At 39.0% G+C, this 144,179-nt stretch overlaps 1 protein-coding gene and 1 pseudogene across 3 annotated transcripts; one reads left to right on the top strand and one right to left on the bottom strand.

Moving 5' to 3' along the window:
* Positions 1 to 37,056: 37,056 nt before the first annotated feature.
* On the bottom strand, positions 37,057 to 118,030 carry PDCD6IP (programmed cell death 6 interacting protein). Of its 3 annotated transcripts, none has more exons than XM_076006166.1 (18): positions 117,996 to 118,030; positions 98,819 to 98,873; positions 96,269 to 96,338; positions 86,959 to 87,086; positions 84,688 to 84,841; positions 82,914 to 83,014; positions 80,543 to 80,674; positions 71,913 to 72,135; positions 70,474 to 70,597; positions 66,367 to 66,544; positions 62,463 to 62,574; positions 61,439 to 61,608; positions 52,609 to 52,857; positions 51,631 to 51,765; positions 50,421 to 50,515; positions 42,916 to 43,039; positions 41,625 to 41,812; positions 37,057 to 40,657 (listed from the first exon to the last, which is right to left on the bottom strand). In XM_076006166.1, the coding sequence occupies exons 1-18, from the start codon at positions 118,001 to 118,003 to the stop codon at positions 40,483 to 40,485; spliced, it is 2,421 nt and encodes an 806-aa protein (XP_075862281.1). In that variant the 5' UTR covers positions 118,004 to 118,030; the 3' UTR covers positions 37,057 to 40,482. The 3 variants fall into 3 exon arrangements, with proteins under 3 accessions (XP_075862281.1, XP_012624662.1, XP_012624663.1); XM_012769208.3 differs by lacking the exon at positions 117,996 to 118,030 and adding an exon at positions 115,011 to 115,366; XM_012769209.3 differs by lacking the exon at positions 117,996 to 118,030 and adding an exon at positions 115,011 to 115,366 and having other exon boundaries at positions 80,543 to 80,659.
* A 1,716-nt stretch (positions 118,031 to 119,746) lies between these two features.
* On the top strand, positions 119,747 to 136,944 carry LOC105873894 (large ribosomal subunit protein uL30 pseudogene; annotated as a pseudogene).
* The last annotated feature ends 7,235 nt before the right edge of the window (positions 136,945 to 144,179 follow it).

Genomic DNA, 144,179 nt, shown 5'->3' with positions numbered 1-144,179 from the left:
TTAATTCCCTTCAGCTTCACCATCCCAGCTGCTGACATCCCTCCCCCGTGGCGTGACTGTGTGTGTGTGTGTGTGTGTGCGTGTGTGTGTGTGTGTGTGTGTTTAACATAGCCCGAGGCAAAAAAAAGGAAGCAATTATTCTTGCCCAAATCGCTCATTCTGCAAAACAGCCTCCCCAGACTGGCTGGTGAAGGCTCAGTTTCTTTAATATCATCCCAACAATCTCCTTTCACGACCCAACTGCTGTGCTCTGGCGCAACACACACACACACACACACACACACACACACACTCCTTTATCATTCCGTCTTGCCCCTTAGCAGCGACAGCCCGTGCCTGTCCACACACTGCCATCTAGCGTGCGCACGCTGGCAGATCAGGGAGTTGCTGAGAGCGTCTCTTTGAGCTATTTTGCTCATTCCCCGGGAAATAAATACTAGGAGTGGGTTTGGCTTTCTCCACCACTTGCAGGGAAATCTTTGCTGCTGACACTGGGGACCCACCAGCGTGGGGCTGCTGGCCGTTTATGTCTTCCCAGCTCCCACTCTCAAAAAAAAGCCCCTGAACTCGCTTCCCAGCCTTCCGTGTAGGAAACACACTTCTGCAGCAGCTCCTCTCCAGTGTCCACGTGCATCCGCAATCTCTGGAGCAGCTTGTTAAAACGCAGAGTCCCTGGCCGGGCACTGTGGCTCACACCTGTAATCCTAGCTCTCTGGGAGGCCGAGGCGGCGGATTGCTCAAGGTCAGGGGTTCAAAACCAGCCTGAGCAAGAGCGAGACCCCGTCTCTACTATAAATAGAAAGAAATTAATTGGTCAACTAATATATAGAGAAAAATCAGCCAGGCGTGGTGGCGCATGCCTGTAGTCCCAGCTACTCGGGAGGCTGAGGCAGGAGGATCGCTTGAGCCCAGGAGTTTGAGGTTGCTGTTAGCTAGGCTGACGCCACGGCACTCCCTGTAGCCTGGGCAACAAAGCTAGACTGTGTCTCAAAAAAATAAAAATAAAACGCAGATTCTGATCCTGCAGGTGCCCTCTAGAGCCCCGGAGTCTGCATTTTTCTAGCAACTTCCCCGGCCATGGCGATGCTGCCAGAGCATCCACGGGCCAGAGACCAGGCTCGGGGAGCAAAGTGCTAAAGGAGCAGCAGAGACTCACCGGGTATAATTAGCAGCCAAGCACTCAGAAGGAGCCTGAGTTCTGTCTCTGAATCGCACAGTGGCCCCTGCACGGGCACAGGACGACCCTGCTGCACCTGCTCGGCTCAGGCAGGACGCCGGCCACAGCGGCCTGCACCAAGGCGTGGTTAAGCGCTCGAGCTTGGGGTTGAAGATCTGACTCCAGCACTTAAGAGTGTGGCCTGGGGAAAGACACTGAGCCTCTCTCATCCTCAGTTTTCTCTTCTATACAACGGAGACAATAAATATGACCCACGGAGACAATAGGCACAGGACAATCAGCCGTGTGGCTGGCACTGAGTGGCTTGCTATTATCACTCACTGTTAGGAAAGCACCACGTCCCCTGCCGTGCTGCCCCTTGACTGCTACTTTGTTCTGTGAGAGGTGACAGGTATTAGAGCAGACAGGAGCTTCTTGAGTCCAAAAGAGCAGACCCTTATATTAAGAAAAGCAGGGAGGAGGAGAGGAGAGACGTGGGGAGCAGAAGAGGTAATAACTGCTGCTGCCTTTTGATTTCTGCAGAAGCCTCTGGAACCTGCGTTGTCAGTTGTCAGTGGCTCTCCCAGGGAATGCAGCAACTGACAAGGATAACCCAGCTGGGAGGGGACAGACGGCTGTCATCCTGCCATGCACTTGCGCCTCAACCCCCGCCCCTCTACTTGGTGGTGATGGCTTTTATTTCTGTGTGACCTTCCTTGCTCCCACCCACTGGGCATCAGAAGCAGGTAGTCAGTCTTGGGCCTGGGGGCTTTGTACCTTCAGGTGGCACCATGGGGAATGGGTGTGGCCCAGGACAGAGGCAGCTGATGGGCAATGCTGCCCCGTTCCCAAGTTGAGGCCGTAAATAGCTGACAATGGCAGGAGTTAGAGAGGACAGGGGTTGTTTTATTTATTCAAATCAAGTAGTCACTTTGCCCAGACTAACCTGTATTAAAATTCCCACATAACTAGCACTCTGGGAGGCCAAGGCAGGAGGATCGTTTGAGCTCAGGAGTTCCAGACCAGCCTGAGCAAGAGCAAGACCCCGTCTCTACTAAAAAACAAACAAAAAAATACATACATATATATATATGTATATATTTAAAGAAATTAGCTGGATAACTAAAAATATATAGAAAAAATTAGCTGGGCATGGTAGCGCATGCCTGTAGTCCCAGCTACTCAGGAGGCTGAGGCAGGAGAATCACTTGAGCCCAGGAGTTTGAGGTTGCTGTGAGCTAGGCTGATGCCACAGCACTCTAGCCTGAGCAACAGAGTGAGACTCTGTCTCAAAAAAATAAATAAATAAAATAAAATTCCCACATAAAGGAATAAAAATTATGAACTTTTTAAAATAAAGTTTATTCCTAGTTCCAACTTCCTCAGTCTGATAGCTAGAAAAGTGTTCTCTGCCTGCTAAACCCCTTTGCTATTGGAAGCCATAATCGGCCGCCATGAGAAGCAACCATAAGCCAAAGCTTTAGAAGCACTGAGAGGTGAATACATTTGCAATGTTCTAACTAATTCTTCCCAAGGCCTTTTCCATTCTCTTTTTATATATTTGAATGGCAATTCTACACAAAATGATTTTATTATTTAAAAAAAAAAAAAGCAGCAAACCTTCGGAGGGCTGGCAGCACTTTATAACAAATCTCCAGAAAAGCCTTAGGAAAACTGACGCCAGGGTTATAGATGGGAACATTGAGGCGAGTCTTTGAAAGAACTGGTGTGTCAGAACTTCAGGTTGAGGTGAGCTCCGAGGAGGCCAGTCTTATCTTACTTCAAGAAGATGCCAATGGAGTGATCTCCTACTGATGCTCTTCTGAGACCCCTAGAGCATCCCACGCCCTTTCCTCCCTATCTGCTTTCCTGTTATTGAACTTTAACTACGTTCCTACTGTCTGTCTCTGTCCTCTGTCCTTACCACCACTGACAGTCGTCTGAGAACATTGCACTGGAAGACATCGCCGTTTGTCCCTCCAAATGTGGCCCCATCCTGAGGCCTGGGAGGCAAGAGAAAGCTCAAGCCCCATGCGGCTAAGTGCTGTTCAGAGGAGCCCACTGTCCACCTTATAGACCTTCTGATGAGTGGGAAAGAAAAGAGGCTACTGACATACTCTTTCCCACATGTAGGAGGTCAGTAGGCCACATGGAGAGAATGAAGTGGGTAGTGGGACAAGATGAGGTCTTAGAGGCCAAAGGACAGGTCATCCAGGGCCTGGTGGGCCAGAGTAGGGATAATTGAACATACCAGTTGCACTTGGACCTCAGGGCCTTTGCACATGCTATGATTTCTGCTCTGAAAGCTCTTTCCTCAGAAATCCATAAGGCTTACTCCTTTGCTTTAGGAAGTCTCCTCCTCAGTGAGGCCTTCCCTGCCCACCCACCAACACTCTGCATGTACTTTTCCTTTATTTTTTTTTCTTCCTAGCATTTATCTTTACCTACTAAACTACATATTTTACTGGTTTGCCTTGTTTATTGTCTGTCTCCTTTACTTAAATAAAAGCTCCAAGAGGGCAGGGACTTTTGAATCCTGAGTGCCTGGAACAGTGCCCACCACATAGTTAGATGCCCAATAATTTTGTGTGGAATGAATGAATGAAAGAGTAAGCCTGGGTTCATGATCAACCCTAAACCCTCAGACATATCAAGTAGTCATGGAGCGCTCACTGTCGGCAAAGTTCTGTGCTCAGTGCTACGAGGAATTTGATGAAGAGTAATGCATAGTCCCTCTTTCAAAATGCACACAGTCTTATTTGGAAGATAAGTCATAAATGTCAGAAAAGTTAAATAATAATAAAGAACTTAACCCTTTGTGACGTTTCAGGATTTTTTGGTCTCAGACAGAATCCTTATGGTTTAGGATGCTGGACTTTTTATTTAATAAATTAATGATTCCCTATTCACTGAAGAGTCCCTTTTCATAACAAAATGACAGAAACCTCCTAATATGTCCAATAGGCAGTCTTACAGATATGATAGGATTATTAAATCAGTCTGGCTACCAAAACAGAGAAAGGAATATACACAAAAAGTCAGTATGTTAAGAATTCAATAAGATCTTTTTAATTTCAGAATATTACATGGGTACAAATGCTTTGGTTACATAAATTGCCTTTGCACCCCCAGTCAAAGCTACAAGTTCACCCATCCACGAGACAGCGTGCACTGCACCCAATAGGTGTGAATTTACCCATCCCTTCCCCCCCTCAACTGCCCAATCCTCAATAAATGTTACTTCCATATGTGCACATAAGTGCACAACAGATTAGTACCAATGTAATGGTGAGTACATGTGGTGTTTGTTTTTCCATTCTTGTGATACTTCACTTAGAAAAATGGGCTCCAGCTCCATCCAGGTTAATACAAGAGGTATTAGTTCACCATATTTTTTATGGCTGAGTAGTACTCCATGGTATACATATACCACATTTTATTAATCCACTCATGTATTGATGGGCACTGGAGTTGTTTCCACATCTTTGCAGTGGAGAAAAAATTCACACACTATATATCTGATAAAGAGCTGATAACTAGAATCTATAAAGAACTCAGTCAAATAAGCAAGAAAAAAATCAACCAACCCCATTAAAAAGTGGGCAAAGAACATGAACAGAAACTTTTCAAAAGAAGATAGACTGGCCGGGCGCGGTAGCTCACGCCTGTAATCCTAGCACTCTGGGAGGCCGAGACGGGCAGATTGCTCAAGGTCAGGAATTCAAAACCAGCCTGAGCAAGAGCGAGACCCCGTCTCTACTATAAATAGAAAGAAATTAATTGGCCAACTAATATATATATAGAAAAAATTAGCCGGGCATGGTGGCACATGCCTGTAGTCCCAGCTACTTGGGAGGCTGAGGCAGGAGGATCCCTTGAGCCCAGGAGTTTGAGGTTGCTGTGAGCTAGGCTGACGCCATGGCACTCACTCTAGCCTGGACAACAAAGCGAGACTCTGTCTCAAAAAAAAAAAAAAAAAAAAAAGAAGCTAGACTAATGGCCAACAAACATATGAAAAAATGCTCAACATCTCTAATCATCAGGAAAATACAAATCAAAACCACAATGAGATATCACATATCGCTCAACTCCAGTGAGAATGGCTTTTATCAAAAAAAAAAAAAAAAAATCCCAAAACAACAAATGTTGGCATGGATTCAGTGAGGTAGGAACACTCATACACTGCTGGTGGGACTGCAAACTAGTACAACCTCTCTGGAAAGCAGTATGGAGATGCCTCAAAGAACTAAAAGTAGAGCTCCCATTTACTTGATCCAGCAATCCCACTACTGGGTATTTACTCAATAAGAATTTTAAATCATCATAAAAGAAATACCACGAGCAGTTATGTCCAATGTTACCATGTGGAACCTAAGGAAGATAATTACCAAAGGAGTCAGGGGTAGCAGGAGTCACTTAAGGCCCCTTAAAGCAGGACAGGTCAGAGAGGAAGCCAGTTTGAGCCAGAGTCTCAATTTACCAAGCCAACTTGACTGCCGCCTACGGAGAAACCCGGGCTCCCCAGGAAAAAAATAGAAGCCTTTCCCAAGAGAGAAGGAATCCCTTTGACCCATTAAGGACATCACTAAACCCCAGAACACCATGATCTGGAAGTTCACCTCCCAAACTACACAGCCCCATGAGTGTCTTGATGAAGAAGCATCCTAAGAATTTCAACCTACTTGGACTACCTATGCCATGCTCGGTTTCAAGGGTAATGGCCTTCATTTCCCAGGAGATTTCCCTCCTGTCCTTTTGTCTCAGAAATGCTGAGCCTCAGGGTGACTTTTAGGACTAACAGCCATGCCTAGCGGAGCAGACCTGTCTTCTCACCCACAGCTTCATTTGCCTCTTTAATTCATAAGTAACTGTCACCCTCACTACCAGGCTCAATGAGTCACAAGTAGACTCGGTGTGAGGCTTTGTTGTGTTGAAAGTCTCCAGATGTGAGTAGGTGTCGTGCTCAGGGGAAAGGGAAAGACAATTCTCTATTGAAATGTACAACCACCAAAATAGCAACGTGGTGAGTCACTGAGAAATGCCAACCACAAGGATTGTGACAGTGATATCATCATATTTCAAGAGGAAAAAATGAGGGAGACAAGAGGAAATACTCTCAGATTTATCTTCTCATGTTAAAACAAAACAAAACAAAAAAGGAGTAGGAATATGAAATGGAGGTGAAAAACAAGAAATTGCTCTCAGCGATGGAGATCATTCAGCAGAACATGACAGTCCCCTCCCTTCCCGCCAGCCCTGCAACACACCAAGGGAAAGGGGGTCCTTGTTGCTCGAGGGGAAATTCTTGAGATTCACTCGGCAGACATTTTCTGAGCATCTACTATGTGCCAGCCACTGTGTTAGAATGAATCACGTGATCACCTAACACAATGTTCAGTCTTTGCAAAGTACTCTGAAATCTGGTTTCAGAATCCCTACTCGCAATCTCCTCCTCTTGGCCATTTTTATTTTAAACCTGCCTGAGAAAGAGCTGCCGTCTAAAAATCAATCCTACTCAACTGAGTTTCCAAAGAGAGCAGCCTCATTCCCTCCTTGCAAGATGCAAGACTCTATTCTACCCTCTGCATGACAGTACAGAGTTATGAGAGGAAGAGAATGTTCCTTTAAAAGCTAACAACAGAAAAGCTATGTGCACTGTCACAGTCTTGGGGATCAATAAGGAAAAAAGAAAGAAGGAGAAAAGAAACAAAGGAAAGCCATGTGCAGTGGCAGCTCTTTGCACCCTGAGGATGTATAGATGCCACCTCCATCTAGCTGCCTCCTCCTCCTCAGGGGGTTGAGACAGCAAGGGACAAAAGCTGTGGCCACCCCGTGTGGCCCTGTAAAGACAAGGAGAGTCCTCTCCCAAGAAGAGTTAGGCCTCGAGGTTATCACTCCCTTTTGGGAACAGTTTTAACGTTCTGCTGATTCCCCTGCTAATTCATGAGCTAAATAAATCTTTAACATATGTTCATTGTGCATTTGTAGGAGAATGATGTTTTTAACTTCTTGAAAATTATATTTTGACAAATCCAATAGTATTAAACAGCATATAGTTTCCAGTTCGGGTTTGAACTCATTCACTTGAAGCTTTTGGGAATATTTTTTGGTGAAGGTATGAGCAGTGGTGACACAGCTAAAATGTTTAGTTGGTGACATGGGTCGTTAATTTGACTGTAGCAGCTACTCCTTATAGTTTTGGGGTTCACCTTTTAGGCCCTACCCAGCTCCTTATATTTACATATAATCCTTTTTATATTCCTTCCTACCCTGAAAACATCTCAATTTATCCTCTTCCACAAAGAGAAATTATTATGAGGTCCTGCTGTCTTTTCACGGAGAAGAAAAGTAAAATAATACTGTTTTCCTGTTTGGAGATTTATCAAGAAAGCCTAGGAGACAAAATCAAACCTGATCTCAACCAAAAACTCAAACAAAGAGAAGAGCCAGATTGTGGGTCTAAACCACCCCTCTGGGGAAAGGAACATGGGACAGAAGAGGCACTAAAGCTAGGGAGACAAATCCACCCCCACCAGGGGACACCACCCTGGCTCTGAAAGGTGCCCTGAGCTGCCCTTTCTTCCCCCGGGGCCTTCTCATCATGGTGATGTTAATTTTCTTAAACTCATTCTGATTCCTGGTTTCTGATGTGTTTTCCTCATCTTTTCTCACCACCTTTTCCTCAACGGTGATGTCAGTGATGAAAAGTAGGAGTTGAGAACATGCTTATTTTAAATAAGCTGAGGATAGTCTTCGTGGGTTGTCAGAGAATGGCAATTAGCAGCTAAGTGCTGTGCCCTTCCTCTGTCATTTTCCTTCACTCGGTAAGAAATAAGTTCAGGTTGCTTTGGGATTTTCTTCTTTCATTTTAAATTGCAAGTAGCTAAGGCCTAAAATGTCACAAATACAAAAATAACATCTCTTTACACTTTGCAGCTTAAAAGCATCTCACAGGGAGAACTATATGTTCTGTTTCTCTGCATTTGTTTGGCTTACGTCATTCTCCCCCTTCCATATCCAGATGATAAAATCGCCAATTTCTTTCCTATCCCTCCGTTGGTGCTCGCTTTCAGATCTTCTGCACGCTTCCTCTCTCAACTTCTCCTTTCCTCTGGGGTCTAAACCTGGCTATCAGAGTCTCCCGAGCAACCCTGTCTTCATTCAGCACAACCTTCGGCCCAGAAACGCCTGCCCCGTAATACACAGGATCGAGTTTCCTTAGATTATGGGCTCTTCCTTCCTGCTGTCAGGCTTGTCTCATCACTCTCTAGATGTGCTGTGGTTCAGCAGCTGGAGCTGGGGCTCGGGTGACTGAAGACCTGGGCCCCGGCTCCCGTGCCATCATTTATCAGTGAGGTGATAGGAGTGAATCACTCATCGCCTCGTCTCTGCAATGTGAGTGGTGCAAGCAGCAGCATCTCAGGGCTGTCGTGGGGACCGATGAGATGATTTATGGGAAAGCACATCAAAGAGTCTGAAAAGCACTAGAACAGACGCTAACTCTGGTTTTCTTCCACCCAAACGCCTGGCCACAATGTCTCTCACTCAGAAATTCCCTGCAAGGTTTTCCTAAGGCAATCAATCCAACAGCACACCTGCCCCCAGAGTAAGAAAGAGAGGTCCAGCTGGGATCTAGAACACTTTGAGTCCTGGCCCCTCAGCAGCCATGTGGCCTTGAACCTCAGCCCTGGGAGACTCCACACTGAGCAAAGTAAGGCTAACAAATACCTCCCCAATCTTCCTCACAAGTTACCAAGGGGAGCAAATGAATATTTTTATAAGCATAAATTTTATAGAACTGAATGGCATTGTTATTTCTTCATTTGGAGAAGGGGAGCAGTCCTTGGCTTCTGCTCAAAACTTGTCCCATTACCTGTCTCTTCTTATAGGAAAATTGGACTCTCAGAGACTGTATCTCCTAAGAAAGCTCATTAATGCACTCGATCCATCAACAAAAATTTCCTGAGCACCTGCAATGTGCCAAGACCCTCTGCCAGGCATCAGGCATCGTAATTGAACAAGACAGTCCCCGCTACCAAGAAGGTCACAGACAAGCAGGAAAGACAAATACCAGGTGGGACAGGCTGCAGTGGAATAGGACAGGGAGCTTCAGAAACACAGAGAAAGGACAGCCCCCTCTGTCAAGGAGATAAGGAACCCTGTGCCCACTTCCTTGACAGACAGGCATGATCTCAGGCCAGTTACCTTCTGTCTCTGGGCCTCAGAGGGTCTCTCACATGACAAATGAGAAGCTTGAAGTAAACACTCTTTAAGGCTCATAAACGAGTCTACCGTGTCCTGTTACCCAAAATCCTATTATCAAAAAATATAAAGATTAAAAAAAATTGTAAGGCCGGGCACCGTGGCTCAGGCCCATAATCCTAGCACTCTGGGAGTCTGAGGCAGAAGGATCACTCGAAGTCAGGAGCTCGAAACCAGCCTGAGCAAGAGCAAGACCCTGTCTCTACTAAAAATAGAAAGAAATTAATTGGCCAACTAAAAATATATGGAAAAAAAAATTAGCCGGGCATGGTGGTACATGTCTTTAGTTCCCAGCTACTTGGGAGGCTGAGGCAGGAGGATCACTTGAGCCCAGGAGTTTGAGGTTGCTGTGAGCTAGGCTGATGCCACGGCACTCTAGCCTGAGCAACAGAGTGAGACTCTGTCTCAAAAAAAAAAAAAATTTTAAGCCTCAGAAGGTCTATACCCTCTAGTCAAATTGAGATACCACACACAAACTTCCTCTGACTTCACCCCGCTGTCTGTCTGTCTCTCTCTCTCTCTCTCTCTCTCTCTCTCTCTCTCTCTCTCTCTCTCTCTCTCTCTCTCTCCATTCACTCTGAGGGGCTTTAGCACATAATTCATAACCAGTCACCCTTTCATCTATCTCTCTCGCTTTTTTGGTCACGACTGCAAGACATAGCAGGGTCTTCTAGCTGCAGCTGGAATAAGTCCAGGTTGTATCCCAGCCTGGCAGAAAGCTGCCCAAGTTAATATGGAGGATATCACAGCTCCAGGAGGCGGTTCAGGACTCGGAACTATTTATAGACTTTTTAATATGCAGAGCTGTTGCTTTACAATTTCCATTAACCCCTCAGAGGTTTCAGCTGTCAGATTAATTTTCCAGTTCCCTGAGGAATGCTGACTTTGATTAACCCCATTAGACCATTTTCTTTTGGGGTTCAATTCTCTGTATGTGAAAAATACTCGACATCTTCATAGGCCTGTTTAATTTACCTTGTACTTCTTAAGCCAGAAAAATGTAAAAGAGTTCCCTAATTGTAAGAATCCAAAGTACCCTTCCCAAAACACCTTCTGGAGCAAATACAGTCACTGTGGCTGGGGGGCAGGGGGTGGGGGTAATTAGGAAAAATTATCCATGACTCATGTGTTACCGTGGTATTTTATATACATACTTAAATGGTAATATGTGTGACTTTATAAGTATTTATTTAATCAAACTGTAAAAAAGACTCTATAGGTGGCCTGAGTTCTAGTCCCAGCTCTGCCACCAACTATTACCATGATCGTAGGCACGGCTTTCTACCTCTTTGAGCCTAGTTACATTTCTTACAAAATAAGTGAGTTAGACTAAATTAGTGATTTTCATGATTTTGAGCAGCAGAATTCCTTCTTCAAATGATATTATAGGGAAGCTCAATATACAAAAGAGATGTTCCAATATGTAAAAGAGATGCTCCAATCTATAAGGAGATGTCCCAGCAGGCCCTGTGGCTCCCACCTGCTGCTTGTCGTCTCTTATCCCAATCTTGGAGCCCCGGGACATCCCATAGAATCCTTAGGGAGCCCGGGAGCATAGATTGAAATTCCTTGAGCTGAGTATATTTTTAAATCCTCCCTAAATCCTGAACTTCGTTATTCTCATTGCTAAGTTCAGTCTCCGTCAGCCCAACCACCATTTTAGGATGTCCTGCTGTTGTAAACAGTTCAAATCTATAATAGAGAAACCTCTGTGACAAAAACTCCTCACAGTCACTTCACTTTGGGGTAACCACGCATGACTCAATTCTCCCATCCCACGGCACTGGAGCATGGGAAAGAAATAAGCAACAGAAGCGACTCCACTTCCCAGGGGATAGGGTAGAGCAGGGAGATTGGACAAACGGCCAGAGATCCCCCAGGAAGGCACTGCGGAAGTGACAATCCAGGTCTCCCAGCACATGGGAGAGTCCCTCCCAAACACAGGGCCCACCTGCAGCCAGCTGCTGGGAGAGAATGCAAAGATGAAGGCGAACCCTCGAAGGACGTCACCATCCACTGGGAGACACTCAGCTCTGAGTATGAATAACCCCAGCAACTGTGGGCAGAGCCTCCAAAAATCTGGGGACTCCCAATACCTGCAAAGTCTCTACAGTTTCTGTAACCCTCGGTCAAAAACCCATTTAAGGAAGTGTCTGCAGGCTCCACTGCCTGTTCCATCAGGTAGACAAGCTCCTGCTGGAGCTGATGAGGAAGGACAACAACCTCTTCCTTCAACTGGTACTGAATGTCCACCAAGTGCCCTGAAATGCACCATGAATCAAGCAATAAAGACAAATATATTCTCTGCAATGTCACTCAATCCAAAAGATGTTTGTCAGCTTTTACATTATAAAATGTTTCAGTATTTGACACGATTGGCCACCCACTTCTTGGATCACTTGCTTCCTGGGGCTTCTACAGATGAAACTCTCCTGGTTCTTCTCCTACCTCTCAGGCCCCTTCCTCTTTACAGCCTTATCCTCATCTGCTTGGCCCAAGACTCCATCACAGCACCCTAAGTGTTCTTTTTCTCTCATTCTAAACCAGGGGTCTTAACCTACTGTCCCCAAGACCCCTAGGGAGGGGACTCAGTGAACTTGAATGTGAAAAGAACTGCATCTTTACTTTCACTCACCTCTTCCTGAAATTTAGCAATTCCTTAAATTGCGAATGCAGAGAAAAAGATCACAGTAGTGTTAGCAAGACCTGTGACTTTGTCCCCAATAAAAGTCTCAGGTATCTTCATCTCACAAAACAGGTGTTGCAGAGGTCTCAAATTATAGTAATTGTGAGAACTGCCACTGGGTATTGGTTTTTAAGAGTCAGTGAAGAAGCTCATATACTTCTACATCCCAAATTTATTTTTAATATTTGATAACTCTATTTCAATGCCATTGGTTTCCACTGTTATCTTAAGCATTGTATTTCACATATTTAAAAACATTGGCATCCCTAGACTGCAAAAGAAATTCAAAGCACACACACACACACACACACACACACACACACACACAAAGAAATAGAAGGCCACTCCTAGGGGATCTTATCAGTGATAGTGGCTTTAATTGTCACCAACTGACATATTAGCGTCTTCAGCTTAGACCTCTCCTCTGACCTCCAGACTTCTATGTCCAACTGCTTACTCAAGATCAACCTTTGAATATCTCAAAGTTACCTCAAACTCAACATGTTCAGAGTCAAATTCATGATAGTCCTCCCCCAAACTCCTCCTCTAGCAGAGAGGGCCCTGCATGGCCTAGCACTGCCTACCTCCCCAGCCTGTGCTGTGCAGGCTCTGCCCCCCAGCCTCTCCTTTCAGTTCTTTATGTCCCACCAGGGTCGGTCAGAGCTGCCTCACTGCACCCTCACCCTCAACCTTTGCTTAGTTAACATTTATCCGCCATATTTCAGGTCTCAGCAAAGTCTTCCCTGGCCCCTTAACTGTGTCCAATTGCCAGGTTAGAGAGACTCACAGCACCATGTATGCCTCTTTAGAGCTTACCTCTGCTGCAGTTTTACTTTTGTTTCACTAATTATTTCTTGATGTTGGTCTCCCCACCTGAATATACACTGAGAGGTAAGTCTATTTTTATCAATACTATATCCCCAGCACCTTAGCACAATGCCTAGCACATAACTGGTGTCTTAGTCCATTTTGTGTTGCTATGAAAGAATACCTGAGCCTGGGTTTAAGGAAAAGAGGCTTATTTAGTTCACAGTTATGCAGGCTGTACAAAAAGTGTGCACTGGCAGCTGCTCACCTTCTGGTGAGGGTTTCAGGCTGCTTCTACTCATGGCAGAGCCAGCTGTGTAGAGATCATGCAGCAAGAGAGGAAGTAGAAGATGGGTAAGGGGAAGCCAAGCTCTTTTAACAATCGGTTCTTGGGGGAACTAATAGAGGGAGAACTCGCTCCACAAGGAAGGGCATTCATCTGTTCATGAGGGATCCACCCCCATGACCCAAATACCTCTCCCTAAGCCCTACCTTCCAACCCCACCACACTGTGGACCAAATTTCAACATGAGCTTTGATGGGGACAAACCAACCATATCCAAACCATAGCAACTGGCATCCAATAAACATCTGTTAAATAGATGAATGTATTAGTTAATTAACCAGTATAGGTCCGTGGAGTCTCCAGTGTAGGGGAACATAGATATTAAACCAACATTTGAAATAATAATTATTTAATTCTAACTGTTATAAGTGCTACCAAGAAAAAATAATGTGCTCTGAGAACTTTCAACTGGGGAACTTTATCTAGTTAGTCCAGGTTAATCAAGAAAGATTTTCCCTTAAAAAAAAAAAAAGAAAGAAAGAAAGATTTTCCCAAAGAAGTAACATGTAATCTGAGACCCGAAAGATGAGGAGCAATTGTCCAGAGGAATGAGGGAAGCATTTTAGGCAAAGGGATCAGCATGTGTGTAGTCTTCTGTGCAGGAAAAGCTTGGGGGCTCAAGTTGCTAAAAAGCCATCAGGGCTCGAGTGCTAACAATGAGAGGGCAGATGGCACAGATGAGACTGGATTGGGAGAAGCCAGGATCAAATTGCATAGAAGGTTATAGGCCAGGATAAGAGTTTAGGGCTCATCACACAGATGACTGACATTCTTCCCCCTCTCTGGATCTAGCCCCTTTGCTGTGTAACTTTGCAGCTCCTCCTATGGAGAGGTGGTCCATTTCCTGTCTCTTGTGTGTAGGCTGGCCTTGTCTCATTTTGGACCAAAAGAGGAAGTGACTTGCCAGTTCTGAGCCTGGGCCTCAAGGTGCCTTGCAGCCCTACTCTCTCTTTCTCTTAAAACTCTGTCCAGATTCTGAAGCATGAGAGACCATATGGGACAAAGTCCAGCCACCCAAGTGGAGTCCGTCCTAGTCCAGCTAATTCCTGGGCGATCCACCAGCTGACCCCCAGATTCACAAGTGAGCCCAGTCAAATCCACGAAGACCACTCAGGAGTGTCCAGAGCAAATCAATTTAGGCCACTAAGTTAGACATGGTTTGTTACATGGCAAAAGCTGATGATACCATGACTTTTTTCTGAGATCCATGGGAAGCCATTGGAATGATTTAAATAGATGAGTGTCAGGCTGAGCTTTGCCTTTGTAAAAATCTCTCTGGTTGCTGTGGGCCATGTGTGCAGAAAGGGTAAGACTAGCTCAGAGACCAGTTAGCAAGTATTGCTGTCATACAGGGAAAGATGAGGGCCACCTGGCCTCGGGGTGGCAGTGGATGTGATGGATGGTCATGGGAGCACTTCAGGAAGTGACACCAACAGGACTCAGTGATTGATTCAGTGCTGGAAGCAAGGAGAGGAGATATCAATAATGATTCCCCAACTTCTGCTTGAGCAAATAAGGCAACAGTTGTCTTAGTCAGGGTCCTCCAGAGAAACAGAACCACTAAGGCATTGATATATTGTGTAAGCCAATTCCTTATCATAAATCTCTTTCATATAACTCTTACCATACAGATATATGGTGTGACCCTAGCACCACAGCCATCACTGAAGAGACCAAAGAGAAGTAAGTCAGCACAGCCCTTGCTCCATCAGACCTTGACAGTCTAGTTGGTGAAAATGGTGGAATTCAAAGAGCCTGGACTCCAGTTGGACTAATAGAAGAGACACTTGGGTTGCCCTTCCAAAGCATCCTCCCACAAGCACCATGGGGGCCTTTCCAGCGGGCAACCCTGACTCTATGACTGCCCTGACTAATACCCCATGGTCCTGAATGTGGCTCATAAGGCACTTCCAGAGCTGGGGCCTCTCTTCCTACCTCTCCAGATTCTCCTTCCTTCCTTCGGACCTTCCACCTGCCACCACGCCAGGAAAGGACAGTGGTTATGAGCATAGGCTACACCTTAAGGCTGTCTGGGAGCAAATCTTAGCCCAACCAGTTACGAGTTTATCTCTCTGAGCAAATCATTTAACAATTCCTTGGTTTTCTTTTCTGTGAAGTGGGGATAAAATTGTACAGATTTGAATGTTGTGAGAGTTAACTGAAATAATGTTTAGCACAGTGTTTGGTACTTAGTAAGTATACAGTAAGTATTAACTACTATTATTATAGTTTTGCTATTATTATCATTATCATTACTATGGACTTTGAAGTCCAACAAACCTGATCCACTCCTTATTAATTACTTATTAACTGTGAATTTTGTCTTTTTTTTTTTTTTTTGAGACAGAGTCTCACTGTATTGCCCAGGTTAGAGTAAGTGCCGTGGCATCAGCCTAGCTCACAGCAACCTCAAACTCCTGGGCTCAAGCAATCCTATTGCCTCAGCCTCCCGAGTAGCTGGGACTACAGGCATGCGCCACCATGCCCGGCTAATTTTTTCTATATATATATTAGTTGGCCAATTAATTTCTTTCTATTTATAGTAGAGATGGGGTCTCGCTCTTGCTCAGGCTGGTTTTGAACTCCTGACCTCAAGCAATCCGCCCACCTTGGCCTCCCAGAGTGCTAGGATTATAGGTGTGAGCCACCGCGCCCAGCCTGAATTTTGGATAAATCACTCGATTTCCCTGTGCCCCAGTTCCTGAACTGTGAAATGGGATAATAATGGTCCTTACTTCTTAGGTATATTTTGAGGACTCAAGAGACAAGACAAAGAGAACACTTAGAACATTCGCTGGCACTTGGTAAATGAGCAATACATGTTCGTCAAGAGTAGCATAGTAGTGTGGCAGTTGCAAAAATATTCCATGCTATTTGACACCTTAGTGGCTTGCTGTTTGGGATGTTCATGTTCTTTACCAAGCATCCCTTCAACCTGGGAATCCTGTCCATGCCCCTCTTCCCTAGAAGCTTCCCTGATACACGTATCAGCCCCACAACCCACGTGCCAGCAAGGGTATTCCTCTCATGCTTCTACCACTGCCCTTGTCTCTTTATAGAGTGTAACTGCTTATACATCTGATCTCCATGAGTGTCCTGGACACTGAGCGCCCAGCACAGGGCCAGGAACACAGCAGAGCTGAGCAGGTGTTTGTAACATTGAACCAACCTAGCAAGAGAACATCCTTGACTCATTGTAGGGCCACAACTGCAGAGTACAAAGCTCCTCAGATATGTGGGTCCCTTAGAAAGGTGAGGAGACACTGCGACTTCAGGGAGGCAGCCCCTGTGCCCTTGTTCTCTCCCCTCAACCCCACCCACCCTCTTTCCTCCAGCCTGCCTTGTACTCCAACCAGGAGCATGATAGGAGCCTGAAGCAGCAAGCGGATCTGCAGGGGAGGAAATGCCTCCAGGCCCTTCCTGCTAAGTGGCTGAGTTTGCAGGTTTTCTGAAGTTCTGGATGACCTACTGCTTAATGAGTTGGCAAGAAAAGATTTCTCAGATTGCTGCCCCTGCCTGAGTCAAAAATGCTAAATGCTCCAGAAGGAAGGAGGGTCATACTGGGTCTACCATGTGAGATAACACTCCGGCAGGCAGGCTGGGACTTGTGTGAACCTGGGTGCATTTTCCTGTCTCCTGCTCTCCTGGTAAGTGGCCAGGTCTCTCCAGCAAGCCCTGTCCCCTGTGCTAATGGCCCCACAGCCTGGCGCCACCAATGGCTTTGTGCACCTTACCCAACACTGCCTGCAGTGCTCTCAGGGCTCTCTTCAACCATTAATCCAAGGCTCCTCTTGTCCACACAGACCCCAGGACAGAGCTATGGACAGCAGAAGTCCCCTAACTGTCCTACAAACTCAGTCAGAGCTGCTGCATATGGAACGGGGTGATGGGCTTGGTGGGAGAAGGCAGAGAGAGGTCCTCTACTGTTCTTTGAAAAACACAAAATGGAAACTTCTCATTCATTCATTCTTTTTCTTTTTTTTAATTTGGTGGAAACCCACTAAATGCCAAGTACTAGACTAGATGCTAGGCTCACAGTGGTGAGCAAAACAGACCTGGTCCCTGTTCTTTCTTGTGGAGTTTACACCCAAATTTGAATCGAGGCAGAAGTGAAAGCTTCATTATGCTCCGCAATAGCTGTCACAAATTCAGAGTGACAGTGTTATGTCCTACACTAGAGGGCAAGAGACCCAGACTGACTCTGGAGCTGGGGGGTTGCAGGGGGGGTCCCCTCTGCAGATTCAACAATGGGAAGCATCTGATGCAGAAGCAGGAAGCAATACCTGGTGAAGAGGGAGGGACAGGAGTAGGTGCCTTTTACAGGGAATAGTGTGTGCAAAGCCCCTGTGTTGAGGGAGAGCAGAGCCCAAAGAGGGCAGCGACAGGCTCAAGCTGAGGTAGCAGAAGTAGACAAGGGCAGATGGTCCCTGGAGAGCAGTAGTTCTCACTGCATGAAGACGACAACAAATGTGAAAAATGAACATAGGAAGTAGCTCACTGCCATTGTCATCATGACACCTCTGCATTCTAGCAGGATTCTTGGACACTGTCATGCAAAAGCTGAGGGATGTGGTGATTTCAGGCAAGAATGTAGGGGCCATGCTCTGGAGTCCCAGAGCATTTTCCTGGTCCCCCTAGGAACCACACATGCACATGTGCGTGCACGCACGGATGACTGGCAGCCACCCTCCTTCACAAACCTAACTTGGCTAGCAGGGAATCTGAGAGCTCAGAGGCCGGTTGTAGGCAAATCCCCTGGGGCTGGGAGTAAGGTGAGCCTGGCAGGTCAACGTGCCCCGCAAGTATAAGGAACAGGGCAAATAAGTGTGGAAGTGGCTCACCAGAACATGCCTGAGGACAACTGCTGAGAAATCAGGCCCCCAGGATGCAGGACTCCAACCAGGTTGATCCAGGAGCGGATCCCAGGTGATCTGAAAAACTCACGTCCCCTGGATAAGCCAGGTGCAGCCCTCGAGAGTGTAATTTCTATAAATTTTGCCAGTACAAGTAGCAAAATTACTACTTTTTGGGGGAAAAAAGCAATTAGTAATACAGATAAAGTCTCATTGGTAAGGGATTCTTTAAGAAGGGATGGGTAGAAAAGAATTCATTTATTCATTCACTCAATGATTCATTCAGCTAATATTTATTGAGTATTTATAATATTAGGGTCACTAATATAATATCAGCATTGCATAATCAAATTTAAACTATACAGCAATAAAAATGTGCAAAACCACTGATACATAAAACAACGACATAGATGAGTTTCACAGACATCACAGACATCATGAGTGAAATAAGCCAGATGCAAAAGAGAACATGTCGTGTAATTCCACTTACAGGAAATTCCAGAACAGGCAAAACTGGTCCATGGTGACAGAAGTCAGGACAGTGGAGATGGGAGGGGTTATTGACTGGGAAAGCCCACAAGAGAGACTCCTGGGGAGCTGGAAATGTTCTGTGTCTTTGATGTTGGTCGTGATTCCACAAGTACACCTATGTAGAAGTTCCTTAAGCTGCACACTTAAGATCAGTGCGCTTCACACATTGTACGTATGTTGTACCTCAATAAAAAAGAAGCAATAAGTTAAAAGGGACTCAGGTTGGGATGTCAAATCTGATCACGTTCTACCCATCTTAGAGAGAGACATCTGGTCTCTCCTCATCTTCAGGCTTGAAGCCACACTCCAAACCCGCTGTCTGTGAGTCTCAAGCCTCATTCCCCTCAATCCACTCCCTGTGTTCCAGCCGCCCCAGATACCCCATCGTGCATGAACATATCACATCCTTCCTCCATGTCTTGTCACATGCTGTTCCTTCCTTTGCCTTATCTGCCTAGCAAAATTTCTTTGTTTATTCACTCAACAAATATTTATTGCTGAATGGATTTCTGTCTGTACTAGGGTCACTCCCAATTCTGCTTCAAGACTCAACACGTTTATCAACACCTCAGAGGAGCATCTCCTGGGTCCCCACGCACCCAACACTTTGTAGAATCATCCATGACACTCACTGCCCGTGTTGTCACAGGTCTGTTTCCAGAAAGAAGTGCCAGACTGGGAGCTCCCGCAGCATAGCACTATATCTTCAGTCCCTGGCACTGAAGGAGTGCTCATTCTGGGTGTGAGGAAGGAATGGCTGGGCACAGAAGACTGGAGACAAAGAGAAGACAGACACAGAAGCCTGTAACACAGGCTGAAAATGACAGATTCCACACGAGGTCCTAAGAAAGAGCTCCTGGACAGTGGATGGAAAGGCCAAAGAGACTAAAATATGCAGCATTTGGAACACTGTGCAAGCTCAGGATTCTGACAGGGCGTGGCCACAGTGAGAGGCCACTTTCACGCCAAGAAGAATACAGCTGCACAGACAGGGCAGAGCCTACCACACATGCACCAAAAATAAAACACCACTACGAGACAATTTTACTTATTTTTTTCTTTCTTTTTTTTTTTTTTAATTTCAATAGACTTAGGGCGTACAAGTGGTTTTCTGTCACATGGATGATTGTATAGTGGTGAAGTCAGGGCTTTTAGTGCATCCATCACCCAAATAGTGTACATCGTACCTGACAGGCAACTTTTGATCCCTCACCCCTTTCCCTCCCTCCTCCCTTCTGAGTCTCCAAAGTCCATTATACCACTCTGTATGACTGTGGGTACCCATCCTTCTGCTCCCACTTACAAGTGAGCACGTGTGATATTTGTTTCTCTGTTCCTAAGATACGTCTCTTAGGATAATAGCCTCCAATTCCATCCAAGTTGCTTGCAAAAGATATTATTTCATTGCTTTTTTTATGGCTGAGTTGTATTCCATGGTGTGTGTGTATGTATATATATATATATATACCACATTTTCTTTATCTATGTATCAGTACAATCTTACTTATCACTATCACTACAAAAACTCTTAAATTAAATATTAGCAAAAAGAATCCAAAAACAAATTAAACAACTAAGACAACATAACCAAACAGAGCTTATTCCAGGAAAGCGAAGATATTTCAGTATTAAGAAATCTATTACCATAATTCAAAAATAATTTAATCATTTCCAGAGATTCTCAAAAGGCATTTAATGAAACGATATACATCCTTGAAGATAATTTCATTTGATAAAAATAGGGCTATTTTACAGTCTATTGCATAGACCTTTAGAAACTGTTTGCATCCTTTCTTACTATAGTAATCGAATACCTGAATACTAGGTGGGTACTTGGCTGCCTAGAACGAAAACTGTATTCTTCCATCTAAGTGTGACCATGTAACTAAGTTCTAGACAATGGGACGTCAGCCAAAATGGTATGTGTAACTTCCTGGACATACACTTAAAGGAAAAGGTAATGTCCATGTTATTCCCTTCCCTACTTCCTGCTGGTGGGAAAACGGTCAAAGCTGGAGCAGCCATCTTGGACCACGGTGGAAACTGAACACTGAAGATGTCAGAACAACAATTAATCCTAATTTAAACAAACTTGGCACTCATACATAGGGAGCTTCAAGTAACAAAGCCTAAAACGTGACGTTGTCCATGTGCAATTAGGCGAGAACATAGATATGGTAGTTTATCATATGTAAGCTGCACATTTTTGCACATCTTAACATCTCTGATATTCATTTGCATCCCACAATCGAGAGCATCTCACAATTGCCATGAGCCATTTTTTTTACATTTTTAACACTTTTGAGTAAGATGTGTCTAACAAGTACTAACATCTTACACAAAACATGGTATCACAGGCTGGTAATCTGGCAACTCTTGTTACTGCACACAAAACCCTTGGTTAAACCGTCGCTGGTGCTATCTCGAAGGAAAACAACCTGCCAATGGAGGCTGAAGCATTAGGGGAAATTCCAAACTGTGGCGGCCATTAGCTGCCTTTGTAAATTTTCACTCAACTCCACAAGGGAGATGAACTCAGTCTAGAGGCAGCCAGTCAGACACAGAGATGGAAGGGAAAATAATTCTAAGAGCGGTAGTTCGTGTCTGTGGCAGACAATCTAAGCTGACTGCGAGTCCAGTATTTCTTATCGCCATGAACAATAAAAAACAAGGAAGAAAGTTCCCTTGGGCAGAGGCAGGGACTGCAGTAGACAATGAACAAGGCATTTACCCCAGAGAACAGAAACAGGGGATCCAAATGGGCTAGCCACAAAATGTGCTCTACAGAGAGAAGACGGAATTGTTGCGAGTATAGCCCAGTATGATCTCTGCCGTGGACTAATGTCTGCAGCATTTCCCATCTTCCCTTTTCAATATGGGAGTTTCTGTTGTGACTATCCTGAGTAACTGTATATCAGCCACATGGTGATTAGGTAATTTTCCTTAAGGATCATAAGACCGAGGGAAGCTTATCGGGACCTGATAGAACTGGCCTTGGGTCAGATGCAGGACCCAAATGGGGTGAGCATGTGCTACATAGGAAAAAAAAGCCAGAAGAGTTGGCTATAGCAGAGACTGCTAATGATGGATGCTTCCTAAACATGAGGACACATCTGTCTTACCTTTTCAAACCAGCCTCATGTTGAATGGGAAAACACAAGAGGCACTCCCACTAAAGTCAAGAACAAAACAAGAATGTCCACCATCACCCTTATTATTTAACATTGTTCTGGGAATACGAACCAATGTAGTCAACAATAGACAAAAATGTAAAGTATAAAAAAATTAAAAGCAGAGACAAAGTTATCAGTATTAGTAGTTGATTACCAATAAAAGTCCAAGAGAATCAAATGAAAATCTATTGTGAACAATAAAAGATTTATAGGTTGGATGGATAGAAAATTCACAAAGAGAGTTTAATAGCCAGTTAGAAGATTAAGATGGAAGAAAACATCTCTTTGTAATAACCAAAATTGAGGAAATAGAAATAAATTTAAGATATGTGCAGAATCAGGCTGGGTGCAGTGGCTCACGCCCCATAATCCTAGCACTCTGGGAGGCCGAGGCATGCAGATTGCTCAAGGTCAGGAGTTTGAAACCAGCCTGAGCAAGAGCGAGACCCTGTTTCTACTAAAAATAGAAAGAAATTAATTGGCCAACTAAAAAAAAAAAATTAGCTGGACATGGTGGCACATGCCTGTAGTCCCTGCTACTCAGGAAGCTGAGGCAGAAGGATTACTTGAGCCCAGGAGTTAGAGGTTGCTGTGAGCTAGGCTGACACCATGGCACTTTAGCCCGGGCAAAAAGTGAGACTCTATCAAAAAAAAAAAAAAAAGATATGTGCAGAATCTATGTGAAGAAAACTTATTTAAATTACCCTTGAAGGATACATACAAAAAAGACCTGTACTAATGGAAAGGTGTACCATGTTCTTATATAGGAAAATCCTTCATATGAAAAAATAAATAAGTGAAGATTTTTAAGAAACATTTTATTTTAAAAAGCAATTTGAGAATACTGCCAGATATTAAGATATATTACAATAATATAACACTTAAAATAATATGTAACTGACATATGAAAGGACAAATCAAAGGAACAAATTTAAAGCCCAAAGAGATACTAATAAATACTTGTGCATATGTGTAAATAGATAAACATATAACATATAATAAAGGATATATTTTCAATGAGTAAGAAATGGGTTTTTTTCCCAGCAAAGTAATGTTGGGAAAACTAAATAACCAATAGGAGGGCTGCCACATTGCAAATATTTTTTTCCTAATTTGTTGTTGTTGTTTTTATTTTGCATATGGTGTTTCTTGCAATGCAGGCATTTTTTATTTCTATTTTATTTTATATGGTCAAATGCATCAATCTCATTTACTATGACATCTGGGTTTGTATAATTCTTGAAACATCTTGCCCATTTTGAGATTAAAATAATTCTCTCATGTTCTGCTAATACTTTATGACTTCATTTTTTTAATACTTAAATCTTTGATCTATCTGGAACTTATTTTGGTGAAAGATTTGAGATAAGACCAAGTTTATTTCTTCCAGTGTGATTTCACAGAGAACCAAACTGTGTTCAGAAAGAAAAGCGATTTCACCCTCTGGTTCTAGCACAAGAATCTATTCCTAACTGCAAGGAATCAAACAGTTTGCACTGGTGAAAACTCCTCTCTTCAGAACCAGCCCTGAGAATCTGCACAATTGAAATGTGCAGTTGTCAGTGGCTCTACATTGCCCCCAAGGTAAAGGTCAAGGGCAAGATGAAGACACTCAGGACCCTGCCCTGCTTTTCTCCCCAGTGTCACTGTGGCTGGCTCTCTGCAGAGCACCCTCATTCCCTGGGATGAAATGCCTTGAGGTTCCTGAAATTCATCCTTCACCACATTCCTTGCCTGGCTAGCTCATTTTCCAAAACTAAACCTTGCTATCAGCCCTGGGAAGCCCTGCCTTACACATCACAACACACATGCACACACACACACAAAATACACACTGCTCACCCATATCCCTCCTTCTGAGCCACAAGTACATGCTCCCAGACCCTTCACACACACCACTACCAAAGCCAAAACCATCGTGCTGTTCGCTACTGTGTATCTTCCCTCCTAGACTCCAAACAAATGTCTGCTGCTTATGCCACCCCTCCACTTAGTGCAGAGGGGTGCTGAATAAAGGATTCTCAAATGAGTGAAGATCTTCCAAACCGGCTCCATTAGTAAGTATCTTTGAAATGCCAAGAATGGTAAAGTCATCAAGAAGAAGAGTGTAATGCTCATAACAGTGCTATACATAATGTCCAAAACAATGCAAACTGTAAATGCTTCATTTCCAACAGAGCTGATATTCAGCCAGCCATTCTGGTGTGCAACAGTGTGGTGGATTCCGTGCAAAAATAGCCCAACTTATTCTGCTCCCTCTATCCATACCTCTTTTCAATGTGATTTGGCAAGTCCTCCCATCCAGAAGTGGAGTCTATGCCCCGTCCCTTGGATCTGACCTCAAGACTTGCTTCGGCCAATTAAGCATAGCAGAAGAGACATTTTACCAGTGTGAAGCCCATGCCTTGGGAATACTTGCATGTTTTTTCTTGTTTTCTGGGAACTCTGTTCCACCGTGTAAAAGGCCCAAGCTAGCCTTCTGGAGAATGAAATGCACATGCCAGTTCACCCCCATCACTTCAGTTGACCCTGCAAAGACCCAGAAGCAGATTGCCTAACTGACCAGCAGCAGACCACAGACGCTGGATTGACCCTAGTCAAGACCAGAAGAATCCCCCAGCTGACTCCAGTACAAATTACCAACCCACAGAATTATGGGCTAAATGCGCTGGGTTTTTGTTTTTTTTTTTTTTTGAAGTCACTAAGTTTTAGATTGTAGAATGGTTTGTTAAACAGCAAAAACAAATTGATACAACTGGTAATTAAAATGTTCCAATTAATCCATATCTGTTAGTGAATATTCACTACCCAATCCCTCACCTCCAACAATCCATCCTATTAATACAATGCGGCAATGAAAGAGTTAATGCCAGATCCAGCAGGGCCCTCAGGACATTCTCTGCTTCTACAGCCTGGACTATTCTGATTGATCAATGTCAATGAAATACCAGTTGTTAAATATTTTCGAAACCACATCTGATCAAAGGGGAGTGGCTAAGCCAATTACAGCATATCAAAATATCATATACTTACTAAAAATCGCTATATGAACTATCAGTTTATAAGACCATGCCTATAAAATAACGTTAAATGGAAAAGAACAGATCACTGCCAATGGATATGCACTCATTGTAATAACATTAAATGCATTATGTGCACATTGACAAAGATGAGAGCCGAAATTATAGTACCAAGAGCTTGGTGGGTTTTTTCTCTGTAATTATTTTATTTTCATGCCTAATAAGAGAAAAACAACTTTAATAATCTTTTCAAGTAGAGTGTATGTGGAAACTTTTCTTCTCGGGATGGAGCTATCTCAGAGTAAAGTCCTAATCTTGACTTTAATGCATTAAGAAAAAATGCTTAGTTTCCTACAGGCAATATGTCCTGTTTATTTCAATATCTATTTTTAAAGGCTAAAAATTTGCAAAGTGAAAACAAAATCAATGTGGTCTAGAACTGATCACAGTCAGTTAAGCTAATTGTAAGGCTGGTGGCCAGGGGGCCCCCCTCCCCTCCCTAGATCAAAAAGAAAAGGCTCATGAGACCAGATCTGCCAAGGACAAACTGCCAGGACCCGCTGAGAAGAACCAGACCCAGATGTCCACCTAGATAAGAAAGTTTTGGCTCCTGGATTCCGCAAAACCCGCCAGCCCCTCCTATTTCTCAATGACCACCAGAGGTCGCCCCGGCTCTTCCCGCCAAAAGTCCCTAGCCCACCCCAAACAGTATAAAGGCTCACACCCCCTCCAAATGGAGGCGACTTCTCGGGCCTCCCTCTCTTGGGACCCAAGAACCTCGTCCGGGATCGCATAATAAAGCCACATTGTTTGGCCCCACTCTTTCTCTCTCTGTGTCTGTTTCTTTCGCCACCAGAAAACTTTACACTAATATTTATTCACCTGTGAACAGCTTTGTTTAATCAGCTTCTCTCCACGATCCAGACATGGAAAAGAGTCCTTCCTATTTTTGCCAGATCAGCCCCAAAACGTTTTGTGATGCAAAATCTAGACGATGAGTATGGCAGACATTGCTAGCTTCTTCCCCAACATCTATTCTTCGCTTCTCTATTCACAGGACCCCAACAGTTCAAACACAGCAGCTTAAAGGCAAGCTGCATTTGTCCTGGTTCCCGCACTGACAATGCACCATCCCTGGCTGCTCTTCTGCCCCATCTTCAAAGGCATTCTGCAAGAAACTGCAGCTGCTTTCACCAAGGAAAATGGGATTTTTCTCAATTTTACCGAATGTGGAGCAGATATTTTTTAAAGTGGTCCAAACTGATAGAAGTTTTTTTATTTTTATTTTTTTTCCTCTCCAAAATGGTTCCCTGTGATGTCAAGGGCAGTACCTAATCATAGCTGAACAGAGACAGAAACAAGGACACTGTGCAAGCACAGGAATGACAAACCCTTCCTTCCCTAGGCTAACATGAGTTGCTATTGCTTCTTCCCCAGTGATACCTCCAACCCTACTCCCTTTCCCCCACCTCCTAGATTAACAGTACTAAACTAGCACTAGAGTAGTATAAGATGCCCACTCACCAAACCGCCCTACTTTCTGGCAGCACCAGTCTAGAACCCACTTCATTGTACCCCCTCCCAAATCATCAAACACATGGCCAAATTTTCTAATAAGCTAATTCCCTCCTACCCAGACACCCTGTGGTTGGTTTTCTGCAGTGTGAATTCTCCTTTGGGGCAAGTTACAAACCCAACCTTAACTACAGGTGTATTCCTGATGGCCTTTGGCAGGTGATCATGGGCAATCTTTTGCTCTCTGACCTTCTTCCATGCAACAGAGCAAAACTTACCTCTCATGCATTTCTATATTACCTGTGCAAACTTCCAGCTTCCTTGAATCCTTTTCGCAACAGCACTTCTTACTCTGCCCTCCCCTTCTTGGTATATGCATCTCTCTCTCTCTCTCTCTCTCTCTCTCTCTCTCTCTCTCTCTCTCTCTCTCTCTCTCTCTCTCTCTCTCTCCCCCCTAAGGCTCTTTGACTGATGACAAGGCCCCTGACTACCTTGTCACTTCCTTCAGCACCTAGCCCAGGGCCTGGCACAGAGCAGAGCCCCTGGGATGTCTTTGCCGTATAAATACCCTAAGACTCCACGCCGCCCAGCAGCATGGACAGGCCTCTGAGAACCTCGATACTAAGCACCGAACGGTCCATAACTCTTCCTCCTTCACACTCTCATCTCATGGGGGAACCACGGGGCAGGAATATTAGAAAGTTGCTCTTCCTCAGCACTTCGTGCGGCCTCTCATTTCTGCCTGATGTGCTGTTCTTAAATTTGCAAAGTTGCCATCACCGGTGGTCATCCATTCAGGCCACCTCTGTGACTTGAGCATCCCCTGGCAGTGCTATGGCCCCTTTATTGGAAGCAGAGAACTGCAACTGCAGGCAAATATCGGCCACACAAGTTAATGAGCTGATAACACCAAGCTCCTTCACCAGAGGGGAGAAAGGAAGAGTCCTAAGGTTTAAATCACCTCCATAAAACATCTGCAAACAGGACTCGGTGAGGCTGTTGGGAGCCTATGGTTTCGGTTTAACATGCACAATTAGCGTTTTTAGGAAGCAGCCTTTTGGAGACAAGTTTGTCCTAAAGTGTCCCCTTTTATTCCTTCTTCAGTCTAAACACAGCGGCTTAAAGGCAACTGCATCTGTCCTGGTTCTCGCACCGACAATGCACCGTCCCCGGCTGCCCTTCTGGCCCATCTTCAAAGGCATTCTGCAAGAAACTGCAGCTGCTTTCACCAAGGAAAATGGGATTTTTCTCAGTTTTACAGAATGTGGAGCAAATATTTTTTTAAAGTGGTCAAAACTAATAGAAGCTTTTTGGTTTCTTTTTTTTTTTTTCCCCTCTCCGAAATGGTTTCCCAAGCTGTCAAGGGCAGTACAAACACCACTCCCTTCCGAAGTTTCAAATGGAAACTTCTTGCCCCACTCCCGGTACCTCACTCCTGTCAGCAAGGAATCCGGGTCACAGACAAATGCACAGGGAGAAGGTGCCCAGCATGGCTCTGAGGAAAGAAAAGAAACGGCTCTCTTTTTCCAGCGTTGAAAAAGGGGAGGTTTAAATATAACAAAATGACCTTTTTTTCCTCCCCCCAACCAAAATTAATGCCACCAGCCACAGGAAGGGTTGTAAAGCAGATGGCACTTCTCAATGGTTTGAGAAACATGTGACCTGAAGAATCACCTCAATTTGGTCGCCTGGAAAGCAGGGTTCCTTTACCTGACCCCAACATCAAAAGGATGTTATAAGAAATATTTGTACAATATCTTTAAAGCGCTTGTGATTTCTCAAAGAAAAAAAAAAAAAACAGGAGTATGAGGCAAGACTATAAAATAAAGTGTGGGCATGTCCATAAATAAACGGAGCAGGTTCTGAGCCCGCACGCGGAAACTGATCGTGCCGCTTAGCATTCCAGCACAACCAGGACTGACCCCGGCTGAGGACACACTTGGGCTCTGCTGTGGCAGTCACAGCAAGGACGGCCTCTGAGGAGTCAGAGAGAAGGGCGGGTCCTCCTACCTGGCCACACTGACGGGCACCCCCCCACGGTCCCCCCACCACCACCATGGCTCCACCATGGCCACCCATGGGTCCATCACCATCCCCCACCTACACTCCCAACAGCGCCTCCTCACCACTCTACAGCATTCCCTCGGCCACACCAGCTCCAGGTGACTTCCATGCCACCACCATCCCGAACCACAGCCACCCACCACCCCACATCACCCCACCACCATCCCCAGAAACCACCACCCACCGTCATCACACCGCTGCGGCACACCCACCCTCATTCCATCTGCACCCCGCTACTTCAGCACACTGAGGAAACAGGGTCAAGGGATGGCAGACCACTGGTCTAGACTGTGGAGTAGATCCATGCAACTCTCAAACCTTGTCATCAGAGAATATTGCACAAGTTGTCTGGGACAATAACAGTAATAATGATAATAATAACAGCTCACAATGCTGAGCAATTGCTGATGTGCCAGGGAGCATTCCAGCAGCTTTTCATGCATTAACTTCAAAACAACTTTATGCTAGCTCTCTAGGAGGCCAAGGCGGGAGGATTGCTCAAGTTCAGGAGTTCGAAACCAGCCTGAGCAAGAGTGAGACCCCCGTCTCTACTATAAATAGAAAGAAATTAATTGGCCAACTAATATATATAGAGAAAAAAAAATTAGCCAGGCATGGTGGCACATGCCTGTAGTCCCAGCTACTCGGGAGGCTGAGGCAGGAGGATCGCTTGAGCCCAGGAGATTGAGGTTGCTATGAGCTAGGCTGATGCCACGGCACTCACTCTAGCCTGGGCAAAAAAGCGAGACTCTGTCTCAAAAAAAAAAAAAAACACAACTTTATGCAGAAAGTGCCATTTTGGCCCCTGTTTTAAAGGTGGGAAACTGAAGACAGGGAGGCTCAGTAACTTGCTTAAAGTCCTGCAGCTCTTCAGTCACGCCCAGCTGGGACTCAGCCCGGGCCGTGCAGCTCCAGAGCCCAGGCTCTCCACGAGTGTCGCACTGTCATCCTATAAAAGAAAGCTTGGGCGCTTTAATGACGAGCAGTTATTAAGTCCAACAGGTTATGGGGGCACCAGGGCCATAAAGTGAAGCAGGACATGGCAGCAGTTCACGCTCACGGCTGCTATTATTTGCCTCCCATGTATACCACACGCTTAAGCAACAAAGCCGTGCCCCTCGATAGCAATAGCCAGGCACGGGGATAACTGTGAACACAGTCTATTTCCTTAATTCTCACAACACTCTTGTGAAGTGGGTAATATGATTCCCTACTTATGCACAGGGAAACTGAGACTCATTAGAAGATCGACAGTTTGCCTGCCGGATGCACAGTGGACAAACCTGTTCTGAGCAGACTCGTCTACCTGCTCTGTGCCAAGCACCCCGTTAGGCATCACAGCTCCGCAGCACCGGGGACTGGTTCTCTCCTGTGGCCCCAGCACCCAGGATGGAGCCTGTAAAGCTCGATGAATGAAATTAATGAATCAATGTCACTCATAATTAAAACTAAAAAAAAAAAAGAAAGAAAGAAAAAAAAAAAAAAACCAGCCAACCATGCTTAAAGGTAAGAGAAGCAGGCAGTGTGGCAAATGTTCATTTTAGAGTCCCTGGCAGGTTGGAACACGGAATGATGCCGTGCAGTGGGGACTCTGCCCGCGTGGACCTGTGGCTGCTCCTCCCCCAGCCCGACCTGCTTCCGAGCAGGAGCAGGGGAGGGTGGCAGAGCCGCTCCCCCCACCCCACCCCACGCAGGATGCGGACTTGGGAAAGCGGCTGCTTCCCCGAGCAATTAGACACTCTAGGACCTCTGTTCTGCGCCCTTTAATATATACAGTGACCTAAGCGCTGATGTGGCCAAAGGACAAGGGGGACGTGTGAAATCGTTCCCATTAAAATCAGCCTTGGGACAACCACTACATCGCCAAGTGGAAGGCCTGGCCAGGTCCTCTGGTTTGTATTCTGAGATCACAGCCTTTCTTCACCCAGAAAGCTCTGATTTCCCTCCCTCCTGCACCAGCTCCACATCACACACACACACACACACACACACACACACACACACACACACCGCTTTTCTTCTAACAGCCACTGCATTCACAGAAAACCTTCAACTATGCCTCTATCCTGATGGAGGGTCTGTTCCTACCAGAATAACAAACCAAGCATCCTCTCTGCTATGTAACGTTTGAAATGAAAACAAAACAAAAGACAGCAAACAAGCCGAGGACACGAAACTTCAGGCTCTCATCTAGTGCCTGAGACCCTTTTCCATATCACGTCTCCCCAGATTCACAAGATAAGGATGCTTTCAACTCTCGGCGGCCTATCAGTGACACAGCCTCGTCACGAGGCCCCACTTACACTGCTAACTGTAAAGGAGAAAACTTGAACCAATTTTGGAACAAGAGTTAAGAGGGAATAAGAAAAATCCCTGCTGTGATCTTTTAAAACATGAGTTGTACAATAGTTCCCTCTTGTGGTCAAACTGGGAATCGCCACCCTTATCCAGCAAGCTTTCCAATGGAGAGGTTAATCGACCTTTTTTGTGTTGAGAACCATATTGGCAATCAGGCAGAGCCTATGGATCGCTTCCCAAATTCATAATTACAATTAAAACCAATTATATTTCAATTAATATATACAATTATTAAATAGGTAGGGGCCACATTAATATGTGTACTTTTTAACACAATAAATAACAAGACCCAGCGTCACGACTAATTACCATAAATTTAAAGTAGTTGTAGGAAAACAGCCTGTTGCATAGCAAGAGTGAGGCCATCTTGAAGTAAAACTTCCATGATGACGGATGTTTGATTCCTGCATGCCAAGGTGTCCCACAGCAAGGTCTTTAAACAACGCCTACAGCATAGATAACCCCTCGTAAAGATGGGTCTGTAACCTCCCCAGTGGTCACACGTTTCAGCAAGAAAGTCTGAGACATGAGCAGCTTGCTATATAAAGGATACTTTCTGGAGGGTAGGTGCAAAGATCCACCGTCCTGAGGCCCCTTGAGACATAGCTTCTGTTCTTAAGTCCCTATGAAATGTGTCTGAGAAACTGGATTAGTCAGCCTCTTTCTTTGGCGTCTCAACTCCTCGGCCTTTGGGGGTATATTTGCACACACCTGCTCACCAGGGAGCAGTAGTGACGGGCATAAGGGACATTTTGAGAAATCAGTGGCAGCTGTAACCTGCTATGTGAATAGCTGGAATTTCTGGAAGTGACAAAGTCACAGGTTCTGGTAATGCTACAAAGGTTGGGCCAGGCGTGCTGGTTCTCGCCGTAATCCTAGCACTCTGGGAGGCCGAGGCTAGCAGATCACTCAAGGTCAGGAGTTTGAAACCAGCCTGAGCAAGAGTGAGACGCCGTAGAAATTAATTGGCCAACTAAAATTATAGAAAGAATCAGCTGGGCATGGTGGTGCGTGCCTGTAGTCCCAGCTACTTGGGAGGATCTCCTGAGCCCAGGAGTTCAAGGTTGCTATAAGCTAGGCTGAAGCCATAGCACTCTAGCCCCGGCAACAGAGTGAACTCTGTCTCAAAAAAAAAAAAAAAAAAAAAAAAAAATACTACAAAGGTTGGTTCATTGCCATTTAAAATTGAAGGAAATTCTAAGTTTCAGTTAGAAGTTAAGCTCTAATCTTTTCCCATTCTAGTTCTTTGATGGACCAGATGCAGTGGATGGCTACAAATCGAAGCCCACCGACCCAGAAGCACAAGAAATACCCATTTATTTACCTGAAGTAATTTGTTTCTGACTCACAAACCCATTCCAGGGGGTGATGAGTGTAAGGTTTGAAAAGAAAGACAGACAGAGAGAAAGTGTGGGAGCCAAACCACGTGGCTTTATTATACACTCCTGGACAAGGTTCTGGGGACACAAGGGGGGGGGCCAGAAGTCGCCCCGTTTGAAGGGGCTGAGGCCTTTTATACCCTTTGGGCCTGGCTAGGGGCTTTTGGTGGGAAGAGCTGGGATTTCCATTGTGACCTTGGGTGGTCCTTGAGAAATAGGAGGGGCTGGAGGTATTTGTGGAATTCAGGAGCAGAAACTTTCTTTTCCTGGTGCAAATCTGGGGGTGGTTTGTCTCAGCGGGGCCTGGCAGTTTTGGTGAGCCTTTGTGTTTTTTTTTTTGTATCTAGGGAAGGGAGGGGGGCCGCCACCAGCCTTACAATGAGAAATTCAGTCTCAGTAATTATTGGCTCCCCACACAAACACCCAAGGAGGCACCAGGTGCCACCCTGGGCTGCTACCCAACTCACTGTCCCTTCTGATGTGGAAGCTGTTTTTCCAAAGGTGAGGTTGGAAACTTTAGCATTTTAAAGGCAAGCAGAGAGGAGGAAAAAAGCAGGGGGAGAGGAGGGCAGATGAGGTAGTGAGGAGGGTGGGGCAGGGGGTATAAGGGAACTCTTTGTGCTTTCTGCTCAATTTTCTATAGACCTAAAACGCCTCTAATCCTGGCTCACACCTATAATCCTAGCACTCTGGGAGACCGAGGTGGGAGGGTCGCTTGAGGTCAGAAGTTCAGTTCGAGACCAGCCTGAGCAAGAGCAAGACCCCATCTCTACAAAAAAGAAAAAATGAGCCAGGTGTGGTGATGTGCGCCTATAGTCCCAGCTACTAGGCAAACTGATGCAGGAGGATCTCTTGAGCCCAGGAGTTTGAGGTTGCTGTTAGTTTGAGATAAGCTGATGCCACAGCACTCTAGCCCGAGCAGTAGAGTAAGACCCTGTCTCAAACAAACAAACAAAAAAAGTTTATTAAGTTTTTAAAGGTTCAAAAATCATCAGGTAATTTGACTAAAGATAGATTTTTGCCTGGAGAAAAAAATTTCAATTTTAATGCTTAGAAATTTTGTACATTACTTATAAGGGAAACAATCAATTTAGCAACTGACATCTCTTCCACAACACCACCATCTGTTTTAAAGTGACTTCCCTGTGCACGGTCCCTGCATTTCCTTTTACCTTGTGTTTCCCTTCTGAAAATTCCAAGAGTGACCAAAGAAACTGGCATGCAAAGAGAATAACCTAACGACCCTCTTTGAGAAAACAAAATATGAAATAAGAAACTGAATCGTCCTCTACGAAGCAGATACTCTTTCATTAAAGGGAAATGGTGAAGCCAAGAGTTGGGCCTACAGTGGCCTTTGTGGAGTCACCATTATTTTGCAAATATCTAGAGGACATTTTCTACAGTATATTTAGGATAACCCAGGAAGCAAAACGAGGAAACTATTTGCTAATAAGCCAAATCCACGGTCTTCTCCACTCTCGGAGATAGACCCATTTCCCCTCGGAAAATGTAAGTAAATAAATAAATAAACCAAATTCGTTTCCGATTGCTGCAGTAATAAACTACCACAAACTAAAACAATCTGTGTCTTAAAACAACATAAATGTATCTCAGAGTTCTCTGGAAGTCAAAAGTCAGAAGTCCAAAATGAATCTTATTGAACTAAAATCAGGGTGCCCGCTGGCCCCCGCGCAGCCCTTCCCACTGTGGGCGCAGAGGAGAGAACAGAGCCTTCCCGCTTCCAGGTGCGAGAGCTGCCCACTTGCTGCGGCTCACGGCCCCTTCCTCCGTCTTCAAAGCCAAGCACTGGGCCAAGTCATTCTCATTCCATCATCTGTCTGTTTCTCCTTTTTCTATCTCCTCTGTCCACTTTTAAGGAACCTATAATTACACTGGGTCCAGCCAGATAATCCAGAATAATCCCTATCTTAAAGTCAGGAGATTAGCGACATTCTTTTTTGTCACGTAGCCCAACACATTCACAGGTCTTGGGGAAGAGGACATAGACGTATTTACGAGGCCATTAGTCTGCCTATGAAAATGTCAAAAGAAATTAAATGTAAGCATGCTCTCTTCCTTTTCTTAGGTACGGCTGTTTCCTACGATCCAATGTTCTAAGTTTTCTTGCTGAAAAAATATTTAAACGACAATCAAAAATGCAAATCTTTACCATCAATTATAATATATGCTTTGGATCATTATGGAAAATAAAGCATAGTGGGATTAGAGATAAATGATTCAATACACGTCATTGGTTAGTCTAGTTAATAATGTCAAGTATAGCTGAATTTAGAATTAACTCTCTAAGGTTCCCGGATAACAATGCAGTCCTTGGTCTCGATGAAAGAAGGAAAAGCCAGGGAAGCTTCTGGTTTTAGACGCAACTGTCACAATTCACTGTGTCCCTTCCACAGAGGGTCACAACACCCCTGCTTATGAGAGTTGGTTAAGTCTAAACACAATCTGAACTCTGTGCACTGGCAGCAGAGACTATCTCCAAGGAAGGAAACTGGGTCATGGGATGGGGCAGAAGGGACACTTAGTCTTTTTTTTATTTCTGAGACAGAGTCTCGCTTTGTTGCCCAGGCTAGAGTGAGTGCCATGGTGTCAGCCTAGCTCACAGCAACCTCAAACTCCTGGGCTCAAGCAGTCCTCCTGCCTCAGCCTCCCAAGTAGCTGGAACTGCAGGCATGTGCCACCATGCCCAGCTCATTTTTTCTGTATGTATTAGTTGGCCAATTAATTTCTTTCTATTTATAGTAGAGACGGGGTCTCGCTCTTGCTCAGGCTGGTTTTGAACTCCTGACCTCGAGCAATCCGCCTGCCTCAGCCTCCCAGAGTGCTAGGAGGTCACTTAGCCTTTATCACATACCTTTTACCTTTTTAAAATTTATACCATGTGTGTATTGCCTATTCAGAAAATACCCTAACTTTTAAAAGAACATATTACACAACCCAGTCCATGTGAGGGTTGAAGGAAGGGACCATTCTTTTTCACCACTTTTCTTCCAGGGCCCACTGGAGAAAGAGGGCATTGGCCCCCCAGGGAGTCCCTCTTCTGGGATCACTGGCACCTACTAGCAACAGAGAAGCCCGCAAGGCTGGAAGCACTGAGGGAGACGGGTGTAAGAGAGACAGCAAGACCAGACCTCCTGAATGTACAAAGGCCACCCCAAGAAGGGAAAAGAGAGGAGGTTCACCTATAATCAGGTTTACATGTGTTAATTTGAGTAATAAAAACTGAATGCAAAGGTCAGCAAGATAGGTAATGTAAAAATAATAGTGCATTTAGCAATATGAATATAAATTCTGCTTACATTTTAAGAAACAAGATTTGGCTGAGGATGGGAAGGAAGAAAATAGAGTATTAATGCCTTCCAAATTTGCAGGTGATGACTAATGTTCCAAACAACTAAAAAAGAAAACATAATCCAAACAATGAAAGACAAGAAACAGAAAGGACAAAATATTTATACCAGACAAAAATGTCAAAAGATCATACAAATTATAACAGTTTATCAAAACTGTTAAATTTTCCTATTAGGTTACAAAAATAGATTGAGTCAAATGACTAAATCCAAACATCTAAAACTAAGGCAGGTGTACACACATATTAAATTAGAAAATCTGCATTTTAAAATTAGAAAATCTGCATCCAAAAAGAAAATAAAGGCGGTGATATTAATAACAAAATGTATTACAAGGTGAAAAAGGGCCACTAAATTGATATGAGTCTGAATCACCTAGCTTCAAAATGTGAAACGCTTACAACATTTCAAAGTATAGGAAAACTTAAAAACAATGGTAATAGGCCGGGCGCTGTGGCTCACGCCTGTAATCCTAGCTCTTGGGAGGCCGAGGCGGGCGGATTGCTCAAGGTCAGGAGTTCAAAACCAGCCTGAGCAAGAGCGAGACCCCGTCTCTACTATAAATAGAAAGAAATTAATTGGCCAACTGATATATATATAAAAAATTAGCCGGGCATGGTGGTGCATGCCTGTAGTCCCAGCTACCCGGGAGGCTGAGGCAGAAGGATCACTCGAGCCCAGGAGTTTGAGGTTGCTGTGAGCTAAGCTGACGCCACGGCACTCACTCTAGCCTAGGCAAGAAAGCGAGACTCTGTCTCAAAAAAAAAAAAAAAAAAAAAAAAACAATGGTAATAGACTTGAATCTATTCATCACCTGTATCAATTGGAGTTCATTAGTTGAGATGGACCTAAGCAACATTTCAGCAAAAAGGAAGAATATTGGGAAACACAGAATTGGCAGAAGCCAGACTCCCATGCAGAGTGCCAATGAGCAGAGAAGGCAGACAACTTGGTTGTGCCCAGGACTGATTACCTATAAAAGCAAGACCAGTCAGAGGGCAGGGGGCAGAGAAGCACTGGTGTCAGCAGCCTATGGCCTGCAGCTCAGTGGCCTGAGCACTCTGGTGCACAGGCTATAGTCAAGTTCAAGTCTACTCACAGGCTATTCCTAAGCCAATCCTGCCCTGTGGTAATAATAAATGCCAAAGCTGGCCAAGCATGCACCTTCTCAGTCACTTTCATAGGTTGTGACTGCACCATCGCCCATCCCCCCACTTTCCCTGATCAACTGACTATTATGGTAATCTTTGATGATCACTTCCAAAAATTAAAAATGGCACTTGAAGAGAATACTCATCTGGAAGAACTGGAAAAAATCATAAGTAATAAAAACATGGTCCATTTATAATAAATTATGGGGTTCAAGCTGTAAAAAAAAAAAAATAAAACTTACTTTGTCTTCCTTTTGTAGTCTCGTGCATTTTGTCAAAGTGGGTGTTTTCTTAAATTTTCCAACCTACCATTTGTCAAAGAAATTATGGAAATGATAAGGCTGAAGGATAAAAACTTTAAAAATAAGAATTCATACTCCAAGGAAGTAAGAATCTTTCAACTTTTATTTCTAGGATACATTCATCTAGAACCTTTTGTTTCTTTACAATTTTCCCCTAAGAGAAATGAATACAATAAAAATATAATCCAACTACCAGCAATGTTTGTAACCAGAAAAGAATCTAAAATCTCTGGTGTGATAATATAGGATTTTTTTAAAAATATAAACTTCATACCAGAAATAAAGCCTGAATATTCTCTTTCTTTAAAAATATAATTTTTCCTTCTTTGCTCTTCCATGTAAATCTTATAATCAACCTGTTAGTTCTAAAGTCTATTTTTAAACCGCAATTATAACACTATAGCAGGTTTTTTCCCTACTTTATATCTTGCTCTGTACTGTGAATCATTAACTAATAATTGCGAAAGTCTTTAAAAAATGAGATGTCACTAGGTGTCTAGCAAGATTCTTCAACATATACTGAAAAAAAGTTTTTTCCATTAGCCAACAGAAACCTACTTAACAAATCATATTCTATCCTGTTTCTGAAATTAGAAAATGTATACAAAGCACTTTTGCAAACTGTAAAGCTCCAATGGAAAACATTTTTTAAATCTGTTTTGACTAGAAAGGCTGCTGACTGGGATAGAATGTTAGGGGCACAGGCTATGTGGAAATCCATTTTTTTTTTTTTCTGCAATTCCTTAGCCTGGTGGGGGACAGGATTAGAAACTGCCAAGAAGTTGGGCTATCAGTACAGGGGTATCTCACAAAGATTGATTGGTTTGCAGTAACTTATGACTTTTTCTTAAATGAGAATGAAGACCAAGAGGCACAGGACTAGCCCTCTTTAAACCAATACTTTACACCAGACTAAGCAGTCAGGTCCATATGTCTCCAACTTGGAATAAGAAATAGAAGTTAGACAGTTTTTTCTTCATTTCTGTTAAGGTCCTCTATCGAAGCAGTGCTTCATTATCTGAAGTATAATCCACTTTAAAATAGGATTCCAAAACCCAAAATAAATGGCCTAGAGATGATCTCTTTTCCTTAATTTAGGAAGGCAATTTTTTTAAAAAGCCTAATTATAAACAAGGGTACAACATACCTGAACCACAGAGTGGCACCCTCCCAACTCCAAATAAACAGCATTATCCATTATCAATGTTTTAGGGTATTTGCTAGAATATGGGAGGCTAAGCAAAGGATTACGTTTCAGTATCAAGCTCAATGAGGGCTCCCTTCTTGTTCGCTAGAATGTCCAACACAAAAGACACTTCTTTCCATGAGTCACCTTAATGAAACTGTACAGGCCTCTGAAGACAAACCCAGCAATAAAGGGCTGCAGAACTTGGTCACTGGTACCTAGACTTGGGTGACTAAAAAGAATCTTTATCTAAAAAACGAGTGAACTGACAAGAGGGAATGGGTCAGGGCTGCTACATTTAAAAGGTTTTGCTAACAGAGTTGAGCCCGACAGGTGTGCTGTGCCTCAAAGGCCTGTGGGGCCTCCTTTCTTGAGTTTCTGAGTGATCGTCCTGGGGCTCTCTGGGAACAGGCTCAACTTAGCACGAGGAATGGGCTAAATGGCCTCTCTTGGCCCTCTGATGCACTTACCCTTTTTCCTTTAGTGCCCTCTTTCCCCAAGAGAATATTCAGGCCAGTTTTGTTTTGTTTTGTTTTGTTTTCTGCATTAGTAAGAATTATAAACTAGCAGTGTGGAATACCCCTAACTCTCACTGAGTGTCTTATGTTAGTATAAGATATCTCGAGTAATAAGAATGGAGAACTTAAATGCCATTTACAGAAGAGTCAAACAAGCCTGTGTCACACTTTGATGAATCCAAAGTATAAAAATTTAGCAATGATAAGTGAAAAACTATTTTTGCCAAGGCTTAACTATTGGACTTTAAACCAATTTCAATATTCAAAAGTAATCAAAGGTCATTTATGTTGTTAACATGCCTTCATGTTTTCTACATACAACAAAGATTGTTTTTGAATATACATATTTTTTAAACCAATTTACTTCCTTTTACAATCATACCTTCAGTCTAACATTTAAAATATAAATCCAAACTGTCCATGAAAACAACAGAGGACCAAGTGACAGTATCATTTAAATAAAACAATAATGCAAGAAAATGTCAGCAGTAAGACTCAAAAAATAAACATAAATAGATTCATTGGCAATCTGCTCATACACCTAATGTGTTCAGAAATGAACTTCACATAGAACATATCCCACTGTGATGTTAGACAACTCATTCCTTTCTCATTTTCTCATTCCATGGTGCATGTCTTTACTATTTTTACTGAGGCTTATACAGTGATTAGATATCCTAATAGCAGAGATTAATATTAAATAAACAGCCTATTCCAGAATTGGCATGTTTCCAGCAATTGTTTTGTGTGTTCCCTGAATTATAAAATAGTCCAATCTTTTAGGAGCCAAAAAAAGGGCTTAGATATATTCATACACATTATGATTAAATGTTACTAAGTTAAGACAGTAAGGTGGGAAAAAGGAATAGAAGGGTACAGAGTAAATTTTCTCCAAACAATTCCATTATATTAGTCAGTACTGTCAATGATATGTATTTATTTTAATCAAGTTATGGAAAAAAATGAAAGAATTATTACCAAAATTGGCATCAGTTTCTTGGAGAAGCTAATAATAAAACATTAAATATACAAATTTATTTGTATATTTATTTGAAGAATCTTTGGTAGCAAATGTGTTTCTTCCACATTATAGGACTTTTTAAAATCAATGTCAAAAATTAATTTACTAATCAGCATATGAAAGATAAATTATGGTACTATTCTTTTGGTTTCCCTATAAAATGTCCTTGAGCCTGACTATTAACTTGCACTATTCATGCACTTAAACACAGTATCTGTTTAACTTATATACATACAAAATGAGAGACTAATACCAGAAAGAAATTAGACAGTAATGAGAATCAATGACAAAACATAACAATGACAACTGTTCTTAAGTAATTTATTTTTAAATTATAAGATTTACAATGCTTTGATTATGCAAAATAGCATAATAGAAATAAAATCAATAAACCAAAAGAGAAAGAAAACTTAGTTTTCCTGAATAACCATTCTTAAAGCCATCTTTGTAAGTATCTGATGTCCCAACCATGTCTCATGTAGAAGGTAGAAGTTTCAAACATTTCACTTGCAGGTTTAATTTCTCATTTTCACTTTTTATAAACTGTAATGTAATTTATTTCAAATCCTATTATACCCCACTGCAACAGCAGCAAATCTCACATGTATAATCAAATGTGAAACTGGGGCACAGCTTTTTGCTTTTAGCCGCAGACAGAAATTACACACTGAATTCAGTACAGTAGAGTACATTATATTAACCAGAGCGTAGAGTTTAGTACACTTATTGCAGGGTTGGTATTTCTTTCCCTCTGATCTGAACCAGCTGAGCTCCTGAGCAGACACATTACTGCTGTGGATAGTAAGACTGCTGTGGGGGCTGAGGGAAGGGATATGAAGGCTGCTGGGGTGCTGGGTACGGAGCCTGTCCGGGGCTCTGGTGATACACTGGTGGATATGGCATATTATACTGGCCGTAGGCATAAGGATTATAGCCCATGGGCATGGGCATTTGGCAATACCTGATAGGGAGAAGAAAACAAAAAAACTGGATTGGTAAATAAAATACTAGATAATTAAACATACAATGATTATTCCAAAACTAAGTTTTTTCACAAAAGCCATTTTTCTCTATTTTTCAGTCTATTAAAGAACAGTGGAGAGGGGAAAAACTATTTCAAGGTACTTGTTAGAGAAAAGCATTCCTATCCCATTATTAAGATGAAAGAATATCAAGTATTTAATACTATCTAGAAAATAATATCGTTGAAGGAAGTGACATTAAATATTCAACACTTAAAGAAAGAATAAAAACGGAGAGCCTTCATTTTAATGTGGCAAACTAGTACTCTAAAGACATTCCTCCTCCACAAGACTCAATATTCACTGCAATGAACATAAATTTGCTGTTTATGAAATTCTAATATTTAGAAGACAAAACATACTCAAGCAAAATTTAGAGCACATCTTAAAAGGCAGCCAAATGTCTGCATTTTTATGATTATGAAATTAGCTCAAAGGTGGCTAATCTTTAAGAAAGTACATTCCAAAAAAAAAAAAGAAAGTACATTCCATAATTAGATAAATTTCTGTTCAACAGTATATTAAATGCCAAAATTTCAAAGTACAGGGACATAAACAAAGGCCTTATAAGTCTGGCTATGCTAAGCTCAGGAAAGGCATCTATCTGTTTATCACCTAGATAAAGAAAACCAATGAAATACATACCGGATTCCATACAGAAGAAATGTGTTTAATATAAGCCCAATACGTAAAACATAAAAACATAAATTTGAAAAGCCCAGGAAATGGCTATTCAACTACTCATATAAGTGACCATAATGTATTTATTTCTGGATAAGCTTACAACATAATTTATGCATTCATGCCACCTTCATTTATAGAAGGGGTGACCCTGTTTTCAAAAGGTTAGCCAGAGGTAGAAACACATTAGCCAACTCCTTAGAATATACAATGTTGCGGCCTTACCCGGGATATCCTGGATAGGTGGGATAGGGTGGTCCCTGGGCCTGTGGAGGGGGAGCGGAGCCAGGGGTTTGTGATGGAACTGGTGCAGTGGTCCCAGCCCCCACTGGAGCCGGAGCAGTAGCAGAAGGAGCTCGATTTGCTGGAAGCACAGGAGGTGGAGGCCGGGCTGGGGGCTGAGGCTTAGGAGGCTATAAAGAAAAGTCAGCATTAATTACAAAATGTTTTATTTTTCTCTCAAATTGCTACTGATTAAAATAAGTGATGGTATGCTACATGAAAAGCTCTAGAATCCAATCAAAATGTATTTCTAATTTCCATTCTTAAATGTTGGCTTATTACTCTAGAAATGTATCATAGTTGAGGAATAATTCTCCAATTTGTAGAAACACCCATAGCCACTGCTCTTTTCTTGATGCCTATTTAATCATTTACTACTTCCACCAATGGCCAGATACTGGAGGTGGATGGAAGAAGCACACATACGGTTTATTATTATAATCCATACCTAGTCCCCAAACTATATGAAAATTTTCAAACACCAGATAACTTGAATAGTATATAAAACAATCACATATCTACCAATGAAATTCAACAACTATTAACATTTTACCATATCTGCTTTATCCATATTTATATCCATATATTTATCTATCTACATATTTGCAGAACCATTTGAAAATAAGCTGCAAACTCCATGACACCAGCCATGAAGACTTCAGCACTCAAGTCCTAATAAGAATATTCTCCTTAATCACAATACCATTTTAACACTAAGAAAATGAATGCCTATTCTCCAATATCAATGAATATCCATCCACTCCAGATTCAAGTTTCCCTATTTATCACAAAAAAGCTCTTACAGCTATTTTTATGAACCAAAGTCAAGATTCATATACTGTATTTGACTGTAATAAACTTTTCATTTATTTTAATCTAGATTATATCCAGTCTTTTTTCAGATAGATGACATTCAGTTTTAGAAAAGACCAATCTAGGTGTCCCACATAATGTCCCATGTCCTAGATTTGTCCAAATGCTTCCTAATGGTACAGTTTAAATTCAATCTCTGATTTTATCACTATAGTTGCTGTAAATGCAAAGTTAGTTCTAAAGACTTGATTAGATTCAGGTTAAACATTTTTTGTCAAGATTTCATGAGTGACGCTGTGTTCTACATATTGCAAAACATCAGAAAGGTTGATCACCTTCCAATGTAAAGTATGTTTTATCCTTTACAGCAGGCAAGTTGTCATTAATGTGCAACCTCCATCTAAAAACTCTGTGTACTAACCGGCATGGTTCTTGGTGCTGGAGTTGGAGGAGTTGGTGCATGTCCTCCTGCTGGAGACGACTGATAGGCAGGTGTAGGGATTGAAGGAGCACTGGGTTCTCTGGCAATGCTTTGTTGCAAGTCCCTTATTAAAGACATAGTGTTAACAATTAACACAATAAGAAAATGTAATGCACATAAAATATCAGATCCTTTTTATTTTTATTTTTTTCACACATGAAACAGGGAAAATGGACCACAAATAATCATGGCATTTTAAAATTTAATACACTTCAAAGTAGTACAGCCACTATGGAAAACAGCATGGAAGTCCCTCAAAAAACCAATAGGTCTGCCATATGACTCAGCACTGCTGGTTATGTATACAAAAGAAATCAGTATATTGAAGAGGTATCTGTATTCCTGTGTTTATTACAGCACTATGTAACACTTTTTTTTTTTTTTTTTGAGACAGAGTCTCGCTTTGTTGCCCAGGTTAGACTGAGTGCTGTGGCGTCAGCCTCGCTCACAGCAACCTCAAACTCCTGGGCTCAAGTGATCCTTCTGCCTCAGCCTCCCGAGTAGCTGGGACTACAGGCATGCGCCACCATGCCCGGCTAATTTTTTCTATATATATTAGTTGGCCAATTAATTTCTTTCTATTTATAGTAGAGACGGGGTCTCACTCTTGCTCAGGCTGGTTTTGAACTCCTGACCTCGAGCAATCCGCCCACCTCGGCCTCTCAGAGTGCTAGGATTACAGGCGTGAGCCACCGCGCCCAGCCAACACTTTTTAAAAAAAGAATAAAAGGTAAACATTTTTGAAGATCTTAGTTACAGCTAGAGTAAGTAACATATCAAAAGGGGCGGGTAATCCTAAGACTGCCCACTCTTTAATAAAAGGTAGTCCCTAGATGAAAACTGCTAACATAACCTATCTAAAAGTTAGCAGAAAACTAAAAAACACTCATAGTCATCCAGCTAATACTTTAATCACAGTATGAATCAGTGTTTAACAGAAAATAAAACAGATGAGAAAGCTAATCTATTATGCAAACCATAATGCAAATTTCTAGATAAAAAATTTCTGCAGATATTCAAAGAAATGTAGCACTGAGATATTTTATGTTAAAAGGTAATTCATAATCTATTCACTAACATAACTCATGGAATATATATTGTTGAAAAGATCATTATAATTTATTATTAAAAATTAGAATGTCTCCTCTAACAGTAAATTGGAATCTATCCCAATCTCACTAAGTAATATGTAAAGCTAGGCACAGTGGCCCACGCTTACAATCCTAGCACTTTGAGAGGCCAAAGCAGAAAGATTGCTGAGGCCAGGAGTTCAAGACCAGCCTAAGCAACACAGCAAGACCCCATCTCTACAAAAAAATGAAAAAATTAGCTGGATGTGATGGCACATGCCTATAGTTTCTGCTACTCAGGAGGCTGAGGCATAAGGATTGCTTAAGGCCAATAGTTCGAAGTTGCAGTGAACTATGATGACACCATTACACTCAACCAGGCAACAAAGCATAATCCTGTCTCAAAAATAATAACAACAACAATAATAATAATAATACCTCATGTAAAATCCACTCTAGAAATACATGGTATCAACCAACTTCTCACTGTACTGATTAACATACACAGAGAAGTAAATATGTGTCCCAAAATATCAAGACAGTACTTGTTGCCCTGATGTAACAATTAACAGCAACCCCTCACATCTGCCACACCCCACTTTCATTCTCAAAAAGGGCCCCAGTTGGAAGATAAATTAGTCACTCCAGAGAAAAAGAAAATTAATATATATTCATCAAAAAAACTAAAGCTCCTTCTTAATGTAAGTAAAAAACTGCTTACAAGATAAACTAGATGGTTTTTTTCTTTTTTTGAGATGAGGTCTTGTTATATTGGGCTGGAACTCCTGGACTCAACCAATCCTCCTGCCTCAGTGTCCTCTGTAGTTGTTACTACAGGCGTGCACCACACAGCACCGAGCTAATGTTTTCTACTTTTTTAGAGGAAGGGTCTAGCTATGTTGCCCAGGCTGGTCTAGAATTCCTAGGCTCAGATGATCCTCCCAAATTGCTGAGATTACAGGTATAGGCCACCACTCCTAGCTAAACTAGAAGTTTTTAATCAAATTCTAAAAGACCAGATTTTGAAATATCTAAAAAATATATGTATATTATAATGCCTTAACACAATACCTAGGGATGGTTGCAGTAAATAACATATTTATAGGGCAAATAAGAATTTCCTAGCCACTTACTAATAAATCAAAACTATTAAACAAGATCAATACTGTAAAAAAGCAATAATATATGAAATAAAATGCCACCAATATTCCTATGCCCAATAACCATTACTGCTGACATTAGTATTTAAACCATTATTGAAAATAAGTAACGCTCAGAAAAAAACATTCATTCTTTTTCTACTCTATATTTTTGATAAAAGATTTCAATGAAAACAAAAATTAAGAATCAAAGCCTCTAGCTAATAAGTATATAAAAGGACATATTAGTCATCAGGGAAATGAAAATTAAAACCACAATTAGATAACACTATACATCCACCAGAATAGCAAAGGGCAAAAATGTGGAGCAACCAGTACTCTCATATACTGTTAGGAGGAATATAAATTAGTACAACAACTTTGGAAAACTATATGGCAATAGTTTTTGGCAAACTATATGGCAACTAAAGTTGAACATACACATACCCTATGACCCAGCAAATCCACTCTTAGATATATATCCAACAGCAGTGCATACATATGCTCACCAAAAGCATGTACTATATAATACAGTAACCACTTGCCATATGTGGCTAATAAACCTGATACACTTAAATATACCCGAAATGTGGCTAATTTGAATTGAGATGTGTTGTTAAGTACAAAATTACATAGATTTCTAAGACTTAAGGTGGGAAAAAAAAGTAAAATAGCTCAGTCATAATTTTTACATTATGTTAAAATGATAGTACTAAGTTAAATATATTATCAAAATTAATTTCACCTGTTTCTTTTAATTTCTTTTTACTATGGCTATTAAAAATTATACATTTTCAATTGTATATATCACCGCATAGTATTTCACTATACAGACACAGCTTTATTTATTTCACCAGCTTCAGACACTTCATTTGTTTTTACTCTTCTACTGCTATAAGCAATGCAGAAATTAATAACCTCATAAATACATGTCTAGCACATGCTAATATATCTTCAGAACAGATTCCCAAAACCATTAAAGGATGTTTGAATTTGTAATCCTCACCTTTACAGCTAAACTGCCCTTCACAAAGATTGCACTATTCCATACTCTCACTGCAATATATGACACTTCCCCAACGTGTGCCAACAAAGAATGTTAACGAACTTTCAGATTTTTGCCAATCTGAAAAATGATATTTCAGAGTACTTTTAATTTGTATTTTATATTGAATGAGGGTGTTTTTCCATGTTTAAGAGCTACTTGTATTTCCTTGTCCGAAAAATTTCTGTTAACATCCTTTCCCCAGTTTTCTACTGGGTTATTTTTCTCAGTAATTCCTAGGAATTTTTTCACAAATAAGGTAAATTAGCCTTTCGACTATGAGTAAGATTCAAATATTAATTGCCCAGTTTGTCATATCTTAACTCTGCTTATCATGTTTTTATAATGAACTTATCCATTGTTTTGTTAATGGTTTCTGGATATTAAGTCAGAGTCAGATTCCTTCCAATCCAGCACTGTTAAAGAATTCTCCATATTCTCTCTTTTAGACTTCACATTTCATTGACACATGTCAAGTTTGATCCATTTGGAATTTATTCTGGTACAAAACTAACTTTTGTTTTCTAAATGACTAGGCAGTTGTCCCCAACTTCTTCTGATGGGTTTTAAGACCTACACTAAATTCACTTATGTATTTAAATCTATTTCTATTAATATTTTCTATTCTGTCTTTGGTCTGTCTAATCATGCCCCAGTACCATGGTTTTAACTAGAGACAGCATTATATTTCCTAATATCTGGCAGAATTGGTATCCCCTCACTATTCCTTTTACTCAGTTTTCATAGCTAATCTTGTTTCTTTTTCTACTTTTTTTTTGAGACAGAGTCTCGCTTTGTTGCCCAGGCTAGAGTGAGTGCCGTGGTGTCAGCCTATTTCACAGCAACCTCAAACTCCTGGGCTCAAGCAATCCTCCTGCCTCAGCCTCCCGAGTAGCTGGGACTACAGGCATGCACCACTATGCCTGGCTAATTTTTTTTTCTATATATATCAGTTGGCCAATTAATTTCTTTCTATTTATAGTAGAGACGGGGTCTCGCTCTTGCTCAGGCTGGTTTCGAACTCCTGACCTCGAGCAATCCGCCCGCCTCAGCCTCCCAGAGTGCTAGGATTACAGGCGTGAGCCACCATGCCCGGCTTCTTTTTCTACTTGAACTTTAGGATCAAGTTGTCTAACTCCAAATGAAAATATGTTAATTTTTTTAAAATCAGAAGTATGCATAAATCAGTGTGTGTGTGTTTGTGTGTATGTATGGGGGGAGAGAGAGAGAGAGATGGTCTCACTATGCTACCCAGACTGAAGTGCAGTGGCCTCAGCCTCCTGAGCAGCTGGGACTACAGGTGCATGTCACTGTGCCCAGGTGATGCGTAAGTTTATTTAAAATTGACATCTTTATGAAGTTGAGTTATCCTATCCAAAAACATACGCCTTTCAACTTGCTCAAGTCTTTTTGTATCCTTGAAACAGTATTTTAAAGTTTTCTTCATATAGGTCTCATATATGACAAACTTATTCTTATATATAGATCATTTTTGTTGCTACTGTAGGTGGATTTTTTCATCTATCATATCTTCCACAGATTTATTTACATGAAAGCTACTGATTTCTACAAATTATTTTTATTACCAACAACTTCAGTAATAATTATTTTATTATTTGCAGAATTTGGGGTAGTTTCCAAGTAGTTATACAATCATAAAGTCTGCCTTAATAGTGATAGTTTTACCTCTTCCTTTCCAAATTTTTTATTTCTAATTTCTTTCTCTTGTCTAATTATCCTGGTTAGTACTGCCAGCATAATATTAAATAATAGCATTGACAGTGGCATTTATTGTCTGTTCTTGACTTGAAGGGGTCTGTTAATAGTGTTTCTCCATACCCAAAATGCTCAGTTTGGGGCAGAAAGATATATCGTTCAGGTTAAGGAAGCATCTATCTACTCCTATTTTATTATCAGAACAATTATATAATAACATCTTCTCAAATGATTTTGTCTCATATATGAAGATAAACCTGTGATCTTTTTCTCCTTAGATATAAAAATATTGAACCAATAACTGTTCCCCCCTCCTCTTGGTCATGATTCTTTTTTAAGAAAGAATCATGGTGAATGATTCTTTCATTACTAGTGAATGAAAGATGATGAATGATGAATGAATTACCGGTGAATATAATTGGCAAGTACTTTATTTAGGACTTTAACATCCATATTCATAACTGAAATCAGTCTGAAGACTATTTTGTTTTAATGGTTGTCAAGTTTTCTTATCATTAATACTAATTTGGAGGGTATTCATCTTTTTTTATTGTCGTTAAAGCTCTAGAACAATTTTAAAAACATTCTAATTATTTGCTTTACATAGGTTTAGTAGAAATACTCTAAAAACAACTACCCTGCTCTTTGTTAGGGATGGAAGAAGGTAACTCTTTGATAACATCTTCCTCTTCTATGAAAAACTGTTTAAATAAGAACAGAGAGCTGAAAAAGGTCTAGTTGGCTGAAAGGGTCACTCCACTCTCTTATAGCATATAGTGCTACTAGCTTAGATTTTTTCACCTTTTTATAAATGGACTTTTTGTCTCTGACTGCTTAAAGGAGTCTGCCGTTATCTTTTTTTTTCCTTTCTTTTTCTTTTTTTTTTTTTTTTTTTGAGACAGAGTCTCACTCTTTGCCTGGGGTAGAGTGCCGTGGCATCAGCCTAGCTCACAGCAACCTCAAACTCCTGGGCTCAAGCAATCCTTCTGCCTCAGCCTCCCAAGTAGCTGGGACTACAGCCACCATGCCCGGCTCATTTTTTCTATATATTTTTAGTTGTCCAATTAATTTCTATTTATAGTAGAGACAAGGTCTCGCTCTTGCTCAGGCTGGTTTTGAACTCCTGACCTCAAGCAATCCTCCCGCCTCGGCCTCCCAAAGTGCTAGGATTACAGGCGTGAGCCACCACGCCCGGCCCTGCCATTATCTTTTAAGGCTAATAATTAATATGCTATGATGCTGACAGTTCTTGATCATTTTTCCCCACCATATGATATACTCTTTTAACAAACCTCTTATTTTAGGAAAATGTTTTTGAGTAATACTATCAAATATCTATTCTGTTCACTATTTTGGTTTTTCTTCTTTGAGAGGAATTCAATTTTGCATATATTGGATCTTCTGTTTCTGTTTTCTAATCCTTGTTAATTCTTTCTTTACTTTGGTTTCACTTTCTCTGATTTCCTCATCTCTGCTCTGTGTCCTATGTTTTCTTCAGTGTCTATTCTCCCTTTGTGCTCCGTCGCCCTTCAACTTATATCTACAATGGCTTTGTTCTTCTCTTCTATTTCTTTCCTAAATTCACATTTTTTTTAAGAGAAGAGGTCTCGCTCAGTCACCCAGGCGAGTATAGTGGCCCCAAAAGCTCGCTGCAACTTCAAACTCCTGGGCTCAAGCGATCCTCCTGCCTTAGCCTCCTCCCAAGTGACTGGGACTACAGGCATGGGTTATCATGCCTGGCCTGACACCTAATATTTTATCACTATTTGTTTTCTTACCATCTTCCTTGAATTTCTCTCTGGCATTTCTGCCCAAGGTGTTCCTAAGAGTGATTGCTTCTCCTTACTTTTTGGTGTTTTTTTTTGTTTTGTTTTACTATTGTTGTTTTAATTCATGGTGAAATGTTTGCTCAGAATTTTCATCTGTTCTGTTATTTTGGTGAATGTTCTTCATCTATGAAGTTTTGTTAAATTTTGTTCATTTTTTTCACCTTTATAAATATAGTATCTCCGTTATCAATGCTGTGTCACCTCTCTATTGATTACTCAGCAGAAAATGGGTCCTACACGACTGGCCTTGTTTCCTCAACAGGCTCCTTCAGAAAGTGATTTTGCTTGTACTTTCTGAGCTATTCATCCTGTCTTTTCCATGGTTCTATGCTTCTAGTTTTATGTAAGAAACCTATCTGCCACTTCAAGATAAACTGCTTACATTTACTGGCACTTCCTGAGATCTGCCACCCTGAATTGTTTTGTTATCATTTCTGTGACCTCACTGTATTTCCTACATCTAGAGTTTCTTCTCCTTTTCATCCTTTCATTCCTAGATTGTGCAGTTGTTTGCTTGTGGCTTTGTAAAATACCTGGAAAAAAAGATACCTGGTATCTCAAACTACCAAGTTTACCCCAGAAGCCTCTACATGATTTTTTTAAAGAAAATATTTTAAGTACAATTTGATAAACAAAAAAAACTTACTTTAAGAGTTCATCTCTTTCTGTCTTCCTTGCAAATACTATATCACTGCATTTGTTCTGGAACCTGACCAAGATTTCAGTCAACTCATTGTAAAACTATAAGCAAAGAATAAATATAAGTAATAATAAGAACAATATTTTTAATTCAGTGAGTAATACAATTTAAAGCTAATTTATCAATGACAATCAAAGCTGAAGAACTGAAATCCTTTGAATAAGACAGTCATACCACTTATTAAGCCCAACAATTAAATTAAATACAACCTCAAATTCCTAAAAAAAAATAATAAAGCCATTTCTACAGAACATTATCACTAAATATTAAGTACAAGTTAAAAGTATCATGAACATGTTTCCAATAACTAGAGAAAAGTCAATTACTTAACAATTGACACTACACCTTCTTACGTGGTTAGATTTGCACATTCACTACAAAAATGAATCATTTTTACAAAAATGATTTTAAACAAAATCATCATTTTAAACAAAAATAAAACAGCATATAACTATCCTCTCTATTTGGATGGCTTTGCAATATTCTTACCCTCTCTTCAAAGAGTTTTGCACAATACCTACTGTATTTACATCAAGATCACTTTAGTCAGTGATCATTATGAAATTAAATACCAAAATGAATTATGCATCTGAAAATTTAAAAGTCACTTGTTCCCTCTTTAAAAGCAAAGTAACTGGTAAAACACAAATATAACCATGTCCCTAAACTTTATAAAGGACAAGGTAAGAAAGTACTTAAAGCATATTTAGTAAGCCTTCTGATACTCAGGAAGGTCATGAGTCTACCATCACCAAGCCACCACACAGAATATAAAAGCCATGCCCACACTACCCTTTCCCATCACAGATCAGCTGTGACTATTCCTGTCCCTTCACAATTCAAATTGGTCAACTTCCTATTCCTTAAAAAAGTGTCACTGGCTTCTGACATCCCTGCTAACTTCTGCTACCTGTAATATTTATACCCATTTTCTGCCTGAAATAATACACCACCCACCCTTCAAAGTTCCCATGAACTGTTGCCACCTTCATTAATCGTTTTTGCTCTCATAACAAACTTCACAGAGGCGAAAGGCATTAAAGCTAACAACAATCCAGGCAAAGAATAATTTTATCCAACTGGAAACATCAATTAATATCCTAAACTATACTTTCACCTTTATACTTTTTAGCTGTTCTTTTTATGTACTTCATACCTTTGTGCCCTCCTTCAAATTAGCTACAAGTTCGACAAAGTTGTCATATGCAGTAGCTAAATTCTTCAAAACTTCTTCTCTTAAGTTAGCTTCATTGTTAGATTGTTTCATTTTCGAAAACTCCTGGTGTGAGACCTTGTTAAAATAAAGATTTATGAATTTATATTTGTTTATAAAATAACATAGCTCATAACATTTTTATTGATAGTTTTTCCAACTATGAAAATCATATATGATCAAATACATGCAGAATTACCGGAAATATCTAATAAATATGTTTTTTGAGGTAGCACAATGCTTTAAATCTTTCCTTAAGTAAAAATATTACAAATCCAATGAATATCAAAACACAACAAATAATGATTACAGGTTTCTGTTAATATATAACACTTGAAAGAAATACAATCAAGATGAAAATTCTTTTACTTCTTAGAATACCTTCTATTATGTATAGATATAATATTCAAGAGTAGATATATATAACATATAATTCTGTACATTACTAAAAGGGCAGAATGTCAAGTCTTTATTAGTCCAAACTACCTATTTATAAATACAAATATGACTAACTTCAAACATCTAAGCTTATTTAGTTTTGCGTTATTTTCAAAAAACAACTAAAGTCTGTAATGTTAGCCATATAATTACAGGTATCAATAATCCCAACTAATTTTGATTTTCTCCTCTATGGCAAAAAAGCCAAAGCTGTTAAAAATGTGGAAAAACCCAAATTATCTGAAGCATCAAGCACTTCTAAGTAACATACAACACTTTAGCCACAGAAGTGTGGCATTCTTTCATAGATTTAAATAAAACCAAAATGACAAGTTAAATTTTGCAAAATACAGATGTATCGTGTGCCACTCTTAACTATATAGATTCTCCAATGTCATTTTCCTAAATGAACATAGGTTTAGTCCAGGCATAACCTTTCTGCAATTTTTTAAACATATATCTTATTAAATATATAAATTTCACCTGAATACTTTTAAGAAGTCCCTCCTGTTTCTTTAGAGATTCTTGGACTTTTGTTGTAAGACCTCCATAGATTCGATCCAGTTCAGTAACAGAAAGAGCTTCTTCATTTATTACACCATCTTGAGCCAGAGCTGTCAAAAACTTGCTTGTCATGTCAAAATTCACTGATTTCAGGTCATTCTCTAGACCTTCTCTTTCCTTTTTTACTTCGTCAAGATTTGTCAATAATGATTTTAAGACATTTACAACCTAAACAATAAAAAAGTAGTTTAGTTTAATTGCAAAAAAAAAAAAACAGAAGCTAGTGTCAAGAAGGAAATAATGTACAAAGGTTCATTCAGGGTCAGAGAGAGATGATTTCTCAAAGAGAAAAGTATTAATATAAATTGTGCCTCAGGTTTATTTAGATACAGACATCGTATCTTGAACTGACTCAGAATATAACAATAGCAACATTAATAACAGCAGCAACACCTACAATTTACTGTATACTTACTACCTATCAGGCACTATGCTAGATACTTCATCAATATAGTTTACAATACCCTATGGGGTATATATTCATTACCTCCATTTCAAAGATTAGGATAATGAGTCTCAGAAAAATTAAGTAACATGGTTACACAGGTACTAAGTGGCAGAGGTGAAATCTGAGGCCTAAGATTGAATAACTCCAAAACCAATCTCTTAAGCACCCTACACTAGACTGCCTCCCTGTCATAGCTGTGAAGTGGAGGAAGGTATGATTTTGCGAAGTTAAGTAGATACCTTGTTTTGCCTACATGGAGCTATTAGGAGATAGAGATACACAGAGATAGATATGGTGAGAGCAGCCTAGATGGAGAAAGAGATACAGTGAGAGATAGAACTAGAAAGCTATATATATACCATGTTTGTTTTATACGCTGGGTGAGGAAGAGGGGGAAAGGGTTCTTGTACCTCTTTTCATATCATTAAGAGTTTTATCACTTGTATTCAGTCCAGGTAGTCTCTGATTTAAATCCATGTGATTCATAAATACCCCTTTTTATTAAGAGTGTTCAAGGGTCCTCTGATATCATTTTCAAGCTGCCCCTTTCACTCACATCTCTTTCCTCTGTGCTAAGACCACTAAAGAGAACACCAACACTAACTCCCTATTCTGCTTGCCCCAGTGATGTTCACAGAAAGCTGGAAAAAAGACAAAGGAAGAAGGGGACATCTATGAACCCCATCTCCATCCCTGTCTTTCTTTTCACCAGCACCAAATCCAACTCCAGTGGACTACCCCATCAACTGCCTGTTTCTAAGAATTCCTGTCCTACTCTTCCTTCCACAGTTCTAGTTAGCCCCTTGGCAGGAACATCCAGAGTAACAACACTTTGTGAAGACCAAAACATGCAGAAAACTCTAAGGTTTCTTTTAAATTTAAGTGAACTTTCTTTTTGGCCTCTGTTTACCACTCATATCCCGTAAGTGTCCTAATCTTAACATTCAGAGTCTATTTTTTAAAAACAGGAAAAGAAAATGAGGGTGTGGACAGGAAAAGGAAATACGATTCCTAGAGGTTCAAGAAGCATCAAACTGCAGGGACTCTAAAACGAAGGAAGAGGAGAAAGAATCATACCTGCATGGCTATGACAAAGTCTGTTGAAGGACCTAGTGGAACTTGATATTAGACGATGCAGATAAAAATTTTGCTCCAAGTGACTTCCAAGATGTATTGTTAAATTTTTAAAAAGGTGCAAAAAGCATATATAGTATACTGCATTTTGAGTAAAAGAGAAGGGAAATCAGAATATAAAGATATACACATACATATGTATATATTATGCATATGTATTATTTTGCAAAAAGAAAAGCAGTAAGGACAAAACCAGAAACTAATGAATATGGTTACTCATAGGAAGTATACAGGTAGGAGGTGGAAGGAACAGGAATGAGATATCTCTGCATGCACCTTTTAAATCATGCAAATTTTTTACGCATTCAGAAAACAAATCAAAACTTGAATACAGAAACAAATGAACTATATAACTGCCTATCAAAGTGAAACATAATTACACAGAAAAAAATATTTCAACTCTGATTATACTGCCTTATAATGGGAGTGGGCATAATGACTTAGTTACTGTGTAATTGAGGGGAGTTTACTACCTGGAAAACTCAATTTTCTCATCTGCAAAATGAAAATAATAATAATAATGCCTATTTCAGGACGGTTGTGAAGACTGAGATAATCTATATAAAGTACTCAAAGTAATTTCTAACAAAGGAAAAGTGTTCAATCAAATTAACCATCATTATTACCTAGTAGTTAGGTTTTATAGTCTAACTCTATACTTTGGGTACGTTATAGACTAATAAGGCTTAGGCATCTAAGCATTCAGACAGGGATAGAAAAACAGTAAAAAATAGATTAAGGATTAAAGTATCCTCTATTGTGCTGAATTACAATGACCTTTGTAATTATGTGACATATTTTATATTGGGTGGATGCAATAGGATATAAAAATAAAAAACACTGCGGCAGTATTACCTGCTGGTATAGCTTAACTGAAAATGGACTTAAGACTTTACCCTACATGAAGATTTGGCTATTAGAAAAACAAGAAAAGTCTTTTGTTATTTCTCTATAAGTTATGTCTAATAAAAGCTAAAAAGAAACAAAATTAACCTAGTAAAACTAAAGCTGGGTCAGAATCCATAGGAACATGAAAAAAAAAAAAAAAAAAACTAAAGCTGGGGGAGAAATATGAATATGCTGAAGGGTTAACAAAAATAGGCTAATTAACAAAGCTGAGAGTCTGGAACACTGTAATACTAATTATCTTGAAACATACTGAATACCTCTTATACAGTATAGAAATTAAGATCCTCTCATCAAATAATGGGCTAAAATTATGATGCTAATACCTGCCCCCCCCCGCCCGTGAAGTAATAAGTGATATGAGAAGACAGACATGGTTCATATGGATACAGCTTCCTCTTCAGTGAAGAACTAACCAAACACCTGATAGCAGAGAAATGTGGAACAAAACACCATCAGGATTTTAAGAACCATGAGTTACAATACCAATTCTAGTTACAAAAAAAAGGTAACCTCCTGACTTTTATGGTAAATAGCTTTCTAACCAGAGTCATACAAAAGGAATAAATTGTTATTTACTAAGTCCTATGCTATTCCAAAATGCTATGATTCTAAGTCTCCAGAAAAAAATGCCATTTCAAAAACCAATTTATGAATGAACTTTTGGACTACCACACAGAGATCCCTTGTATTACAAACATTCTCTTTTTTTTTTTAAATGGTCATATACAGTACATTAACCATAGTCCTGATTGTTTGATACTGGCCTCATTTTAACAGAGTAAATGAAGTAAAAAATGAATTAAACTGCTTCCACAAATGAATGACCAGGATCATCAAAAAAGAAAACTGCCGCCTAAATTTTCTTATAAACTCAAGTTTGATGCTGAACATATTATTAAGTCAAAGTATATAAATAATTAGAATTCTGAGGTATTTAATTCTGTCTCATAAATACCTCCAATACCTCATAAATATCTCCAATTAGCTTTCAACTGCAATTAATTGCATCCCTTTATGAAGTTAGGCTGCCAGTAGGTATCACTCAATCAACAAATACTTTTTGAGTCCTTATGTGTTGGATACTCTTCTAGATGCTATAGATATAACTATTAGGTCATTAAGTATGAAATGTCTGATTTCCTTAAGTACTAAGTTTGACAGTTGATATCTCTGACATTTTCGCTTTGACATTTCTTGTTTTATTTTTATTGTGAAGGCACATCCTCATTCTTTCAAATGCATAGTTCCTGGCTTGTGATTATCTTTTTTTTTTTTAGAGCAATTTTTGTGAAACCATAGATAAGTCAAAAATTCATGTTATTTTTGAGGCCGGGCGCGGTGGCTCACGCCTGTAATCCTAGCACTTTGGGAGGCCGAGGCGGGCGGATCGCTCAAGGTCAGGAGTTCGAAACCAGCCTGAGTGAGACCCCGTCTCTACCAAAAATAGAAATAAATTAATTGACCAACTAAAAATATATATACAAAAAAAATTAGCCGGGCATGGTGGCGCATGCTTGTAGTCCCAGCTACTCGGGAGGCTGAGGCAGTAGGATCGCTGAGCCCCGGAGATTGAGGTTGCTGTGAGCCAGGCTGACGCCACGGCACTCACTCTAGCCTGGGCAACAAAGTGAGACTCTGTCTCAAAAAAAAAAAAAAATTCATGTTATTTTTGAATATGAGTTCTAACATGGAATCAATGCTGCACAGACAGCTCAAAATATCAGTAAAGTGTTTCGGAAGGATGTGGCTGATGAACGCATAGTACACCAATGGTTCCAGAAGTTCTCTTCTTGTGATTTCAATCTTGAAAATAAGCCACATGGGCAACCTGAGACCAAGGTGGATAATGATGAGCTGAAACCTGTTGTGGAAGCAAATCTACCCCAACCTATGCATGTATCAGCAGCAAAGTTTGACATTACTATTCCAACAATATTGGACCATTTGAAACAAATCAGCAAGATAAAGAGGCTGGATAGATAGATGGGTACTTCAGGAATTAAATCAGCATCAGAAGAGAAATCGTCTCAAAGCTTGCCTTTCTTTGCTGTCACGACATAAAGGTAAACCATTTCTACACTGTATTATTACATTTGATGAAAAATGAATTCTTTTTGACAACTGCAAGTGTTCAGCACAAATGCTGGATAAAGAAGTGCTGTAACACAGTCCAAAACCATATAGTCATCAAAAAAAGCTAATGGTGTCTGTTTGGTGGTCCAGAGCTGGTATTATCCACTACAGCTTCATGAAATATGGTCCATTATAGCAGATGTCTACTGCAACCAATTCAACCAAATGATTGGGATGCTTGAGATTAAGCAACCAAGACTGGTCAACAGAGACAGGCCAATCTTCCTGCAAGACAGTGTTCGACCACATGTCGCACATACAACGCTTCTCAAACTACAGAAGCTATACTTGGAAATTCTCTGTCATCCACCATATTCACCAGACCTTCAACCAGCTGACTACCACTTCTCCAGCCTTTTGACCACTTTGTGCAAGGGAAAATATTCAATTCTAAACAAGCTGTGGAAAACACCTTTGGAGATTTCATCACCACTCACTCTCCAGGTTTCTTTACTGCTGGCCTAAACAAGCTACCATTAAAAGATGGCAAAACTGTGTCGATAGTGTAGGCACATACTTTGATTAACTATTCTGCTTCTTGTTTGAGATATAATAAACTAAACCTTTGATTTGAAATCAGACATTTCATATTTAATGATCTAGTATTAACAAAAACAGTCTTTTCCTTCACTTGGGGGACTATAGAGAGTGGAAGGATTAAACAAATACACACAAAAAAGAGTAATATAGTAAACAATAACAAAGATGGGGAAGAAGTGATATCTGAGACTAATAAAAAAGAAGTAGTAGCCATGGAAAGGGAAACAAGCCCCAAACAGAAGGAAAATCAAATGTAAAAGTACTGAGGCAGGAACAAACTTGGCAGGTTCAAAGGCCACTCTGGCTGAAGCGTAATAAACAAAGGCAGAATGGGAAATGAGGTCAAACAGAATGACAGCCATGTGAGATTATCTAGGTTGTCTATAGCTCATCTTTTAGATCAGGGACTAGCAAACTTTTTGCAAAGAACTAGACTGAAAATATTTTTGGCTTAGTAGGCCAGTCTTTGTTGCAACTACTCTGCTTTTGTAGTATGAATGACAGTATATAAATGAATGAATGTGGTTATGTTCCAAGAAAAATTTATTTATGGACATTGAAATCTGAATTTCATATAATGTCCACATGTCATGGAATATTATTCTTTTGACTTTTCTTTCAATCATTTAAAAAATGTAAAAACCATTGTTAGCTTGCCAGTCATACAAAAACAAGAGGTAAGCTAGATTTGGCTCAAAGGCCACAGGTTGCTAACCATACTTGTAGATTATAAAACTCTCTGAAGCATTTAACAATACCAAAAACAATTAGGGACATAAGGAATGCTCTCAATTAAATTTTCAACTTTACTTTTCAAATCTGGTCTCTTTTTCTTTTCTTTTTTCTTTTTTTTAAGACAAGGTCTCACTCTGTTGCCAAGGCTAGAGTACAGTGGCATCATGGTAGCTCACTGCAAACTCAAACTCCTGGGCTCAAGCAACCCTCCTGCCTCAGCTTCCCAAGTAGCTGGGACCACAGGTACACACCACCATGCCCAGCCATTTTTTTCTATTTTTGGTAGAGATGGGGTCAGGCTTGTTTCAAACTCTTGACCTCAAGCAATCTTCCACTTCGGCCTCCCAGAGTGCTAGGATTACAGGCATGAGCCACCTTGCCTAGCCCAAATCTAGTCATTTTATTTTCGGAAAAGGTAAATAAGAGAATATCTCTACAGCAACAGAAAACAGGAATCTCATGTATTTACTCCACACCAAAGTTAATCTAGAGAGGTTTTTCCACCTCTCTGTATTCGGGACCACAGTGTTTAACACAGTTCTTGGTATATAATAGACCTTCAACAAATGTTTGGTGAACAACAAATGAACAGATTCTAGCCATTCTCAACACTTGTATATAAACTATCTGTTATGAAAGATCAAGAATAAAAGCTGTATTTACAGATTCTCCATTAGTCTATGAATCAGAAAAAAGCACCTCCTCTGGGATGGCACACAGTTTTGGACAGTTCTCTTTATGCACTAAGGAGATAAAGGTTTTTTTCTCCAACCACAGACTAGATTTCAGACCCCAGTGGATCCTAGGCACACAATCACAAGCAGTGGTATTTCATATAAAGATCTTTATATACAAACTACCAACAGTCTGCAAATTTTTTCAGAGCATCTCAATATCTAAAAAAACAAATGCCCAAATAGACTGAAGATAAATAACCAGACAGTAGGCTTCTTTACAACACAAGAAAAAAACAGCCCTACCATTAAGCCTGGACCTCTTAATAAAACATGTACATTATATCACTTAAATAATTAGCAATTCAAATGACTGAGTTTTTATCATAAGAACTCTGGCTAAAATGTGTTGTCAACTACTATGACAACCATCTGAAATAGCTTTGATAAATATATGATGCTATCCTTATTTGATAAAGGCACATGATGAATGAATATAGAGTACTGAAAATTCTTCGGTTACCTGTCAAGAAAATCAGCTTCAATAAAATTACTTCATATTGACTATAAAAGTTCTTTTCCCCTGTGTAATACCATGAAGGATTAACAAAAGCATCTATTACAACTGAATAAAATATCAACAAATTGATGTATATTAATTCAACTTTTGCTTGGCATAAACCATTTTGCCTTTCTACTGAAAGGAGACAACTCAAAGGACAGAAGCCATATAAATTCTGAGTCATGTACAAGTCACCAAAAAGAACAAAGAGGGGATACTAAACAAAGATCTTTTTCTAAAATAAAAAAGATGTAGTCCCAGCTGCTTGGGAGGCTGAGCCAGGAGGATCACTGGAAACTGGGAGTTGCAACAAGCTATGACTATACCACTATACTCTAGCCTGGGAAAGAGAGCAAGACCCTATCTCAAAAAAAAAAAAGTACCAGAATTTACTGCTGTTCCCTGGGTCTGTAGTCTCTTGAGTTATTTGTTCTTCAAATATTAACCTTCCGACCACCATCCTTTTCTCCCCCGTGTCCTCCAAGCATCTAATTGATATTCCTTGTTCTACTGGGGTTCCCCCTTTAGATTCAAGCTCTGTGTACATTCAACTATGTAGTCTTCTCTTCTCCCTGGGAGCTGCCCAGCATTGATGGCTGGTTTCTTAAGGCCCTCTGGACATATCAACTCAGCCCTTCTCAGATCCTGTATGTGTATACACATACACACACACACACACACACGCACACATATATATACACACAGATACATATTTATGTTTTCATTTTTTCTGCCTAGCCACTCTGTTCTACATGATGTGCCAATTTCTTAAGAAGCCTCCTAAAAGAAAAGCTCCAAATTACTGAAACGTAAGTACTTCATCTAAATCCTCACAGCATATTTTCCATACTTTCCCTATGACACCTTTAAACTTCTACCAGTTATCCTTCTCCATGACTAATCTTCTAAACTGGACCGTAAATTCATGATAAAGGTTATGTATGATTCATATGTTAACTGAATTCACCTTTTTCAAAGAAGTATTTCTTGCCCTTCAGCTTATTTTCCTGTGCACTTTGGGACCTCTATCTTATCCTACTACATTACCCACCTCACGGTGATAGGCCATTAAATTATACTTGCACTTTCTCTTCTTTTAAGGACTTTACAAATCAGATGTCCTAATATTTTATGTTCTCCATCTTGTCATCATTAGAAATACCATGATGATGTTATCCATTTATTAACATGAACATCTTGTCAATTTTCCCTTCAAAGATAGCCCCAGTAGAATATGGTGGAAGGCAATATAGAAGGAGGTAAGAAACAAAGAATATGTGTATCTGGTCAAACCCAGTCCTTTCACTTAATGGAAGTTATCATGATTCCAAGATTCTACCTTTTATAAAACCTGAATTACTCTGAATATATGAAGACATGAAGTATCTAGAATTTAGTACCCAGCTCATAAAAGGCATTCAATAAATGGAAATTACAGGATAGTAATATTAATATGATTACCTATTCCACAGAACATATACTAGTTATAACAACCCCAATATACTTCTGCATTTTTAAAGATGCCAAGAAAAAATCAGCAGTTCATTGTAAGTAATGGCTTGAACATTGTTTCCATAAAGAGATGACCACCCACATCAAAATGCACCTTCTCACCTCACTGCCCTGCATGGTCTTTGCTGGGTTAGCAGAAGGGATGGCGGCATTCAGCTCAGGCTCTGGCTTACACAGAAGTGCAATGGTGTCACGATGAGACTGGTAACGTTCTTTCACTTGTCCATCTGCTTGCATAGCTTTATCTAAAACTCCTCTGAAGTTGTTTCCCTCTGGGAGAAAATAAAAGTTTCCAGAGCACAGAAGTGACTCTAATGGCAATGTTTATGTTTATTATGGTTGTACTTCTAGTTCTGATCCCCAACTTAACACTTAACTTCCCCTCTACAAGCCCCAATTCACTTGGTAATAAAAACTCAGTCCCAGTCTTTGCATTTTTGTTTTTGGAAAAATTACAAAATCATTTATAAAATCAAAAGCACAGCTATACCTTAAAATGTATTTGGTGGTTACTATCTGCCAAATAAAAGCTAATTGACATTAGTCTAATCTTTTCCTACAACTCATGAATATAGAAAGAAATCTACACTCCAAAAATTGGTACAACTTATTTTAAAAGTATATATTTTTTAGAAAAATCTAATTAGTATATATTCCTTTTACAGAGATAAATAAAACGAGTCTCCTGCCACCATGAAGACAGCATTTGTGTTAACAAACACAAAAGTCTTTAAAAGCATAAATTTGGCTTCAAAGTAACTGTTAAAGCCTATTTTTTACCTTCCAGGTAAGTGAAAAGAAATTATAAAATTATACATACAATATGATCTCATTTATATTTTAAAACATGCATAGGGCTTAGAATAGAAAATGAGAGTTAGAGGACAATTTTAATTTTCACTTCATACTCTTCTTAAGAATCTGAATTTCTTACAATGAGTGCCAATTACTTTTGTTACTTTTTTTAAATCTTTATATTAGACTGAGGAAAAAACACCTGGGTTTTCATAATAGTGCACAGTCTCAGTAAAAATGAGTTTACAACTGAGCCTAATTTAATCAAGCGAAAAAACGTAGATCCAAATTGGGAATTAATTGGGTGAAGGTCATATACACACATTTTTACCTGCTCTCAAAGGCTTATAGAGTTCATTGGATGGCGTCCTTTGCCATCGTTCCTTGAATTTTGCTCTTAAATCATTGTCAGTTGCTTCTTCTTCATCCAACAATCTTAATGACTTTTAAAAGGAAGCAAAAAACAACAATGTAATATCATTTCTGGTATAAAAAATTTAAAACATTTTAAAAATGATCATACTCAATATAAGTGAAAATTCAGTGAGATAGGAATATTCCTACAATACTGGTTAGAATATAAATTGCTTCAACACTTTTTTGTTACAGAAATACAATGTATTTAACAAAAAGGTTTTGTAAAATTTAAGGCTAAGTTACCATTTCTCAATAAAATAAGAATAAATAAGAGATTACTTACATTCATATATCAAGAATACTTTAACCCTGGATTTAACCATCCAGGTAGAAACAAAGATTGCCAAACCAAAGTAAAAAGAACAACCTTACTATGTGCTATTTACAGAAGACACAACTATGAGGACACGTGAGTTAAAAGCCAGACAAAGACACTACAAGAAAACTACAGACCAATATCCCTTATGAATATAGATGCAAAATCTTCAACAGCATACTACAAATCCAAATCTAGCAACACATTAAAAGGATCATATATGATGACCAAGGAGGATATCCAGGAATGCAAGAGTGGTTCACATCTGAAAATGAATTAATGTGTATCATATTATTAGAATAAAAGAAAAAACATATGATCATTCTAACAGATGCAGAAAAAAGTATTTGACAAAATCTAATACTCTTTCATGACAAAAAAAAAAAAGGCCGGGCGTGGTGGCTCACGCCTGTAATCCTAGCTCTCTGGGAGGCCAAGGCGGGCGGATTGGTCGAGGTCAGGAGTTCGAAACCAGCCTGAGCAAGAGCGAGACCCTGTCTCTACTATAAATAGAAAGAAACTAATTGGCCAACTAATATATATAGAAAAAATTAGCCAGGCATGGTGGCGCATGCCTGTAGTCCCAGCTACTTGGGAGGCTGAGGCAGCAGGATTGCTTGAGCCCAGGTGTTTGAGGTTGCTGTGAGCTAGGCTGACGCCATGGCACTCACTCTAGCCTAGGCAACAAAGCGAGACTCTGTCTCAAAAAAAAAAAAAAAAAAAAAAAAACACTCAACAAACCAGGAATAGAAGGGAACATCCTCAACCTGATAAAGGCCATCTATGAAAATCACACAGGTAACATCATACTTAATAGTGAAACACCAGAAGCTTTTCCCCTAACATCAGGAACAAAACAAGGTTATCTACTCTCACCATTCCTATTCAACACTGTACTGGCCAGGGCAATTAGGCAAGGGAAAAAAAAGCATCCACATTGAAAAGGAAAAAGTAAAACTATCTCTATTTGCAGATGGCATGGCCTTATACATACAGAATCCTAAAGAATCCACAAAATAACTACTAGAGATAATAAACAAATTCAGTAAAGTTGCAGAATGCAAAATCCATGTACAAAAATCAGTTGTATTTCTATACTCTAGCAATAAACAATCTAAAAAGGAAATCAGAAAACAAATTCCATTTACAATAACATCAAAAAGAATAAAACACTTAGGAATAAATTTAAGCAAATAGGTGCAAGACTTGTATGCCAAAAACTATAAAACATTGTTGAAAGAAATAAAAAACCTAAAGAAATGGAAAGACATCCTGAGTTCATCGATTAAAAAATTATATATTGTTAAGATTGGCAATATTCTCCAAATATATGTCAAGATTCAATGCAATCCTTAACTCTTAACTGTTCTTTTTGCAGAAATGGACAACCTAATCCTAAAATTCATATGGAATTGCAAGGGACCCCAAATAGACAAAACAATCTTGAAATAAAAAGTAAAGTTGTAGGACTTATACTTCCCTGTTTCAAATCTTACTACAAAACTCCAGTAGTAAAAACAATGTGGTAATGGCATAGGTTTAGACACATAAATCAAGTGTTTTTCCAGGAAGGCAACAAGACAAAATTCTCTTCAACAAATGATGCTGGAAAAACTGAATAACTACATGCAAAAATAATTGGACCCTACCTCGTACCACGTACAAAATTTAATTCAAAATGAATCAAACACCAAAACATAAGAGCTAAAACTATAAAACTCTTAGAAGAACAAACAAGGGTAAGTCTTCATGACTTTGAATTTTTGGCAATGGAATCTTAAATATTATACCAAAAGCACACGCAAACAAAGGGAAAAATAAATTATATTTGATCAAAATTAAAAACTTTTTGCATCAAAGAACGCTAGAGATTAAAAAGACAACCTAGAGAATGGGGAAAAATATGTGTAAATCAAATATCTGATAAGGCCTAGCATCCAAAATATATTAAAACTAATACAATTCAACAAAAAGACAACACAATTTTTAAAACGACCAAAGGTTGAAATAGACATTTCTTCAAAGAAGATATGCAAATGACAAGTAAGCACAGGAAAGATACTCAACATCATTAGTCATCAGGAAAACCAAAACCAATACTTTGGAAGGCTGAGGCAGGGGGATAGCTTCAGGCCAGGAGTTTAAGACCAGCCTGCCCAACAAAGCCAGACCCCACTTCTACAAAAAAACAGAAAAATTAGCTGGGTGTAGTGGCATGGGCCTGTAGTCCCAGCTACTCAGAAGGCTGAGGCAGGAGGATCACTTGAGCCTAGGCTTTCAAAAATACAGTAAGCTAAGATCAGGCCATTGTACTCCAGCCCAGGTAACAGATCTTGTTTCTAAAAAAAATAAGAAAATTCTGATAAAATAGGTCTGAGGTGAGACCTGAGATTCTGCATTTCTAAAAAGCACATCACATTTTTAGTACTGAATTATGTAACACCCAATTCTGTTTGCTTTAGTTTTTCTGATTATTGACTATACCCACATCAATAACATTGGTGAGGGTTAATTATATAATTAATGTAGAATCCCTCATGAAAAGCAGCTTCCTCAAGCCAGTAAGGCAATGAATTTCTACCCTAACCTTTTTTAAAAGCTGATTTGCATTGAAAGGTAAATAACCACCACCATCTCATCACCATAACAGTTATAACTGAAATATTATCATAATGATAATAATAGCTATGACTTATTAAGTACATCCTATATGTCCCAAAGGCTAGACATTTCTCTGTTTTACCTAACTAATCCTCTAAAACACCCTGGGAGGTAAATATTCTCATTCACAAGATTCACACTGTCATAAGTGCTCTGTGCCTGCCCCAAAGTACTTAAAGTGAACTGAAAAATCAAAACATCATGGATTAAAGTATTGACAAGAGAAGTCACCTAAATGACACAACATGATCTCTAAACTAGCAAAAGCCCATATAACCAGTTTGAATGTATTTATAGCTAAAGAAAGAAATGTATCAATTATGGGGAAGAGGTTAAGGTACAGTAAAAGGAGAAGAACACTGGCAAACAGTTGGCTTTAGCTAAAAAAACTTTAAAGAGTGTTTCGTTCCTATTGATAAAACGTCATCTCTACTACAAGATGGATGCAAAAGCCTTATAAAACATCTGATGGTCTAACTTCCTGTGTCTAACATGACCACTAAGAAACCTGATCTGCCTATGTACAAAATAAGTCATTAATTATGAAGGCTCTAAACACTTTGTGTGACAGTAATTCCTCATAGTATGCTAGTTTTACATGGTGGCCATATGAGTTTCATTAATGTGCATTTATTTACCATTAAGATAAGAATGAACCCATTCTCACTCAACTGAATTCCTCTTGAGGCTGAAGAGCCAGGCTCTGGGCCACAGTAAATTTGCCAAGATGATGAATACTACTCTGCAAAAACCAATAGGAGGAAGTTTCCAGTCCCGATTTCTGCTGAACATCAAAGGATCACAGTGTTTTTGCTTGAAAAGCAAATCTTGCAAAACATACCTCATCTAGGATTTCTCTATTTCGTTGCAGTAGTTCAGGTAGTTCTTTGAACAACTGATCAACAGTCTGGATGCCTCCCCGTTCAATCACAGAGGTGGACTTAGTCAATATAGACTGAGGTACAGAATCTCCTGACACATCTTCAATTGCTGCTGGAAGATTAAGGGAAGCCAACACCCTGAAAATATGAGATACTATTATTAGTATTTATATTTAAGCTTATGTTATATTAAAGTTTTACATTAATATTTATAATTCAGACTTAAACGCTAAAAAGAAAAACTACAACAGTATTAAAATATACTAGATATCTTTGACTTACAGTTCAAACTTCTTGTAATCTAAGTAATTAAAAAAGATTATGTTAAAAAAAGCAGTCTTTTGTCATACTTTTGAGTGTTATATTATCACCAACAAATCAGAAATAATATACAAAAGCTATAATTTCATATGATCTAGGAAAATGTCATTAAAACATAGGTGATCTAAGTATTCATTACAGAAATCTGTTCTCAGTTTTGTGGCACAGTAACAATTCCTCAGTTATTTTATATACATTATGGGGAAGGGGGAATTTATCCTTATCTACCATTTAAAGACAAAAAGGCAAATGAAATGATATAATATAATGAACTCCTCAGAAAATAAGCTCTATAAAAACTCAGACTGTCTTTTAATCAAATACTAAACTTATGCTGCTTTCTTGTTGAAGAAAAATGATGTCAAAAATCCATGCATTCATCAAAACTAAAAAAATGAAAAGGTAAGCCAGACTAGGAGAAAATATATAGTTGACCCTCAAACAACACAGGTTTGAACTACTAGGGCCCACTTACACATGGATTTTCTCCATCTCTGCCACCCCTGAGACAGTAAGACCATCCCCTCTTCTTCTTCCTCCTCCTCAGCCTACTCAATGTGAAAACAACAGGATGAAGATATTTATGATAATCTATTTACACTTAATGAACAGTAAATATACTTTCTCTTCCTTATGATTTTAATAACATTTTTTCCTTCTAGCTCACTATAATTTAAGAATATGATATATAATACTCACAAGATATAAAATACATGTTAAACTATTTATGTTACTGGTAAGGCTTCCAGTCAACAGTAGGCTATCAGTAGTTAGGTTTTGGGGGAGTCAATAGTTATAAACTAAACCTGGCATGGTGGAACATGTCCACAGTCCCAGCCACTCGGGAAACTGTGGTAGAAGGATCCCTTAAGCTCAAGGAGTTCAAGGCCAGCCTGGGCAACATAGAAAAACCTCATCTCTAACAAAAAAGTTATCACAGATTTTCAACTGCATCAGGGAAAAGGGAGGTTGGCATTCTTAACCCCTGCAGTATTCTAGGGTCAACTATATCCTTAACTACCTATATCTGACAAAGGACTTGCCTCCAAAATATGTAAAGAACTCTTTAAAGATAATTAAGAAAAACTCAATTTTAAAAATGAGAAAAAGATTTCAACAGACACTTCACAAAAGATGTATGTATGGCTAATAAGCCCATGAGAAGTTGTTCAGTATGATTAGTAATTAGGGAAATAAAAATCAAACCACAATGAGATATTGCTATACACACACTAGAATGACTAAAACTAAAAAGATTGATGGTAGTAAGTGCTGATAGCTGATAAGGATACAGAGCAACTATATTTCTCAAACAGTGCAGATGGGGACATAAAATGGAACTACCACTTTGGAAAACAATCTGGCAATTTCATATAAAGTAAACATGCACTAACTGTACAGCACAGCAAATCTACTCCTAGGTATTTACCCAAGAGAACTAAAACACGTCCACACAAAGATTTATATATGAATGTTCAAAGCAACAAAATGTCCATCAAGAGTTGAAAGAATAAACTGTTGTATGACCACAAAATGGAATAAAAAGAATAAAACTGATACACACAACAAAGATGAACCTCAAAAACACTATGCAAATAAAAGAAGCCAAACACATTTTGGGTATACACTGTACATACCACAAGAATTACATACTATATATACTGTAACAATACTGTAATGTACTATAAACTGTAATATACATACTGTACATGCTATGATTACATTTATATTAAATTGTATAAAAGCTAAAACTGACAGGGAGCAGATCAGGGAGCAGAGTGGCCAGGGGCCTGCAGAGGAGGGACTGAAGGAAAAGAGGCATGAGAGAATATTTTAGGGTAATATTCACACATCCAGTGGTTAAGTAAAAAATATCCTGATCGCAGTGATGGCAATAGTTATGTGGGTACATACATTTATCAAAACTAACTGAACTATACGCTTAGAATGGGTATATATTACTGTGTGCACATTATACCTAGAATTTTTTTAAACCAATGAATTATTTTCTTAGTCTTCAATCCACAAGAAACAAGTTCCAAATATTAAATGCACTATGTATCTTAAATAGTTCATTTCAACGTCTCATTTCCCATAAATAAATAGCTCTTAAAATACAAACCAGTAGTCAAATATTCTTGTCTTGTTTCTGTAATTAAATTTCTTTCAACTATAATATATTTGCCAGGGCTTACTAAATACAATGTCCCTCAAAAATGTATGTGTTTTGTGTGTCCGTGTCTACATTTGCTATTTTATTATATATACCCTTGACATTTAACTATAAGCTCAGAAAACTAGATTGCCCTTGCCTGCCCACATCAAGGATGGTTCTGGTGATTTTCTTTCAAACCTCACTTTTCCCATAACAAAGATGGCACCTGCGCTTCCAAGTTCAGTGCTCTTTCAGCTGCTGGGAGGACTGTGGCGGCCCAGGAAGCCACTTTAAGCAGCCAGTAAGAGGACAGCAGTGCTTTGGCCCTGCCATCAGCATGTGACACAGAGATTATGTCCTGCAGAGACCCAGCCAAAAGGCCAACAGAGTGAAGCTTTTAGTTCTGTGGAATCCCTTTCTTTTCCTTGCTCTTCTGATGTGCATCCAGGTTTTAATTCTCTAGTTGAGCCCAGTCCTTCTTTGATATACACAATTTGTTTGAGTATTGGATATCAAGGCAGCAATTCTGTGAAAAATCTTTTAGTATCTGAACTTAATCAACTGAGAAAACTTTTTAAAAATTGAATCCATCAACTATAAATATATTAAATATGGGGCTTAAAAATTACATCGAAGTCTGTGGCCAACATTTTTTTAATCTATAAAATATACTTTGGTTAAAACTTTACTGTAGTATACTAGATATTGAGGCTTAGGAATTTCTGTTATCTATTGGGAGTAGTTACACATTACCCCAAAACTCAGTGGCTGACAACAACAGACACTGATTATCTCAGAGTTTCTGAGGCTCAGAACTCCAGGAATGGCTTCGCTGGGTGGTTCTGGCTCAGGGATTCTCATGAGGTTGCCGCCAAGCTGAAACCTTCCCTAGCGCTGAAGGTCCTGCCTCCAAGCAGACTCACTGTGTGACTTTTGGCTGGAGTCTTCAATTCTCCACATGGGCCTTGCCACAGGGCCACTCAGTGTCCTCAAAACATGGCAGTCAGCCCCCCCACCCCCCCGCTGTGAGTCATAAGAAAGTGAGAGCAAAACAGAAGCTACAATGTCTTTTATAATCTAATCCCAGACATGACAGACCCTGACTTGTGCTGCATTCTACCAGCCACACAGACCAACCCTGGGATCAAGTGGAAGGGACTGTGCAAGAATGAGAACACCAAGAGGTGGGGATCCTTGGGGCCATCTCAGAGGCTGGCTACCTCATGCGCTATTGGTCATGCAAAATTTCATTTAACTAAAAGTTCATCGTGTTGACTCAAGTGAATTGACATCTGCTGCTTCCACTGTTCATTTTTTGGAGAAATTTAAAGGGAATGCCCAGGAGTAGGGGATGGGAAAATTCACACTTAAAGGATGCAGTAGGGGATAGGCAAGCTTGTAGTTCTGACTCCAGCAGTGCAAAGGCAATTTGTACCCCAATAACACTCTGAAAAAGAAAATTTAAATTTAAAAATTTAAGAAAATAAAAAATAAATAAGCTCAGAAAACTAAAATGTTCATAAACTAAAGAATAATCAAAGAAAACTTTAGAACTTCAGAGATAGATTTACGAAAGTTAAGCTCTACCTACCCATTTGCCAAAGTGGTGGCTTCTCTCATTTGAGCAATTGATCTGTTAACCAAATCAGCTTTCCTCTGATTATAGGCAGCCAAAGATTGCTGTACTGACACGGGAACCATCTTCTCAAATAGATCTAAAATTAGGAAGGGAAATTACAATAAAATTTTAAGACAAAAACTCAAACTGTCAAAGTGACTATTCATATTTTCTTTCTAGTATTCAGTCTACAAAAATGTAAAAATCATAACTAAATCACTATTAAAAGTACAGTGATAAAGAGAATTTTTAGATCACTATATTCATGGACAATGGCAACAATGAAAATTTTTTTCTTTGAACTTAATTTTCTTTAACTTTTTAAGACGTGTTTGTCATTGAGTTTGAAAAATCTTCAGTGACACTCTTCCTTTGTTGATTAAACTGACTAAGTAGGTCACAGTGACAGAATTTAATTTTTGGCTCTACCACTTCCTAGCTACATGACCTTGGGCAAATTATTTAACCATTATGTGCGTGAATATCCTCATCAGTCGAATAGGGGCAATAATAGTACCCATCTCATAGGGTAGTTGTAAGAAATAAATGAATATTTGTAAAGTGCTTAAAAGAGTTCCTGTCACATGGTAAACACTTTGTGTTTACTAAAAATTCATCCTTTCCCAGTAACAGAATGCTATCCTTCAGATCTCGGCTAAAGACTATCGTAATACTAGGTATGTTTATGGTATAACATTTATTTATCTGATACAAATATGACTATAGGAATTAATGTGTTTAAAGAAATATTTATGCATGTTTATTTTTAATGGTAGCACCTTAAATAATATAACAAATGTTATTAATGATAAGTGCTTAAGTCTTTTTGGGTTTTGTTTGTTGGTTGGTTTGGTTTGGTTTGGTTTTTTTTGACAGAGTCTCGTTCTGCTACCTGGCATAGAACACAGTAGTGTGATCATACGTCACTACAGCCTCAAACTCCTAGGCTCAAGAGATCCTCCTGCCTCAGCCTCTACAGTAGCTGGGACTACAGGCGCGTTCCACCACGCCCAGCTAATTTTTCTATTTTTTGTAGAGATGGGGGTTTCGCTATTACCCAAGCTGGTCTCGAACTCCTGAGCTGAAGTGATCCTCCCACCTTGGCCTATCAACATGGTAAGATTACAGGCATGACCCACCAAACCCAGCCAACAAGCACTAAAGTTTTAATCATTATTCAAACACACAGTTTCAAGATTTCTGACTCTGTTATACATGTTTTATTATCACTTACTTTCCCTCTTAAAATTTTACTGAAGCTACAACACAATTTTTATTCTCACATTCATGAACAAAATGAATGCAAATTATATTCAAAACATAAAATAGCAACTTGTATTTTAGCTAGAAAATACAGATTAAAATGGAGAAAAAATGAGTAAGATTAAAGCATATCTGAATAACTGACATACCAGTAAATTTCTGGCTGATAGGCACATTGACTGGGGTAGACTTCACAAGTGTGGCTTTGCCAATAGGATCTAGATCTTTAAGGTCTGGAACTCGATCATGATAGATGAAGTCATTATCCTTCTTTGCTGCAGTAAGGGCACGGTTGATTTTGTCAGAAAAATCTTTCACATTGACATATTCATCATAGCGAGATGCCACTGTTTTAATCAATTCTGCTGCATGCTAAAAAAAGGAAAAAAATTTTTTAAAAAAAGAGAACATTTTCTTTCTTTCTTTCTTTCTTTTTCTTTCTCCACCACCAAGTATGCAAGCATTGGTTTAAAAAAATAAATAAATAAGCCTTATTTCAAGGATTTGCATTTCCAACACTGTGACTGACAAGATAACCTGGAAATTCGCCCATCACAAAATAGCTAAAAATTAAAGGATAATACATAGCAGACATGCCTTTAAACAAATGGGTGAATTACCATGATAGTAAAAGAAATCCATGGGCCAATCAGTATAAACTGAAATTGAGGAAAGCTGACTGTTAGGTTATTTCTATACCTCAAAGAACCAGCAATTAAAATTTATTAAAAGCCCTCATGGAGACCTGAGACAAGGTTCTTGAAATCACACAAGACAGAGAACTGAGATGCCTCCTTCACTCCCTCACCTGAAAGCAGGAACCTCAAAGGGCTACACCTTCAGTGGAGGGTGGATTTGAAAAAAAATTACCCAACAACATAGAAAGTCAACAAAGTATCTTGTCATTTCATCATCAATAAGAAAAGTTTATCTTTACAATATGATGAACATATGCCTCACACAAATGTAAGTCTCAAATGATATTACTTAGGTGGTATTAGGTACAGTAACATCAGATAAAATAGACAATAAGGCCAAAAGCATTGTTAGGAATAAATTCAATACACATTTTTTTTTTTTTTTTTTTTTGAGACAGAGTCTCACTCTGTTGCCCGGGTTAGACTGCCATGGCATCAGCCTAGCTCAACAGCAACCTCAAATTCCTGGGCTCAAGCAATCCTCCTGCCTCAGCCTCCTGAGTACCTGGGACTACAGGTATGCGCCACCATGCCCAGCTAATTTGTGTGTGTGTGTGTGTGTTTTAGTTGTGCAGCTAATTTCTTTCTATATTTTTAGTAGACACAGAGTCTCACTCTTGCTCAGGCTGGTTTCGAACTCCTAAGCTCAAACGATCTGCCTACCTTGGCCTCCCAGATTGCTAGGATTATAGGCGTGAGTCACTGCACCCAGCCTATAATGTTTTAATATTTGCCAATTTGCCAAAAAGATATAAGAATCCTTAGATTTTTCCATTTCATAGCCTCCGTCTATATAATAAAAAATTGATAAGTCTATCCATCACCAAAGTGGAAGATTTTAGTGCTCCTATCTCAGCAATAGCTGAACCAAAATCTATAAGATTATAGATGATTTTAACAACAAAACTAATGAGTTTTATTTACCAGACACGGAGAACCCTGGATTCTACAATTAGAGAATATATAACATTCTCAGGCATATAGAAAACACCTACATATATAAAATGACTAGATGAGGAGATAAAACAAGTTTAAAATACCAAAATTACAAGAATACAAAAATGGTTTAATAATAGAAAATCTACTTATGCAATTTTCCAAAATAGATTTAAGCTAAGAAAATCAAATTACTCCATAGACCTTGAAAAAGTTTCTGATAAAATTCAATATTCTCTAAGTGTTAGTAAAATAGAAATAGATACACAGTTGCTTAACATGCTAAAAATATTAACCTCCAAAGCTGGGATCATGCTTAGTACAAAAATGTTAACATTCCTAGAACAGAAATCAAACAAAGATCACCAGGATCATGACCACAGACATGTCAAAATAATTAGACAAAAGAATGAAATAAGAGATATAAACTTCAGAAAACAAAAGGAAAAAATTATTTTTTACAGGTGATGTATCTGTACATCAGGAAAACCTAAGCACACCAGGAAAACCTAAGAGAATCAATTAAACTATTCTAAATAATGAGAGATAATTTGGACACAAAATCAACACAGCAAATACAAATAACCACTAATTTGAAGAGATAACAGAGGAAATAAATCCACTGTTACTAGCAACAGAAAGACAAAATATCCAGGAATAAATGTTAAAATAATATATATACGATCAATACAAAACTACAGAGAAACAATGATAACCAAAACAAACAAAAGCTACATGTTTAGTGTAAACTAAGAAATGGGAAATTTAAGATCACTTTTTAAATCTATAAATCAATTTGTTTTGTAAATGTGGTCAAATATTCTCCCAAATAGCAAAACTGGTACTAGAACCATAGTTATATGCTGAGGGGGCCATCCTGGGTGGAAATGATTAATCCTTTAAGCAAATCTGAAAACAATCAAACAGGATGAGAACACACTAGCCAACTGATGATAAAGGAAAAGCCCAAGTCAAGCCAATAGGGGGCCACAGGAAAAATGTAGTGCTGAGGGGCCTCAACCCAAGAGGCAGGTGCTGAGAACAAGAAGTAGATTAATTAAAAGGCAAGGTTTCTAGGGGAAGGAGAAAAAAAGGAGGATTGAAAAGTGGGGGAAGGAAAATAAAGTGAGGTAAGCACTCAGAAAATGCCAGCAAAATACAAACCCTAAAAGTAGATGCATCAATTTGAAATGCAAAAGCTGTGAGGAATTCAGGAAGCACAGGTAGAGGTGGAATCCTTCCTAAAGCAGGCTAGGCTTTGAGAGCCAGAAAAGTGGGGCTGAGGTGGAAACCCTTACACAATGATGCTTGGAAAGCTACCCAGGCCCATTCTCCCACCCAGGAACCTCCAGTAAAATCAATCTCAAACACAAGTAACTGAAAAGGGATCTCATATGCTGCAATACAAAAAAAAAAAAAAAAAGAAAGAAAAAAATGAAAATGAGCAGTGTATCTGTTCAATAGACAATGAAAGCTCACCCAAAGAAATATTGCCACAAAGCAGATGAAAACAGCATGCTAAAAACTAAAATAAACTAAAACACTTAAGAACTCAATCACAGTACAAAAAGAACACAGAATATGAAAGAGAACTAGATGGCCCAGAGAACAGTGGATGATAGTCAGATAGTAAGACAATGTGGAACAGGAAGTGACAGAACTCCAGAAAGAAAATAGTAAATACAAATACATTTAAGAAACAAATATTGAGACATTTATACAAGAAGCAAAAGGGAGAACACATATCACAGAAATCATAGTAAGAAACATACACTACAAGAAAAAGTAAGAAAAATTCAACATAAAAGTTGGGAAGGAAGAAGCTAAAAGATTCAGGAAATATATCAACCAAATACAATATGAGGACTTTTGTGTGGATCCAATTTGAACAAATCAAGACCCTGAGAAAAAAATCAGGGAAAACAACCAGATTTGGATACTATTGAATTATGAATATTAATTATTCATTCACGTTAATATTATTTTTGCTAGATGGGATAGATAATGGCACTGTGGTTAAAATTTTTTTAGCCTTTATCTACTAAAGTTAGATACTAAAGTGGTTAAGAATGAAAGGAACAGGTCTGGGCAGGGTGGCTCACGCCTATAATCCTAGCACTCTGGGAGGCAGAGGCAGGCGGATTGCTCAAGGTCAGGAGTTCAAAACCAGCCTGAGCAAGAGTGAGACCCCCAATTCTACTAAAAATAGAAAGAAATTAATTGGCCAACTAAAAATATATATGGAAAAATTAGCCGGGCATGGTGGCACATGCCTGCAGTCCTACTCAGGAGGCTGAGACAGAAGGATTGCTTGAACCCAGGAGTTTGAGGTTGCTGTGAGCTAGGCTGACGCCACGGCACTCTAGCCTGGGCAACAGTGAGACTCTGTCTCAAAAAAAAAAGAATGAAAGGAGCGGGACAAGGAGGAAGGCACTGCCGTGGCCACAATCAGTGCTCCAGCTGTGACAAGCCATGAGCAGCAATCCTACAGGTAACCCCACCATCACTAGCCACTGCTGATCCTGACCAAGACAGCTTGCTGCTCTCCAGCATGTTCTCCAGCCATCACCTTTGCACCCAACATATGCTATGCTACAGGCACACCCCTAAAAATGAGAAAAAAGTCCCATCCAAACAAAATAAAATTCAAAAACAAGAAGTTACAGTTGTTCCAGATCAGAAGGAATCAGTGCAAGAACTCCAGAGCACCAGAGATCCTAAAAAACAGCGTGAAAGGAAGCCCTCACAGAGGATCATAGTAGCTCTCCAGTAAATGAAAATACTGAAATGACACAGAAAGAATTCCAAATATGGATTGTAAGGAAGTTCAGTGAGATCCAAGGGAAAAAGGAAAACCAATTCTAAGAAACCAGAAAAATAATTCAGGAAATGAATGAAAAATGTACTAAAGTGATAAATATATTTAAAAAAAAAAAACTTCTGGAAATGAAAAATTCATTTAGAGAAATACAAAACACAGTAGAAAGGTTTAAGAATAGGCTAAACAGAAGAAAGAATTTCAGACCTTAAAGACAATTCTTTCAAATTAACCTAGTCCATCAAAAATAAAGAACAAAGAATCAAGAGAAACAAAGTCTCCGAGAAATTCGAAATCTTATAAAGCACCCAAATAAAATAATTATATATAACCCTGCAGGGGAAAAAAAGGAAATGGCCTGGAAAACCTATTTGTGGGAATAATTGAGGAAAAACTTCCCTGATCTTGGCAGAGATTTAGATATCCAGATACAAGGTCAATGAACACCTGGGAGATTCACTGCAAAAGCGATTATTACCAAGGCACATACATAGTCATCAGATTGGCTAAAGTCAATGTGAAGGACAAACTCCTATAAACCATGAGGTGAAAACACCAAGGATTTTCCTTTGTATCAACTTACAAAGGAAAATCCATCAGACTAACAGCAGATTTCCCAAAAGAAACCTTACAAGCCAGAAGAGATTGGGGTCCTATCTTTAGTTTTCTTAAAAAGAATGACTGTTAGCCAAGAATTTTGTATCCTGCAAAACTAAGCTTCATAAGTGATGGAGAAATAAAGTCTTTATCAGACAAGCAAGTGCTAAGGGAATTTGTCATCACAAAACTTGCCTATAAGAAATGCTCAAAAGTACTTCAAAAATTAAAAAGAACTGTTGATACTCATCAATATAAAAATACTCAAAAGCAAAAACACACAGGTCTTGTAAAACAGTCACACAAGGGAGAATAAAAAACAACTGGTAACAATCAACATGATGACTAGAATAGTAAGTATCTCACTTATCAATATTAACAGTGAATGCAAATGGCCTAAATGACCCAAGTAAAAGATAAAGATTGGTGGAATAAATTTAAAAACACAACCCAAATATCTGCTATCTCCAAGAAACCCATTTAACTCATAAAGATTCTCACAGACTCAGGGTAAAGGGGTGGAAAAAATATTCCACACAAATGGAAACCAAAAGCAAATAAGAGTAGCTATTCTTATACCAGATTAAACATACTATAAATCAATAATAGTAAAAAAAGACAAAGATGGTGGCCGGGCGTGGTGGCTCACACCTGTAATCCTAGCACTCTGGGAGGCCGAGGCGGGAGGATCACTCGAGGTCAGGAGTTCGAGACCAGCTTGAGCAAGAGCAAGACCCGGTCTTTACTAAAAATAGAAAGAAATTATCTGGACAACTAAAACAAACAAAAAAACAAACAAACAACAACAACAAAATATATATATATATAAAACAACAGAATATATATATATGTATATACACACACACACACACACATATATATATAAAATGAGCCAGGCATGGTGGTGCATGCCTGTAGTCCCAGCTACTTGGGAGGCTGAGGCAGAAGTATTGTTTGAGCCCAGGAGTTTGAGGTTGCTGTGAGCTAGGCTAATGCCACGGCACTCTGGCCTGGGCAACAGAGCGAGATTCTGTCTCCAAAAAAAAGACAAAGATGGTCATAACATGATGATAAAGGGATCAATTCAATAAGAAGATGTAACAATCCTAAATAAGAATGCACCTAACACCAGAGCTCCCAGATTCATAAAACAAATACTATCAGACCTAAGAAAGAAATAAACAGCAACATAATAATAGTAGAGGACTTCAACACTCCACTGACAGAACTAGACAGATCATGGCAGAAAATCAACAAAGAAACACTGGACTTAAATGAGACATTAGAACAAATGGACCTAACAGATACTTACAGAACAGTCACAAAAAAATGCAGAATATACATTACTATCATCAGCACATGGAGCATTCTCTAAGACACACCATATGTTAGGCCACAAAACAAGTTTCAGCAAATTTTTAAAAAGTCAAAATCATATCATGTATCTTCTCAAACCACAGTGGAATGAAACTAGAAATCAATTCCAAGAGGCACTCTCAAAACCATACAAATACATAGAAATTAAACAAAGATTATGCTGCTGAATGATCTTTGGGTCAATGACAAGATCAAAATGGAAATAAAAAATGTTTTGAATTGAATGACAATGGCAACACAAGCTATCAAAATCTCTAGAACATAGTAAAAGCAGTTCTAAGAAGTATGTTTATAGCACTGAACGCCTACATCAAAAAGACAGAAAAATTACAAATTAACAACCTAATGTCACATCTCAAGGAACTAGAAAAACAAGATCGAACAAACCAAAAGCTAGCAGAAGACAAGAAATAACAAAAATCAGAAAACTAAACAAAATTGAAACAAAAAAATACAAAGGATCAATGAAACAATAAGTTGGTTCTTTGCAGAGATAAACAAAATCAATAGGCCACTAGCTAGATTAATCAAGAAGAGAGAAGATTCAAATAAGCTCAATCAGAAATTAAAAAGGGGACATTAAAAGTGATACCACAAAAATACAGAAGATCACCAGAGATTACTAAGAATACCTCTATGTACACAAACTAGAAAAATCTAGAGGAAATGGATAAATCTTGAGAAACACACAACTTCCCAAGCTTGAATTACAAAGAGATAGAAATCCAGGACATACCAATAATGTATAGCAAGATTTAATCAGTAATAAGAAATCTCCAAAAAGAAAGAAAGAAAGAAAGAAAAACCCAGGACCAGATGGATTCACAGCTGAACTCTACCAGACCTACAAAGAACTGGTACCTATCCTACTGAAATTGTTCCACTGAAAAGGAGGGAATCCTTCCTAACTCATTCTACAAAGCCAGTATCACCCTGATGCCAAAGCCAGGAAAGGACATAACAAAAAAAGAAAACTACAGATCAATATCCTTGATGAACACAGATGTGAAAATCCTCAACAAAATAATAGCAAGCTCAATCCAAAAGCCCATTAAGAAGATAATTCACAGCCAGGTGCAGTGCTCACACTTGTAATCCTAGTACTCTGGGAGGCAGGAGGATCGCTTGAGCCCAGGAGTCTGAGGTTATAGTTAGCTATGATGATGCCACTGCATTCTAGCCAGGGCATCAGAGTGAGACTCTGTCTCAAAAAAAAAAAAAAAAAAAAAGGATAATTCACCATGATCAAGTGGGTTTTATTCCAGGGATGTAAAGATGGTTTAATATATACAGAAGTCAATAAATGTGATTTACCATATAAACAGAACTAAAAACAAAAATCATGTTCATCTCAATAGATGCATAAAAAACATTCAACAAAATCCAACATTGCTTAATGATAAAAAGCCTCAACAAACTAGTCATAGAAGAAACATATCTCAAAATAATAAAAACCATATAACAAACCCACAGCCAACATCACACTGAATGGTGAAAAGCTAAAAAGCATCCCCTTTACGAACTGGAACAAGACAAGGATGCCCACTTTCACCAATTATATTCAATATAGTACTAGAAGTCCTAGCCAAAGCAATCAGGCAAGAGAAAGAAATAAAGGGGATTCAAATTGGAAAAGAGGAAGTCAAACTATCCCTGTTTGCCAACTACATGATCCTATACCTAAAAACCCTAAAGACTCCTCCAAAAGACTCCTAGAATTGATAAATGAATTTAGTAAAGTCTCAGGGTACAAAATCAATGTACATAAGTCAGAAGCATTTTCTAAATACTAATAACAACCAAGCCAAAAATCAAATCATGAACTTAATGCCATTTACAATAGCTGAAAAAATAATAAAATACCTTGCAGTATACTTAACTAAAAAAGTGAAAGATCTCTAAAAAAAGAACTACAAAGCACCAATGAAAAAAATCGTAGATAACACAAACAAATGGAAAAGCATCCTATGCTCATGGATTGGAAGAATCAATATTATTTAAAAAATCCATACTACACAAAGTAATCCACAGATTCAATGCAACTCCCAAAATACCAACTTCATTTTTCACACAATTAGAAAAAAAATGAGGTATGGAACCAAAAAAAAAAAAAAAGCACAAATAGCCAAAGCAATACTAAGCAAAAACAACAAATCTGGAGGCATTACATTAACCAATTTCAAATTATCCTACAAAGCAAAAGTAACCAAAACAGCATGGTACTGGCATAAAAGTAGTCACGTAGACCAATGGAACAGAATTGAAAACCCAGAAATAAAGATCCGTTGAGAATCTCACTAGGAACAAAAATAGAGATCCAAGTTACTTAAATATTTATCACCAAAAGACTCACCTGTAACCTTGCAATCTCTTCTCCAAATTTCTTCTGCTGTTTTGCCAAGATAGACTGGTGATACTCAGCATTGGCCTGCATGATACAGTGCTTTGCAGCCAAGACAGGGAACACCTCCTGGAAATAAAAATACTGACCAGGGGAGAGTCCAACCAGACAAATCACCACAGACAACATGGGATGCAGGAAGAAAAAGGAAAAGGAGACAGAAATTAGAATCACCCGATTAATGATTTAGAGATAGGTTAGTCATTAGGTGTAAACAGAAAAGACCACATGATTTTACATGGATTGCAGTATATGAATTCAATTTTGTTTTCTTCCAATTAAAATTAAGGTTTTTTTAAACTATTAATTGAATCCAATTTAGGTTTTTATAATTCCCTTTAATTGAGCCATGAAGTCAACATTTTGTTTACAAAGAAGAAAGAAAAGCATGCATTATTAGAAAGAGAAGTAGAATGGACATTCACAGAGGAGTATCAAGCATAGGGCTTTAGAAGTGTTCTTATGAGTCCTTACCCAGCCCTTAGAGTTAACTAAACCAACACTACTCACATATACTAGTGAAATTGCTCTATAGCTGACTGTTTCATCATGTTTAAAAGACAAAAGACAATAAAGTAAGTTCTCACTTTAATTCATATCCTAAGAGAGTTCTAATAAATGTTTTAACCATATAAATATGATTTAGTGTCATATAAACACTAACACTTCAGTATCACATCCTCAAAAAACACATCACAAATGCACTAAATTTATGACTAATGATTTATAGAGTGTCTTTTTGTGCTAATTTGTTTTGAAAATAATACCAGTCTAAATTAATTTTAAAAGATCCAAAACCAGAAAGGCAGTTATATCAGTAGAGGCTCTCCTAAAATGCCAAATCATACTTTGCAACCTCATCGTTAAGGAAGTACAAGATATAAAAAATCCAAGAAATATACTAGACAATTACTGTCTAGACAAAAATATAAGAAAATTTTTTACTACCTTGTACGCTTTCCTGTCTCCAAGTGAATAATTTCCTAGCTTCCTGGATCACTACTTGCAGATATTCCAGTTTTATAACTAGAATATGAAAATACCTTATGAGCTTTATTAGCAAAAAGGGAAAAATAAAACACATCTAAATCTCAAACTGCACTCATGCCAGTTCTCAAGGTAAGGCTGGAGCAAACTGGTACTTAAACAGGAGATTTTCAAGGAATACCAGGAATGCTGCAGAGGTAGCTTCCAAGTCTTTGTAGGTGACATTCTTCTCTCGGTGACAGGACTGAACTAATGGCCCAACGGGATGTAACGGTAGGTACACTGTGCAGCTGAACATGAAGTCTTTCAGATGAAAAAAAGATGAGAGGAAATCCCAAGTCTCTTTTTTAAGAGTAAGACTATTAATACCCAAGAGTCCTGGACAAATTTCTATTAGGCTCTTGGGATATTTTAAATCCTCAGGAATCTTCACATTAATTCCTTATTGCTCATTTTCTAACATGTACTATTGATGCACTTATGTGCATTTTTACTTCACCCCAAAGTTGTCTCCAATTTTGTAACACACAAAGATTTCTGAATCAATAAACTCCTCTACAAAAAATCTTGTAAGAAATATCATATGCTTAGATGAAACTAAATCCTTGAACATTTCTGAAGGAAAGTAGTTGAAACATGTATTTCACTCTAAGTTTTTTTTTTAATCATTCCAAATTTACTTGTTAGTCTAGTCATCGCTTTGCCATTTACAAATGATCATCACTGAACAGTCTTTTCAAGTGCCACTTCAGAAAAGTTTACATTAAAACATAATACTTCCTGTGATATGTGGTTTAAGATGGTTGCTTTTCCTTAGCTGTTCTTTAGCAGCCCAATTTTCTATCCCTGTTGGCAAAATTTAATCCTAAACAAAGTATTGGATGAATTTAAGTTTTCTTTTCCTTTTTCCTTTATGTCTGTTTTTGCGCTTTAAGACTCATCTTTAAGAAAACAGGACAATAATTAAAAGTGTAAATAATCAACATGCTCAAGTATATACATGCTTGTACCAAATCACCAATGATTTAGAACTACATAATGCCTTGATCTGATAAAATTATTGAAAACAGATGGCCAAAGTTTTCCAGAAAGAGTTTAGCTTGGAAAAACAAGTTTAGTAAAGGGTAAAGACAAAAGCATCCCCTAGAAATAAAAAAACTGTTCATGCATCTTAAACTTAGAAAACTGTTTCTACAAATATATACTTCTAATGCCTCTAATAAAATTTCAAATTTCTTTATAATACATAATTTTCAACTTGCTTATTGTACACAAAAATGTCTAAATAATTTCGCATGCAAAATAACCAAGTGTTTATAAAAAAACAATAACTAACCTTGGGGAGAGTATCTTTGTACTGACACTGTTTGAAAGCATCACCAAAATAATCTGCAGCCTGATTAGCTAATTTAGCTATGATGGCATCTTTCATCTTATCTGGAATAAAATATTAAATTGACCATTATAATTAAAATAAATGAGATAATCTGATATGACTCAGTATAAACACTGAGATCACAAGTTTGTATTTTTATCTTTAAAAAGCCCTTATTGATGAAATCAAGTCTTCTGCATAAAACTTAGTTATTCCACAGGCAAATCCAAGAGACAGAAAACAGATTAGAGGTTGCCAGCAGCTAGGGGAAGGTGGGAATGAAGACTGACTGCTAATAGTAGGGGTGATGATAATCTTCTAAAGTAAGACAGTGGTGATGGCTGCAAAACTCTGCAAATATACTAAACACCCTGAATTGAATACTTTAAAATGGTGAATTTTAGTGTATATGAATTCTATCTCAATATAAGCTGTTATTTTAAAAGAAAAAATTATTCTAGTTTGTATCTCTTCCACATAATGACTGCTCTCACGTTTTGTTTTGTTTTGTTTTGTTTTTTTTGAGACAGAGTCTCGCTTTCGATCCTCCTGCCTCAGCCTCCTGAGTAGCTGGGACTACAGGCATGCGCCACCATGCCCGGCTAATTTTTTCTATATATATTAGTTGGCCAATTAATGTCTTTCTATTTACAGTAGAGATGGGGTCTCGCTCTTGCTCAGGCTGGTTTTTTTTTTTTTTTTTAGACAGAGTCTCGCTTGTTGCCCAGGCTAGAGTGAGTGCCCTGGCGTCAGCCTAGCTCACAGCAACCTCAAACTCCTGGGCTCAAGCAATCCTTCTGCCTCAGCCTCCCGAGTAGCTGGAACTACAGGCATGCGCCACCATGCCCGGCTAATTTTACATATATATATTAGTTGGCCAATTAATTTGTTTCTATTTATAGTAGAGACGGGGTCTTGCTCTTGCTCAGGCTGGTTTCGAACTCCTGACCTCGAGCAATCCACCCGCCTCGGCCTCCCAGAGTGCTAGGATTACAGGCATGGGCCACCGCGCCTGGCCTGCTCTCACGTTTTCAATTTCTCTGTACTTACAGCCCATATTCCAATCTCTCATACTAACTTACATACCTTATGAGAATTGTTCTTATTCCCTCATTCATAGGGACTCTTCTGCCTAGATGACCCCTTCTTGTCATTTAGGTCGAGTTAAAACAGGACCTCCTCAAAGAAAGCCTTCTTGACTAATGAATCTATTAATAAAATTGGCATGACTCCTGCTACATCATCCCTATCCCATAGCCATACCACCAGTCACTATCACATAATCAGTCTCAAAATTTTTTCATAGCAATTACTTCTCTCTGAAATTACCCTGGCTACTTAATTCTTGCTTATTATCTCCCCCACACTAAAATGTAAGCTTCTTAAAAACAGGAACCTTGCTTGTCTGCTAACTTTATCTAGAAACTATAACAGTGACTGGCACACAGTAAGTATCCAATAAATATTAGCTGAAAAAATGTTTGACATATTACAAACATATATAAGTACCATTCCAGAATTCAATGTTTAAAGACAATAGCTAACTATATCCTAACTTCAAACACAGCCTACATTCAAGTTCAGAAAAGGTGGGCTGAAAATTTTCAATAATCCTTGTAACAATTTCTAAAAGGAAAGCTCTACATTGAACATGTTATATTCCAGCCACCCTCTTAGTTTAAAAGCCTATCACTTCTTTTCACATGCAACAAAATGGAGGACAAATTTGAGTTACCTCTTGTAGCTTTTAAAAAAAATACTTCTTGGGCCTGTGCCAGCATAATAAGACTGAGGGTCCCAACAGTATCTGGAGATATGTCCACGGTAGGCTCTCGACTTAAGGCAGATAAAACCGTCTCTTTAATATGTAAAAAGGCACCACTAGCAAACTAGAGGGGGGGAAAAAGAATTTCTTTAAGATCTACAGGAACTCAGAGTTTTAATTTTCTACTGCTACACATAAAAATCATTTTAAATGTTAACCCAGTCTAAGTTACTATAGTTAAACTTTTATATTGTTGCAAAACTGATCAAAAATATCTGACCTACAGACAATAGGTATCTTTCCAAAACTCTATAGAGTAACAAGAGATTTAACAAAGATTAAAAGTAAATTACAGGGGAAAACACAATAAATGAGACAAATTGATTAAGATTATTTTTTAGATACATTTCCTCAAAACTAACATGAAAATAGAGGCAGTGATAAAGCATTAAATTCTTTTACTGAAATGCTCTTGCTTTGGTCTCAAACAAATTCATTGTTCAAATAATTAAACATGCTGTACTTAGGGCAAACCCCAAATAGTAAATACACTTAGTCCTCTAAGAAACAGCATTACTATGCATTGCTAACGATTTCTGTTTGGCCTTCAGAACTCCCTAGTGAAATGCTCCCCACTTGATCTTTCATCCCAATTATATTTTGTTGAGTTAATACTAATATAACTTTGCTTTTATGAAACAAATGATACTAAGAAAAAGGAAGAAGTCTGGAATTAAAAGGTATAGATTAGATAAGTAGTCTACATAGAGATAACTCAAAGTTAAATGTATTGAAATGAACATCATGTTTTCTGTAGTCATGAAGTATTGTAAAACTAGAGTATCTGCAAGGAATGACCAGCTGACCCTGTTTAGTAAAGTAAGGGAATCATATACTAGGACAGCAAGGGATCTGAGTCTCTCATTTACAGAAGAGGAACTGGAAGCCTAGAGAGATTAAAGAACTTGCCTAGGGGCACAAAGCTTCTGGGCGGAAAGCAGCACAGACAAGGACCCAGGTCTAATACCACCAGCTCTCTTTCCATGATATCAGGTGACCTGCTGTGAACGCTCAAAGAATGGAATGTTTACTCAATAACTCAGAATGACCTCTGAGATCTCGCATGCCAATTAACTGAGTTACAGTTAACAGAAAAGTAAATAAAATTTTACTGCATTTTCACATTTTAAAATATTTGCCATTTAAGGCCTCAAAAAGAAATAAGATGTGTACATACTGTTTGTCATCTATGCCCATCCAAAATTGCACAGCAAACCACAATTTGGAGCATGTTGTTTGCTTAAAGTATATTTTCCTTTTACTTTCCCAGAAGAGCACCCCTCACCTCTCCCCTGAATTTAAACAATGGGAAACATCAGACTCTACTTCTGAGACAAGCAAATTTCATGCAGACAGTGGAAGAACCACTTGCAATTACATGAAATTCGGAATCAGAACACCTGAAATCCAAAGGGACTGCTTTATTAATACCTCTGACCTTTAGTCTCATCTGTAAAATGGGAATGACATTACATGACACATATCACAAGGTTTATCCTGGAGTCAAATAATGTACATGGAAACACTTTGTAAACTGTAATATAAAATATGAAAACATGATTATATGACATTACTTAACAATGACCACTTACTGTTCTTTTAACTGAAACAAAAAATAAAAGCTGAGTAAATAATAACCAACTGCCACAAAATAACATGCCACATTAGTAAATGATTAGTAACTAAAATATAGGTCTGGCCAACTCACGAACATGACCACATTTAAATATGACCTCCCCACAAGGCTCAAAGTTAAACTTATATTTTCTTGCAAAGAGGTCTTAAATTTTGTGACACCAGTGAAATCTGAGGTGTGTCTTCCTCTAAGAAAATAAAATAATGTACAAGTTTTTATCGTTGATTTAAAAGGGATTTACCATAAATGTCTGAGATTTAATCTCATACATTTAATCATTTGTTCAGCCAACATTTACTGAGCCTCTATTATGTGCCAGGCACTGTGCTAGGTGCTGGGTATACAAAGATGAGGAAAAACAGACCTGGTCTATAGACAGTTTATCTAAGGGCTCCAACATTAAGAATCAATTCATTTAAAGAGTGCATTACTTTTCAAGAAAACACCTGTTGTGTAAAGAAGCATCTATAAACCTAAGTGCAAATTATTTTCCATTGAATCCAAATTAGTGTTGATCATTAGGTATAAACTACTTTTCTGCATACCTGGTAATGCTTAGCAGCGGTTTTCAATCCTTCATCATTATCCAGGTTCTGCTCTGCTGCAATCTGGCTAGCTAAAGCTGCACAATTGAACAACACACAGCTCTTTTCATATCCTAAGCTTGCAAGAGCTGTAAAAAATTGAGAAGGAAAAATTTATCAGATTATTTTTTTCTAAAGAAGATGAATGTTTCCAAAAAAATACTATGATCTCTATCCCAATGGGTCTCACAAAAACAAGTTTCCAGTCCTGTTTTCTCATCTATCATATGCTCCCATATTTCAAGCTGCCCTGTTAGGCATTTATTTGTATAATATTCCCCAACATTTAAAACTCTAAAGATCAAAAAATTACTCTTCCTCTCCTTCCCTTTACTTCCACATTTCTATGTTCAGTTTCAAAATGTAAAATCATTCTCACAACATTTCTCATTTAATTTCTTAAATTCAAATAAATTCTTTCCATTTTTCCACCACCTCTCAAAATTACATCATTTAATCCAGTTCCTCATTACTGCAAACCTAAGTCAATGTAAGCTCTTAGTTAGGCTTCCATGTTTCACTCTCTCATGCCAATATGTTTCTCAGAGGGCTAGCAAATCAGTTTAGCTAAAATGTGACTCTGATCGAGAACCTACACACCTCACATCCATCAGAACATTATGGATGTTACTACAAAAAAAAAAAAAAAAAACAGAAAATAACAAGTGTTGACAACACAGAAAAATTAGGGCCAGGTGCAGTGGCTCATGCCTGTAATCCTAGCATTTGGGAGGCCAAGGCAGGAGGATCACTTGAGGCCAAGAGTTCAAAACCAGCATGGGCAACACAGCAAGATCCAATCTCTACAAAAAAATAAATAAAAAATCAGCCAGGCATAGTGGAATGCACCTATGGTCTTAGCTACTAGGGAGGCTGAGACAGGAGGATCACATGAGCCCAGGAGTTTGAGACTGGAGTGAGCTGTTGTGATCACACCACTACACTCTAGCCTGGGCAACAGAGCAAGACCCTGTCTCAAATTAAGATAAAAAAGAAACTGGAACCCTTGTGCACTGCTAGTGGGAATGTAAAATGGCACAAAACAATATGGCATAAGGTGGATCCTAAAAGATTAAAAATAGAATTATCATATAATCCAACAATTCCACTTTTGGGTATATACTCAAAAGAACTGAAAGTAGTCTCAAAGAGATATATGTGCACCCGTATTCATACAAGCATTATTCATAATAGCCAAAAGGTAAAAGCAACCCAAGGGTCTATCAACTGACAACTTTGACAAAATGGATAAAGAAAACGTGGTATGCACATACAATGGAATATTATTCAATCTAAAACAGGAAGTATAACATGGATGAACCTTGAGGACATTATGCTAAGTGAAATAAGCAAGTCACAAAAAGACAAATACTACATGATTCCACTTATATGAGGTACCTAGAATAGTCAAATTCATAAAATAGAAAGCAGAATGAATGGTGGTTACAGGGACTGGGGGTGAACGGGGTTATACTGTTTAATGAATACAGAGTTTCAGATTTGCAAAATGAAAAAGTTCTGAAGATCTATTTTACAACAATGTGAATACACCTAATACTACTGAACTGTACGCTTAAAAATGGTTAATAAGGCCGGGCACAGTGGCTCATGCCTGTAATCCTAGCACTCTGGGAGGCCGAGGCGGGCAGATTGCTCGAGCTCAGGAGTTCAAAACCAGCCTGAGCAAGAGCGAGACCCCGTCTCTACTATAAATAGAAAGAAATTAATTGGCCAACTAATATATATAGAAAAAATTAGCCGGGCATGGTGGCACCTGCCTGTAGTCCCAGCTACTCGGGAGGCTGAGGCAGGAGGATCGCTTGAGCCCAGGAGTTTGAGGTTTCTGTGAGCTACGCTGACGCCATGGCACTCACTCTAGCCTGGGCAACAAAGCGAGACTCTGTCTCAAAAAAAAAAAAAAAGTGGTTAATAAATTTCATGTCATATGTTTCTTGAAACAATTTTTTTAAAAAAGACAAATACTGTATACTCATATGAAATACCTGGAGTAATTAAATTCTGAGACATAAAGTAGAATGGTGGTTTGCCAGGGGCTGAGAAGAAGGGAAGAATGGCAAATTACCATTTAATGGGTAGTTTCAGTTTTGTAAATGAAAAAGAATTCCAGAGATGATGGTGGCAATGTTTGTACAATAATGTGAATGTACTCAAAATCACTGAAGTGTATACTTAAAAATGGTTAAGATGGTATATTACAGATATTTTATCAGAATTAAAAATAAGTTTAAAAAAAAGAACCTACGATAGTTCCCCATTACTCATAGAATTCAATCACAGTGGAATTTAACGTGTCAGGCATTGATCACCAGGCAAAGTAAGGCTCCTTACAAAAACACTGAACAAACCATCTAGGAGAACCAGAACAAGACTACAGCTGCGTGTCTGTGCTACAGAGTAGTGCCATGAAGTAAAGCCTTCCTTCTTACGGCATTGTAGGAGCCTCCCTTGGAATAATGACCAGTTTTCAACTTGCTTCCAAACCAGTTCTAGCCTTCTCATTCTAAAATGAAGCAGACAAAAACACCAGCTTCTCTGACCTACTTTCTTAAATAAATATTAATACATGGAAAATCTAGAATAACCAGGATCTGAAGAAAGCTTGTAGCAAAATAAAGGAAGATCAAGATGAACTGAAAAACTAAGACCAAAGTAAACAAAGACAATTCCAGTAATAAAAGATAATATTCCAGACATCATAATCAGCATTCTTAAAGAGATTCAAAGGTGGTACATCCATAAAACAAAAACAGGATATTAATTTTCAAAAATTAGTGAATAAGAAAAAGCTCCTGGAAATTAAAAACTTGATTACCAAAATTTTTTCAAAAGAAGTGTTAGAAAATAATATCTAAGCAGCCTCCCAAATAATAGAACATAAAATGAAAGAAAATGAAAAATATAAGAATTATGAGTGAAAACTCAGAACAACATCCAATAAAGTATTCCAAAGAGAGAAGAGAAAAGAGACAATAAAATTGTCAAAGAAATAGAAGAAAATTTTCCAGCACTAAAGGGAGATATGAGGGTTCAAACTAAAAGAGCCAACAATAAATGCCCTACACAAAGAATAAAAAGAAATCTGATTAGGTCTTTTGAGATTTCTAAACACAAAGAATACAGAAAGATTGTAAAAATCTTCCCAAGAGAAAAGAAATAGGTCACTTACAAAAGAACAAAAACCAGACTTCATCAGTAACACTGGATACTAAAAGGCATGGGAACAATGTCTTCAAGTTCTGAAGAAATATAATTTTAATTAATTTAGCCAGGCATGGTGGCTCACACCTGTAATCCCAGCATTCTGGGAGGCTGAGGCAGGAGGATCACTTGAAGCCAGAAACTCAAGACCCCATCTCTACAAAAAATTTAAAAAATTAATGAGGCGATGCCCACAGCACCTCAACTCACCCAGTGCCAAAAAAAAAAAAAAATTAATGAGGCGATGTTGAGGAAATATGATTGAGGAATTAATGAGATGTGGCTCATAAGATCATTATTTTATTGTATTGTCCAATATTGCTATATTAAAGACAGAAACAGGAGTTTGCAGTGTTTTGCCCTAAAGGAATATGAGCTCACATATCAAGGGCTGCCTCGCCTTGGGAGGGCTCTCAAAGCGTTCCAGGAGGCTTCTAGGTTATCTCAGGTCTGTGAGCCTCCCAATTCTTGAAAGACAAGACAGGTATATATCTAGCTCACAGGATGGGAGACAGAGACAATGAGTGCCCTAGGCAAGAGATGCACCCCCTTGTGGTTATGAACAATTTGTTTTGTAAGATGGGCTTCCCGCTCTCTCCTGACTGTCTGCCTTAAGTCCACACTAACTAGATCAAAGAAATATAGAGCCACTATACCTCGTTATTCCTCTGTTAATTAATAGCTATCTCTTAGAACTTAGAAGTTAGTTCTTGAAAGACTTTATAACTGTTTGTTCACCTAGATAGATCAGAATTTGTTAGAAGCCCTTAGAAAGGACTTTTGACCCTAACCGCATTGCCTGTTATGTAAATCTGTTACCCTGGCAACTAATAATTGATATCTGTGACTATAAAAACCTATGTGAATCTAACCTTGCTGCTGCACTACTGAGGGAGGGTAGTGTAGACTCCTGAGTACTCCCGCTTTATTAATTTCTTTATATAAACCTATAAAACTTTACCTTCATCTCTGTGTATTCTTTTATTTTCTCTACTTCCTATTAATTTCTTATCCTCTGTAGCAACAACTACCCAAGGGACCTGATTTATGCGGGGAGAAGTAGCTGATCTCCTCGTGGCCTCCCCCACATTGCCCCCACCCCCACCCCCACCCCAGGAAGGCATGGTGGCACATGCCTCTAGTCCTAGCTACTCAGGAAGCTGAAGCAGGAGGATCACCAGAGCCCAGGAGTTTTGAGTTTACGGTGAGCTATGATTATGCCACTGCACGCACTCCAGCCTGGGCAACAGAATGAGACCCTGTTTCTAAAAAAAAAACAAAAACAAATTAGCAATGTGCAATGATGTGCATCTGCAGTCCCAGCTTCTTGGGAAACTGAGACAGGAAGATCACTTGAGCCTTGGAGTTCAAGGCTGCAGTAAGCTATGATCATGCCACTGCACTCTAGAGCCTGAGTGACAGAGCAAGAATCTGTCTCAAAAAAATAAAAAATAAAAGAGTTTTTCTGTTCGACACAGAATCACTTGGCCTTCACTGTGGAAAACAGACTATCATAGGGAATCAACAGACTAGTGGAAGCAGGAGACCAGACAGGTAACTGCTGCAGTAAGATGCTAAGAGGTGATGGTAGCTCAGACCAGAATGGCAGCAGTGGAGGTGCTAGGGAATAATGGAATTTTGAATATACTTTAAAGGAAAATCTAATAGGGTTTGTTGATGAATTAATTAGATATAGGGAATGAAGGGAGACAGAGTCAGGGATGACTCCAAAGTTTTTACCTAAGCACCTTGGTGCCACAATTTCAAACCAAATTTGTGTTAGAACACAAAACAGACATTTTCAGAAAAAAGAGATTCAGAAAGCAGACGTTTTCTCAAAAAGTTACTTAAGAATATATTCCAGCAAAAGAGGAAGACATAATATCCAAAAAACAATGGCTTTAACCTGAGGGAGCAATGACCATCAAGGATAATAGCTCTCCAGCAGCGTTAGTGGGCGAGCAGTCCAGAGTCAAGCAAGAAAACACAAGAGGCCATAAAGGGAGTCTCTGGGGAAAAGGCAAACTCTAGAGAAATAGATAAGAAAATCTTGAGAATATGATAAAAGCACAGAATGTGTCTGGTACTGGAGCAAATTAAAACCCTCTAAACACACACACACACACACAAAGCAGTAAAAAAAAAGTCATGGACTAAATATGAAGCAACTGGACCATTATATGACAAAAAGCTTCAAGAGGAATGAAATATATTCCAAGCAATAGATAAAAGTAAACTTTTTTTTTTTTTTTTAAACAGAGCCTCACTCTGTTGCCAGGGCTGCAGTGTCATGGCTACAGTGCTGTGGCATCAGCCTAGCTCACAGCAATCTCAAACTCTTGGGCTCAAGCGATCCTCCTGCCTCAGCCTCCCAGGTAGCTGGGACTACAGGAACATGCCACTGTGCTTGGCTAATTTCTTTCTATTTATAGTAGAGACGGGGTCTCCCTCGTGCTCGGGCTGGTCTCGAACTCCTAGGGTCAAGCAATCCTCCCGCCTCGGCCTTCCAGAGTGCTAGGATTATAGGCATGAGCCAACGCACCCGGCCAAAGGAAACTTTTTATACACCAGGTACATATCTCAGTCTACTACACTGCCATAAGTGTTATTATCCCAGGCTGTAGTCTGTCATTTTATTTTGATAATTTTTCATGTATGAGACTTCCTGAGGATTGTTTTTGTTCTTATAACTAAATCTTATCTTTATTATTCATTTATTTATTCTGTAACATCCATTTTTTTTTTTTTGAGACAGAGTCTCACTCTGTTGCCGGGGCTAGAGTGCCACAGCGTCAGCCTAGCTCACAGCAACCTCAGACTCCTGGGCTCAAGCGATGCTTCTGCCTCAGCCTCTCGAGTAGCTGAGACTACAGGCATGGGCCACCATGCTCAGCTAATTTTTCTATATATTTTTAGTTGGCCAATTAATTTCTTTCTATTTTTAGTAGAGATGGGGTCTCACTCTTGCTCAGGCTGGTTTCAAACTCCTGACCTTGAGTGATCCGCCCGCCTCGGCCTCCCAGAGTGCTAGGATTACAGGCATGAGCTACAGCACCTGGCCCACATCCACTCTTAAACCAGGAATTTTTCAATTCTCCTTTCTTCAAAGATCACTTCTTAAATATTTAACTCTATTCTTTTTTCTTACATGATCTCTTCTTTTCCATAGGTTTTTCAAAATGAAAATAACCTGATTATAAATAAAAATAGCTTTCTAAAATTCAAACAATTGTTAAAAAAAGAAAAGCAAAAAAAACTACAAACAAAAATAAATTAAAAACCACTCAATATCCCACCTCTTAGAGTTAATTACTGTTAATTTTTTGGTATCTTCACAAATAACTACATATATATTCACATACTTTTCACAAATTGAATACTATACCATACTTGAGTTACCTGGAATGTACAACTCCAGACAGAAGGAATTGCACTGGGTTCTATATGAGGGGTATCCAGGGAGCCCAACTCAGGGACTTTAGAGTTGTACAGTACAGCAACTCTGAACTATAACAGGCCTTTCAATCAATATTCCACTGATAATAGCTTTATGTGTCAACAAATACACATCTGCATTATTAGTATTCTAAAATTACATAATTTTTATCTAATCCTTTAACTAAGAAATTAGTGAAAGACATTTAATTCTCAATTTTTGCTACTAAAATGCCTTGATTAACCACCTCCTGCTTTATTTATGCTCTCAATTATTTTTGCTTTCCACCTCTTCCTGGAACTTGATTCATCACTCAACCTATCTCACTCCAGTATCTCCTAGTTCTCCTGCCATCTGCTCCTTATTCTCACCCTACCAATTTTCTTAAGTCATAACAGCTTAAGTTGTAAGTCATAACTAAAAATCCCTTCCTTCACCTTGCCTTCCTCTTAGAATAGTGCTCCCTTTGTCCTCAAATACTTACTGCAAATTTTCTGAAATGACCAATCCACATTTGCTGTTTCCATTTCCTCACCTCCCATCCACCCCTCAACTTGATGCAATCTGGCTTCTTCAGCAATGCCCCTAGTGAAACTTTTATCACTTCCAAATCCAGTGACTTCTCCAACCTTATATGACTTGACTTCTGCCACAATAACTCTTGTCAATGATGTTACAACCTGCATGATCATCAGAGTCACCTGGGGGTATTTTCAAAGATACTAACTCTACTGCCCTATCCTGAAATTTCCTCCTATCACATCTGGCATTCTGTATCTTCATCTTTAGAGATAAATCAGTATCATTAACATTTTTCCCCAGGTAATTCTAATATGTAGCCAGTTCTAATATGTAACCTTTGAAATCTGGCATTCACTTCCTTGTCTCTATTTTTCCCTGGTTCCTGTAAGATCTGAAAGCTTTTTTTCAACCTCATTCCCAGAACCTCTTCCTCTGTTTCCCCTGAATATTATATTTCCTAGCTCCAGCTTTCACACTTTCTCAGTCTATTATCTTCCAGAATAGATAAATTTATTATTACTTAATGATAACTATTCCCAAATCTGTATTTCTTCCTTTTCCGTGCTTTAATCCATTATTTTCAAACGCCAGAGAAATTTCTACCTAGATGTAATACAGAAAAGTCCAACGCAACCTATCTATTGAAAGGAATAAACATCTCCAACAGGTCAAACCAAGTTATAAAATCTCCAAATCAACCCTCAATTCCTCTACTCTTTCCTCAGACTGACTGACGGTCAGCAAATCCAGTCAATTTCGCCTCTAAAATGTCTCTCAAATCCGCCTTTTCTCCTCTGACCCACGTATACTACCTTGTATCTAACCTTATTCTCTCACCAGTCTCCTAACTGGTCTGTTTCTCTCTGGTCCCTGAAGTTAGGCTTCCTGGATTCATATCCCAGCTTCATTAAATCCTAACCATATGACCTTAGAAAATCACTTCATCTTTCTAAGCCAGTTTGCTCAACCAGTAATAATAACATCTTTCCTCATTAAGCTACTGGGGAATTCAGTAAGATAATATTATGTAAAGTCCCTTCCACAGTGCCTGGATAGAAAGAAACACTCAATAAACATTAACTATTAATATATGAGGGAAAGAGTACAAATCCAGGAGTGTAATATTCACAACTCTTCACAATCTACTTTCCAATATCATCACCCTCAATAATCCCCAACTGGACCTATGATTTCAAGCCATAAGTATTATAATATATACTATATAAAATTATATAGTATTTCCATATCCTCACCTACACATAAGTACACATTTTATATATATACACCTTATATAAGAGATATAGAAGATATATAATATATGTAGATATATCATATGTACTATATAATATATATCTATATCTCTTATCAAGTATATAAAATATTTTTTGTATACCTTAATATTATACAAGATATACTATAATATATATTGCATAAGGCATACCTAGATGTGCCTTATCTATAAGGCATATATAATATTACATATTATGTTATATTACATTATTATTCATTGCTGCTAATACTTATTAAGCACTGTTCTAAGGACTTTACATGTATTCACTCATTTAATACACTTAAAATCCCAATGAGATAAATAGTATTAACCCTACTTCACAGATGAGAAAATTAAGTGCAGAGAGGTTATCTTTCTCAGGCTAGTAGATCAAAAAGCCTTTGCCCTTCTGACCTTCGGTTATGACGTTGTACCTATATCATTTTCTACGTGGAAAAAACAAATTCATCCTTCAAGGCCTACCTCAAACATTGCTTGCTTAAACAAATAGAATTAACTTCTTCCTCATTTATGCTCATGAGTTCATTCACAGGCTGATATAGTACTATATTATATTTTAGAATGATCAACTGTTTTCCTAACCAGACTAAATACAACTATCTTACTCATTTTTATGACTAGGACAGTGCCTGGCAAGGTATAGGCTCTCTATAAATATTTCGAAATTGCATTAAAAGTTGAAGTTAAAAAGAAAATGAGATGTAAAATATTTTAGTATTTACAAAGGGTCATTAGGAGAGAAACTTAAAAACCAAAAACAATGCAAAATAATTTAGACCAAGTTTCCTATCACTTTTACATACCCAATTTCACAGATCCTCCAAAAAGCGAACCTTTATCGAAAGCATCCTTCCAGGTAAATGTCAAGCAGATCTGGAAAGAATGAGAGAAAAATAGAAAATTACATTACCTTCCTGGAGCTCATTAAATATTAAGTCTCATTTGAAGAAAAATCCACAATGAGGAAAAGGACAAAAGCTCAACTTACCTAAAACATTATCTCATCTAACAAACTCATTTTTCTTCTCCGAGATCATAACTTTTTTTTAAGAAGTAAAATACTGGTGCTGGTATATTTAAATGGTCATTCTGCCTCAGTAATCATAAACATTATCTTATTCATCATCACAAACACAAAATGGCTTTGCCAGAACAAGTTAATAAAATGCTTATAAAATAAGCCAAGAGAAGCAAAGGCAATAAATAAAGTAAGTACTACAGATTTTCTAGAAGATTAAAAACAACTATTCCATGATGACAGAAGTAGGAGAATGTTTACTTCAGGGAGACAGGATGAGATAATATTTTATTTATTGATCTGGGTGGTGGTTATACATGCAAATTCACTTTTGGAAGATTCAAGCTATACACATGATTTCTTCACTCTTCCCTATTATACTATACATGAGTAAAAATTTAACTTTATAAAAACACTGTATCTCTGCTTCTAAAATAAATATACCACATATGAAGGTTAAAAAGAACTTAGCCTCATTTAAATTATTTATTGCAGTCCAACATAAAAATTTTTAATGCTGGAATAGGAAAATTTTCAAACATACACAAAACTAAAGAGAATAAAAAGAATGACTTCTACATACCCATTAGCAGCTTTAGTCTTTTGTCCTTCTTTTTTTTTTTTGAGACAGAGTCTCACTTTGTTGTCCAGGCTAGAGTGAGTGCCGTGGCGTCAGCCTAGCTCACAGCAACCTCAAACTCCTGGGCTCAAGCGATCCTCCTGCCTCAGCCTCCCGAGTAGCTGGGACTACAGGCATGCGCCACCATGCCCGGCTAATTTTTTATATATATATCAGTTGGCCAATTAATTTCTTTCTATTTATAGTAGAGACGGGGTCTCGCTCTTGCTCAGGCTGGTATTGAACTCCTGACCTTGAGCAATCCGCCCGCCTCGGCCTCCCAAGAGCTAGGATTACAGGCGTGAGCCACAGCGCCCGGCCCTTTTGTCCTTCTTGATTCCTTTACCCCTCAACTTCCTCTGCCCCCACACACCTAGCCATTCACACATACTTTTTTCCCTGGTATTTTTTTTTTTGAGACAAGAGTCTCACTCTGTCACATGGGCTAGTATGCCATGGCGTCAGCCTAGCTCACAGCAACCTGAAACTCCTGTGCTCAAGCAATCCTCTTGCCTCAGCCTCTCAAGTAGCAGGGACTACAGGTGTGCAGGTGGGACTAGTAGTTGTGCACCACCACACCTGGCTAATTTTTACTATTTTTAGTAGAGACAGGGTCTCACTCTTGCTCGGCTGGTCTCAAACTCCTGACCTCAAGCAATCCTCTCACCTTGGCCTCCCAGAGTGCTAGGATTACAGGCATGAGCCACTGCGCCCGGCTTCCTGGTATATTTTAAACCAAATACCAACATATAATTATTTGACCTATAAAAACTTTAGTACAAGAATGTTTAAAGTACTTTAATTATAATATTTTTTAATTTAAAAGTATCATACAATTTCAAAACTTTTATCAAGTCTCCAAAATGAAACTATAAGATATTATCAGCATTTTCAACATCTAGCCTTTAACAGAAAATAAAAATGACATTCTTATAGTGTAACATCCAATCATAACAGCATTTGCAACTTTTAAATGCAAATGTAATTTGTGCCAATAATTTTTAAAGCACAAAAACTAACACTGATATTTCCTGAATTATGCAGTTTCCTTAATTTTGTTTTTGTAACAGTCAAGGGGAAGGATACAGCAGATTAATCAGTCAAAAGATCCTACAGATATAAAGTGCAGTCCAAAAAAAAATGCAGTCCAATGCCCTATGAGCCCCACAAGTCTGAAGAATGACATGAACAGAATTCCAGGAGACTGTTTCTCCTTCAGAAGGACATAGATGCTATGAGACTGACTTCAAAGCTTCTAACTTATATAAAACTATTTCAAAAAACCTAAAGGCAGTGAAGAAGTATAACTTATTTTAATAAAATGATACCGTTAGTGGAAGAAAATGGGTGACTTACCAGTACCTTATAACTTTAAAACAAAATTAATGTCCTAGCACTCTGGGAGGCCAAGGCCGGCAGATTGCTCGAGGTCAGGAATTCAAAACCAGCCTGAGCAAGAATGAGACCCCATTTCTACTATAAATAGAAAGAAATTAATTGGCCAACTAATATATAATATATATACAAAAAATTAGCTGGGCATGGTGGTGCAGCCTGTAGTCCCAGCTACTTGGGAGGCTAAGGCAGGAGGATTGCTTGAGCCCAGGAATTTGAGGTTGCTGTAAGCTAGGCTGACGCCATGGCACTCACTCTAGCCTGGGCAACAAAGTGAGACTCTGTCTCAAAAAAAAAAAAAAAAAAAAATTAATGACTTACCTGATTTTCAGAAAATGGGAATTTGGGTTCAATGGAACAAATCTGATCATAATATCTAAAAAACAAAGCAAAATTAATAATTATCAGTACTAAATATCATATGCATTTATGTTTTTTTCCAGCATATTATGGGGGGTACAAATGTTAAGGTTACGTATATGGCCCTTGCCCCTCCGCCCCCCTCAAGTCAGAGCTTCAAGCATATCCATCCCACAGCTGGTGCACATCACACTCATTATGTATATATATACCTATCCCCTTCCCTCCCACCTGCCCCACACCCAATAGATGTTATTCCTATATGTCCACTTAAGTGTTGATCACTTAATATCAATTTGCTGGTGAGTACATGTGGTGCTTATTTTTCCATTCTTGGGATATTTCACTTACTAGAATGGGTTCCAGCTCTAACCAGAAGAATACAAGAAGTGCTATATCACCATTGTTTCTTATAGCTGAACATTACTCCATGGCATACATATACCACATTTTATTAATCCACTCATGTACTGATGAGCACTTCGGTTGTTTCCACATCTTTGCAATTGTGAACTGTGCTGCTATAAACATTCGAGTGCAGGTGTCTTTTTCATAGAGTGAGATTTTTGTTCTTTTGGGTAATATGCATTTATATTAATATAACTAATTTAAGAGTATATAAAAATTATTAATGCTTACTTTGAGTGGCCCACAAATCAAATTCAATCAGCTATTTTAAAGTTAATAAACATAGTCCTTTAATGTATAAACCAAGAGCTAAAATATATGCAATGAAAAAACTATGACCAGCTGGGCATGGTAGTGCACACCTATAGTCCCTGCTACACGAAAGGCTGAGGTGGGAGGACTCCTTGAGCCCAGGACTTCAAGACCAGCCTGGGCAACACAGCAAAACCCCATCTCTAAAATGAATAATAAGTAAAATAAAGTAAGTAAAAGTAAAAATTAGGCCGGGCGCAGTGGCTCACACCTGTAATCCCAAGCACTCTGGGAGGCCAAGGTGGGAAGATCACTTGAGGCTAGGAATTCAAGACCAGCCTGAGCACAAGCAAGACCCTATCTCTACAAAAAACAGATTAATTAGCCAGGCATTGTGGTGTGTACTTGTAGTTCCAACCACTCGGGAGTCTGAGGCAGGAAGATCACCTGAGTCCAGGAGTTTGAGGTTGAGGTGAGCTATGATGACACCACTGCACTCTAGCCCAGGCAACAGAGCCAGATCCTGTCTCTAAAAAATAAATAAATAAAACTATGAATAAAAACTCACACCCACAACCATAGAAAAATATTTATGAACTATTACTGGCTAAAAATATACCAACATTTGCTCAGGAAACCAATGTATTTCTTAAAATACTATTTCTTATTAAGACAGCTATATTTATATTGGTTAGACAAATTAATATCTCTGGTAAACTGATTAAAAACAGGTTTGCCAAGTTTCGAATGTTTTAGGTATGTCCTCTTCTATCCATCTCCACCACTGCCAAACAACTCATCAAAGCTACCACTCTTTCATATGGACTAATCAAATCTTAAAGGTTCCTAGCCAATCTCCCTGTCTCCTTTCTCATTCTGTCCAATCTATTCTCCACACAGCAGCCAGAATGATGACTAAACATAAAACAAGACACTTCGCCCTTATCAGGGTGAGCTTTCAACTAAAAAGGCTGGTGGGAAAGGGAGGGGAAAAGGGTCAGGGCAGAGCTTTCTAACTAGCCTCTCACCTTTCCTCCTTTCCTCTTTCCCTTATACCACCCACCCCTTCACTGGGACTATCTTTGCAATGGTTAGTTCTGGGAGCAAGTTTTCAGGGAGAGGAGGAGAACATGTCTGAGACTTTTCTGTCTCAGCTGTCATGAGCTTTTGGCTGGCATGGCTATGAGTTTGGTTACAAACAGGAAGAACAGGGCAATTAAGTAAATAAATACATTGAGGATAATGGGAGCCAAGTTTCTCACAATCAAACAAAGGAATTACAAATACAGGAAGACAGAAGGCTAGAATAAACCTTGCAATTTTGGACTGGAACTCAAGGTATCAGTGTATGATGCCAAGGCCTAGAAACAGTAACAGCTCATAGTAGCAATAAGCATACCTAGTGCCCAAATAATGTTCTGCATTAAAAGGACCCAGTACTCCTTAGAGAAATATCTGACTTCAGGCATAAGACTGAGAAAATTCAAGATTCAAGCCTCAAACATCTTGCAAAGTTAAGGAATTACTCAAAAAATGATGAGGACATATCAAAAGAACACAGGAAATAGCTTTAATGGGCTCCCAGTAGGAAGTATAAAACCAATTTGTTAAATAAGTAACAATAACAAATCATAACCCATTGAGAAAAATGAGAACACCATTCTGAAGTAAATAAAACAAATAACTAATTGAGAAAGCTCTACCTTACTGTACTGTACTGTGAATGGAGTTCAAAAAGTCATAATTTGATACTTTTCAGAGTATAATATCTGATTCTGGTAAGATTCATCAATGGATGTTAAAATAATGAAAGTTTGGTGAGAAACAGGATATTACATAGTCTCAAAATATCTCCCCACAAAATAGTTAACTAATCACTACAGCATACTTACTAACTATAAGGTCAAGAAACCTGGCAAACACCATCTTAACCAAGTGATAAAAATGAACATTACCACTAACTGGACAAATCAACATTTTGCTTTTTCTGATATGCACTAAAAGGAACACAACATCACTTCACTGGTACTGCTATACAAAAACTCATAAACCACAAGAAAATATGAGATGAACCCTTATTGAAAGACATTCTACAAAGTAACTAGCCTATAATTGTCAAAATGCCAAGGTCATGAAAGATGAGAAAACTAAGAAATTGTTCCAGATTGAAGGAGATTAAAGAGACATAACTAAATGAAATGCATGATCCTAGATTACTTCTGAGCCTGTAAATAACATTACTGTAGAAATCCACAAAATTTGACTTAATTCTATGTATTAAATGATAATAATAAATCAATTTCCAAAGTTGTAGTACTGTGGTTTTCAAAGTTGTACTGTGGTTATATAGGACAATATCCTGTACTTAGGAAATAAACTTCGAAGTATTAAGTAGTGAAACCCTTTAATGGATTCCCATTATACTTAAAATTATATCCAAAAATTCTGATAAGGTCTTGCATTATCTGGCCATCATCCAACTCTCCAGCCTCATCTCAGGATATTCACTATACATTCTAGTCACTAAATTATATGCTCTCCTAGCTCAGGGTCTTCATTTTTTCTTTCCCTCTCTACCTGGAAAACGTTCCCATCCCCATTTTCCACTTGTATATAGGTTGACATGTCATCAAAGAAACTTCTCCTCAGTCATTCATTCAACAAATATATATTAAGAGCTTACTATCCACCAGACACAGTTTTAGGACATAAAGGAATTCAGCAGTAAACATAAACATTTAAAAATTTGTGCCCTTCTCAAGCTGTTAGAGAGGAAGACAAACAAAATAAAGAAGTAAAAATATGGTATGATACTGTGGTCCTCAACCCCCAGGCCCAGGCCACGGAATGGTACCGGTCATGGTCTGTTAGGAACCAGACCACACAGTAGGAGATAAGCAGTGGGTGAGTGAGTGAAGCTTCATGTACATTCACAGCAGCTCCCCATGGCTTACATCACCGCCTGAGCTCCACCTTCTGTCAACTCAGCAGTAACATTAGATTCTCATCGGAGTGCGAACCCCACTGTAAACTGCAGACAGGAGGATCTAGGTTGTGCACTCCGTCAGAGAATCTAATGCCTGATGATCTGAGGTGGAGCTGAGGCGGTGATGCCAATACTAGGGAGCAGCTACAAATACAGATTATCATTAGCAGAGAGGTTTGACTGCACAATAAATGTAATGCACTCGAATCATCTCAAAACCATCCCCACCACCCCTCATCCGTGGAAGAATCGTCTTCTATGAAACCAGTACCTGGTGCCAAAAAAGTCGGGGACTGCTGGTATAATAGATAAATGACATCTATGACATCATAGAGAAGTGCCATGGAAAATAAAGAGGTAAAGGGAATAAAGAGCATATCAGGGGTGAGGTGATAAGGCTCTGGTTTTAAATAACATGGCCATTTGACTACATGAAAATTTGTTTTAAAAATGTTAAAACAGCATGAATAGAGAAAACACGAAAAAGGTGATAAAGTGAGCCATGCAGATACCTGAGAAAAAAGCATTACCAGTCTAGGGAATGCAAGTGTCAACACCCTGGGACGAGTGAACCTAAGAATATATGGCATGGTAAGGAGGCCAATATGGACATAGAGTGAGTGAGCAAAGGAGAAAATAGTGGGAGATGAAGTCAAAGAAGTAATGATTCCTTGAGTATTACTATAAGACTTTTGGCTTTTACTATACATTGTGACAGCATGAACCATCAGAAGGGTTGGACAAAAGAATAATATGATCTAAGTTATTTTCATCAATTCATCATGGCTGCTATGTAGAAAACCAACTGCAAGTGTGCAAGGGCAGAGGTAGAGAGATCAGTTAGGAAGCTACTGCAATAATCCAGTCAAGAGATGATGCTAGCATGGAGCAACATGGTTCATTGGTGGCAGAAGTGATAAAAGTCAATCTAACCCCCTTTTTTTTCAAGGCAGAGTCTCACTCTGTTGCCCCAGCTAGCCTGCCATGGCGTCAACCTAGCTCACAGCAACCTCAAACTCCTAGGCTCAAGCAATCCTTCTGCCTCAGCCTCCTGAGTAGTTGGGACTACAGGCATGTGCCACCATGCCCAGATAATTTTTTCTATGTATTTTTAGTTGGCCAATTAATTTCTTGCTATGTTTAGTAGAGATGGGGTCTCGCTCTTGCTCAGGCTGGTTTCAAACTCCTGACCTTAAACGGTCCACCAGCCTCGGCCTCCCGGAGTGCCAGGATTACAGGCGTGAGCCACAACGCCCAGCCAATCTAACCCCTTTTTAGTTTCCTCTTTATTTATAATTTTAGGTCCCTGAACATTTGCTTCATAGGCTTTATCATATGCCATTTGTTTGTAGGATGATGTTTAATGTCCTTCTTTCAAAGGATTCTAAATTCCATGAGAGGAGAAACTGGGTTTATTTGCTGTTTTGTTGCTACCCCCAAGCAAATGCATCAGTAAAATTCAAAGTTTTCAAAAAAGCAGACTTTTTTCCTATCTCTAAAAAGTAAAACCTAGGATTCTGTTTTGAGAATAAATAGCAGCTATCCAAGACCATCCCCATAAGGAGGTTTTCGTAAAGCAAGTGCCAAGGGCCTCAGGCAACAGTGTGCCCCCAAAAGTGTGCCTGGCACAGCAAGGAGGCCAATATGGCTATAGAACAGGTATTGGCAAACTTTTTCTGAAAAGCAATATTCTAGGCTCTGCTGGGAAAAAGGCAAAATCAAGTATTTAATAAGTATGCAAGTACTTAATATAACTACAGAGAAAACTCTTGCCGTCTTGTATCGTTTTTGCCTGGGTTGGGCCATCCCAAACAGTAAGCACATAGGTGTACAACTCTCCAAGTGCCACCGGCTAGAGACACATGCCTAAGGAAAAGTGCTTGTCTGATGGAGAGGAGCCACTGGGAGAGGGAAGAAGTAGCCAACACAGTCAGTTTCACTCTCTGCCCCATTGAGACCATAACTCCAGCACACCCTTCTCTCCTCCAGGAGAGCCTAGTCATTTCAGTTGGGCACCTGGCACAGCTGGCTGGAAGGGAGGTAATCTGCTGAGTAACCAATTCCCAGACTGAGATTCCAGCATTTGGTGGCAATCCATTACCAGCAAGTACCCAAAGTGTAGGTGGCACCAGAGCAAGCCTGGGAAGCAGTGAAGCATAGCTGCCAGGGAGGCAGGAACTGTAAGCAAAGGAAAAATGGAGGAGAGGGAAATGCCCCAACTAGGTCTCCAATGCTCACAATGCTAACCCACTGGAACAGGGCTCACAAGCCATACAAAAACAGGCAGTTAGGCAGGCCTTAAGTTGCTGTCTGCTGCTATAAAGCAAGCAAGGAAGGAAGTAGTAGGAAATAGAGTGACTTGCTCTGCAAATGAATCAGGAAAAGAAGAATGGCTAAACAGAATGTACTAATTTTTTTTTTTTTTAAAAAAACAGAGTCTCACTTTGTCGCCCAGGCTAGAGTGAGTGCCATGGCATCAGCCTAGCTCACAGCAACCTCAAACTCCTGGGCTCAAGCAATCCTGCTGCCTCAGCCTCCTAAGTAGCTGGGACTACAGGCATGTGCCACCATGCCTGGCTAATTTTTTCTATGTGTATTAGTTGTTCAATTAATTTCTTTGTATTTATGGCAGAGACAGGGTCTCGCTTTTGCTCAGGCTGGTTTCAAACGCCTGACCTCAAGCAACCGCCCACCTCGGCCTCCCAGAGTGCTAGGATTACAGGCGTCAGCCACTGCGCCCAGCCAAATTTTTTATACCCATTCTCTTCACTCCAAAGTTTTTGAAGTCAACTCACAAAACCTGAGTTGTATAGGGAAACAGCACATTTACATCCTATATTTAAATGATTAGAAGCTATATGATGGAATCCTCAAAGAAAAATGGCTATTTTAAGACAGGTTATGGAAACTAAAATAAAAGCATAACAGGAGGGCAGTCACTGAATATCAACAATGTCTGACCAGGGTGTAGCAAACCCCAACAAAACAAGAGATATCAATTAATGCTTTACAAAAGAAAGCAGTTATTGCTAACTGCAGTTACCAAAGGCAAAAAGCAAAATGCTTTTCCTAAAGACCCAAATACAATGAGCAACTCTTCCAATATAATTCCACAGTATATTACCCCTCATAGTTCAGAGCATAGATCTCAAGTATCAAAGCTCTCTAGAGAACTCAGAAACAAGAGAATCTGCTGCACCCTTCTCTTTATCATTTAAATTAAGGCTTTACTATATCAGCAGACTCTAGCCTAGACTGTATCTCTAAGATCCAGACCTAGGCTGCAAGTTTTCCACAGGTAGGAAAATGGAAAGCCAGTATTCTAAGCCAGAGTCAGCAAAAAAAAAAAAAAAAGTGCATTGTGGGAAACAATGATATAAAGGAACAATATCTTTAAAGATTCTATTTTAGAAATAAGTGACTTTTTCTAACTATAAAATCCTAAACATATTTTAAAAGTATGATGCCATAGTGGACAGAGCTCAAGCTTTCACGTCAAACAACCCTGAGTTTGAATCCCAACTCCTGGCTGTGTAACCATGTACAAGTTGTTTGACTTCTCTAAACTCTTCCTAAAGTAAAAGTATATACCTCCTTCAAAGACTGAGGAACAAATTATACAGTATACTGCATGTTAAATGCTTTAAATAGTGCCTACATATACAGACAGTACATGTATGATAAATGGTAACTCTAGATTATTTATTTTGCAGTAGATAGGAGCACTTTTATATGTTCTACAGTATTTTATAAAATTCAATCACTTTAACACAAATATATAATAGCTCAATTTTATAATCTCATGGGGATAAAAACTAGAAAATAAATACATTTCTTTGAAAATACCAAAGAGAGATAAAGGACAAATTGCCATTAGAAATTTTAGTTTTAGGCCAGGCATGGTGGCTCACACCTATAATCCCAGCACTTTGGGAGGCCAAAGTGGAAGGATCACTTGAGGCCAGGATTTCAAGCCTGAGCAACATAACAAGACTCCATCTCTAAAAAAATACAAAAAATTAGCTAGGCATGGTAGTACATGCCTGTAGTCCTAGCTACTTGGAAGGCTGAGTCAAGAGGATCACTTAAGGCTGGAAGTTGGAGGTTGCAGTGAGCGGCAATCACACCATCGCACTCTAGCCTGGGCAACAGAGCCAAGACCTTGTCTCAAAAAGACCAGCTTGGGCAACATAGTGAGACCTCATCTCCACAAAAAAAAATTTTTTAAATTAGCCCGGGATGGTGGTGTGCATCTATAGTCCTAGCTACTTGGGAGGCTGAAACAGGAGGACCACTTGAGCCCAGGAGTTTGAGGCTGCAGTGAACTGTGATTGCACCACTGCATCCCAGCCTGGCCAACAGAGCAAGATCCTGTCTCAAAAAATAAATAATTTTTTTTTTTTAAAAAAAGGTCATTTTAGTTTAAAAAAAAAATTAGGGGAACGGTATCGGGATCAAGAACTTGTTAATCCAACCAAACCAATACTGCAATGCAAATTCACAAAACTCTAGTTAGTTCTAATCTGCATTTAGAGCTGTGTAATTCCAGACTATTAATGAAGCACTGCTACAGCAGACTATGGTAGCAAGTAACTAGCCAAACAGGACCTCAGCCTAGTTTTGTGACAAAGTTAGCTGTGTGGATTTAAACTTCCTGTGTAAAACATGGTAGATTCTTTTTATGATTACACAGAATGATGACAGTCCTGGCAAGCTATTTTATTTACTAAACATAAGAAAAGTCAAAATACAGAAAACAAATCAGATTTTGAATCTTCCTTTAAATTTTTATTTATTCTTCTATGCAGAGTAAAATTACTGAGCCATAAAGGTCTGGCAACTACAGATATTCCTTGAGACCAGGGACCAAATATAAAATAACAATATAATCTTTATATCCTCCATACTGTCTCCTACAGTGTGGCTCACATAAACTCTCTTAGTATTAGATTAATAAATGGCAGCAATGTCATTGGCACTAACAATCACAATATATTCACCCCTAAAGCAACAATCAGAATGTAAGCAAAAGCTCTGAAATAAAATGGAACAGCAATATTTTCTTTCCTGATCTATAAAATACTAGTGCTTTGAGCCGGGCGCGGTGGCTCACGCCTGTAATCCTAGCACTCTGGGAGGCTGAGGCGGGCGGATTGCTCGAGGTCAGGAGTTCGAAACCAGCCTGAGCAAGAGCGAGACCCCGTCTCTACTATAAATAGAAAGAAATTAATTGGCCAACTAATATATATATAAAATTAGCCGGGCATGGTGGCGCATGCCTGTAGTCCCAGCTACTCGGGAGGCTGAGGCAACAGGATTGCTTGAGCCCAGGAGTTTGAGGTTGCTGTGAGCTAGGCTGACGCCACGGCACTCACTCTAGCCTGGGCAACAAAGCGAGACTCTGTCTCAAAAAAAAAAAAAAAAAAAAATACTAGTGCTTGGGACATACTTCAGAAATTACAAGACTAGTTTCATTAACTTCATTATATAAATGAAAAAGACACTACTAAATGCAACAAACTAAATATTAACCCACAAAAGGATAAGAGACAAATCTGTTTAAATTTCACAAAATCTACATAAATGACTCTTGGATTAAAGAAAATAAAACTGAAAGTGCAAACTATTAAAAAATAGTATCCCTAAGAACATTACATACCATAACCAGTAGGATGCAGCCAATGCAGACAGAGAAAAAACATACAGTTCTAAAATAAATATATTAAAAAAACAAAAAAGATAGAAAACCATTCACTAGAAGAAGACAGAAAAAGAGGACAAAGAAAATAGAACAAAGGAATGAAAAAAGCAGAAAACAAACCAGAAATGCTTGGTTTTAAGAAAGAAAAAGGTGGCTCCAAATCTTTAGCAAATCTGATGGGAGAAAATCACACATAACACATTTACAACATTAGGAATAAGAAAAAAATCTTAACTACAAATTATTAGGAGGCAAAAACATTTTGCAAAAACTTCAGTGTGACAAAAAGATACCATAAATGCAGTTGGGAGAAAAGAAACAGATTAGAAGATTCTTGCTACATACATAATGGAAAAAGGATAAATACTCAGAAAATGCAAATAACTCCTACAAATCAGTAAGGAAAAAAAAACCCAATAAAAAATGGGCAAAAGAAAAGAACAGGCAATCATAGAAAAAGAAACTAAGTGACCAATAAACATAAAATGCTCAACCTCAACAAAATGAGGGCAATGCAAACTAAAACAAGCTACCATTTCTCACCCATCAGTTTAGCAAAAAGTGCTAACTGAAATTATTAATCAGTATTAGCAAGGAAGTGGAAGACTAAAAAACTCACATATACCTGCTGCTGGGAATGTAAATTGTTACAAACATTATGGAGAGCTGAAAATGCAGATACCCTCCTCTTCTACTTCAACAAAGAAATCTGAATAAATGCCCTTCTTTGCTCCTTCCTAAAATCCACCTAAAAAGAATTTAAAAATGTAAAAGATGTCTCTATTGGACCCCAGTACTGATAACTAGATTCCTGCCTTGTTCCTTAGGACCTAAGTTCCTCTCTTGGCTACATATCCCAGTATTCTGGGATCTAGGATTCCCTTTCAGTGAGTGACATAGTCCTGACCCAGAACTCCAATCTAGAGCCTGAAGTTTAACTACTTTTGAGATACTGTCCTTATGTCAACTGCCTGCCTGGACCTCTAAATCTTACCCATTCTTAGAGTTCTTAGTGCTGGTCTCTACTTTTCCTTCAGTGTTACTCCTGCTTCCTTATTGAGCCTCCCAACCACAGCTGCTGGGACACACCTATACCTATTGTCCTTCTCGCTATCCCTCCCATCTATGTACTACCATAGCTGAACGTCCATGCCCAGCCACTGACATGTGACACACTGTGCATTTTAGTGGCCACTGTATGAGGTGTGAATATAGCAGTGATTTTAAGCATTGACTTTTACTTTAACTTCTAGGATTGGTTTAGAGTCCACATAGCCTAGCCTCCTACATTTTTTCATCCCTTAGCCTACCTTTCCTAGAAATTTTGAAAATCCACTTTTGAAAGTTTATTTTATTTTTTTAACATTTAATTTACTAAATGGTATTTTTTTTTTTTTTGAGACAGAGTCTCGCTTTGTTGCCCAGGCTAGAGTGAGTGCCATGGCATCAGCCTAGCTCACAGCAACCTCAAACTCCTGGGCTCAAGCAATCCTCCTGCCTCAGCCTCCCGAGTAGCTGGGACTACAGGCATGTGCCACCATACCCGGCTAATTTTTTTCTGTATATATTAGTTGGCCAATTAATTTTTTTCTATTTATAGTAGAGACGGGGTCTCGCTCTTGCTGAGGTTGGTTTCGAACTCCTGAACTCAAACGATCCGCCCGGCTCAGCCTCCCAGAGAGCTAGGATTACAGGCGTGAGCCACCGCGCCCGGCCTACTAAATGGTATTTTTAAAATTACTTTCACAGTGTTGCCTTCATTAGTCCCTCCTTTTCTAACCAGAAGTAACTGACTTCAAGCACTTCAGAAACTGTGGTAGGCTGAATTACAGTCTACCAAAAGATATCCCTGGAATCTGGGAATACTGCTTTCTATGGAAAAGGATATAATTAAGTTACCAGTCTTCAGATGGAGAGATTATCCTGGGTAATCTGGATGGGTCCTAAATGCAGCCATAAGTACTCTTATAGCCCTTATACTCTTATATACTCTTATATAGCTCTTATACTCTGTAAGGCCCAGCCTTAGAGAGAGGCTAAGGAAGATACTACCACATAGTAGAGGGGAAGGCAGTGTGACCACAGAGGCAGAGAATGGGGTGATGAAGCCACAGCAAAGGAATGCTGGCAGCCACCAGAAGGTGGAAGAGGCAAGGAACAGAGGAACAGATTCTTCCCTAGAGCCTCTGGCAGGAACATGGCCCTGCAGACACTCTGAAACTGATATCGGACTTCTGGCCTCCAGAATTATGAGAATAAATTTATAGGCTGCGCATGGTGGTTCATGCTGGTAATCCCAGCACTTTGGGAGGCTGAGGCAGGAGGATTGCTTAAGGCCAGGAGTTCTAGACCAGCCTGAGCAACTTAGCAAGACCCCTTCTCTACAAAAAAGTTTTTTGTTTTAGGTTTTTGGTTTTTTTTTTGTTTTGTTTTGTTTTTTTTTGAGACAGAGTTTCGCTTTGTTGTCCAGGCTACAGTGAGTGCCGTGGCGTCAGCCTAGCTCACAGCAACCTCAAACTCCTGGGCTCAAGCGATCCTCCTGCCTCAGCCTCCCGAGTAGCTGGGACTACAGGCATGTGCCACCATGCCCAGCTAATTTTTTTTTTTTTATATATATATCAGTTGGCCAATTAATTTCTTTCTATTTATAGTAGAGACGGGGTCTCGCTCTTGCTCAGGCTGGTTTTTGAACTCCTGACCTTGAGCAATCCGCCCGCCTCGGCCTCCCAAGAGCTAGGATTACAGGCGTGAGCCACAGCGCCCGGCCTTGTTTTGTTTTAATTAGCCAGGCAAGATGATGCACCCAGCTACTTGGGAGACTGAGATTAGAGGATCACTCAAGCACAGGACTTCGAGGCTGCAGTGAAGTATGAGCACACCACTGCACTCCAGCCTGGGCGACAGAGCAAGACCCTGTCTCTATTAAAAAAAAATTAAAAAGAATAAATTTGTTAGGCCGGGCGCTGTGGCTCACGCCTGTAATCCTAGCTCTTGGGAGGCCGAGGTGGGCGGATTGCTCAAGGTCAGGAGTTCAAAACCAGCCTGAGCAAGAGCGAGACCCCGTCTCTACTATAAATAGAAAGAAATTAATTGGCCAACTGATATATATATAAAAAAAAAATTAGCCGGGCATGGTGGCGCATGCCTGTAGTCCAGCTACTCGGGAGGCTGAGGCAGAAGGATCACTCAAGCCCAGGAGTTTGAGGTTGCTGTGAGCTAGGCTGACGCCACGGCACTCACTCTAGCCTGGACAACAAAGTGAGACTCTGTCTAAAAAAAAAAAAAAAGAAAGAATAAATTTGTTGTTTCAAGCACCAAAAAGAAAAAGGTGTAAATGCATATGGACAAAGAGAATGGGAAAGGAGATACAGCATACAAGAGGTATCAACAAGATTTTCTAAAAAAGTGAAAAATGAATGAATGAAAAAGAAAAAGCTAAAAGCTAACTGCCTTAGAGGGAAAGGAGGCAACAAAGTGAAGGCCAAACCAGAGAAGCCAGAAAAAGATCTGAATTAAGAAGTAGGAGGTACCTCTAAATATAGTTCAATTTGAGGCAAGAAAGAGAGGGTATGGCTGAACACCTTGAAAGAAATCATTAGGCTTCCCAGATCCTCTACTCTGAGGAGGGTAGAGTAATATTAGGGATATGAAGCACAACTAAGGTTGGGATCAAGTACTACTAAGTGGAGAGGATAGGCATGAACAAGGATAGGCTTGAGAGTGCTAGTTGCCTACATCATTATCAGTTCTATCCTTTTTCCTTACTAACAAAACTCCAGATTTTTAGCTGGATATATGGCTGCCCATAATAAAAACTCTTTTTCCTAGTATCTCTTCTAGGAGATGCAAATATACCTAATGGCCGACAACATATGAGCTAGGTGTTGTGAAACAGTTTGGAGTTTCCAAAACAAAACAAAAAATCAGCAGAGTTCTCATCTGATCACCCTAGATTACCAATTGCCAAGGCTCTTCTAATTAACTTTTAGTTAAAGCCACTCTATAAGGATATAGTACCATACATATGAGTTTGTTTGTTTTTGAGACAGAGTCTGTGTGGCCCAGACTGGTTTTGAAATCCTGGGCTCAAGCAATTCTCCCACCTGAGCATCCCAAATAGCTGGGATTAAAAGGTATGTACCAACATTGTCCACGACAAATGAGTTTTTAAGTAATCATTCTCAATAGTATCATATACATAAATCTACATTTTAGGCAATTTTAATAGAACACCTAGACAGTAATTTAAAGATAAGTCTATCACAGGAGCTATATGTGGAGCTGTGTATCAGGTGTGTATCAAGCTAGCATCTATTTTTATGGAATTAATTTAAACCCTCTTTTTCAAAGTTTAAAAGTTCATTAAGGCCGGGCGCGGTGGCTCACGCCTGTAATCCTAGCTCTTGGGAGGCCGAGGCGGGCGGATTGCTCAAGGTCAGGAGTTCAAAACCAGCCTGAGCAAGAGCGAGACCCCGTCTCTACTATAAATAGAAAGAAATTAATTGGCCAACTGATATATATATATATAAATAATTAGCCGGGCATGGTGGCTCATGCCTGTAGTCCCAGCTACTCGGGAGGCTGAGGCAGAAGGATCGCTCGAGCCCAGGAGTTTGAGGTTGCTGTGAGCTAGGCTGACGCCACGGCACTCACTCTAGCCTGGACAACAAAGCGAGACTCTGTCTCAAAAACAAAAAACAAAAAACAAAAAAAAAAAAAAAGTTCATTAAGTTAAAAAAATATAAGTTAATGTTCAGTTTACACAATTATTCAAACATAATTACTAAAAATAAGATATTCTGCTTGATTTGAATTAACATTGCACAACTGTTTGATTCACAACTGATTATACAGCATAAGGAATTTTTGTATACATCTTCATTATAAAATTTAGTAATAGCTCCTAGCTTAACCTAGCCCTAGTAGAAAAGCAAAAAGTGAAAAACTTAATATTTGTTGAATGAATGTGCTAGGAGAGGATTATATGGAGGTGACTAAGGAAACATTGTTAGTTTCAAAGAGGCCATCTTTGCAACAGCTCCACTACCTACTTCCTGATCCTATTCGAATCATTATCCACTATCTTCCCTTGTGTGTTAGTTTTATACCTATGTACTGACTGCCTCTGAAGATCCCCAAGCTCCTTAAGAGTTGGAAATAAACCTAATCTATTCAAAAAGATTTTCATCACAGCGTTCACTGTATCACAACTATGTTTTCTCTGGGGTTTTTTTGTTTTTGTTTTTGTTTTTTTGAGACAGTCTCACTCTGTTGCCCGGGCTAGAGTGCCGTGGTGTCAGCCAAGCTCACAGCAACCTCAAACTACTGGGCTCAGGCAATCCTACTGCCTCAGCCTCTCGAGTTGCTGAGACTACAGGCATGCGCCACCATGCCCAGTTTATTTTTTATATATATACTTTTAGTTGTCCAGCTAATTTCTTTCTATTTTGTTTAGTAGCAACAAGGTCTCACTCTTGCTCAGGCTGGTCTGGAACTCCTGAGCTCAAATGATCCTCTCGCCTCGGCCTTGCAGAGTGCCAGGATTACAGGCATGAGCCACCATGCCCGGCCCACAACTATGTTTTTTTAATACTGCTAGTGGAAAATTCCCACTGGAAACTGCTCATGTCTACATAAAAACTGCTTTGAGGCCGAGTGCCATGGCTCCCGCCTGTAATCCTAGCACTCTGAAAGGCCAAGGAGGTAGGACTGCTTGAGGTCAAGAGTTCAAAACCAGCCTGGGCAAGAGCAAGACCTCTGTCTCTACTAAAAATAGAAAAATTAGCTGGGCGTGGTGGCGCACGTCTGCAGTCCCAGCTACTTGGGAGGCTGAGGAAGGAGGATTGCTTGAGCCCAGGAGTTTGAGGTTACCAGTGAGCTATGATGACACCATGTAACTCTAGCCTGGGCAACAGAGTGAGACTCTGGCTCAAAAAAAAAATTGCCCTGAATTTTTTTTTAAATATGTTAATTCTAAACAATGGCTAAATATTCCTAGGTTAACCAAAAAAAAAAAAATACTTAAGCTAAGTATCACACTAATGATCCTCCCAGCCCAATAGTCTTTAGAGGGTCCAAAAGGTACCCTCATTAAATACAGCATGAGCTCAATAAACATTTGCTGGAGTAAATGGAGTAATGGAGTAAATAAGAAATTTACTCCATTATGTGCATATCTGTTTGTGAACATACTGATTTTAAGCAACCTCCCTTGAACGTTCTATTTTGTCACTAAAGTTTTATTTCAAGTAATTGTAGCTCCTAATTTTCCGAATTCTCCCACCGTCACTTGATTACTTTGAACTTAGGAAGATGGTCCATTTCAAGTGGACAATGTAACAAGTAATAAGCCGATACATGGTCCAGTGTCCCAATTTTCCCACTTCCCTGAAGCAACTACTGTTATGAAATCTAAATCTGGCCCAAGAAAGAGTCACAAGACAGTGAGAGAAGAAGGCTTCAGTTAGAGACTAAAAAAGTGAAAACTAGTTCTGAGTAATCGTGGCAAGAGAGATCAGTACGTGGCAGACCGTTCCTTCTAGGTATCAGATCGACGGAGCCTCGGCCAACCAAGGGCTGGGGCGGACAGGTAGGACGAGCGCGCAAGGGTCACTGCGGGCCTGCGAGGCCCTTCCTGCTCACCAAGAAAGAATGCAGACCACACCTACGCCAGGGCCAAACCGGGGCTGGGTGGGGCGGCTCGGCCTAGGTTACCGGATGGAGGGAGGGAGGGAGGGAGGCAAGAAGGGGGACGGCCAGGGGCGGCTGGCTCCACACAACCTCCCCGCTCCCGGGCCCTCGCCCACCTCAGGAGCGTCTCAAGCGCGCCCTCGTGCTTGTCCAGCGGACGGCCGACCGCGGCGCGGCGCAGCTTGCTCAGCTCCTCGGCCGCGCGGCAGTACTGGGCCTGCTCTTCCCCGCCGCTCGGGTACGTCTGCTGGATGAACTTCACCAGAGGCTTGGCCAGGTCCACCTCCGAGGTCTTTTTCAGCTGCACCGAAATGAACGTCGCCATGATGAGCGCCTCGGCCGCCGTTCGGGTCGAATAGACGGCGGGACAGCAAAGAGGTCCAAGGCGCTCGAGGTACCGGCCTGGCGGACTGGCGGACTGACGGGCTGACGGACGTGAGCTCGGCCTGCGCTCCGGGTCCGGCCACTTCCGGGAGCTCCGGCGCAGGCGCACTCTGCGCGGGCCCGTTTCGCCGCCGTCCGCGGTCACGTGAAGGTGTCGTGGCGACGCCGTTTACCTGGGCCTAGCTCACACTGTGCTGTGTTGTAAGATCCTGGCTTTTTCTGCATCTGGGATTCTTCCCTTCGTACTTAATGCCGCGGTGGGTGGACCGAGTACTTTCATGTAAGAATAACTGTTCACCTCCACTCAAATAACTCCCTGCTGAAGTATTCCTGTTACTGCCACCTGTGAGAGTTTGCGCCTAAGTCCCCAAAACCTTACAGCCCCAGGGTTATTGTGACCTATGATAGTTAATTCAGCTATTATTGATGGGCTCCTGTGTACAGGTACTGAGTTCACAGTAAACCTAGTAGGCAAAGACCCTGCCATTGTGCCTCTCACAGTCAGGTAAGGACACAGACCCAAGGCAAACAAAAAAAGTATCGTAAGGGGAAAAACAGGGTGCTTTCTCTGAGAAAGTGAACTTAAAATAGCACCTGCAGTTTGAGAAGATGCTTGACATTAGAAGAGGGGAGGAGTGCACAGGGGTAGACAGGCAAGGGAGAGCCTCCAGACCAAGACAGCTTGCAAAGGCCCTAAGAGGCAAGCACTTACCCATGTTCAGTGAATACAAAGGAAAAAAAAAGTGACAAGAACTTAAAAAGTAAGAAGACAATGGAAGGAAATATAAGTTGAAAGAGTAAGCAGGCATCAAATCATTCAGAACCTTGTAGTCCAAGTTAAAGAATTTGTTTAGTATTATAAATTCAAAGGAAGCTATAAATGACACTTAAATAATTTACATTACAATTTACATTTCTAAAAATAACATAAGCAATCTACATTTTTAAAAGGCTATCCTATGGGTCAATCGGATATTTTGTTTCTTTAGAGTATGAAGTATACAGTATTATCTGTAGTATATTCCAGGAGAAAATATTTAACTTGAATCTATCAAGCCTTTGCATCTAACAAACAATTTATAAAAAATTCAGCAGATAGATGAAAAAGTGATACCATGGGAAGTAAGCAAAAAAATCTAGGCGAAACATTCTGCTGTATAAACTGGCTTATCCAACAATTTATTGTCATGAAAAAAAAATCAACTGCTTTATGAAAGGAAATTAAAGGATATAACAGTGTGGATTGGATCTTGGTTTAAGCAGACGACCTATAAAATGCATTTTCAGGACCATTGAAGAAATTTGAATACAGATGGACTGAATATTAGATAAAAACTGTATTGCCATGGAAAGGTGGAGATCATTAACTGAAAAGAACAAGTCACAGAACAGTATGTATATTACAATATCTCATTTTGGTTAAAAAAATGCATGTATGTGTATTTATGCACACACACAAAAAAAAACGATTTAGAGGGTTTTTACCGTAAGGTATTAGCAGTTGTAATCCTTGGAAATGGAATTTTATATTTTTATAATATTTTCTTTATTTTTACCTATCTTTTTCTGTAATTGTTATGGCACATGTACTACTTTTGTTATGATAAAAGTTTATTTTACCACAATTTATAAAAAGTTTTTGTTTATTTTAATTAAACTAGTCTAGGTTTAAATAAATAAAATAGCCATCTTGGCTAGTGTGTAGAGAAAGTGTTAGAGGAAGGCAAGAATGGAAGCAAGAAAACAAATCATGAGACCATTTCAGAAATCCAGGCAAGAGATTATGAAAGCTAACATTAGCAAGAGTGAGCCAAATTGATAAATTTTTGAGTTAAAAATTGAAGAATTTACGCATGCCTGCTTACTCTTTCAACTTATATTTCCTTCCATTGTCTTCTTACTTTTTAAGTTCTTGTCACTTTTTTTTTCTTTTTTTCTATTCACTGAACATGGGGACCTTTGCAAGCTGTCCTGGTCTGGAGGCTCTCCCTTGCCTCTCTACCCCTGTGCACTCTTCCCCTCTTCTAATGTCAAGCATCTTCTCGAACTGCAGGTGCTGGTACAGAAGGTAAAAAAAAAAAGCAGAGTAATCAAGGATGAATTCTGGTTGGGGGCCTGAACATCTGAGTGGTTGGTTGAATCCTTTAGTGATAGAAGAAAGACTGATGCATAACTCACTGATGATGGTGGGGAATGGGCAGTGTTTGCATTCCAAGTATACAAGCAGATTCATTAAATTAATAATTGGATATATGAGATTACCCCAATGAAGAGGTCTTTTTTGGGAGTCAGCATACAAATTATTTTTAAGCCCTTGGAACTATAAAGGAATACAATGAAATAGAAATAGGTTAGAAGCTATCAGGAGATACAGTATCAGATTAGGTGTTTTTTTAAGGTATTAATAGAAGATACTAGAGAATCTTTTTGGTTGGTTGACAAGACTGATCCATTGGAAAGAGAATGAAAATTCAGAATAGATGAGGATAACCCAAGGAGCCAAGTACATGAAAAGAGGAAAGCAAAGGGTAACCAGAGGAGGAAGGGTACAAGGGGAGTGGTTAGTGATCAGAAAGATGAGGGACATGTCATTTGTTGAGGCAGATGAAAGAAAAAAAGAAATGAACATAGATGTGGTTAATTTTGTGGCATCGATCAAAGGAAGATTAAGGTTGATCTTATCTGATGGAACTTAGAATAAAATCCAAACTCCTTACCGTAGCATGATCTATCTCTGCCTATCTCTTCAACTTCTTATTGTGCCCCTTGTTCCTCATTTATTACTGCTGAGTCACATTGGTCTTGTTCAGTTTCTCAAACTCATTTGACTTAATTTTGTCTGACTTCCCCACTAGACTGTAAGCTCCACAAGGGCAAAAATTGTGTTTTGTATACCATTATATCTCCAGCACTTGGCACATAGCAAGCACTCAGTAAATATTTCAAATGAGTTTCACTACTTGTAAAAAAAAAAAAAAAAATTCCATTTCTACTCTCAAAAATAACACACCTTCCCCAACAACAAGCACACCAATTAAGTAGGCAATAGACCAGTGGCCAAAGAAAAATAGTATGTTAGTCAGGATAGGCTAGCTTATGCTCTGACAATAAACAATTTCAAAATCTCAGTATCTTAATAAATATTTGTTCCTTGCTTATACACAATCTACTATGGGACAGGCTTAGAGCCATCCTCTAACCAGTGTCTCAGCAATCCAGACTACTTTGCTCTTGTAGTTCAGCCATCTCAACATGATACTCTACTTTCACAGGGGAACAAAGAATCTATAGTATCATGCAGCGATTTTTCACTGCCTCAGCCCTCTCACTTCCATTCACATTTCACTAGCTAGACCCTCTCCCATGGCTCCACCAAACTGCAATGGTACAAGGGAGAACCATATATTAGGAACTATTAATAATGCCTTCCTAGGGTGAGTTTCACTGCTTCCAAACTTGCTTATGATAATATTATTAGTTTTCCACCTATGTAATGAAACTCCATAAAATATATTCTTAGAGTATATTCTCAAAATAATGTGTGTAATATTTGGGGGGATATTAAATCAATAGATTTTCCTTCCTGATAATCCCTAGTTTTGGTGGGCCCATTATTACTCCCACTGATGGAATCAATGGAAATAATTGCCTCTTCGGAAGGACAACCCTGCTGAAAACAGCTTTGAATTTTAAAATAATGTTTCAAGTCCATGTTGAGACAATAGCCTGAAAGTAAGCACCTGGGATTTTGGAGGAGCCTTTGCTGAGGAGAAAAAAAGCTTACAAAAAAAAGTTCAAATGACTAATAATTTTTACAATGAATGAGAGAGTAAATAGGATAAGGATTTGATGTGAGGGAAGTTCCTACAGTTCAAGAAAGAGAAAGCCCTTTTGGTGCTGAGAAGAAGAGTCTAAGTGAGAGAAAGAAAAGGGTAAAAGGTAAATGTGTCCACACTTCTTTACACCACATTGTCAGGATAAACCTAGAGTATGGAGTGCAGGGTAAAACCTGGAGGGAAGGAGGCATGGAGTACGAACACCCAAATAGACTTGGTAAAATCGAAAACATGAAGATGGTTCCCACATCACTTGGGGAAACAGCCTGCGTATGCTGTGTATAGAATGAAAAATGGCAACGTTGTAGGGCAGGGGGTACTGGGTTTTTTGCAATATGTAATGGAGAACTATTTTTCTCATTTATTTGCATATTTCACTTTTTTTTTTTTCCTTGAGACAGAGTCTCACTCTGTTGCCCTGGCTAGAGTGCCACAGTGCTATCATAGCCCACTGCAACCTAAAACTCCTGGGCTCAAGCGATTCTCCTGCCTTATCCTCCTGAGTAGCTGGGACTACCATCTTGGGAGGCTGAGGTGAGAGATAGCTTGAGGTCAGGAGTTCAAGACTAGTCTGAGCAGCATGACAGAAAAATTAGCCAGTGTGGTGGTGCATGCCTGCAGTCCCAGCTACTCAGGAGGCTGAGGCAGGAGGATCACTTGAGCCCAGGAGTTTGAGGTTGCAGCAAGCTATGATAATGCCACTGCCCTCACAGCTGGGCAATGAAGCCAGATCCTGTCTCTTAAAAAACAAACAAGAGACACAAGAGATCTTGCTTCCTCTCTCTAACTCTGCCATGTGAGGATACAGCAAGAATGTGCCCATCTGCAAAGCAGGAAGATGGCCCTCACCAAAACCCAACCATGAAAAATAAATGTTTGTTGTTCAAGCCACCCCAGTCTATCGTAATTTGTTTAGCAGCCTGGAATAAGACAACAGGCAAATGAAAACAATAAGATGCAGGGGTTGTTACTTTGATACCAGATAACTGAAGCCAGAAAGACTATGTGATCAAGGACTTTTCATAATACTAAAGGCTAAAATTATCCAGGAAAAAAAATGTATCTAAAAGCCACAGTAAAGTTAAAACTTTGAAATATCTGTGTATCAAATAACCCAAATATCTATGTGCCAAATGACACAGCAACTACCATCATAAAAAAGAAACTACAGGATTAACTTTCCAAGTAATAATTGCTAATCTTTGGCCAACTCTACAAGTAGCTAAGGGAATTAAAAAGAATATTGTTCAGGGATGATCCAAAGAAGATACATTTGGAAACAAGATAGACTGCTCTGAATAATAATGTATAATATTAACCTTATGAGAGATGTGCCCTTGTGTATGATAAGACAGATGAGAAAGTATGTATCTTCTATCTTGTCGTAAGGCTGTACTCTCTATGAAAAATAATATTTGTTTTTGCAAGATGGCAATTCAATCATCACCTGCAGCTCAATTAGAAGAACAAAGAGGCTCATCTACACCTCACAGCAGAAGTGAGTTCCTTCACCTACCCTGTACTTTTTTCTGCAACCTGGATAGGCAAAGCTCCCCATCCTAACTTGGAGTATGAGAGAACTCCCCTGCCCTTACCCAAGCACACCCTGCCCCTGGATATTAGTCTAGCCTAGTGGTTCTCAAACAGATAATTTTGCCCTGTGGGGCACAAGTAGCACTATCTAGAGACAGTTTTGGGTGTCACAACTTGGAGGAGGAGGAGGAGGATGCCACTGACATCCAGTGGATATAGGCTAGGGTTGCTATTAAACATCCTACAATGTACAGGACAGTACCAACAAAAACAAAAAATTACCCAGCCCAAAATATCAGTAGTACCAAGGGTAAGATTCACTTGAGAAGCATACTGCTCAGAATAGGCTTGAAACTTTGAGGACTATAGTGCTGGGAGTGCTGTCTCATGCATTTTAGAAGGGGTAGGTTGTTCCAAAGAATATCTGAAGGCTTGCTTTGAGAGATGAGAAGAAGGAAGCATTGTTCGGAGATATTGGGGCCTAGGAGCAGGGGAGAAAAATGAGAAAGTGGACTACACCAATGAGGGTTTCCATTAAAATGGAATTTCCAGTTCCTCTTTTTCTGACTGGAACCATGGAGGATGCAGAAGAGAAGAAAAAGAAGGTTCCTGCTGTGTCAGAAACCCTTAAGAAAAAGCGAAGAAATTTCCCAGAGCTGAAGATCAAACACCTGAGAAAGAAGTTTGCTCAAAAGATGCTTCGAAAGGCAAGGAGGAAGCTTATCTATGAAAAAGCTAAGCATTATCACAAGGAATACAGGCAGATTTACAGAACTGAGATTCGAATGGCTAGGATGGCAAGAAAACCAGGCAACTTTTATGTACCTGCAGAACCCAAATTGGCATTTGTCATCAGGATCCGAGGTATCAATGGTGTGAGCCCAAAGGTCCGAAGGGGGTTGCAGCTTCTTCACCTTCGCCAGATCTTCAATGGAACCTTTGTTAACCTCAACAAGGCTTCAGTTAATATGCTGAGGATTGTAGAACCATATATTGCATGGGGGTACCCAAACCTAAAGTCAGTAAATGAACTAATCTACAAGTGGGGTTGTGGCAAAATCAATAAGAAATGAATTGTGTTGACAGATAACAATTTGATTGCTCGATCTCTTGATAAATATGGCATCATCTGCATGGAGGATCTGATTCATGAAATCTATACTGTTGGGAAATGCTTCAAAGAAGCAAATAATTTCTTGTGGCCCTTCAAGTTATCATCTCCACGGGGTGGAATGAAGAAAAAGACAACGCATTTTGTAGAAGGTGGAGATGCTGGCAACAGGGAGGACCAGATCAACAGGCTTATTAGAAGAATGAACTATGGTGTCTACCATGATTATTTTTGTAATCTGGCCAGTTAATAAACAGTGACTGCTTTCAAATTGGAAAAAAAAATGGAATTTCCATTAAAATTCTTGAAGACATTTCCATTAAACTGAGGAGAAAGTCATTGTCATTTTCTTTGTTGGCTTAATCCTCATTAATGGGAGTATGAAGGAACAAGACAGCAAAGAATGTGACTGACCCCATATTCAACCCTCTGCTGACCCGACAGACAGGAAGTTATATCCTGTCCTGAGGACTCTGTCCAGGGGTTCCAAGTGGTAACCAGCGGCAACATGATGAGTGGTTTATGCAAACATCTCTGATGATGCTCTCATCAGAGCACCAAAACGAATACTCATGGGAGGAGCACGTCTGGGAGTACAACTAAGGGGTTTAATACAACATCTTCTGTCTGGTAGGTGTTGTGGTCCTTCTACTCCCACATACCTTCACCCAGTCACCCTTCTGATCCTGATCCTCACCTGGGGGTCCTCATCTCTTTCTCTCTGTTTTTTATCTTAAGCCTTAAGGGATAAGGATATGACTCAGGCCTTAGATCATTAGTGTAATCTTATCCTCAAGCTCCAGTAGTTCAGGGGGGAAAAAAATATGACCCAGTTCTGGTCATTGAGATATAAAAAGAGGTTTGTCAGAGATACCAGAGAAGAAAGTTTCTTTTATCTTTTGAGAAAATTTTTGAAAGTGATCTCTCTTTCCCTAGATGTGGATGAGGAAATGTATCTCTGCCTGTTGGAGTTCTTAACTTGCACACGATAGAAATGAACTGTGGATAGTCTGAACAGGAAAAGAATTTATTAAAGAATATCAGGGAGTTCCCAGAATCTCTGGGAAGGCCAGAGAATTATGCTTTAGGGCTACACAGCAGAATATATCCTATTGCAGAGCTTCTCTAGGGAAAACACCACTGCTGTCCCATTGAGCACAAACACCCCATGGCAAAGGGTGCTGAACCTTAGGGGCTTTCACCTGAACCTCTGCAACTGCTGCTTCTGGGGATAGTACTGCCAGCCTACCAGAATGGTTTCTGCATGGTTCTTGCATCTTCATATCATCAGATTTCACAGAGGGAGACACTAAATTTGATCCTACTTTTTAATATTTATTAACCTGTTAGGTGAAAAGTACCATCTCATCGAGCTTTTAATCTTTATGTTTAATAGATGAATGAATTATGAATGAAATCAAAACTCTTATAAGCGTTATCTATATTTCTTTTTCTATTAACTGCTTGTTTTTATCCTTTGGAAATTTTTTCTGCTGGATTACTCGTTGACTTATTAACATTATTATTTATTGACTTATAAATGCTCTTTGTTTTATTAATCATCCATTTGTCATGTATTCTACGTTACCCTTTTGTCATTTGTCTTTTGGGGTGTGTGCGTGTGTGTGCATGTATAATATATATATATACACACACACATATCTGTTTTTAACATTCAAATTAAATAAGTATACACAGTAAATCATGTGTACTATGTTTGTGTCCTTTCATGGTAGGGTCAGGAACAGAGTCCAAAGGATTAATGCTGCTTTTAACTGGCTTTAAAAAAGAAAGATGAGAAACTGCTATAGTCCACACAAACCCCAGTCTCTGCCTCCTCTGCTCCACAAGGTGTCACTGTTGGAACACACTATTGTGTGTTGCTATATCAAGACCTTTCACAAGATGGAGCTATTAAAACTTAAGTGCTCTGACAACCTGTGTTTCCAAAGTTACAAACACAAAAGGGTCTTTTTCCTGAGACACACACCTGTGATACGAGGTAAAAGGTGTAGGGGCTGAGCTATAAACCTGTCCTTGCAGCCAGCAATGTTAAGCCCAAGCAAGCAGTCCAGGCTCCCCTCTCCTTCATGGTAAATTTCTCCTAGGTAAGCTCTTTTGCTGCCATCTCAGGCCAGCGCCACTTCAGTCCATCAGAGATAATATAATAGTATCGACTCTCCTAAAGGAAGTAGTTGGGGTATTAATAATTGCCTTCCCAGAAGGCTCCTTAGTCCATAGGAAAATTTTCCAACTTTCTCCCAGCAATCTTCAAACTCTTTGTATGAAAGAGCTGCATTGTCAACTCCCAAATGTCCCACTACACCCTCCCCCTCTTTTCCTTATATCTACCTAATTAAAACAAATCCCTCAGTGTGGCTTCCAGAATTAAGGGCCACTGGGAGATCTCCACTAACAGGGATGCATCTGACAATTATAAATGGTAGTTTATTATTGCAAATAAAAATGTAAAATTTTACCTTGCTGAGCAACTTATGAATATATAAAAATGGGACTTTACCAAATGTGTTACTTTAAAACCTGTTTTCTTTACTTATTTGAGGCAGTTTATTCCAGTGGATAAGAGTATCTGGAATCCTGACTGCCAGAGTTTGCATTCTAACTACAATATTTATCAGCTGTGTGACTCTGAGCCAATTACTCAACATCGCTAAGCCTCAGTCTTCACATCAAAAAATGATAAATAATACTACCTACCCCAATGGGAATTGAATAAAATATGTTAAATACTTGTCAGGTTGCCTGACACACAGTGCTCAATGTTAGCTGCTAATGCTGCTAAAATTATTATTTTATCACTTTCATTATTGAAAGCCCCTCTTTGTATCTCCTCAATGTCTGAAAGTGAAAATAGTTCATCCCTAGGAAGAAAACAACCTTTGTACTAGTAAATATGGACAGAGCTCAGAGAATTATTTAAAATTTTTTTCTCACCAAATCTCATTTCAGCTCCCCATAGGTCAGCTTCTTACCAATACTGACCACTTTTTATACCATAACTTTAATACTACATTTTTCTTTTAAAAGAAGAACTTTGGGCCAAGCATGGTGACTCATATCTGTAATCCTAACACTTTGAGGCCGAGGCATGAGGATTGCTTGAAGTCAGGAGTTCAAGACTAGTCTGAGCAAGAGCGAGATCCCTGACTCTACAAAAAAATAGAAGCAATTAACCAGGTGTGGTGGCACATGCCTGTAGTCCCAGTTACTTGGGAGGCTGAAGCAGGAGGATCACTTAAGCCCAGGAGTTTGAGGTTATAGTGAGCTATGATGATGCCACAGCACTTTAGCCTGGGCAACAGAGCAAGACTCTGTCTCAAAAAAAAAATTTTTTTTTTTTTTGCTGTTGTAACAAATTGCTACTAACTTAGTAGCTTAAAACAACACAAATTTATTATCTTACAATTCTGGATGTCAGAATTCCTAAATCAAGGTGTTAACAGGGCTATGTTCCTTCAAGAGGCTCTAGAGGAAAATCAGGGTTGCTAGAGGCAGCCTGAATTCCTTGGCTTGTTGCCCCTTTGTCCATATTTCCATATTTAAAGTTACCATATCTCTCTCTATCTCCCAGTCTATTTCTATCTCTCTCTCTCTCTCATACCTATGTAACACATGCACACAGACTTCCTACCATCCAGTTATAAGGACCATCATAACTACATGGGGCCCACCTAGATAATACAGGATAATGTTCCAATTTCAATATCCTTAACTTGATCGTATCTTCAAAGTCTCTTTCCCATTTAAGGAAACATATTCACAAGTTTTAGAGATTAGAATGTGTTCATCTTTGACGGACCAATCTTCTATCTATCTACTACATCTCCCAATCACATAGTCTCTACTAAACTGACAGAGTAATCTGAGAATGAGGAAGTCATGGAATACAGAAAATAGGAGATTCAACACAAAGAAAAGGAAGGGTCTTTTCAAGCCGGTGGTGAAATCATGCTGTCCAAATGACAACTGCAGAGCAGTCCTGATTGGTGCAATATGACAGGAGAGATAGCCGTGTCAATTGTTGTCCTCATCATGTTTTTGCCATTGTAACTAACATACTTTTAATGTGATGAAACTACTAGAGGATATGCTTCACCCAAACAGGAAATGAATAAATGTAGAAAGACGGATTAAGCGCCCAGAGAATCTAACTAGACCCATGATGCTAGATATCATGAACAAGAACCAACAGAAATAAGTGACATCAGACCCAACCCTAAAGGGCTCCAGATATTGGAATTATCAAACACAAATAGTAAAACAACCGTATTTACTGTGTTAAAGGACGCAAAAACTAAGCTTGAAAATTTCAACAGGAAACTGTAAAAAGTGATATTGCATAGTTTAAAAAGAACTAGGTAGGATTTGAAAACAGAAAGATACTATAAACCAAATTTAAGATCAGTGAATGGGTTTCTAGCAGATAGCAAACTGGAAGATATATTGAAAACACAATAATGAAATATTGTAACACTCTGCCAGGAATTATATTTGCATACATATAAGAATATAAACACTGAATATTGATTTGACCAACTATTGTAATATAACTATATTGAGAAGATTAAGGATAGTAGAAGAGAGAATGGCATTATAAGAGATAAATTCTAATCCACTATAATATCAAGTTGATAGGTAACAGCTAACAGCAGTAGATGCATATTATTTACCAATAAGTAGAGGTATAAATGTCAAAAGAGACAGCTAAAAGTTGCCTCTAGGGAGGAAGAATGAAGAAAATAAGGAGGGATAGGAAAGGGAAATGCTGTACTTTATCATAACATTTTTAGTACTGTTTGACTTTTTAAGTGTGTACATATTACTTTAATAAAAATTTGAATTAAAGATAAAGTAAAAAGCCGTAGGACTGGAGGAGATCATGAGGTAGATAGAGAGGAATATCTGAGTCCAGGGTTCCTCCAATGTCAGGAAAATGAAGGTGAATTAGCAAAAGAGACAGAAAGAGCAGCCAGAACCACAGGAGGAGAACCGTCAGGAGAGTGGTGTCCTGGAGGCCAAGTGGAGAAAATATTTTAAAAAGGAAGAGGATAATCAATCATGTCAAATGCTGTCAGTAAGAATGAAAATTGATCAATAAATTTGGTATCATCAGGGGTAAACTTCAAGAGCAATTTTGGTGGCACGAAAGCCTGATCTAAATGTGCCCAAGAGAGTACATGAGGATGGAAAGTGAAGATGGCAAGAACAGCAACTCTCTGGTAAGGGAAGGAGGATGGGCATTGGCGTGTCAAGAAAGAGTTTGTCTATGTAAATGTGAGCCTATGTGTGTGGTTTCAAATTAAAATATTTGAATGTTGATGGGAATGACCAGTTACGTTGTAGGCCAGAAACCTGCTTTATATCCATATTTTCCTAAAATAAATTCTACTAGATCAACCATCAACTCCAGTAGCAATAAAGAATAATTGCTAAATACCTTAAAGAGGTGTTTAGTTATGGCACACAGTGGACACTCAGAAAACTTTTCTTGAATGAATAGATATAATGCCAGCAGTTGTATGTGCTCTGCTAATATAAGCTCCATAACCAGTTAACCAGTATTTAAACTGGACTATAAAACTCCTAAATCTCTTCAAAGGGATACGTAATGTTGCCTATGTAAAAAAGAAACTCAAACACGTGTATTGAACTGGGAATTCATACTTGACGTGCAACTGATTTAAGCCCTCATTCATGTTGTTTCAAAGAAATATACTGTCAGATTCATTGAAGAAGAACTGAGTTAGGTAATGGCAAGTCAAGTTGCAATAATGAATGAAGATTATAGCCAAAAACATTACTGAGTTACAGCAGAGAAGATGTGGTTCAACCAGTTATAGGAGCTTTGAAGTGAACCATTTCACCCTGGCCCCAGGTGAAATTGTGAAACTGGCTCGGTCTGTCTGGGTGGCCCCTAGACCTCCCTCCCTCCTTCAACCCTTATTCTAGACTAACAATCCCCTCCTGAGCCTCTATCCTCTTCCTAACTTTTTTCCAAATTATAAAGAAAATACATGGTATGTTGAAATTACAGCCAAAGATATTCCTAATTCTTGTATCATGATAGCCTCAGAGCAAATTTCCCAGGCTATAGACTGAGAGTGCACCCCTACTGAGTTTACATAAGCTCTGATATTTTCCCTAGAAGTAAAGGCTATGATTTCTGGCCTTTATTTTCTACTTTTTTCCTAGATGTTTGCTTATCAAAAGTCCACCTTCCTCCTCCAGTATCATACAAGTAGTTAGAACTTGACATGGATGCAGTAGGGGAGGCAGTGCAGGGAAATATAGCTCTTCATATTCAGTAATTACAAAACAGCCCTCGAATTCAGGGCTTATTTGCTATGTAACCAACAGCTAAACATTTGGTTAGACAAGAAGATAATCCAAAGCAAACTGAATTGGGTATTTCTTTGGGCAACTTATTTAGAATCTTCTGTTCCCATGTCAATCAACCTACCCTTTTTAAAACTGTGAGTCATCATAATTCTCATTCTGACCAATTTTTTTTTTTTCTTTTACTCCTGGCAAGCTGTGACTGACCAGTATTTTAATACTTCACCACTAGGGGGAAAATGAGTATTGCATTTTGAATACATTCTTAACTGATGAAAGGGATTATTGAAGATTTAGTAAATTACTATGCTACAGCATAATACAAGACAGCCTTTTAATATTGTGTATCTGGATCTGGCATCTAGAACTGCTACAGCCATCTTTTACCCATAAAGAGAGTGATAAAAGAAGTTTTGTTGGGCTTTGAATATGCTCATTCAGATTTGCTTACTGCATGACCCTGAGTTTATAATGCAGCAATGAGTCAGAGCTCCAGAAGGCACCAGAACAACTCCTTTTCAGAAAGCTGGTCAGAGTCCGTAGAACAGCTGCCTGGTAGTAAATTTGCGGCTGTGCTATCTAGACTCAATAAACTGACTTGGGACATAGCGATCAGCTGTGCCAAACTCCACTATCAGCAACCAACTTTGAGCGGACAATCCATGGTGTTTCTAAACCAAGCAATCATTTTTCACAGTGAAAAATTTTGTGATTTCTGCCTTTATAGGTCCCACCATTGTCTTTGTTGGAGACACAAGCTTCAGAAGTCTGTGCTCCCTCTTATGTACCTATAAACATGTAAATCCTCAAGACTTTACATTAAATTTGCCTTCATGTTATTCTTTTCAGTTAAACACTCTGACCCAAAATGTTTATTTTTCTTTTGTCTGGAGGTCAAAACCGATACACCAAAGATGGCAAAGCAGAAAGAACCTGGTTCCTTGGTGATATCCTTATGTTAATATGAGTCCTCCTACCTCTGGACTTTTTGTTATGTGATATAATAAATTTCCTATTTTGCTTAAGCCACACTCAGTTGGGTTTTTTCTTATTTGTACCCAAAGTAAAAGAACTGATACCCCTTCTTTTGTTGCTCTATCAGAAACAGTGCCCCCCCATGCCATCACACACCGCACCATATCATCCTTTATTTCTCTTCATATTCTCTTCTGATCATTACCTGAAATTATACATTTATTTGTTTGTTTACTTGTTCATTGTCCGTGTTACCCACTAAAACATAAGTTCCCCCAAGACAGGGGCCTTGGCCTAGCCAGCTGCTCAGTGTCTAGAAAGTGCCTAGCACATTACAAATACTCAAAACTATTTGATAAATTAATGTCAGTTTTGTCCAGAGGATTGATTATATATTGTCTTAGGTTGGGTGTCCTAGAAGCAAAGCTTGAAACAGGGATCAGGAGCATGTGACTTATTGAAGAAATGCTCTTAGAAGAGGAGAATGAGAGTAGTAGGATAAGGCAAGCAGAGAAGCTAAACACAGATGTGGTCTCAGCTGAAGTCTAGCCTTAGCCTGATTCCCTGGGCAGCTGTTGAGCATGAACTGCACCATAGAGCTGGTAGCACTTTAAAGCAAGGGGGTCAGTTTTAGGGTTTTTTTACACCCAAGTCAATAAGCCATTGTGCACTGACTGGGGGAAGAAGGGGATTTTATCTCCCAGGCAAGTCAGTTTTCATTCAACCAACAGCAGTTCTCTCCAGAGAAGGGAGCAGTTGTGAGTAGTTGGCCTGCAATACTCACAACAGCTAGGGGTGGGCACACAGGTCTGGTAAAAAGGGATGTGACTGGGACGCCAACAATGTTCACAATACATATCTGGAAAATAAAAGCAACCCTAGAGAATTACTTAAAAAAAAAAAAATTAGAAGCAATAATAGAATTTGGTAAAATGGCAAGTTGTAAAGTTCATTTATATTAATAAAAATCAATAAAATAGCCCTAAACAATAACTATTGGAAAAATTTACTGGAAGAAACTATCTTATTTTAAAAACCATGAGCTGATTAAATATGTAAGTATTCACAACAACTGTATGGGTCTTAAATGAAGAAAACTTTAAAATTCTATTTGGGGACATAAAAGAAGACAAGTAAATTGAAAGACATAACATTTCTTGGATCAAGAGACTAAATTATATGTTAAATATATCAATTCTTCCTAAATCACCCTATAAATTCAATTAAATTCTAATTATAATATAAACAAGAATTTTTTACCTTGAAAAATAATTTTATAACTCATGGTAAATGGTGAAATTTGGAACAAAAAAGTGTGGAGAGAGCCTGGTCCTACCACAAATTGAAGTTATGATAAGTAAAGCACTTTAGTACTTGCAAAGAAATAGATAGATCTTTGGAACAGAATAAATGATCCCAAGTAGATCCAAATATATATGGAAAGTTAGTTTGCGATAAAGGTGGCATCTCAAATTTGTGGGAGAATAAGAAATTATTATTAATATGGCTTCAAAATCACTAGGTAACTTTTGGGGAGACAAAAATGCTGAATCCTACTTCACTCCTTAAGCCAAAATAAGGTCCAGAGGAGGAAAGATTTTAATGTAACTAGAAAATAGTATGGGAACATATATTTATTATGTAAAATGGGGAAACCTTACTAAGCAACACACAAAGACCAAGGACCATAAATCACAAACAAAGTCAAAGTTAAATGACTGAGAAAAATGTCTGTAACACATTTGGCAGGCTAATTTCCATACTTTATAAAGAGCTCTTATAAATCAATAAAATTGGGCTAGGATAAGGACAGACAGTTCAGAGAAAGAGAAATAGTTACAAGCAATAAACTCCTAAAAATAGGTTTAATGTCAGCCATAGTTAAAGGAATGCAAATCCAAACAATGGAAGATTTTTCTCCTTTGGGGTTGGCAAAATTTTAAAGTTTAATGCTATATGGTGCTAATGAAAGTGTGGGGAGACAGGGACACATATAGGATTGGTGGTATTGTACACTGGTGGGACTTTGCTAAGTAATTTGGCAGTCATTATCAATGTAAAATGCATATACCCTGGGTCTATCAAATTCACTACTAGAAATATTTCATAAGGCTATACTTGCAAAAGTTCACCAAGATAGAATGTGTAAAGATTTTTAGTGAAGCATCATTTGTAATAGAAAAAAACATAAACAACAATCTGAAAGCAATCAAATTTCCAAACAGTAGGGTATTGGTTTAATTGCTTATATGGAATACTCTGCAGCCATTTTTTTTTTTTTTTTTTTTTTTTTTGAGACAGAGTCTCACTTTGTTGCCCAGGCTAGAGTGAGTGCCGTGGCGTCAGCCTGGCTCACAGCAACCTCAATCTCCTGGGCTCAAGCAATCCTCCTGCCTCAGCCTCCCAAGTAGCTGGGACTACAGGCATGCGCCACCATGCCCGGCTAATTTTTTTTCTATATATATATATTAGTTGGCCAATTAATTTTTTCTATTTATAGTAGAGACGGGGTCTTGCTCTTGCTCAGGCTGGTTTTGAACTCCTGACCTCGAGCAATCCGCCCACCTCGGCCTCCCAGAGTGCTAGGATTACAGGCGTGAGCCACCGAGCCCGGCCCTGCAGCCATTTTTTTAAAGTATGAGGTAGATTAGTTTGTGCTGATATGGAAATGATGTACAATGGGATATTTGGTTTAATTAATTAGGCCCTTTATTAAAGAGTTGCCATTCACTGCTCATAGATTAGAATAATAATGAAACACATGTATAATTTTTAACTCACCTAAATAGTAGTGGTAAGGCAAAAGCTGTTATAGACTTGTGCTTAGGGACAGAATAGGACAGTTATTGAGACTACAGACTCAGTTATCTATCATTACATAACAAATATAACCCCAAAATATAGCAGCTCAAACAACAAATATTTATTATCTCACAATTTCTGCAGGGCAGAAATCTTGGAGTGGCTTAGCTGGATGGTTCTGGCTCAGGGTGCTTCATAAGACTGAAGTCCAGCTGTTCGCTCGGGCTGCAGGCATTTCGAAGCTCAAGTAGTGCTGGAGAATCTGCTTCCAAGCTCACTCGCTCTCTCTCTCTGTTTTTTCCTACTGATAGATACTCTTTTTATTTTTAATTTCAGAATATTACAGGAGTACACACGTTTTGGTTACATAATTTGCTTTTGTACAGTTTGTGTCAAAGTTATAACAGTGCCCTTCCCTCTTATATGGTTGTTGGCAGCCCTCAGTTCCTCCCTGGTTATTGGCTGGAGGCCCCCATTCCTTCCACGCAGATCTCTCCATGGGGCTGCTGGACATGGCAGCTGGCTTCCCCCAGAGCGAGTGATCCAAGAAAGAGGGGGGTGCACCCAAGGCAAAAGCCACAGTCTATGGCCGGGCGCGGTGGCTCAAGCCTGTAATCCCAGCACTCTGGGGAGGCCGAGGCGGGTGGATTGCTCGAGGTCAGGAGTTCGAAACCAGCCTGAGCGAGACCCTGTCTCTACTAAAAATAGAAAGAAATTAATTGACCAACTAAAAATATATATAGAAAAAATTAGCCAGGCATGGTGGTGCATGCCTGTAGTCCCAGCTACTTGGGAGGCTGAGGCAGGAGGATCGCTTGAGCCCAGGAGTTTGAGGTTGCTGTGAGCTAGACTGACGCCACGGCACTCACTCTAGCCAGGGCAACAAAAAGTGAGACTGTCTCAAAAAAAAAAAAAAAAAAAAAAAGCCACAGTCTAATCTCAGAAACGGCACACCAACACTTCTGCCATACGCTATGGGTCTCACGGTCCAACCCTGGTATAGCGTGAGAGGACCCTACATGAGATATGAATACCAACACGCAGGGGTGCGGGGCTATTTTGGAGGTTGGCTACCATACAGGCTCTACAGTCGGACTCCAGGGTTTGAATCCTGAGCCCCATGGGTCACTTAATACTGTCTGCCTCAGTTTATACATCTATAAAATGGGAATAATAACTATTTTTTGTGAGGACTAAAATAGCTAATATATTTGTAAAGTTTAGAATATAATTAAGGTATTTATAGGTGAATTATAGGACATCTGATATTTGCCTTAAATACTCCAGAAAAAACTGGGAGGGAGAATGATGATGATAAGTAGGTGTGGCAGAATGTTACAACGTTGATAATAGCTGCAAGTGGGTGATGCATTCAGAGAGGCTCTTGGGCACTCTTTTCTTTAATTCTTAAGTTTGAAATTTTCCATAATAAAAAGTTACATAATTTTTTACATCAAATGTTTAAAGCAGTACCTGGAACATTAAGCACTCAATAAATGTCAGTCATTATTTTTAGAATGCTGAATAGGCTGGATTTTTCTTTATTCAAGCGGTATAATTTCTTATACACTGGGTGTTTAAACATGTATACCTTATTTTGTATAAACTTATGATGTACAAGTGCAAGTGTCTTACATGCATAGCTTGTGTAGAGGTCAAGTCAGGACTTTTCGGGTATCTATTACCCAAACAACATACATTGTACCCATTAAGTAATTTCTCATCATCTACCCTCCCCCCACCGTCTCACCCTTCCGAGTCTCCGTTGTCTATCATTCCTCACTCTATATCCATGTGTGCACATTATTTAGCTTACGAGTGAGAACATGCGGTATTTGTCTGTGACTTTCTTGTTTCACTTAAGATAATGGCCTTGATTTCCATTTACATTGCTGCAAAAGGCATGACTTCATTCTTTTTTATAGCCCAATAGTATTCCAGGGGTTTTTTGTGTTTTTTGTTTTTTGTTTTTTCTGAGACAGAGTCTCACTTTGCTGCCCAGGCTAGAGTGAGTGCCGTGGCGTCAGCCTGGCTCACAGCAACCTCAATCTCCGGGGCTCAGCGATCCTACTGCCTCAGCCTCCCTAGTAGCTGGGACTACAGGCATGCGCCACCATGCCCGGCTAATTTTTTGTATATATATTTTTAGTTGGTCAATTAATTTATTTCTATTTTTGGTAGAGACGGGGTCTCGCTCAGGCTGGTTTCAAACTCCTGACCTTGAGCAATCCGCCGCCTCGGCCTCCCAAAGTGCTAGGATTACAGGCGTGAGCCACCACGCCCAGCCCCTTATTCCAGGGTTTATATATTATATATAATGCATTTTCTTTATCCAGTCATCCACTGATGGATACTTAGAGTGACTCCACATCTTTGCTATTGTGAATTGGGCTGTGATAAACATACAAGTGCAGGTATCTTTTTGATACATTGATTTCTTTTTTTTTGGGTAAATATCTAGTAGTGGGATTGCTGGATTGAATATTAGTTCTATTTTTAGTTCTTCGAGAAATCTCCATACTACTTTCTATAGAGATTGTACTAACTGACATTCCCACCAACAATGTATAAGAGTTCCTTTTTTTCATATCCTCACCAACATTTGTTATTTTTTGACTTTTTAATAGCCATCTGACTAGGGTAGGATAATATTTCACTGTGGTTTTAATTTCCATTTCTCTGATGATTAGTGATGTTGAGAACTTTTTCATATACCTGTTGGCAATTTGCATGTCTTCTTTTTAAAAATGTCTATTCATGTCCTTTGCCCAGTTTTTAATGGGATTATTTGTGTCTTTTTTGTTGAATTGTTTGAATTCCCTGTATGTTCTGGATATTAGCTCCCTGCCAGATGCTGTTTTACTTCATTTGCATTGCTATAAAGGAAATACCTGAGGCTGGGTAATTTATAAAGAAAAGAGGTTTATTTGTTGGGAGGCCAAGGCAGGAGAATCACTTGAGGCCAGGCCAGGAGTTCAAGGTCAGCGTGACAACATAATGAGATCCTATCTAATTTCAACATCAGATGCGTAGTTTGCAAATATTTTCTCCCATCCTGCAGGTTGTCTGTTCACTATGTTGACTATTTATTTTGCTGTGCAGAAGCTTTGTAGTTTAATTAAATCCCATTTGTCTATTTTTTGTTTTTGTTGCCTGTTTTTGAGGTCTTAGTCATAATTTTTTTTTTTTTTTGCCTAAACCCATATCCAGAAGAGTTTTCACTAGCTGTTCTAGTGTTTGCATAGGTTTGGATCTTTCATTTAAGTCTTTAATCCTTCTCGAGTTGATGATTTTTGTATATGGTAAGAGACAGGAATCCAGTTTCGTTCTTGTGTATACAGCAATCCAAGTTTCCCAGCACCATTTATTTATTTGTTTTTATTTTTATTTTTTTTACGAGATAGTAACTCTCTCTGTTGCCAGGGCTGGAGTGCAGTGGCATGATGATAGCTCACTGCAGCCTCCAACCCCTGGGCTCAAGCCATCCTCCTGCCTCAGCCTCCTGTGTAGCTGGTACTACAGGCACACACCACCAGGCCTGCCCAGTCTTTAAAATTTTTTTGTAGAGATGGGGTCTTGCTATGTTGCCCAAGTGGGTCTCAAACTCCCAGCCTCAAGTGATCCTCCCACCTTGGCCTCCCAAAGTGCTGGAATTACAGGCATGAGTCACTTCACCAGGCCCCAGCACCATTTATTAGAAACAGGTATAACTCTTTACTAAATAAAGGTCTTTACAATATTTATTTAAAAATTATCAATCCATTCAGCTATAATCATCTACCAGTGCCCGAGTAATCTTTGCAACTGCAATAATGCAGATATATATATTTTCTATATCTTATATATCCTATGAACCACAAGAGGGAGCCCATGTCTAGAAACACACAAAAAGTGATAGAATTTCAGTTGCCCCTTGAGCAACACTTGGTCAGCAGTACCTACCCGGCGCATTCAATAATCCACATTTAACTTTTGATTCCCCAAAACCTAAACTACTAATATCCCACCATTGATCACCTTACTGATAATGTAAACAGTCAATTAATGCATATTTTGTATATTATATATTGTATACTGTATTTTTAAGATAAAGCAAGCTAGAGAAAAATGTTATTAAGAAAATCAAAAGGAAAAGAAAATATATTTACTATTCATTAAGTGGAGGTGGATCATCATAAAGGTATTCTTCCTCGTCTTCATGTTGAACAGGCTGAGGAGGAGGATGACAAGGAGGGCTTGGTCTTGCTGTTTCAGGGTGGCAGAAGCAGAAGAAAAAATCCAGATATAAGTGGACCCGTGCAGTTCAAACCTGAGTTGCTCAAGGGTCAACTGTACTATTACCAAGAATGATAGTCCACTGAGCTACCCCTGTGAAGAAACAAGAGTTAACAATCCCCTGATATCAGCATTCTCTACTCCTTCCCTCAACAGAGAGGCCAACATTGTTTCTAAAAACTCCTTGAGGAAACTTAAACCAGAACCCTCCCAGTGTGAGAGGGTGGGCTGGGCTACCTTGGTAGGGAGTGATGTTGGGGGAGGGAAAATTGGGGCCACACTGTGGTAGGCCTGGTGTGGTGGCTGGAGCTTAGCTTTCCTTGTAGCACCCGGGAAAAGGGCCAGACTCAAAGAGCCTGCCTAACAGAAGCAAGATTCGCAACAATATTTGAGGGGTACTTAAAGGCATTTCTAACCAAAATATCTCATACTAGTTTGTTCTGGTGCCTGACATTATTTTCCTCACCAGGGAGATTCATGCAAGAAGGGAATAGAGAGATACCTGCATTGTCTTCCTTGTGGATTGGTGTAGTGGGAAGTTCAGAGGGGTTCCAGGACTTCAATTCCGCCTAGTAGTTAAAGAAGAAGATAAGGCAGAGAGACAGAGACGCAACCACTCATAATTGTAAACAAAGGCATCTTTCTCTCCAAGGTGGGAATAGCTTTCTTGATTTTTATGATTGTAAATGTAACACATGCTCATTAGAAAAATTCAGAAGATATAGAAAAATATGAACTCCGTGTATAATTTTAATGGGATTAGTCATGAATACTGTTTAATAACCTGCTTTTTCACCAATAATATATTTTGGACATCTTTCCATGAAAAATAAATGTCATTGTGGCCACAGAGTATTTTCCTGTATGAATATGTCAAATGTACTATTTATAGTACAGTTTTTAAATATAGAAATTCATATGTTCCTATGAGGTAATGAACATGGAACTTTGCTCATTAGTTCAATTATTTTCTTAGGATATATTTCTAAAATTGAAATTGTTGAGTCAAAAATTACATAATTTTTTTTTTTTTTTTTTTGGAGATAGAGTCTCTGTTGTTCAGATTCCAGGCGCATGCCACCATGCCTGGATAATTTTTTTCTACTTTTTGTAGAGACAGGGGTCTTGCTTTTGCTCAGGCTGGTCTTAAACTCCTGGCCTCAAACAATTCTTCTGCCTTGGCCTTCCAGAGTGCTAAGATTACAGGTGTGAGCCACTGTGCTCAGCCTAGAATCTTGATGCATATTACCAAGTTGCCTTCCTGAAATTAAGTACCAGTTTATATCCTTAGTAACAGAGTATTGACGATATCTATTTTCTACAACTCTATGAATTCCAGAAACTATCATTTTTTAATTCAACAAAATTCATTTCTTACTCAAAATTTTAAGAAACTTCCAAGCCCTAAATACCAATGATACTTTTTGAAAGTTTATAAAACAATAGGAGTCCATCAAACATTCAGCAATGTAAGTTTCAATAGACATGATTCTCAGACAATAAACTTTAGTTAAGGAAAGAGTAACAAATTAATAATTTGGCCGGGCACAGTGGCTTACGCCTGTAATCCCAGCATTCGGGGAGGCTGAAGCAGAAAGATCACTTGAAGTCAGGAGTTCAAGACAAGCCTGGGCAACATAGTGAGATTCTGTCTCTACAAAACATTTTAAAAATTAGCTGGGTGTGGTAGCATGCACTTGTAGTCCTAGCTACTTAGAAGGCTGAGGCAGGAGTATCTCTTGAGCCCAGGAGTTCAAGGTTATAGAGAACTCTGATTGGGCCACTGCACTCCATTCTAGACGACAGAGTAAGATCCTCTGTAGTAGTAATGAGGATAATTTTTTTGGTAACATCTGATAATTATTTATCACCATGTATCACTCTGTAATGTTAGCTGTAAAATATAACTATGATAATTCAATTATGACTTGTAATTGAAGATCATTTTGTTGTTGAATCATTGACTTTGTTCTAAATATAAAAGAATTTTGTCACATATGTACCCAGAGAAGGACTCCAAAACCAGAAATGACTAGAATTTGTTCTTGTTTTAAATATATATGTAGAAAATAAGTTGGTATTTAGGCCAAATAATTAATTCTGAAAATTATATCTGTTAAAGCCTACTTTAATGTCCAGTAAATATGCTTTAGAAACTGCTTCAGATTTAATACAATTATATTATTAATAATAAAAAGCATGACTCTAGAATAGTGGTTAAGTTTATTATTCTTCCCATAAGCAAGCATGGTCATCTAAAGAATGTATAATTATGTGAATTATAGTCATTGTAAGTCAGAGCAATGAAATGCTAGAAAAACTAGAGAACTTTTACTTAGATTTTTAAGAATATTTTATTTAAATTTAATGAATGAATCAAATAATGGGTTCATCTTAAACAAAAGTATGTGCAACTTGTCTTTTCAGTGTCTAAAACAAATGAAACATGCCCCAATTTTTATTAAGATGTAATTCATATACTATAAAATTTATCATTTTAAAATGTTTTTTAGTATCTTCTTAATACTGGGCCACCATCATCACTCTCTAATTCTGGAACATTAAATCACCCTTTAACAGTCACTCCTGAATCCCTCCTCTCCTGATCTCTAGCAACCACTAATCTACTTTCTATCTCTATGGATTTGCCTATTTGGATATTTCATAAAAAAGGAATCATAGAATACGTAGCCTTAAAAACATCACAGATTTATTCAGGCGTAATTGACATCATATACTTCATACATTTAAGGTGTCCAATTCAATAATTTTTAGTATATTCACAGGTATGTGCAGCCATCATCATAGACAATTTTAGAACATTTTCATCATCCCCAAAAGAAACTGTACCCTTTAGCTGTCACCTCCTTTTCCCTCTATTCCTCCTCAATCCAAAGCAACCAATAATCTACCACCAGTCTCTATATATTTGTCTCTTCTAGACATTTCATATAAATGGAATCATACAATATGTGATCTTTTGTGACTAGCTTTTATTGCCAACATTTGTTATTTGACATTTTTATTATAGCCATCCTAGTACTGTGTGAAGTCGTACCTTTGTTTTTGATTTGCACTTTTCTGATGACTAATTAGGTTGAGCATCTTTTCATGTGCTTACTGACCATCTGTTTATCTTCCTTGGAGAGATGTCTGTTCACTTCCTTTGCCCCTTAAAAAAGTAAATTATTTGTCTTTATTATTGAGTTATAAGAGTTCTTTATATATTCTAGATATAAATCCTTAATCAGATATATAATTTAGTATCTTCTCCTGTTCTCTGAGTTGTATTTTCACTTTCTTGATAGTGTCATTTGAAGCATAGAAATTTTTAATTTTGATGAAGTGCAATTTATTTTTTTCTTTTATCGCTTGTGCGTTTGGTGTCATATTTAAGAATCCCTTGCACCAAATCTGAAGTCATGAAGATTTACTATGCTTCCTTCTAAGAGTATCATAGTTTTAACTCTTACATTTAGATCTTTGATCCATTTTAAGTTAATTTTTATTTATGGTGTGAAGTAGGGGTCCAGCTTCATTCTTTTGCATGTGGATGTCCAGTTGTGCCAGCACCAATTGTTGAAAACACTATTGTTTCCCCCATTGAATGGTCTTGGCACCCTCATTGAAAATCAATTGACCATGGACACATGGGTGTATTTCTGGACTCTCAATTCTATTTCATTGATGTTTCTGTCTATTCTCATGCCAGTACCATACTGTCTTGGTTACTGTTACTTTGTAGCTAATTTTGAAATGGGGAAGTGTGAATCCTCCTAGTTCTTCTTTTTGAAGATTATTTTGTCTATTCAGGGTTTCTTTAATTTCATATAAATTTTGTTTATTTATTTATTTAGAGACAGAGTCTTGTTCTGTTGGCTAGGCTAGAGTGTCGTGGCATCAGCCTAGCTGACAGCAACCTCAAACTCCTGCCTCAGCCTCCCAAGTAGCTGGGACTACAGGCATGCGCCACCATGCCTGGCTAATTTTTTCTATTTTTAGTGGAGATAGGGTCTCGCTCTTGCTCAGAGCTTGTCTGTAACTCCTGACCACAAGCAATCCTCCTGCCTCAGCCTCCCAGAGTGCTAAGATTACAGGTATGAGCCTGCACGCCAGGCCTTCATATGAATTTTAGAATCAGCTTGCCCATTTATACAAAAAAAAAAAAGCAGTAAGAATTTTGATAGGGGCCAAATGTGGTGGTTCACGCCTATAATCCTAGCACTCTGGGAGGCTGAGGCGGGAGGATCGCTTGAGGTCAGGAGTTAGAAACCAGCTCTGAGTAAGAGGGAGACCCTATCTTCACTAAAAATAGAAAAAATTAGCTGGGGGACTAAAAATGAGGAAAAAAAATTACCTGGGCATGGTGGTGTTTGCCTGTAGTCCCAGCTACTCGGGAGGCTGAGGCAGATGGATTGCTTGAGCCCAGGAGTTGTTTTTTTTTTGTTTGTTTGTTTTTTTTTTTTTTGAGACAGAGTCTTGCTTTGTTGCCCAGGCTAGAGTGAGTGCCATGGCGTCAGCCTAGCTCATAGCAACCTCAAACTCCTGGCTCAAGCAATCCTCCTGCCTCAGCCTCCCGAGTAGCTGGGACTACAGGCATTCGCCACCATGCCCGGCTAATTTTTTGTATATATATTAGTTGGCCAATTAATTTCTTTCTATTTTATAGTAGAGACGGGGTCTCGCTCTTGCTGAGGCTGGTTTTGAACTCCTGACCTCGAGCAATCCGCCCGCCTCGGCCTCCCAGAGAGCTAGGATTACAGGCGTGAGCCACCGCGCCCGGCCAGCCCAGGAGTTTGAGGTTGCTGTGAGCTAGGCTGACATCATGCACTCTGGCTGAGGCAACAGAGGGAGACTCTGTATCAAAAAAAAAAAAAAGAAAGAAAAGAAATTTGATAGGGATTGCATTCAATCTATAGATCAATTTGGGGAGTACAGAACAAATTTTTAAAATAATTTTATTCTAGCTTAATAAATTGTGGTAGACTGTAGAAATGGCCTCAATTTATTCCCTTTCCTATATCACATGGGCAGATGCTATTATTTTTCAGCACTTCCTATCAAATAGTAGAGTCTATTTCTTATGCCTTGAATCCAGGCTGGCCTTGTGACTTACTCTGACCAATAAGAATGAGGCAAGAGTGGCATTGCACTAGTTGCAAGTCTCTCAAGAATGAAAGACCACATGGAACATAGACAAACCACATTTTGTTTATCCATAAAGAGGATATATTTTTGTAGACATTTTATTTTTTTAAATTTGCCTATATAACAGTTATTTTTTGCTATACAAAAAAGCCACTCCATAATTAAGTGGCTTAAAATAACAACTGTTTTTTAAAAAATTTGTTGCTCTGAGCCTGAAAAGAATGGGAAGTTCTGTTGATTTGGGCCAGGCTTCACAGATTCTCAGCTGGGTTTCCAGTCATATCTATGGTCACGTTCTAGGTCAGCTGGGAGCTGGCTGGTCTAGAATCGCCTCAGCTTGGGTGGTTTGTCTATGCTCCATGTGGTCTGAATGCCACACTTAAAAATTGTTAAAATCGTAAAATGTTATGTATATTTTACCACAATAAAAAATACATGCCCTCTTTGACTCTGAGTCTTTAATATATCTAGTCAACTCATTCATCTGGATGGACTCTCCAGAGTCCTCAGGCAATAAAAACCCACTTTAACACATCAACCTTCAAAGTAGCTCTGTGAATTCTCTGGACTGGCCCCCATTCCTGGCTCCACTTGTCTGCCCTCTTCCAGTAGCACCCAGCTCTTGATTCAAGACTTCAGCTTTCACTCTGGCCCTCAGTGCAGTCCTTGGAATTGACGACAGGATTCTACTGCCCAGGCTTTGGCCTTTCGTGATCCTCAGCACAGGACTCAAATTCTGCCTATGACCCTTTGCATTTTTCTGTCACTTCTGGTAAATTCCTTCCTTCCCTCACCTGCCTCCTACAACCCTATCTGGACTTTGAGATGCCCCAGGTAGGGGTAGGGTTGTCACTTAAAATACTCGAAATATTTGGGACATACTTACACTAAAATTGTTTATCTGAAATTCAAATGTTATTAGATATCCTCTATTTTTATTTGCTAAATTTGGCAACCCTAGCCCCAGGGGTCTATCAAGGGAACTTGGGGGAAAAAAATGCATCAGTGAAAATATATGAATACTTTTTATTTTTATTCTCCTTCCCAGTATAGCCATTTTTCAAAACACTGCCTATGTCAGTATGTCAAGTACTTTAGCAGCTAGCCCAATAGTCACGAACTCAGATTTAAACTCATATCATCCTGCCTTCAAGAGAGAAGATATTGTGCAATAAATCTGATTTGTTTCATTCCACTGGTATTCACTGTCATCCAATGTATTTTGCTCTAACAAGATACACTGTATGGACATTTAACCTTACATATAGTTACAATATGTTAATCTACACCGAAAAAAACATATTTTCTCAAATTGCTAAAAGTGTTATTCTCATATAGTGAACACTTGTCAAAGTTTTATTTAACTCATTAACAAAAGAGCCAGAAGAAAAAGAAAATAGTTTGATAAGGATATGAGAAACTAGGATTTATGTGTCAGTGGGAAAAGGTAAACTGAAATCAGATTAACTTAGATATGATACTGGTTTATATCTTACGGGGCAATAAACCATAACCTTTGGGTTAACTTCTCTACCAGACAAGGGGGAAAAAAATCATGCCTTACCTGTTTTTACAGGTTAACATCTAACTCTGCAGAGTTTTAAGACATCTAGGTCTTAATCTATTATTAACCAAACAAAGTTACATTCTTCTGAGTGATATTACCCTCAAGTGGGCCTATTAGTAAATGTTGTAATATAATGTTTAAATGTTACTTAATTATTTTGTTTTGTTTTTTGCCTTTTGTCCGATTTTTGGATAACTTTTTCTGCATAGCATACTACATTCATAACTATATAATTTGACATGGAAAAATAAATGATAGAGGCATATAGCATGCTCAATTCCCAGTCCATTTTGGAGTAAGCCTGAGATGGGAGATAAGAATCTGCTCTTCCTTCAGTTCCTCTCAGTATTCTGGGGACTATGATCAATGAATACAAGCTCAGTGCTTAAAGTTGTGGATTTTTCAAACAGAAGGTCACCTAAATGCAAGCCAACTATTTCACGTGGTGCTGGTCCAAAGAAACATAATCTGTTTTAATACTGGTGGAAAAATTGACCAATGTGTAGTCTCAAACTGAAGCCTTGCTAAAGATTTCCAAGGCTTTCACTGTTTTAAATTTTGGCATACATGATGAATTTTTTTTTTTTTTGAGACAGAATCTTGCTCTGTTGCCCAGGCTAAAATGCTGTGGCATCATCATAGCTCACTACAACCTCAATCTCCGTGGCTCTAAGTGATCCTCCTGCCTTAGCCTCCTGAATAGCTGGGATTACAGGCATGTGCCACACCTGGCTAATGTTTTCTATTTTTTGTAGAAACTGGGTCTTGCTCATGCTTAGGCTGGTCTCAAAATCCTGGCCTCAAGTCATTCTCCCACCTCAGCCTCTCAGAGTGCTAAGATTACAGGCGTGAGCCACTGCGTCTGGCCTCTTTTATGAATATTTTTGTAGGATAAATTCCTACAATTAGTAGAATTGTTTGGTCAAAGGATACATACATTTGTATTTTGATGGATGTTGCTAAAGAACTTTCCACAGAAGTTAAATCAATTTTTACCACCACTGAAAATATATGGGAGTGGTTGTTTCTTTAATCCTCACCAACGTGACCTGTTACCAAACTTTTTATATTTGCCAAACTGACATGTAAAAAAATGGTATCTCTTCTAATATATGAGATTATGCATGTATTTAAATGTTGAAGAGCCAATTGTATTTCCTTTTCTGTGCTGTCTATTATGTCTGTTGCCATTTTATATTGAGTTTTGATTGTTTATAATAAATTTATATAATTATTAATTTATATAATCTATGTATTGGGAAAATTAACCCTCTGTGATGTGTTACAAATATTTTTC

The sequence above is a fragment of the Microcebus murinus genome, chromosome 1 (assembly GCF_040939455.1).
Source record: "Microcebus murinus isolate Inina chromosome 1, M.murinus_Inina_mat1.0, whole genome shotgun sequence".
In the NCBI taxonomy this organism is placed as follows: domain Eukaryota; kingdom Metazoa; phylum Chordata; class Mammalia; order Primates; family Cheirogaleidae; genus Microcebus; species Microcebus murinus.
This window is presented reverse-complemented; position numbering and strand designations above follow the sequence as displayed.

Excerpts from the sequence above, each read along its gene's own strand:
- PDCD6IP (XM_012769208.3), bottom strand. The coding sequence starts at position 115,219 with ATGGCGACGTTCATTTCGGTGCAGCTGAAAAAGACCTCGGAGGTGGAC. Across the intron at positions 83,015-84,687 it reads TTTTTTAAAAGCTACAAGAG|ATAAGATGAAAGATGCCATC; the intron begins GTAACTCAAATT and ends ATTTTATTCCAG. Across the intron at positions 51,766-52,608 it reads GACTTCTTAAAAGTATTCAG|GTCTCACACCAGGAGTTTTC; the intron begins GTGAAATTTATA and ends TATTTTAACAAG.